At 45.0% G+C, this 144,179-nt stretch overlaps 1 protein-coding gene and 1 long non-coding RNA gene across 2 annotated transcripts in view; both read right to left on the bottom strand.

The window, feature by feature from the left end:
* Positions 1–95, bottom strand: part of LOC144329603 (uncharacterized) — a 13,626-nt gene extending 13,531 nt beyond the window's left edge. The window contains exon 1 of the long non-coding RNA XR_013395009.1: positions 44–95. This is a non-coding gene — a long non-coding RNA (uncharacterized LOC144329603). The remainder of the gene's footprint in view (positions 1–43) is intronic.
* A 69,916-nt stretch (positions 96–70,011) lies between these two features.
* On the bottom strand, positions 70,012–135,896 carry NSG2 (neuronal vesicle trafficking associated 2). Its single transcript, XM_015141455.3, has 5 exons — positions 135,759–135,896; positions 134,736–134,886; positions 116,596–116,679; positions 74,854–74,964; positions 70,012–71,877 (listed from the first exon to the last, which is right to left on the bottom strand). The coding sequence occupies exons 2-5, from the start codon at positions 134,862–134,864 to the stop codon at positions 71,686–71,688; spliced, it is 516 nt and encodes a 171-aa protein (XP_014996941.1). The 5' UTR covers positions 134,865–134,886; positions 135,759–135,896; the 3' UTR covers positions 70,012–71,685.
* Positions 135,897–144,179: the final 8,283 nt, after the last annotated feature.

Below are 144,179 nucleotides of genomic sequence, written 5' to 3'. Positions count from 1 at the left end.
GCTCTTCCCTGCAGCCCTTGGACACTCCTGGTTGAACACTCACCTTCAGCCTGTGCCACCTCCCTTGGGAGGTCTTCCCTCTCCATCTCCACACAGATGTAAGAGCACCCTCCTCTCAGCCTTTAAAATATTTAGGCTTATAGCACTTACATCATTTACTGAAATTATTTACTAACATATTAGTCCTCCACTAGACTGGGAATGCTTTGAGGGCAGAGGCTGCAGCTGGTTCATTACTGTGATTCAAGCATGTAGCAGGTGCTCGGGGATTTGTGAATGGTTGACTGGCACATGCACCCACACACATGCAGGAGGACAGTGAAAAAAAAGAAAGCATGCAAATGTGAGCATAAGTTGTTTAAAGCTAAGCCAATGAGAGATGGTACTGGGATGGGCTATTTTTCTCTGAAAATCTCTTTGGAGTTTTTGGAACATGATTTGCATGATATAAACAAGTTTGATCCGTTGTTGCACCAGTGACCAGGCTCATAGCATGGCTATCTAGGCATGCTCAAGGACTGGAGGCATCTTGTTTTGTCTTGTTAAGCACCATTAACATCTCTGGATAGTCTACACACTTAGAGAAAAATCTATGGCCTTAAATGCATTTATTAGAAAACCACAGAGGTTGACAAGAAGGGGCTTTAGCATGCATCTTTTAGAAAAAGGCAGAAAAGAACAAAATAACCCACTCTCTAAAACAAGGGTCCCCAACACCAGGGCCACTAGAAACTAGGCCACAGAGCAGGAAGTGAGTGGCAGGTGAACGAGCATTACAGTCTGATCTCTAACTCTTGCGAGATCAGCAGCAGGATTAGATTCTTATAGGAGTGCAAACCCTATTAGGAACTGTGCATGTGAGGGAGCCAGGTTGCACATGCCTTACAAGAATCTAATGCTTGATGATCTGAGGTGAAACAGTTTCATCCCAAAACCATTCTTTTCATCCCCACTCCCCACCCCATCCATGGAAAAATTGTCTTCCATGAAACTGGTCCCTGGTGCCAAAAAGGTTGAGGACCACTGCTCTGAAGGGAACAATTTAAAAGGATGAAAGCAGAAATTAATACAACAGAACACAAGCAAAACAAAATCAGTAAATTTGATCAATACAACCAACGATGGCTCTCTGAAACGATTAATATAATAAACAAATTTCTGGCAATTCTTATTAAAAAAAAAACCAGAAAGACCATATTAAAAAATAGCTTAGAAGTGGCAGAAGGACAGGAACCCTTACAGATAAGGGTGATATTAGAAATATATATAAGAATGCTTGGTACAACTTACTGTCAATAAATGTGAGCATCTAGATAAAATGAATTATTTCTTAGGAAAATATAAATTATTAAAATAATTTCGGGAAGAGGTAGAAAACCTAAATCAATTAATAAACATAGAAGAAATTAGAAAGTTAGCCAAAGACCTACTCTTTTAAAAGCAAATAAATTCAGATAATTTATGGCAAGTCTTACCGAATTTTCCAAAAAAGTTGTTACTTATGATACATAAACTGAACATCAGATAAGGTGAAATCATTTCTCCGTCATCTCTGAGAAAAACTCTTGATATCAAAATTGAAAAAGGAAGTAGTAGGCTATATTCACTCAGAAACATAGATATAACATGACCAATCAAATATTAGCAAATTAAACCTAGCAATATATTAAAATAATAATGCCAAGGATATTTTACTATGTAATATTTTAAAAAATTAACATTGATACAAATGTTAATATTAATACAAATTCTCAACTTACTAGATTAGAGAAGAAAATATCCAAGTTAATACAAAATATTAATATTAATACAAATATTAATACAAATTGCCATCTTAATAGACTAGAGAAGAAAATACTCAAAAACACTTGATCAAATTAAACACCTAAATAAAATCATAACCTAGTAGTTAATGCTTAACAAACATCAGATGTACTGGTGAAATATAGAAGCATTCTCTCTTAGGACTTGAACAAGTAATGATGTTTTCTGTATCATTCTTGCTATATAACATTGTTATCAATATCTCAGCCAATGCAATAAGGCAAGAAAAAATAAAAGAATAAAACTTCAAATATGGAAAATTGTCATTATTTGTAGGCATTAATATTATCTTCCTAGAAAATCAGCTAACAAAATAACAAAACTAATCAGAGAAATCAGTAAACAGGTAGTAGATACATGCACAACATTCAAAAATCAGTAATTTCTGTTACTACATAATAATCAATTAGAAAATCAAAGTTTCCATTCATAATAAAAACAAAGAAACATATATATATTATCTAGGAATAAACCTAATAAAAACTATGCAAGAAGAAAATTATTAAGCCTTATGAAACAAACGTCACAACCATTTTAAAAACCTTACATAATGAAGATTCACAGCATAATCCTAGATGAGAAGACAAGTTGTAAAAATGTAAAAATTTTCTCCACATAATCTTCATATTCAATGCAACCCCAATCATAATTTGAGCATGACTTTTGATAAACTTGACAAGTTGATTCCAAACTTCCCATAAAATGAATACATATTATTAGGGAAATTGTCAAAAGGAACAGTGATATGGAACTTGCTATACCAACATATAAAACCATACTACAGAACGGGCACAGTGTCTCATGCCTGTAATCCCAGCACTTTGGGAGGCCGAGATGGGCAGGTCACCTGAGGTCAAGAGTTTGAGACCACACTGATCAACATGAAGGAACCTCGTCTGTACTAAAAATACAAAATTAGCCAGACGTGGTGGCGCATGCCTGTAATCCCAGCTACTCGGGAGGCTGAGGCAGGAGTACTGCTTGAACTCTTGAGGCAGAGGTTGTGGTGAACCGAGATCTCACCCTTGAACTCCACCCTGGGCAACAAGAGTGAAACTCTGTCAAAAACCAACCAAACAAACAAACGACAAACAAGCAAACCTCACTACAAAGCTGTAGTAATTAAAAGTGACTCAGAAATAGACAACTGATTAAAAGAACAAAATAGTATAAAAACAGATAAATACATTTAGGAATTTTTTATGTTAAGATATGGCTACTCAACAATGTATCTCAGTAGAAAAAAATGAGGGTGATCATATGGCTATATCATGTGAAAAATAATGCAATAGTTACTGACATAGATAGATTTCCAGTACATATTGTAAAGTGAAAAAAGGGAAAATCATGGAGCAAGGTGCATACTGTAATTCCATTTCTGATTTAAGATGTGGGCACATTTGCACAGGTTTGAATGTAAATGCATAGAAGAGAGTCCAGAAGATGGATGCCAAATTGTTTACAGTGGATACATTCGGGGTGCAAATTGGGATGGAAAGGGAGATGTAAAAAAATTCTCACTCTGCTTTGTATTCTTTTAGATTATTTTAACCTTCCACACTGAAAATGAATTCATTCATGATTTGGGTATATTATGCATTAAGTAACAGCTGTTCAGGAAAAGAAAAATAGAGAACAACAATGCCTACAGAATAGGGCTGGAGCTGTGACAGCTCAGGAAGCTCTCCGAGCTGACCCTCTTCCTCTTCCTCACATGTCCGACTGTGCACAGGCACAGTCCTTCCTCTCTAAAGCCAGTTCTGGCTGCCCCCACTGGAAGTGGCCTCGGATGCCCATCCAGTTCCCAAGCCTGCCTTCTCTCCTGGACATGCCTTAGCTGCATCTGCCCCACTCCTACTCTGAGCGATGGCTCAACCAGCCCAAGGGGGATTCAGGCCCTCCCATCTGAAGTGCGCAGAAATCGGATGCCAGGGCCCCTGTTTCAGTGCCCCTGAGCAACGAGCATTCCTCCCCAGAAAGTTAGATGCCACGTGGCCACCTCCGGACCACCAGGTTCTGTCATCTTTCCTCATCATTCCCTGGCCTTCTGTGTCATAATTATCTTTGCGCATCAAACTGTGTTTGCCACTAGAATGAGGAAGAGCAGGGAATTGGTTTTTGTTTATGGTTTGTTCTATCTCCGGCCCCTAGAAGTGTGCCTGGCCCCTGGTAGGCGCTCAATAAATACTTACAGGCTGAGTTCAGGAAGTCACATGACCTATTTTAAATTCACCAAAATGGGGTCAATTGTATTCTTTTTTGGGAATGTTGGTATGGAGCAAATATAAAGAGAGCAGCTTCCTCGGCCCAGCCCAGGTCTGAGTAACTGTGCCCCAGAGGGGTTGAACCCTCATGTTTAGAGCTCCGCTGTGGACACACCTCTCTGATTTCTGACCCCTCAGGGCTGGGTGCAGGATGCCCTTCTCACTCATGGTAGGCCCTATCTCCCTTCTTCTCCCCAGAACAACGTATCTTGTGGGCTTCGGGCCTCTAAGCTATAGTTTCCACTTCCCGAATAATGTAATCTCCAAATCCTCACGTCAAGACAAGTCAGGACTAGGGCAGCCAGCCCCGTGAGTGGCTCCCAAGACAACAGTCACAGGATGTGCATTTTTTTCGCGAGCTTCATCTCATAAATTTCCCCTGTACACCCTGGCCAAGGATTCATCAGACTAAAGATGTTCTGTATCTCCTTTCCACAACCAAACTCAAGGAGAATTTCTAATTTTCTTCCCGTCCCCTGTGCTCCGTGGCTTTCTTTCCCTGGGTTTTGTGTCACCAAAAATATTGATTCCTTGAGGAAAAAGCCACAATAGATCCAGCCTTTCCAGAGGTCTTAATGAGGAGAGTGCCTGCCAGCCGGAGCCACTGTCATCTGAGTCTCAGTAGGAGTCCGGGAGGACTTTGTCAGAGAACACAGCCAAACACAGCCCCCCGGGGGAGACTCTGACAGGCACCTCAGGAACTGGCCCACCTGGCTCTGCGTCAAAAGCTCTAAGCAGGGCAGCCAGCAGCGTGAAAAAGCCAGCAAGCTTACGTAGGGAGGAGAAAAGCAGTCACTTTGAAATCTGAGACTTGGGGAAAGAGAACAAACTCTGCTGGGCCTCAGTCATCCCATCTATGCAATGGGCATAATCACCCTTGTGTGCCGCAGTTCTGGGCCTATCATCTAAGACCATAACAATCGTGAGTGTGACCAGCACAGACAGGGAGCCTCAGAACCACTTCTTCCCTCCAGACTTCTCCTATAACCCGGACACTAATCCCTCCACCAAGAAAATGAGCCTCACACACAGCTTTGGTTGTTTGGGGGTTCTTTTGTTTTTTTGGTTTTGGAGGGTTTTTTTTTTTTCTTTTTTGTAATCCTTGGAAAGTGTCCATTCAAAGGTCAATTTTGAGCACAGACTGTGTGCTTAGCACTGGTCCAAAGCAGCTTGGGAGATGATAAAGAAACCTAAGAGGTGTTTGCTGCCTTGTCAGAGTTTGCTATTTGCTTGAGGACATAAAAGGGAGTATTTGCCAGCGATGAGTGTTCGATCAAGGCGGCTTTTACTCAGAAGCCCTGGGAACAGGGTCTCACGCAGCCTGCCACCAGCCGTGTCACGTGGCTGGTGACAGCCTCACAATGCCTGGTCCTGTATCTGTAGAAAAGGCATATTAACATCCACCCTCTTGGATCATCATGTGACTTTTAAAAAGCATCCATAAAATGATGTTGGTGAAACATTTAATAATGTGCTGGGCATGGGGCAAACACACAATAAATGCTTTTGAAATTTATGACCAGATAATCCGGGAATAATTATGTGCCACCGCAGTCCACATACAGTGGAGCCGTACTGGAGGGAAGCGAATGTGAAATGCTGAGAGACCCGGCCACTGCTGCACCGTCCTCACGTCTCCATTCACCTCGGCTTTTACAACTGTCCTAGATTCCTCCATGGCCAGGAGGCAGGGAGCGCAGTTAGGCCGATGGAGATGTGCGGGGAGCTAGACACATTTGGGTTCTAAATCCAGTTTCACAAGTGGCCTGCAGTGTGACCTTGGCTGGTGGTCGACCTTCTCCATCTCTACACCTTCCTTGTCTATAAGACGCCAATAATGACAGTCCCTTCCTCACAGGGTGATGGCAAGGATGAAATCATGTAGGATGAGTGAGACTAGAATGCATGGGCATCCAGAGATGGGAGCTAATTTCGTCGGGAAAGCTCCGGTCCCCAGACACATGGTGAGAATGCCAGTTCTGTTCCTCCTTAGAAATGGGAGTTCCGTGGGGTGCTGGGGAGGGGCAGGGAAGAGAGACAGGGGAGGGAAGGAAGCAAGCAAGGTGAGAGACGCTCACACATGCAGTGTGAAGGGGTCTGGGCGCGGGAATCAGCATCACACTAAGAACAGGAAAGAGAGAAACAAGGGCCGGGAGCATCCCAGAAATCCTTCAGTCCCTGGCAAGTTGGAACAGCCAGTCATGCCAAAGGCATGAGTGCAGTAGCAGAAATGGCCCAGAGAGGCTGGGCGCAGCCAAGACGACAATGCGGGAGAAACAAGGGGAGCGTCAGAGGGCCCTGGAGAAGAGAGTGAAGTCCCAAGGATAGCATTTCGCAGATCCTGAGCCATGACTCAGAGAAGAGCTCAAGACAAGGGCATTTGCTTGTAGGGACAGCTGGTCAACCACCTCCCTAGCCCTACACAACCCTAGCGTCGTGCCTTGCTGGTGGCGTTGCACAGACATTTCCCAAATCAATGAAATAGGCACAACAATGTCACCAAGAGAAGAGATGCTGGAAGAGGTACTTGCCGTTCAGCCCAATTCATGAGAGCCTGGAAGAAAACTGAGAAGCTCAGAAGAAGGCAGGGCATAAACACTAGAGGACAGGCATGAGGACTAAAGGACAGGGCAAGAAAATGGAGGCATGTGCCCAGCCGCCAGGCAAGGAGGGACTGATGGTTGAAATCCTCAGAGGGATTTGTAATAACTCGCATGTGCTTAACTTCACAGTTTAAAGAATGTGACTATGGGCCAGGTGCAGCGGCTCACGCCTGTAATCGCAGCACTTTGGGAGGCTGAGGTGTGTGGATCACAAGGTCAGGAGTTCAAGACCAGCTTGGCCAATATGGTGAAACACTGTCTCTACTAAAAATACAAAAATTAGTTGGTCGTGGTGGTGGGCACCTGTAATCCCAGCTACTTGGGAAGCTGAGGCAGAAGAAGTGCTTGAACCAGGGAGGTGGAAGTTGCAGTGAGCCAAGGTTGCACCACCGCACTCCAGCCTGGGTGACAGAGTGAGACTTCATCTCAAAAAAAAAAAAAAAAAAAACGAAAAAAGAATGTGACTGTGATACCATGAAATATATATTTGGGCTTCAACCCGGTTTCCTGGTATACGACTCCTAAAATCCTTAGAAACTCCAAAGTGTTATGTTTTGTTTGCTAGTGAGTTGACTTTTGGCTGGGCACCCCTAGATAACTTCACGATGGAGCTGGTCACCAGAAAAACCAAGGCAAGACTAGAGGGTTGGGACTTTCAGCCCCACCCTCCATCCTCCACAATGACCATTGGTTTATTCAATCCTGCCCACATAATGAAGCCTCCATAAAAATCCAAAAGTACTGGGTTTTGAGAGCTTCCAGATAGATGGACATGTGGAGGCTGACAGGATAATGAACAAGAACTCATTCATGTGCTGGGAAGTTGGTGCACCCCAGCTGCATAGGGACAGAAGCTACTGTACTTGGGACCTTTCCAGATTTTGCCCTATGTATCTCCTCATTTAGCTGTTTATTCGTATTCTTTAAATTATCCTTTGTGATAAACTGGTAAATGTAAGATTTCCCCTGAGTTCTGTGAGCAGTTCTAGCAAGTTAACGGAACCCAAGGAGGGGGTTGTGGGAACCCAAGTTGAAGCCAGTCTGTCAGATGTTCCAGAGGCCCAGACTTGCAACTGATGTCTGTAGGGGGGACAGTCTTGGAGACTGAGCCCTCAACCTGTGGGATCTGATGCTGTCTCCGGGTTGATAATGTTGGAATTGAATTAGAGGACACCCGGTTGGTGTCTGTGGCAGAACTGATTGCTTGCTTGCTGGTGGGGAGAAATACACATACACATACATTGGGTCTCAGAGGTCTTCCGTGTGTCATTTTGGTGTGAGAACAGAGGAGAAAGTTTGAGTTATTATCATTATTTGAGACGGAGTCTTGCTCTGTTGTCCAGGCTGGATTGCAGTGGTGCTATATCAGCTTACTGTGGCCTTCACTTCCCAGGGTCAAGTAATTCTCCTGCCTCAGCCTCCTGAGTAGCTGGGACTACAGGCATGTGCCACCAGGCCTGGCTAATTTTTGTATTTTTAGTAGAAACAGGGTTTCACCATGTTGGCCAGGATGGTCTCGAACTCCTGACCTTAGGTGATCTGCCCTCTTTAGCCTCCTAAAGTGCTGGGATTACAGACAAGCCACAGCACTCGGCCAAAGTTTGAGTTTTTCCACTTTCAGAGACTGTAACTTCCTAAACCGTGACAAGCAGTTACAGTTTTGACGATAGCTTTAACATTTCCAAGCACTTTACTTCTATAAAACACTGACAGCTTTTATCTTATTTAAGGCTCACAGCAATCTATTGTACAGGTGCAATCTCTATGCATATTGTACAGATTAGGAACCCGAGGCTTAGAGAGGTCAGCTTACTTGCCCAGGAGCAACAGAAGAGCTCAGTAGTTGGTTATGTCCCAGGTTCCCCTCTTGATGTCCAAGAGGAGTGTGTCCCACGTGAAGATCAGTCTATTGGCCAAAGAAAGGGGAGTAAGTGCTGGGGAGATCAACACCCAAGTCCACACTCCAGGGCACCTCTAGGTACACACTGTAATCAAACACTTGCCTTTAGCATCAGCTGCATTCAATGAAATCCAATCTAAAATTAAGCCTTGACTAAATCTTTTCTCATTTTGGTTATAGAGTCATTAAAAGTAAAAACCCTTCTAGATGCAAAGTCATTGGCCATACGCTCCATATGCCCCAGCTCCCAAAGGCATGTTTTTACATTTCACATTTTCCCCAGTTCTGCTAAAATAGCCGCTTTTGACCATTGGTAAAGAACTCTCTCTTGCAACTCACAAAACCAGTTTTTTCTTTGTATCTCCGAGAAAATGGGGTGTGTAATTATAAGAACCTAATTATCAGCTCTTTCAAAAGAGTCGGGATGCTTGGGCTCTGTAGGTGGTGTTGGACCCAATAGCAGTGAAAACTCTGTTGCACAATATTATAATTATTGTAATCAATCATGCTACCCTCGCAGTACTAAATGGTGACCTTTTTTTCTGGAAAGAAAACAAAGCGAACCCCTTTTCTTTTTTATTTTATTTTTTAAGTTCCGGGATACATGTGCAGGATGTGCAGGTTTGTTACATAGGTAAACGTGTGCCATGGTGGTTTGCTGCACCTGTCAACCCAGCACCTAAGTATTAAGCCCTGCATTCATTAGCAATTTTTCCTAATGCTCTCTCCCACCCAACAGGCCCCAGTGTGTGTTGTTCCCCTCCCTGTGTCCATGTGTTCTCATTGGTGAAGCCCTTTTCAATGACAAATAAGTAGCAGGATGGGAACCAGTTAATTTAGCAGTCTGAGTCATACAGGCGAGAGTTCCCCGTTTTGCCCTGACTAGCTGTGTGACCTTGGGCAAGTCACTTACCATTTCAGAGTCGTAGTTTCCTCATCTGTAAAATGAGGTTAAAATGACTTCCCTCACTTGGCCATGTGAAGTCAGCAAAATAACACATGTCAAAGCAAGTCCCAGCGTGTCTGGCACAAAGTAAGCACTCACTAAACGGTAGCGTTATTCACATTTAATGTATTTAGATTATTTTATTGAATGAGGATGACGGATTGAGAATGCTCTTAGTAAATTGTAAGCTCCTCTCCTTTTTGTCCAGCTAAGAAGTTCACTTCTTAGACTTGAGGAAATCACCTCCTCTTCCCCCTTCATCCTAGGGAAGCCCAGATGGTAAAGCTCAAAGAGATATGAAAAGGCCATCAGCACGACTTCCTGAGCCTCAGTTTCTCCGCTGTAAAACTGGCTGATCCCTACCTCACTGGATTGTTGTAAATATCAGTTCAGGGATATAAAACGTCCTCGTCCATGACCAGCACATAGTTGTTGCTCCATAAATGACAGCTTTCTTCCTTTTGGTGCCTTCTGTGCCAGCAAGAATCCTGTCCCTGCTGGAGCAGAGGTGAGCTGACCTCTGTGAGGTCACTCTGCTGGATAAAGCTGGAATGTAAACTCCGCCTCGGGCTCCACTCCTGTACTCCTTCTAATGGTCCACAGCCATCTCATTCATTCACTCAACAAAAATCTACTGAGTGCTTCCCACATGCCAAGCTGTGAGCTGGGCTACCGCAAAGGTCCAGGCTTGACTTAATGAAGGCCAGATCAAGGCCGGTGGCACCAGTAAAAGCTAAGGAGGCAGCTCCTGTCTCTTCTTTCTGTGCCTCCTCTCCCTTCTTCCCTGCTTATTCTCCCTCTCATTTCTTTTCTCCAGGGCTTCACCACCCACCCACACAGCCAGCCACATTCAGATGAAGTTAATAATCAGAGTGTCAGCTTTAAATATAAGTTAGCTCAAGGGAGAGAGAGCCAACCTACTCCCCTCTTCCCCCCAACAACAACAACAACAAAAACTAACAAGAGGAATATTCCAATTGAGCTAACGCATGACCACAGTCCATGACGCAGTTGTAGGACACCAATTCATCTGCTGGTTCTTGGAAGAAGTATTTATGAACATCTATTAGGTGTCAGATTGTTCTTTTTCTGTAAATGACAAGAGACTGAATATTTAAGGCTTGACAGCTATACAGCTTCTATTGCAACTACTCAAGGCTGTTCTTGTGACATAAACAACATGAAAACAAGTGGGGTGACTGTGTTCTAGCACAACGTTGTTTATAAAAACAGAAGGTGGGCTGCAGCTTGCTCACCTCTCTCTAAACTCCAGGACACAAAAGAAAACAGGGCCCAGGCCCCTTCCTCATGGAGGTCAGAGTCTGGAAACGAAGATAGACAAGGAACCTGCACTGGCATCAGAAGAAGATAAAGGCACGATGATAATGATAATTAGTAGTTCGTGATATATCAAGCGCCTACTCGACACCAGACCCTGTACCTAAGTCACTTTATGTATCTTTCCAACAACACTTTGAAGACAGTATTCTTTATTGGCATTTACAGAAGAGAAAAATCAGAGTGACATGACTTCCCTGAACCGCATGGCAGTGATCAGTGTTCACTGAGATTTGAACAGGTGTGTCTGACTCCAAAGCTCACGCTCTGAAATGTTGCCTCTCTATGGAGGCACAAGGGAGGGAGGTCTCTAACTAGGTCACTTGGCTGGAGCAGGTCACTAACCAAGGTGGTGATTCTTAAGCTGAAACTTCAAGTTCTTATTGAACTTTCCCAGGCAGGAAGCGGGAGGTGAGACAGCTTTCAGAGGCTGAGGAGGGAGAGCAGGCAGGAGAGCCCCCCACACCCCACTTCTGGCCCCTGGACAAAGCCAGCATTGACAGGAGGAAGCCCTGCTAAACTGGGAGAGCCTGAGGGCAGGGCCTGGGTTTTGTCCACTTCGTCTCCCTGGTGCCCTGGAGAAGGTTCTAGAAAGCCTGCTGAGTTGCAGGCCAGTTGATTCACCAAAGGACACACAGGGTATGTGACTACATGGGGCAGGACTCTTCAAATTCTTGTCCCTGCCCTGCCCCTCCCACCCTCCTAAGAGTGTCTCAGCCTGGACACTCACTCTCACTACTGTGATCCTCTACTTTCCAGTACGTTCCAGTCCATGCTCTGACCCCAGTTGCCACCCAGCCTCTTGGTCACTGAAGCCCCAGAACAGGGAGCCCTCCACAAACCAGAGAGCCCCATTCTGCACTGCTCATGGGCAGAGGACATTAGCATCCATGGGGTCATGAGACGGAGGACAATTCCTCTCCAGGGATTCCTACTCCAGGAGACAAATTTTGAGGGATGTAACAGTCCCTGGGGCCAGTACAACCTCATTGAATAAACAGCTGCCTTGTCGGTTAGCCCAGACCTGGAGTTGGCCCTGGGCAACATTGCATGGAGTCCCCAGTCCCTGTGTTGAAGCTTTGCACCCATCTGACTGCTGCCACCAGCTGCCGCTCTGGGACCCGCCATCCTGCCCTGCTCTGGCCTCCAAGACAGAGCACTTGTCACCACCTGACATACTATGTTTTTACGTGTTCATCGTGTGTTCCTCAAGAAGAATGTGAGCTCCACGAAGGAAGAAACTTCATTTTGTTCACTGCTATATTCTTTAAATACTGCCTGGTACATGGTAGGTATTCAAAAAGTATTTGTTGAATGAAGGAAGGATGGAAGGATGATGGATGGAAGGATGGATGGATGGATGGATGGATGGATGGATGGATGGATGGATGGAGTGTGATGGATGGAGTGTGATGGATGGATGGATGGATGGATGGATGATGGATGGATGGATGGATAGATGGATGGATGGAGTGTGATGGATGGATGAAAGGATGGATGGAGTGTGATGGATGGATGGATGGATGGAGTGTGATGGATGGATGGATGGATGGATGGAGTGTGATGGATGGAGTGTGATGGATGGAGTGTGATGGATGGATGGATGGATGGATGGATGGAGTGTGATGGATGGAGTGTGATGGATGGATGGATGGATGGATGGAGTGTGATGGATGGAGTGTGATGGATGGATGGATGGATGATGGATGGAAGGATGGATGGATGGAGTGTGATGGATGGAGTGTGATGGATGGATGGATGGATGAAAGGATGGATGGAGTGTGATGGATGGATGGATGGATGGAGTGTGATGGATGGAGTGTGATGGATGGATGGATGGATGGATGGAGTGTGATGGATGGAGTGTGATGGATGGATGGATGGATGGAGTGTGATGGATGGAGTGTGATGGATGGATGGATGGATGGATGGATGGATGGATGGATGGAGTGTGATGATGGAGTGTGATGGATGGATGGATGGACGGAGTGTGATGGATGGAGTGTGATGGATGGATGGATGGATGGATGGATGGATGGATGGAGTATGATAGATGAAAGGATGATGGATGGATGGATGGATGGATGGATGGATGGATGGATGGATGGATGGAAGGATGATGGATGGGTGGATGGATGGATGGATGGATGGATGGATGGATGGATTGTGATGGAACTGCTTTAAACCCTGACTCCACACCAGATTTACTATGTGACAGACAGTGAGGCAGTTCACCTCTGAGTCTCCTCAATTATCAAACTCAGGGAGTAATAGTGTTTGGCTCCCTCACAGGACTGGAGATAAATACTTCACAAATCATTTTCAGTAGGGCCTTCAACTAATCAGGACAGCTGTTGGGCCAATCGGAACTGACTGTGGGTAGGCCAGCCCAGTGCCAGTGTTGCTCACAGATAAGACCATCCACATAAGGTGCTGGCACCCTTTCCATTGCATGGTGGTAAGTGCACAGTAAAATGCATCTGTAACACGACGATGCCCAGCATATATATTCACTCAAAGAGTAAAAGCTGTTTTCACTCATATTATTTGTTTTATGGAACTCTCCCCATTCTATAAAGGAACATAATTCATATTCCCATAACAACTTGTGAGGTAAGTGTCACTAATTCCATTTTATTTTTAACTGTAATTTTAGGTTTGGGGGTACATGTGAAGGTCTGTTACATAGGTAAACTCATGTCACAAGGGTTTGTTTTATAGCTTATTTCATCACACAGGTATCAAGCTTAGTACCCAATAGTTATTTTTTCTTCTCCTCTCTCTTCTCCCACCCTCCACCCTCAACCCTCAAGTAGACTCCAATCTCTGTTGTTCTCTTCTTTGTGTCCATGTGTTCTCATCATTTAGCTACCACTTATAAGTAAGAACATGTCGTATTTGGTTTTCTGTTCCTGCGTTAGTTAGCTAAGAATAGTATCCTCCAGCTCCATCCGTGTTCCTGCAAAAGACATGATCTCATTCTTTTTTACAGCTGCATAGTATTCCATGGTGTATATGTACCACATTTTCTTTATCCAGTCTGCCACCGATGGGCATTTAGGTTGATTCCACGTCTTTTCTATTGTGAATAGTGCTGCAGTGACCGTTTGTGTGCAAGTGTCTTTATGGTAGAATGATATATATTCTTCTGGGTATCTGCCCAGTAATGGGATTGCTGGGTTGAATGGTAGTTCTGCTTTTAGCTCTTTGAGGAGCTGCCATACTGCTTTCTACAATGGCTGAACTAATTTACACTGTTCCCATTTTAAAGATGAGTAAACTAAGAATGAGTGCAATCAAGACACATGGCAAGTCACACTTTATTCATTTGTTCAACAAATTTTTTGAATGCTTGCCATGTACCAGGCACTATTCAAAAGGCAAGGGATATAGCAGTGAACAAAACAAAGTCCTCATTCTCAGGTAGCTGGCATTCCCATGGGGAGGGACACACAATGAATAAACAAAAATATAAAATGTCAGGAGATGATCAGAGAAAAATAAAGCTGGGATGGACAGAGACTGTGGCCAGACAGGACTTCTCTAAGGAGCTGACAGTAGATGAAAGAAAATGAGGGAGTGAGACATGTGGTCCAGCCAGGGAAAACAGCACATGCAAAGGGCCTGAGGTAGAGGTGTGTTTGGGTGATGTAGGAGCAACAGTAGTGATAGAGAAGAGCTCCACAAGGTCGCCGGGAGCCAGATTGTGAAGGGGCCCAGGCATCCTGTCCAAGGACCTGCTGGCTCAGCTGGGCACAGCTGAGAATGAGAGTGGTCCCAGTATCCCCATGCTCACTCCTCCACTGCCCATAGGGTGGGCTTTCCTGAGCGGATCAACCTCCATAGAAGCCCAAAGCAGAGAAAGGCAGGTCTGAGTGTCCTGCCCTCAGGACTAGAGACCACCTCCTCCCTCCCACTGAAGGAGCAGTGGCAAAAGCAGAGCTTCTCACCCACACAGGCTGCTGCAGCATCAGGGTCAGCTGTCACCGAAAGAAGTTAAAGAGGGAAAAGAGCTTCCTTTAAAAGAAGCAACTCACAAAGAAACATTTATTTCCTGGTAAATCCTAATTGGTAAAAGCAATATCAGTCAATGCTTCCATAAATAAAACATCATATTCATCTTTTGTGAGTCCATTCTGATTTTGCTGTTTGCCAATACTATGAGTAGATGTGTGTAGAGGGGAAAAAACATCTAGGTTTACTTATTTTTTTTTTTAATGAGTTAAGTTTTTGCCTATTAAAAATGTAGTTTTCAGAAATTATTTCAACTAATGTCAGAAAAAAATGCATGGCTCAGATGGAATACATTATCTTGTATTTCTTCTTTTCACCCCATAATGGTACATTTATGAGCTTCCTAGGAATCAAACGTAGTAGCCTTTGATCACATTGTAGAGAGTTCCGGCCCACAGCACTGATTCATGTGCAGATTGCTTTCCTGACACATGTGCCATGCTGGGGTGGGAGAAGAGATGAGCAAAAGAGGGGTCCAAAGGGGCACACATTCTAAATCACTGACACTGAGCTTGCTGCCAATCTGTTTCTAGATAAATTTATGGATGTGTCACAAAAATCTGCAAGGCATTTTAAAGAGACAGGAAAAGATATATTCCTTTTGACGGTATCCAGAGGCCAGAAATAAGTTTCCTGACCTCGTCTCAAACAATGGGTCCAAAGCGTGTCATTGCCCTTCAGGGCTTCTAGCTGAGGGACTGTGTGGAAGACAACATGGGTGGTAGGATTTGGTCTATATTCAGAAACTCAGTTCTTCTCTCAAGGGAAAAAGGCAGGCTGTACAGATGCCAGAAACTGTAGCTGTATCTGTTGGCAAGGCTTTTCTCTTGTATATTTATTTGAAGGAAAGATATCATAAGAGAAGCCTGAGCTTATGACATTGTTTCCTGCCTTCATGCCTTTATCATGCTGATCCTTTTGCCTCGGATGCCCTTGCCCATAATTTCTGCAAAAAGAACTACTTTTTCTTTAAGAATAAGCTTGGAATTCTGCTTACAGGATGGTGAGTTAAGTCCTAGCAGACATCAATCCTCCCAGAAATAACAACTATAAACTATGGACAGAATATAAAAAGCAACCGCATTAAAGACTCTAGAGAGTGATTAAAAGCAGGCAAATTTTGGAGGGAAGCCAAAATGTTGAAAGGACTGGCATCGGGTGAGTTCCCAGTTTTGCAGCTTTGTCTGAGGGAGGGTTGTAATCTCAGAGTGGGGTAAGGCAGCTGAAGCTCTGAAAGGAAACCCACAATCTTTCTGCGGTAAAAGAGGACAGAGGTGAGCGTGGCCAAGGCCACCAGAAACTAAGGAGGGGAGTGAGGATCCAGGAAGGGAAAGATGCAGAGAATGGGGAGACCCAGGTTCGATATGTAAACTTTATCCAAGTATCTGGCCATGCCCCTGAACCGTGCATGAATGGGACACACTCAAAGTAGCCCAAATAAGGATTAAATCCAGACCAGGGAATTGAGCAACCATCCACTACCATCCACTGCAGGCAAGTGAGAGATTACAGTTGGAATCTAACTAACTGCCTTCTAAAACAAAAACATTAACATTCTTGGGGGGAATATAACAGAAAGCCAGAGTTCCTGTTATATTCCAGAGTTTATTATTCCATAATAATCAAAATGTTCAGGATAAAATCAAAATAACTCATGATATGAAGAACTAAGAAAATTTGACTCATTTGCAACAGAAAAGAAAACTCAACAATGGTGAACAATATGATGACTCTGATGTTTTAATCATTTTTTTAAATTCTAATTTTGCTCAAGGAGGTAAAAGAAAATATATCAATGAATAAAAAGATAGGGAACACCATCAGAGAAATAGAACGTGTCTGTATGTGTGTGTTGACCACGTAGAAAATCAAGACCTGAAAAATAGCATGTCTGAAATCTAAAATACACTTGCTAGGTAATGATGAACTTATAGCTTTAGCTTAGAATTCATAAAGCTAGAAAGAGCATTTCTCTCACCTTTATAAAAACGACAAAATTTTAGGCAACCTGAAAAAAACAAAATGTTTTTCTTGAATTTATCGCATCCAGACACTGGGCATACTATATTCGAACTGCTAAAAACATAAGAAAAAGACAATGTGTATTCTGAGAAAAACCTGAGTAACCAAAGTAAACAAGTAAATAAAACAAAACAAATGAACAAGAAAAAGTCAATATATTTAAGATAGCCAGGGAGGAAAGAGATAAGACTAACTCACTGCAGACTTCTCAATAGAAGCTATGCAATCCAGTCAGGTAGCATGATGCCTCCAGCTTTGTTCTTTTGGCTTAGGATTGTCTTGGCAATGCGGGCTCTTTTTTGTTTCCATATGAACTTTAAAGTAGTTTTTTCTATTTCTGTGAAGAAAGTCATTGGTAGCTTGTTGGGGATGGCATTAAATCTATAAATTACCTTAGGCAGTATGGTCATTTTCACGATATTGATTCTTCCTATCCATGAGCATGGAATGTTCTTCCATTTGTTTGTGTTCTCTTTTATTTCGTTGAGCAGTGGTTTGTAGTTCTCCTTGAAGAGTTCCTTCACATCCCTTGTAAGTTGGATTCCTAGGTATTTTATTCTCTTTGAAGCTATTGTGAATGGAAGTTCATTCCTGATTTGGCTCTCTTTGTCTGTTATTGGTGTATAAGAATGCCTGTGATTTTTGCACATTGATTTTGTATCCTGAGACTTTGTTGAAGTTGCTCATCAGCTTAAGGAGATTTTGGGCTGAGACGATGGGGTTTTCTAAATAGACAATCATGTCATCTGTAAACAGGGACAATTTGACTTCCTCCTTTCCTAATTGAATACCCTTTATTTCTTTCTCCTGCCTGATTGCCCTGGCCAGAACTTCCAACAATATGTTGAATAGGAGTGGTAAGAGAGGGCATCCCTATCTTCTGCCAGTTTTCAAAGGGAATGCTTCCAGTTTTTGCCCATTCAGTATGATATTGGCTGTGGGGTTGTCATAAATAGTTCTTATTATTTTGAGATACGTCCCATCAATACCTAATTTATCGAGTTTTTAGCATGAAGGGCTGTTGAATTTTGTCAAAGGCCTTTTCTGCATCTATTGAGATAATCATGTGGTTTTTGTCTTTGGTTCTGTTTATATGCTGGATTACATTTATTGATTTGCGTGTGTTGAACCAGTCTTGTATTCCAGGGATGAAGCCCACTTGATCATGGTGGATAAGCTTTTTGATGTGCTGCTGGATTCGGTTTGCCAGCATTTTATTTAGGATTTTTGCATCAATGTTCATCACGGATATTGGTCTAAAATTCTCTTTTTTTGTTGTGTCTCTGCCAGGCTTTGGTATCAGGATGATGCTGGCCTCATCAAATGAGTTAGGGAGGATTCCCTCTTTTTCTATTGATTGGAATAGTTTCAGAAAGAATGGTACCAGCTCCTCCTTGTACCTCTGGTAGAATTCGGCTGTGTATCCGTCTGGTGCTGGACTTTTTTTTGGTTGGTAGGCTATAAATTTTTGCCTCAATTTCAGAGCCTGTTACTGGTCTATTCAGGGATTCAACTTCTTCCTGGTTTAGTCTTGGGAGAGTGTATGTGTCCAGGAATTTATCCATTTCTTCTAGGTTTTCTAGTTTATTTGTGTAGAGGTGTTTATAGTATTCTCTGAGGGTAGTTTGTATTTCTGTGGGATCAGTGGTGATATCCCCTTTATCATTTTTTATTGTATCTATTTGATTCTTCTCTCTTTTCTTCTTTATTAGTCTTGCTAGCGGTCTATCAATTTTGTTGATCTTTCCAAAAAACCAGCTCCTGGATTCATTGAATTTTTGAAGGGTTTTTTTTGTGTCTCTACCTCCTTCAGTTCTGCTCTGATTTTAGTTATTTCTTGCCTTCTGCTAGCTTTTGAATGTGTTTGCTCTTGCTTCTCTAGTTCTTTAATTGTGATGTTAAGGTGTCCATTTTAGATCTTTCCTGCTTTCTCTTGTGGGCATTTAGTGCTATAAATTTCCCTCTACACACTACTTTAAATGTGTCCCAGAGATTCTGGTATGTTGTATCTCTGTTCTCATTGGTTTCAAAGAACATCTTTATTTCTGCCTTCATTTCGTTATGTACCCAGTAGTCATTCAGGAGCAGGTTGTTCAGTTTCCATGTAGTTGAGTGGTTTTGAGTGAGTTTCTTAATCCTGAGTTCTAGTTTGATTGCACTGTGGTCTGAGAGATGCTTTGTTATAATTTCTGTTCTTTTACATTTGCTGAGGAGTGCTTTACTTCCAACTATGTGGTCAATTTTGGAATAAGTGCCATGTGGTGCTGAGAAGAATGTATATTCTGTTGATTTGGGTTGGAGAGTTCTGTAGATGTCTATTAGGTCCCCTTGGTACAGAACTGAGTTCAATTCCTGGATATCCTTGTTAACTTTCTGTCTTGTTGGTCTGTCTAATGTTGACAATGGGGTGTTAAAATCTCCCATTATTATTGTGTGGGAGTCCAAGTCTCTTTGTAAGTCTCTAAGGACCTACTTTATTAATCTGGGTGCTCGTGTATTGAGTGCATATATATTTAGGATAGTTAGCTCTTCTTGTTGAATTGACCCCTTTACCATGATTTAATGGCCTTCTTTGTCTCTTTTGGTCTTTGTTGTTTCAAAGTCTGTTTTATCAGAGACTAGGATTGCAACCCCTGCTTTTTGTTTTGTTTTGTTCTCCATTTGCTTGGTAGATCTTCCTCCATCCCTTTATTTTGAGCCTTAAAGTATAATAAAAAATAAATAAATTGTTAAAAAAAGATGTTAAGTTATATGCAAAGAAGATAGCTTATCAACTACCCTTGTTAAAAAAAGAGAAAAAAAGAAAGAAACCACGCAATCCAGAAGATAATGGAGTGGTGTTTAAAAGAGCTGAAATAAAAATACTGTCAACACAAAATTTTATACCCAGCAAATATGTTTTTCAAAAATGAAAGAGAAATAAGGGTTTTCAGACAAACAAAAGGAGACAGAACTCACAGCTGGGTGACTTACATTACCAAAAGAGAATTAAAAGAACTTCATCAGGCAGAAGAAATATGATACCAGACAGAAACTTGGAGCTGCAGCAAAACAAAACAAACAAACACTGGAAGTAGAAGCAAAGTGAAATATAAAACTTAGGGTTTTTTTTTAATATTACCTGCCTCAAATGACAACTGACTAGAGCAACAAGAGTAGCAATGTATTGTGTGTTTATAATACGTATAAAAGTAAAATTTACGGCAACAGTAGCACAAAGGATGGGGGAGAAGAATTGGCAGTATACTGTAGTAAGGTCCTTCTACTACAAACAATTTAATATTGAGCAACATAATATTTGAAGATAGATACTTCTACTACTCTTTAAAACTATTAAAAGAATTAAAAGACAAGCCACAGACTGGAAGAAATTATTTGCAAATCACATATCTGATTAGGAACTTGTATTCAGAATATCTAAACAACTCTCAAAATTCAATAATAAGAAAACAAATAATCCAAGAAAAAGCATATAAGAATTTACATAAGGGAAATGCAAATTAAAGCCAAAATGAGATACCACCACACACCTATTAGAATGAATAACATTAAAAATTTTGTGAACTTACAATAATACTAAATATTGGTGTGGATGGGGAACAACTGGAACTCTTATATACTACTATAAGAATGTGAAATGGCACAGTCGCTGTGAAAATAGGTTGGTAGCTTCCTATAAAATGAAACATACACTCATCACAGGACCCAGTCAATTTATTTCTCGGTATTTACATAAGTGAAATGAAATGTGTGTGTAAATGTCTTAGTGGCTTTATTTGCAATCAACAAAATCTAGATACAACCTTAAATATTCTTTTTTTAAATTTTAATTTCATTTTATTTTATTATTTATTTATTTATTTATTTTGAGACGGAGTTTCGCTCTTGTTGCCCAGGCTGGAGCTCAATGGCATGATCTCGGCTCACTGCAACCTCTGCCTCCCTACAACTCTAAACATTCTTCAACTGGTGAGCGAATGAACAAACTCTGAGATGTCATACAGTGAAATATTACTCAGAAATAAAAAACAGCTAACTATTGATAGATGGTTGAGATTCCACAGCATGAATGAATCTTAAATTCATAATGCTAACTGAAAGGAGCGAGACTCATAAGGCTATATACTGTATAATTCCATTTACATGGTATCCTGGAAAATACAAAACCTGTAAGGATAGAAAATACATTCATAGTTTCCAGGAGCTGAGGGTGGGACACAGATTGACTACAAGAAGGATGGAGGAATTTGAGGAGTGATTAATGGAACTGTTCTACATCTTGATTATCTATCTTGATAACCTTAGCAGCATTATATAATTATATACATTTGCTAAAATTTGCAGAACTGTGTACTAAAACAGGTGACTGTTACTGTATTATATTCATGGCTGTATACTTCTGTCAAAACTCATTGAATTTTACATTTTTTAATGGATGCAATGTATTATACATAAATTATAACTCACTGAAGTTTTTTTGTAATCCAGCTCAAATTTTGTGCCTTCTGTAAAGCCCTCCAAGCTCCTCCCAACATCGTGAATCTTTCCCTCTCTGGACTCCACTGATATATTATACAGATTCCTTTTACAGTACTGCTGTGTAGTTCTGAACCATTTGTCTCTCTTCCTAAGCCTGTCATGTCTCATTTTCTCCAACTCTCCCACAGAGTCTGGAATTCATTCTTTCAACAAATATGTGATCTGCACCTATTGTGGGCTAGTCAACAGCTGTGCCTTCATGAAGATTACAGCATAGCTGGAAAGAAGAAGAATAATCACGTAAACAAATGAATAAAGGTAAGTTCTCAGAGCCTCATTTCTTCCTCTATAAAATGGAGATGATAATAACCATCGGGTTATGAGGTTTTCATGCAGCAACAGAACAGTGTCTGACACACAGCAAGCACTCAATAAGTGTTCACTCATATTGTTATTACTGAATATTAAATTGTTAAATGTAATTGCTGCTGTGACAATAGCTGGGAAGAAAGTTAACCTGATTCGGTGATAGAAATAATGAGAAAGAACCTACTTTAGAAAGGGTAATCGGGGTGCCCTCTCTGAGAGTGGACACGGAAGCTGGAACCTGAAATAGGAGAAGGTGTCGGCCAGGTGAAGTGTACTTCCGGCAGACAGTACAGCCTAGATGAAGTCTCTGAGACAGGGAATTGAGGGACCCCTTGGAGGAACCAGAAAGAAGCTGGGCAGCTTTAGCCCAAGGAGGAAAGGGGCGAGTGAAGAAGGTGAGAGAGAAACAGAGGCCCCTTCACCAAGGGTTTATGGGCACTGGCATGGCTTTGGTTAATGTTGGATGGATGGAGGATGGACGGATGGATGGAAGGGTGGATGGATAGATGGACATATGGATAGATGAATGGATAACCACGCAATTCAGAAGCCACACAGATGTGGGTGTGAACCCTCTTTGTCTCTTGGCACCTGTGTGATTAAAGGCAAGTAGCTTTCCCTAGCACAGTTTCAGCTTCCACATCTGTTATTAAAACAGTGTTAATAATAGTAGCAACCCCACATGATTATTGTAAGAATCAAGTAAGATCATGTACAGAGTCTACCACTTAGTAAATAATTTCACTTTTTTTTTTTTTGAGATGTAGTTTCACTCTTTTTTCCCAGGCTGGAATGCAATGGTGCGATCTCAGCTCACTGCAACCTCCATCTCCTGGGTTCAAGCGATTCTCATGCCTCAGCCTCTCAAGTAGTTGGGATTACAGGCATGCGCCACCATGCCTGGCTGATTTTTGTATTTTTAGTAGAGACAGGGTTTCTCCATGTTGGTCAGGCCGGTCTTGAACTCCCGACCTCAGGTGATCCACCCGCCTTGGCCTCCCAAAGTGCTGGGATTACAGGCGTGAGCCACCGCTCCCGGCTAATCTCACTTTTCTCTCTCCCCACCGTATGTAAGCATGTGTGTATTTCTCTCTCCCATTCCCGTGTGTGTGTGTGTACACACGTGTATGTGGGTGCATGTGTGTATCTCCCTCCATGCTTGGTATAACCACCATGGTCAAGAGCTATGCCTCAGCTTGGCCAGACCAGAAATGCAACTTGGTGAGGGCCCCTGGAGTTGACTGGGCTCAGAATCTGTCAGCCTTGCCAGACACGGATGCATGAACCAGAAGTCACATTTTGTCATTCCCCTAAACAGAGAAAGGCTGGGTCATTTGGTGAGGCACTCTTGGCAGTCAGCAGCTGACTGAAGGCAGAACAGGGCAGGAAACAGACTGGTTTCAGTTGCAAAGCAAGGGGAGAGAATAGACAAGAATAGTGAATGTGCATTGAGTTATTCTTTTTTTTTTTTTTTTTTTTATACTTTAAGTTGTAGGGTACATGTGCATAACGTGCAGGTTTGTTACATATGTATACTTGTGCCATGTTGGTGTGCTGCACCCATCAACTCGTCATTTACATCAGGTATAACTCCCAATGCAATCCTTCCCCCCTCCCCCCTCCCCCCTCCCCATGATAGGCCCCGGTGTGTGATGTTCCCCTTCCTGAGTCCAAGTGATCTCATTGTTCAGTTCCCACCTATGAGTGAGAACATGCGGTGTTTGGTTTTCTGTTCTTGTGATAGTTTGCTAAGAATGATGGTTTCCAGCTGCATCCATGTCCCTACAAAGGACACAAACTCATCCTTTTTGATGGCTGCATAGTATTCCATGGTGTATATGTGCCACATTTTCTTAATCCAATCTGTCACTGATGGACATTTGGGTTGATTCCAAGTCTTTGCTATTGTGAATAGTGCTGCAATAAACATACGTGTGCATGTGTCTTTATAGCAGCATAATTTATAATCCTTTGGGTATATACCCAGTAATGGGATGGCTGGGTCATATGGTACATCTAGTTCTAGATCCTTGAGGAATTGCCATACTGTTTTCCATAATGGTTGAACTAGTTTACAATCCCACCAACAGTGTAAAAGTGTTCCTATTTCTCCACATCCTCTCCAGCATCTGTTGTTTCCTGACTTTTTAATGATCGCCATTCTAACTGGTGTGAGATGGTATCTCATTGTGGTTTTGATTTGCATTTCTCTGATGGCCAGTGATGATGAGCATTTTTTCATGTGTCTGTTGGCTGTATGAATGTCTTCTTTTGAGAAATGTCTGTTCATATCCTTTGCCCACTTTTTGATGGGGTTGTTTGTTTTTTTCTTGTAAATTTGTTTGAGTTCTTTGTAGGTTCTGGATATTAGCCCTTTGTCAGATGAGTAGATTGCAAAAATTTTCTCCCATTCTGTAGGTTGCCTGTTCACTCTGATGGTAGTTTCTTTTGCTGTGCTCTTTAGTTTAATGAGATCCCATTTGTCAATTTTGGCTTTTGCTGCCGTTGCTTTTGGTGTTTTAGACATGAAGTCTTTGCCCATGCCTATGTCCTGAATGGTACTACCTAGGTTTTCCTCTAGGATTTTTATGGTATTAGGTCTAACATTTAAGTCTCTAATCCATCTTGAATTAATTTTCGTATAAGGAGTAAGGAAAGGATCCAGTTTCAGCTTTCTACTTATGGCTAGCCAATTTTCCCAGCACCATTTATTAAATAGGGAATCCTTTCCCCATTTCTTGTTTCTCTCAGGTTTGTCAAAGATCAGATGGCTGTAGATGTGTAGTATTATTTCTGAGGACTCTGTTCTGTTCCATTGGTCTATATCTCTGTTTTGGTACCAGTACCATGCTGTTTTGGTTACTGTAGCCTTGTAGTATAGTTTGAAGTCAGGTAGCGTGATGCCTCCAGCTTTGTTCTTTTGACTTAGGATTGTCTTGGAGATGCGGGCTCTTTTTTGGTTCCATATGAACTTTAAAGCAGTTTTTTCCAATTCTGTGAAGAAACTCATTGGTAGCTTGCTGGGGATGGCATTGAATCTATAAATTATCTTGGGCAGTATGGCCATTTTCACGATATTGATTCTTCCTATCCATGAGCATGGTATGTTCTTCCATTTGTTTGTGTCCTCTTTTATTTCACTGAGCAGTGGTTTGTAGTTCTCCTTGAAGAGGTCCTTTACATCCCTTGTAAGTTGGATTCCTACGTATTTGATTCTCTTTGAAGCAATTGTGAATGGAAGTTCATTCCTGATTTGGCTCTCTGTTTGTCTGTTACTGGTGTATAAGAATGCTTGTGATTTTTGCACATTAATTTTGTATCCTGAGACTTTGCTGAAGTTGCTTATCAGCTTAAGGAGATTTTGGGCTGAGACAATGGGGTTTTCTAAATATACAATCATGTCATCTGCAAACAGGGACAATTTGACTTCTTCTTTTCCTAACTGAATACCCTTGATTTCTTTCTCTTGCCTAATTGCCCTAGCCAGAATTTCCAACACTATGTTGAATAGGAGTGGTGAGAGAGGGCATCCCTGTCTTGTGCCAGTTTTCAAAGGGAATTTTTCCAGTTTTTGCCCATTCAGTATGATATTGGCTGTGTGTTTGTCATAAATAGCTCTTATTATTTTGAGGTACGTTCCATCAATACCGAATTTATTGAGCGTTTTTAGCATGAAGGGCTGTTGAATTTTGTCAAAAGCCTTTTCTGCATCTATTGAGATAATCATGTGGTTCTTGTCTTTGGTTCTGTTTATATGCTGGGTTATGTTTATTGATTTGCGAATGTTGAACCAGCCTTGCATCCCAGGGATGAAGCCCACTTGATCATGGTGGATAAGCTTTTTGATGTGTTGCTGAATCCGGTTTGCCAGTATTTTATTGAGGATTTTTGCATCGATGTTCATCACGGATATTGGTCTAAAATTCTCTTTTTTTGTTGTGTCTCTGCCAGGCTTTGGTATCAGGATGATGTTGGCCTCATAAAATGAGTTAGGGAGGATTCCCTCTTTTTCTATTGATTGGAATAGTTTCAGAAGGAATGGTACCAACTCCTCCTTGTACCTCTGGTAGAATTCAGCTGTGAATCCATCTGGTCCTGGACTTTTTTTGGTTGGTAGGCTATTAATTATTGCCTCAATTTCAGAGCCTGCTATTGGTCTATTCAGGGATTCAACTTCTTCCTGGTTTAGTCTTGGAAGAGTGTAAGTGTCCAGGAAATTATCCATTTCTTCTAGATTTTCCAGTTTATTTGCGTAGAGGTGTTTATAGTATTCTCTGATGGTAGTTTGTATTTCTGTGGGGTCGGTGGTGATATCCCCTTTATCATTTTTAATTGCGTCGATTTGATTCTTCTCTCTTTTCTTCTTTATTAGTCTTGCTAGTGGTCTGTCAATTTTGTTGATCTTTTCAAAAAACCAACTCCTGGATTTATTGATTTTTTGGAGAGTTTTTTGTGTCTCTATCTCCTTCAGTTCTTCTCTGATCTTAGTTATTTCTTGCCTTCTGCTAGCTTTCGAATGTGTTTGCTCTTGCTTCTCTAGTTCTTTTAATTGCGATGTTAGAGTGTCAATTTTAGATCTTTCCTGCTTTCTCTTGTGGGCATTTAGTGCTATAAATTTCCCTCTACACACTGCTTTAAATGTGTCCCAGAGATTCTGGTATGTTGTATCTTTGTTCTCATTGGTTTCAAAGAACATCTTTATTTCTGCCTTCATTTCGTTATGTACCCAGTAGTCATTCAGGAGCAGGTTGTTCAGTTTCCATGTAGTTGAGCGGTTTTGATTGAGTTTCTTAGTCCTGAGTTCTAGTTTGATTGCACTGTGGTCTGAGAGACAGTTTGTTGTAATTTCTGTTCTTGTACATTTGCTGAGGAGTGCTTTACTTCCAATTACGTGGTCGATTTTGGAGTAAGTACGATGTGGTGCTGAGAAGAATGTATATTCTGTTGATTTGGGGTGGAGAGTTCTATAGATGTCTATTAGGTCTGCTTGCTGCAGAGATGAGTTCAATTCCTGGATATCCTTGTTAACTTTCTGTCTCGTTGATCTGTCTAATGTTGATAGTGGAGTGTTGAAGTCTCCCATTATTATTGTATTGGAGTCTAAGTCTCTGTAAGTCTCTAAGGACTTGCTTTATGAATCTGGGTGCTCCTGTATTGGGTGCATATATATTTAGGATAGTTAGCTCTTCCTGTTGAATTGATCCCTTTACCATTATGTAATGGCCTTCTTTGTCTCTTTTGATCTTTGATGGTTTAAAGTCTGTTTTATCAGAGACTAGTATTGCAACCCCCGCTTTTTTTTGTTCTCCATTTGCTTGGTAAATCTTCCTCCATCCCTTTATTTTGAGCCTATGTATGTCTCTGCGTGTGAGATGGGTCTCTTGAATACAGCAGACTGATGGGTCTTGACTCTTTATCCAGTTTGCCAGTCTGTGTCTTTTAATTGGAGCATTTAGTCCATTTACATTTAAGGTTAAGATTGTTACGTGTGAACTTGATCCTGCCATTATGATATTAACTGGTTATTTTGCTTGTTAGTTGATGCAGTTTCTTCCTAGCCTCGATGGTCTTTACATTTTGGCATGTTTTTGCAATGGCTGGTACCGGTTGTTCCTTTCCATGTTTAGTGCTTCCTTCAGGGTCTCTTGTAAGGCAGGCCTAGTGGTGACAAAATCTCTAAGCATTTGCTTATCTGTAAAGGATTTTATTTCTCCTTCACTTATGAAACTTAGTTTGGCTGGATATGAAATTCTGGGTTGAAAATTCTTTTCTTTAAGAATGTTGAATATTGGCCCCCACTCTCTTCTGGCTTGGAGAGTTTCTGCTGAGAGATCTGCTGTTAGTCTGATGGGCTTCCCTTTGTGGGTAACCCGACCTTTCTCTCTGGCTGCCCTTAAGATTTTTTCCTTCATTTCAACTTTGGTGAATCTGGCAATTATGTGTCTTGGAGTTGCTCTTCTCGAGGAGTATCTTTGTGGCGTTCTCTGTATTTCCTGGATTTGAATGTTGGCCTGCCCTACTTGGTTGGGGAAGTTCTCCTGGATGATATCCTGAAGAGTGTTTTCCAACTTGGTTCCATTTTCCCCCTCACTTTCAGGCACCCCAATCAGACGTAGATTTGGTCTTTTTACATAATCCCATACTTCTTGCAGGCTTTGTTCATTTCTTTTTCTTCTTTTTTCTTTTGGTTTCTCTTCTCGCTTCATTTCATTCATTTGATCCTCAATCGCAGATACTCTTTCTTCCAGTTGATCGAGTCGGTTACTGAAGCTTGTGCATTTGTCACGTATTTCTCGTGTCATGGTTTTCATCTCTTTCATTTCGTTTATGACCTTCTCTGCATTAATTACTCTAGCCATCAATTCTTCCACTTTTTTTTCAAGATTTTTAGTTTCTTTGTGCTGGGTACGTAATTCCTCCTTTAGCTCTGAGAAATTTGATGGACTGAAGCCTTCTTCTCTCATCTCATCAAAGTCATTCTCCATCCAGCTTTGATCCGTTGCTGGCAATGAGCTGCGCTCCTTTGCCGGGGGAGATGCGCTCTTATTTTTTGAATTTCCAGCTTTTCTGCCCTGCTTTTTCCCCATCTTTGTGGTTTTATCTGCCTCTGGTCTTTGATGATGGTGATGTACTGATGGGGTTTTGGTGTAGGTGTCCTTCCTGTTTGATAGTTTTCCTTCTAACAGTCAGGACCCTCAGCTGTAGGTCTGTTGGAGATTGCTTGAGGTCCACTCCAGACCCTGTTTGCCTGGGTATCAGCAGCAGACGCTGCAGAAGATAGAATATTTCTGAACAGCGAGTGTACCTGTCTGATTCTTGCTTTGGAAGCTTCCTCTCAGGGGTGTACTCCACCCTGTGAGGTGTGGGGTGTCAGACTGCCCCTAGTGGGGGATGTCTCCCAGTTAGGCTACTCAGGGGTCAGGGACCCACTTGAGCAGGGAGTCTGTCCCTTCTCAGATCTCAACCTCCATGTTGGGAGATCCACTGCTCTCTTCAAAGCTGTCAGACAGAGTCATTTGCGTCTGCTGAGGTTTCGGCTGTGTTTGTTATTGTTTACTGTGCCCTGTCCTCAGAGGTGGAGTCTACAGAGACAGGCAGGTTTCCTTGAGCTGCTGTGAGCTCCACCCAGTTCCAGCTTCCCAGCAGCTTTGTTTACCTACTTAAGCCTCAGCAATGGCGGGCACCCCTCCCCCAGCCTCGCTGCTGCCTTGCCGGTAGATCACAGACTGCTGTGCTAGCAATGAGGGAGGCTCTGTGGGTGTGGGACCCTCCCGGCCAGGTGTGGGAGATGACCTCCTGGTGTGCCTGTTTGCTTAAAGCGCAGTATTGGGGTGGGAGTTACCCGATTTTCCAGGTGTTGTGTGTCTCAGTTCCCCTGGCTAGGAAAAGGGATTCCCTTCCCCCTTGCGCTTCCCAGGTGAGGCAATGCCTCGCCCTGCTTCAGCTCTCGCTGGTCGGGCTGCAGCAGCTGACCAGCACCGATCGTCCGGCACTCCCCAGTGAGATGAACCCAGTACCTCAGTTGAAAATGCAGAAATCACCGGTCTTCTGTGTCGCTCACGCTGGGAGTTGGAGACTGGAGCTGTTCCTATTCGGCCATCTTGCTCCGCCCCGCATTGAGTTATTCTTATGGAGGAAGCACTTGGCATCAATTTTTTCTCTCTCTCTCTCTTTTTTTTTTTTTTTTTTTTTTGAGACAGAGTCTTGCTCTGTCACCCAGGCTGGAGTGCAGTGGTGCAATTTCTGCTCACTGCAACCTCTGCCTCCTGGGTGCAAACGATTCTCCTGCCTCAGCCTCCTGAGTAGCTGGGATAGGTGCGTGTCACCACGCCCGGCTAATTTTTGTATATTTAGTAGAGACGGGGTTTCACCATGTTGGTCAGGCTGGTCTCAAACTCCTGACCTCGTGATCCACCCACCTCAGCCTCCCAGAGTGCTGGGATTACAGGCGTGAGTCACCATGCCAGGCCTGATGTTCTCATTTTATCCTCACCACAACTCTAGAAGAGTTCTATTTTTATCATCATCTCCATTACACAGATAAGAAAATTGAGGCTCACAGACTCTGTGTTATGCTTCCCCACAAGGTGCTCCTATTGGATGAGGTGTGTGCTGAGATAGCCTTGATGCCCTCAGCACTGGACATAGTCAGCCCCTGACTATGAGCAAACTCATCTGCTTTCTCTAGGGTGACGAATACATTTGATAATTTGCTGAATGTGTCTTGGCAAATGGTGGGACACATCAGGATAATCAATTCACTCCAGAGCCCCGCTAGTCAATGGTGGAGGGGATTCGAGTCCCAGCAGTCAGGCTCCCAAGCCCACCCTCCACGGTAGGGAGAGCCTGCTATGCACACACCCTGGGCCTGAGTTCTAGCTCTGTCCCCTCCCTGTCCTCCTCTCCCGTGGCAGGTTGCAGTCAACCGTCACCCTACTTAACCCTCTCTCAGATCTGATGAGGAGAGTGATTCCATCCACTGTACAGATGGAAAAGTTGGAGCATCCCTCATCCCCATTTCCCCTTTGTCAAGCCTTATTCAGACTGTGCCATCTCTGCCTGCCCAGGGCAAAGACATTGAGTTGGGGTAGATGGCACTTGGGATGGGGTCTGTTCTGTTTGTAGAACTGAACACTAAAAGGTCCGTTGGAAAACTGCCCTTCCAGAGCCCTGGAGCACGTTCCGGAACTTTCTGAGGCTCTTGGTCAGCAGTTCTTTTGTAGGCTTTGTGACCACCTCCTCAGCCAGCCTTCTAGGCTCAGCTCCAATGTCACCCTTTTGTCTCAGTCCAGAAACAACTAGTGGTTCTCTCCTCCTCACACCCACAGCTCCCTTACAGAAGCACCCTCCTGGAATTACAGCTAGCTGTGTGTCAGCTGCATCTTATGCTGGAAAAAACCTTGTGGGTAGGCACACCTGGGAAGTGGAGGGCCATACACAGGTCTGGGATTTATGCAGAGACAGAATTAACAGAACTTGGTGATTAGGTGGATGCGGGGAATATGCTGGATGAGAGAGACGTGAATACTCCCAGCTCCAGGTTAAAAGCAAAAGGGGGAAGATGGTGCCATTTGCTGAGAGGGATGGAGGAAGGCAGTTGGGGCATCTGTGGAGGGGTGATTAAAAATCTCATTAGAGGAGAAATCCCAGCACCAGACCTACAATCTCTCAGGAGAGCAATCTTGACATGCAGTTAAGACCTTTGGAGGCCGAGTCTTCCAGGTAACCCCTTTGTCTCAAGTCACTGACATTTCAGGGTCTTTATTTAGATGATGGAAGTATCTAGAAAAACTGGGTCCATTTTTGCATTTCTTTTAGTTCACCAGCAATTTTCAGTGTGTCTAAGTTCAACAGGGCTCAGGTTGCTGGAAAATCACCCTCCCTTTCAATTCTATCCGACATCTAGGGAGTGTCTCCATTGGTCGTCGGGATGGGACAGAAGGAAGTCAAAATCATCCAGGGTTCTGGGCTAGGGAAAGGGTCAGGAGGCCCGGGTTATGACCCCAGGGCCACTTCTGATGATGGCGCCAAGCATGGAGTTCTCTTCTCCAGGCCCACCCTCTGAGATGCCCTGGCTTGCTGGGAAATCTTCCTGCTTCTGCTTCCAGGCCATTCTTGGTGACTCTTGTCCCTCTCTGAACAGAGCAAAACATTCTCCTCTCCCTTCCTCAGCATCCAGTTCACTCCTCAATTACAGAAGCTGCCACATTTATCTACCATCATTCCTGGTCGGTGCCATGAAGTGCCATGAAAGAATTTGAGACTCAGACGATTTAGGGTCCCTATCCCAGGCTCTGACTCTTCACATGTGTGACTCTGGAGAAGCCTCTTTTCCTCTTTGAGTCTCTATCCCCAGTTGATGTGGCATTTTAAATGTGAGAAGAAAAAATACACATAACTGTTTGTCATCATGATAGGCACATGGTAAGTGCACAATAAATACTAGGTCTTTGTCCCAAGAAGACAGAGAGCTCCAGGGGACAGGGACCCTCCGCATCATGCATTTCTGAGGACCTAGACTTTGCTTCCAGATTGAAGTGTGTCTGTGTCCTGGCCCTGCCTCTTATCAGGTGGTTAAGCTTAAGGCAGATCATTTTACTGCTTCGAGCCTCAGTTTCGTATTCTCTAAAATGTAAAATTTTATAATCTGTAAAATAGTGACTTTTGTTAGGAAAAATGTGAATGAATAATAAATGTGAATCGTGTGACAGTATCTGGCACTTACTCTTATAAAAGGCTCAAATTGTTGAGCTAAGCCCTTGAAACCTCTATGAAGTCAGGAACTGTTTCTATCTTGCTCAGAACTTTATCCTCAGGTCTGCCATGTACAGTTACACAAGTTGTGCACTATACTATTCCAGAGCATCCTTCATACAGACTTTGGTATGAATTGTGCCCCCTGGAGTTTGCAGTGTATCAGCCCTGCCAGCACAGTGCCTGGCATTGTTCCGGGTGCTATGAACAGGACTAATTCCTGCCTTCATAGAGATTATACTATCATGGGGAAGGGAAATAATAAACAGGAAAATAAATGTTACCAATCAATAAAATAGGGTGATGTGACAGAGAGTGAGTGACTAAGAGAGGGATGACCCCCACATAGAGAGTGACATGAGCTGACATGAGTGACATGAATGTCGGCCATGCAAAGATGGAGAACACAAAGGACAGAAAAGCAAAGGGCCTGGGACAGGTACAAGGGTGGAGAGAGGTTGGCAGAGGGCAATTCATCTCGGGTAAGCAGTATCGGGTAGGAAGAGCACGTCCTTCAAGGTCCTCTGGGAAGCCACGGAAAATTTCCATCAGGAGCTGGACATGATCCAATGTGTGATTTATAAAGGGGAGAAGGGGATCAGGGAACCAACCGGAAGACTAATGCTCACACCCTGGCACAGAAGGGCCACTGAGACCAGGGAGGGGATATTAGAGTTGGGAAGAAGTGAATCTAGTCTGTCCACATGTCAGAAGTGGAGGAAGTAGGAAGGCACGGAAGTGTAAGATGTGGAAGAGAATAGCGAAGGGCTGCCCTCAGGGGTGGACAGGGAGTTACCGAGAGAGATGGGAAGACTGAGAGAGGAAGAGGTTGGGGAGGTTCCAATGCCAGTTACGCATCCCAGTGGAGATGCTTAGTGCTGAACTGGTGCTCAATAAAACCTGTTGGATGAATGAAGAAATTAATGAATGAGACCCCAGGTCCTCCGTAATGTGGAAGTCATAAGCCTCGCTTTTGTGAAAAGAACATGAGACTGCAGAGATCATGGGTGGAGGAAGTTGCTCTGCTGCTGCCCTGGAGAGGGAGAAGTGGTCTCCCCTGCCTGCCCCTGAACTGCCCCTGAGCTGCCCTGCCCTGCCCCAATGCCTGCCCCTGCCCTCCCTGCCCACCCTCCACTCTGTGTTTAGAGATCTCTGACTTCCTTCTTCAAGTGTCTCCTGCCCCTCTTCCTGAGAAGAGCCACTGCAGTCCAGGGGTCCACAGCCCTTCTCAGCCCGGAGACACCCTGCCCAGCTCCTCGGGGTGCAGGGTTAGAGTGGCCAGCCTGCTGAGGGTGCAGAGGTGAAGGCAGTGGTGCCAGTTCCCTGACCTATGAAGGAGCAACGTATTTTGGTTGGGGCTTGGTTTGGGGTCGGTGGTCCTGCTGAGCATGGTGCGGAAGGAAGAGGCTCCTGGTGTCCTGGGCAGAGGCCAGACCCATGCTGGGCAGGGCTACAGCTCACTCTACCTGCTTTTCCCATAACTCCTCTCCCCCACGGTTCTCCACACACCCCTGCGCCCATGCTCTCACCTAGTTGGCCTTTTCATTCTCTGGCAGGTGTTGTCTCCAAACTGAAGGTTTCTGCGAACACCGTGGAAATGTGACTATGTCAGAGCTCTTATTTCTGTGCAGTTTGATTTTAACTGCCCTTCAAAGAGACCTGGGGCTTCCTAGCAGAGCCATGGCACCAGATGGACTCGGGCTTGGATCCTGGCACCATGATCACAAGCTGTGCCACCTGGGGCAAGTCACTTCCCATCTCTGAGCCTCAGGTTCCTCACCTGCAGAATGGGCTGTGTGCAAGGCCGGAGTGCTTGTTTGATAACATGCACTAGATCCTCAGCTAAATGTCTGGCCTGGAATAGAGACAGAAAAATATTAATCACCTGCTTCCTCCCAAATCAGTGTAAGATCAGAGACCCCAGAAGGCTCACTTCACGAATTCTAACACTCACTTTTCAGATCCTCATTCATTCAAAAAGTACTAAATGGCCTCTCCCCTCTCCTGTGTGCCAGGTCCTGGGCCAGGTGTTGGGGTAGATAAAGGGGTGAGCAAGACTAGAACCTCAGCGCCTGATAGAGGAGAGCCCTGTGAATTGCAGAGGCTGGTGGATGGAGTCCTGGGAGCAGAAAGACCCCACAGTTTCAGGGTAGGAGGGTAGGCTGTGGGGATGAGGGAGTTCTGAGCTGAAACCTGAAGGGGAGAACAACCAAGGTCAAGGCAAGGAAGTCACCTGCTCCGAGGCAAGAAGATCATGACATTCAGAGAACAGGAAGGAGAAACGGTAAAGAAGGAGTGAGGGTATGGAGATGAAGGAGTGTGATGCCCGAGGGTGGGCCATGGCTGGAGCACAGCATGATGTGCTTCATGTTTTCCAAACAAACCCCTGGTTGTGTTTCAGAGAACGTGTTACAGTGGACAATGGATGGAGCCGGGAAGAAATCAAAGCCGAATTCCTCATGCTCTCCAGAGCCCTGGAATCAGACAGGCCTAGGGTTCCCTCTCAGCCTTACCACTTCATGTTTAAGTGGACGTGGATAAGCCCCCTTTCCTCTCTAAGTCCTGGTTTCTTGTCCATAAATTGGGAAGAGTTTAGAACATGCATCCTGAGGCTGTTATATGTTAAACAAAATGAAATGTGTTAACCCATGCAGTGACTGGCACGGAACAAGCCCCCAGTAAGTGGAAGTTGCTATCATTGCTGCCTTTCTCTCCCCATCACACACAGATGCGCTCCTTGCTCTAACATGCCCATGGACTCTCATAAGAACCTCTCCAATTTTTCCAGCCAGTTCCAAGTCAACCACTGTCAGCAGCCCTGGGTTGGGGGTGAGCGGAACAGAGGCCTCTCAGGATTCGTGCTGTAGCTCGGTTGCCTAGCAACAGCATCAGCATCTGCATCATTGCAGAGCCAGGCTGCATCAGGCACCAGTCAAAACAAAGGCAGAAGAAATGAGTCACAGCCAGGCTCTGGGAACTGGTGGGAGCAGGGCCTTGTTTTTGGCAAGAATCAGATACACCCAGAATCTAACTCTGGAGGGAAGCCCCCCAGTTCTAGCTTCCTCTGCTTCCCTAGGGAGACCCACATCCCTCCCAATTATCTGGGCCTTCAGGTATGAGGAGGGGACTTAGAGTGGATCTGAGTGGTATGCTATAGCCCTCTGCATACATTGTACATTCATGGTTTTCAGAATAATGTTTATCCCCAACTTACAGCTGAGAAAGATGAGACTTGGAAAAGATTTAAAGTTCAAGTCTTTCTTTCCCCATAGACCATGCTCAGTTCCCTCGTCCACAATGGTACCAATGCCTTCCCAGCCTTGCTCCCCAGCCCTGACTCTACTGAGCTCAAGACACAAATAGTCAAATGCTCATCGTCCTCTCCCATGAATGAACTCCAGGCAGCTCACTCAAGAGCCTCAAAGCTGTACTCTTCATCCTCCCCCATCCAGCTCCTTCTCCTTCTAAGTCCTCTTCTCACAAGAGCACCAGCAGCTACCCATGACTAGCACCTAATGAAGCAGGTGTCATCCTGGATGCTTCTCTTCCTCGTCTACCTCAAGGCCAATTTGATCCCAAATCCCAGCAACAATCTTCTCCACAGGCCTCCTCTCCATTCTCAGGACCAGACCTGGCCATGGTGTCCTGGACCTGCACCCACCACTTGGTGCGCAGACTCAGCCGCCCATCCCTCTCCACCCTGCAGCCCTGTCTAAAGGTTGCATCTGCCCTCATCATTCCCTGTGATGGCTCCACCTGCCCGCAGTTTGAAACCCATACTTCTTACCAAAGCCTTCAAGGTCCTGCACAGTCTCTATGCCTGCTGCCTACAATAAACACACACACACACACACACACACACACACACACACACACTGAGACCCCCCCACCCTTCACTCCTGACAATCTGAGTGACTGTGCTCCTCAGTGTTCCCTGACAACAGGTGAGCAAAAGACACCTGATAACCTTAGCCACTGAGGCCCCTCTCTAACCCACCAGTTTTCCAGTAAAAACACATCCTAAGTTCTAGGTCAGGTGCAACTCATCCCTGATTCTGGATGCTCCAGTCACCCTCAGGTGGTGCCTGTTTACACCTGAGACTGACCAACAATGTCACGTCACTGCTGAGTGTGTAAGGTGGCCCGTGGAGGCAGCAGGAGGACCCCAGGCTTCTGGACCAAGATGACTTAGATTTGAATCCTAGCAAGGAATCTTACTAGGTCCATGACTACAGTGGTTTTAAAATGTGTCCATGCATTATTTAACACTTCCTTCAAAACTTAAAACTTAGTTCTCCTTCCTTTGGGTGTCTGCTGGATTTAGTGATTCACTTCTAGCAAACAGAATAAAGTGGAAATGATGGCACGTGACTCCCAAGACCAGGTCAGAAACTTTGACTTGGCTGTCTGTCTCGGATCACTCACTCTGGGGAAAGACAGCTGCCATGTCATGAGGATGCTCAAGCAAGCCCAAGAGGAGGGTCCCGTCGACAGACAGCAAAGCCCTGAGGCCTCTTGCCAGGAGCCGTGTGAGTGAGCCATCCTGGACGCAGGTCTTCAGCTCCACCAAGCCTCCAGATGCCTGCAGCACCAGCCAACATCCTGATGACAGCCTCATGACAGCCCCTGGCCCAGAGCCACCCAGCGATTCCATTCTCCAATTCCTGACCCACAGAAACTAGGAGATAATAAGTGTTTGTTGTTGTAAGTTGCTAAGTTGCTGTAAATTTAATACACAGCAACAGATGACTAAACAGTATCCTAGAGCACATCACTTCACCTCACCACGCCTCCATCTCCTCACCTGTAAAACAGAGTTCATAAGAACATATGTATACTGGTGTTCAAAAGATTAAAAGAATTAGTAACTGGGAAACACTTAGCACAGTGCCCGGCATGTATTAAACTTTCGAAAAATATCAGTCTTCATTTTGTTTACTATTATTTATTATAAAGGATTTATTATTGTTTCCAAAGACTCCAAATAAATCCAAACTGGAGAGGCTGGTCCTCTACTCAAAAAGGTGTTACCAGCTTATTGCATCTGCCACCAGAAGCCTAGATACTGATGCTGTGATTGCTGAAATCCATTGCCATTATTTCTTCTCTCTCTCTCTCTCTCTTTTTTTTTTTCCCCCATGAGATTGAGTCTTGCTCTGTTGCCCAGGCCGTGGTGCTTGGCACCATCTCAGCTCACTGCAGCCCCTACCTCCAGGGTTCCAGTGATTCTCCTGTCTGAGCCTGGAAACCAAATAGTGACCCTTTGAATGGTTATTGAAAACCCCATCATCTTGTTTGTTTGTTTGTTTGAGATGGAGTCTCGCTCTGTGGCCAGACTAGAGTGCAGTGGTGTGATCTCGGCTCACTACAACCTCTGCCTCCCGGGTTGAAGCAATTCTGCTGCCTCAGCCTCCTGAGTAGCTGGGACTACAGGCGCCCGCCACCACGCCAGGCTAATTTTTGTATTTTTAGTAGAAACAGGGTTTCACCGTGTTGGCCAGGATGGTCTCGATCTCTTGACCTTGTGATCTGCCCACCTCAGTCTCCCAAAGTGCTGCGATTACAGGTGTGAGTGACCGCGCCCGGCCAGAAAACTCCATCATTTTTATAGCCCTTTGTCCTAGGTCTTATCAGTGTGGGGACAACAGAACATGGGGGAAAGACTCGGGCACCCATGTGAGTCTCAGCACGTTAGATTTTGAAGTTCACGCAGCAAAGCATGGGCCAGCTTTCACACACCCTCGAACCTGGCAAGCAGGCTGGCAGAGCTCTCAGTGAGAAGAAGGTGGGGCTTTCTTGCTGATGTCAAGGAAATGAAGAAATGAAAGGCCTCCCGTGCACCTAAAAATGTCTTGTTCCCATGGTCTTACAATGAGGAGTCCAGAACCTGAGAGGGGACAGCAGTCTCCTGTGTCTCCTTGCCGGGGAGGCAGGATGCTCAGCCTCTCCTCACCTATCTGCTGATAGAGCTTACTACTTCCCAAGACAGCCTTTTCCGGAACCTAGATTTGGGAATGAGAAGCTGGGGTTGGATATTGGGTTCAGCTGTGTAACCCCGGAAAGCCACTGCACTCCGTGGGTTCCAGGTGCCCTTCCTACAGACAGGGCTCGTGATCTCACAGTGCTGCGGAGATTCAAATACGGCATTGGCTACTAATACACTTTAGAAACAGCAAAAGGCAAAGCAGCAAAAGGGAAGGCGAGAGTTATTTTTGTCATAATTACTGTTATTATGAGGATGTCACATGGCACTCATTGTTCCGGAGCTTCCCCTGATATTGAACCCACATTTGCTCCCCTCTGGCACCTACTCACCAGGTCTCTCCACCCGTAGGGTAATTGCAGTGGTTGTGGTGAGAAAGATAAGCATTTGTCAGCTTTGTTCAGACTTGAATCCAATCTGAGAATGGCCATTCTGGAAAACGTAAACCCAGGGGCACTCACTTATGACCTTGCTAACAGTCACAAGGCCACATGCATCAAAGAGAAGGAAGTACACCCATCAGTCCTTCCCCTCCTCCTTTCTGTCAACAGGCATTCTAGTGTCTTCTATGACAGATATAGAGAGACCTCCTCAGACCACCCAACATGCACCCAGCACACACCCCCAGCATTCTCTCCCTGCTGGTTTCCTTCTTTCTATAGCACTCATCACCAATGGATAGTATCTCCTTCATCTATTTGTTTGCCTATCTGTACTGTCCTGCTAGAGTGTGAGTCCCTTCCAAGCAGAGACCTTGTCTGTCTTGTTCTCCACTGAGTTGTCAGTGCCAGCCGGGGCCCTGGCAAAAGAGACACATGCCTGTAGAATGAATTTATAAACAAATTATAACAAGGTGCAGCCTCTGCACCCAGAGAACCTCTGTATGGTGTAGAACAACCGACAAGCACACAGGCGATAGGAATTCAGTAAGATTAATGCCGTGACAGCAGTTGAATAAGAAAAAATAGAGACAAAACAAGATGAGGGAGGAACTCTGTCTCAGCAGTGGCCAAGAAGGCTTCCCTCGGGAGAGACTCGAGTTGGGCTTTGAGAGATGAGCAGGAGTTAGCCAGGTGGGGGAGGACATTGTGCATGTAAAGAGCCAGGGGGTCAAACAAGGAGATGTGTTTGCAATTGGACACATCATTCCTTGTGGCTGGAGCATGGGGTTTACTGGGAATCTGCTGAGCAAGGGTTGGCCCTGAAATGCAAGGTCAGGATGAGTGGCCCTCATCTCAAGAGCAGTGGGAAGTTCTGAGAGCTTCTGAGCATGAGTGTGGTGAGGTCAGATTTACAGTTGGGAAGATCGCTTTGGGGCAGTGGGGAGGAGAGAGGAAGAGAATGCAGACAGGAGCTCAGGGTGGGAGTAGGGCAGGAGAGGGGTGGAGTGTCCTGAACGAGGGCCTGGGAAGGAAGCTAACAAGACCTGGAAATGAGGAGGCAGGAATGAGCTTCCGGAGTCAAGGTGAGAATGAAATCATGAAAAAGAAGACCTAAGAAAAATTTAAATGAAAAATTTGACTGTATGATATTAGCACAGGCCTAGATTCCTAAGGAAAAATGGGAGGGGAAGAAACAATCACGTGTGGATACCTACTATGTGCCAGGTGGTTCCCATGCACTGCCCAGTCAGTCCATGAGTGGGGTGTCCCTACCTCCATTTTACAGATGAAGAAACTGAGGCTCAGAGAAGTTGAAAAATCCATCCAAGTTTTAACACGTAGGAAAGGGGAGAGCCAAGGATCAAATCCGGTTCCTTCAGACATCAAAACCCTGAATCCCTTACACTATACCACCTACCTCCCAGATCAAATCCGGTTCCTTCAGACATCAAAACCCAAATCCCTTACATTACACCACCTACCTCCCAGGAAACTCAAGGGGCCGAGTGTCGGAAGAAAGGGAAGAGAGGAAAGTAGCAGGGGAGAAAACCATGCTGCCTCGGAGCTCGGCCTCTGTGAAATTCTTCCTTTCTCGTTGCCAAGCTCGGTCTTGTCTAAATGTCAATAGTAAAGAGAACAAGTTGCCCTTTTTCTTCCTTGCTAATTATCTTCACATTAAAAATTTGTTTAAGCCTTCTCCATTCCTGGATTCAGGCACTATTTTCCTTTTTGTTCATGTAAAGTGAGATTGTGGAGGCCTAAACTCTGACCTGTTTTCTCTCTCTCTCTCTCTCTCTCTCTCTCTCTCTCTCTCTCTCTCTTTTTTTTTTTTTTTTTTTGGCACCAATTGTTGGCAAACCTTGGCTTCCAAAGTGAGAATTTCTGAACAGATAGTCTGAGCTCTTAAAAGGAAAAAGAGAAAACTGTCCACAGTGGCTCACGCCTGCAATCCCAGCAACTCAGGAGGCTGAAGTGGGAGGATCTCTTGAGGCCAAGAGTTTGAAACCATCCTGGGCAATATAGAGACCTCATTTCTGAAATAATTTAAAAATTAGCCAGGTGCAATGACACCTGGCTTTATTCCCAGCTATTTGGGAGGCTGAGGTGGGAAGTTCACTTGAACCCAGAAATTCAAAATTACAGCGATCTGTGATTGTGCAACTTCTCTTCAGCCTGAACCACAGAGTGAAACCTGTCTCTGTAAAACAAAAAAGGCGGCCAGGAGCAGGGAGGTGGAGTCGGCAGGGAAGAAAGAGCTCAGTTATTAAAACCCAAGAAAGGGCTATTCCTCCAGGCACCTTCTGTGCAAGATTGTTGAATCATAATTTATCACCATTCCCATTTCACAGATGAGAAAACTGAGAGTCAGAGGTGAAGTTATTCACACAGGATCACACTAGTAAGTGAAGACCAAGCCTGTCACATCCATCATGAAATACGGCCCACGTGGGCTTTTCATGTGGCAGGGGCTATGACCGTTGAGCACAATATGGGGACTCAATAAATGTTTGCAAAATGCAGTCGATGGATGAATGTAATCTTTTTCACTCTAATGACAACTTTTTATTTGTATCTTTGTTTCCAAGTATAGCGCATTATACCTAATGGTTATTTCATCAAAGTTTGTTGAGAAGAGTGACAAATCATGTTGTAACTGGTGCAGAAAGGTGGAACAGTTTCATACTGTATCCAAACATTATGCCCACAAAACAGGGCCATTCCAACCCCGCAGACCTCAGTTGACAAAGGGTGGACGTCATGAAGGTGGGCTGGCACAGAGCCACGGTGGAGAGGACAAGCTGCTTGCTCACCAAAGCCATCTCTCTCCACAGCTAGGCACATAGGAAGACTCCATTTGGACCCAGCTGAGGCCACGTGCCTGGTAAAGAGAATGACAAGGACAAAGCCCTTGAGGCAGAAATGAGCAGGGTGAGCATTTGAGGAATAATAAGAAAGATGTGGTATAAACACACCATGACATATTATGCAACCATAAAAAGGAAGGAAATCCTGCCATTTGCAACAACATGGATGAATCTGGAGGACATTATGTTAAGTGAAATAAGCCAGACACAGAAAGACTTTATAATTTATAATTCCACTTATATCTCTATCTAAATACTTTATAATTCCATGTAATGGAATACTTTATAATTCCACTTATATCTATATCTAAAATAGACAAACTCATAGAAGTAGAGAATACCATAGTGTCAGGGGGTGGGGGCAGTGGAAAATGGAGAGTTGTTCAATGGGTAAAAAGGTTCAGTTATGCAAGATGAACAAGTTCTAGAGTTCTGCTGTGCAACGTCTTGCCTCTAGTTAGCAATACAGTATTGCGCCCTTCTGATTTTATTAAGAGGGTAGATCTCATGTGAAGTGTTCTTACCACAAAACAAGAAAAGCAAACAAAAACAAAGCTACACGTGAAAACTTTGGGCGGGGCTGACTATGTCAGTCACCTTGACTGTGGGGATGGTATCACAGGTGTTCGAAGATGTCCAAACTCATGAAATCATACACATTAACTATGTGCAATTCTTTATGAAGAGCACCCCAATAAAGCTGTTTTTGAAATGCATATTTTTGTGTTTTGGATCCAAAACAAACTGCTCCTTTTGCTTTGGGGGTAGAATAATCTTTGCAAATTACAACTGGTGTTCTACACCCATGTTACTTTCCCTGCTCTCTGTCCTCCCTGACCCCTTCCCCTCAGGACTGTTCCGGAGCTTAAAGCAGAGAAAATGGAAAAACCTAAATTCTTAGCGGAGGGAAACCCCTTACAGCACACAAAACATTTAGGAGAAAACATGAGGCTCTACAAGCGAGACCTTCCCCTCCTTTATAGCTTGCCACCCCTCAAGTCCATGTAGATTTCTCCAGACTTGGAGCAAGAAGGTATCAGAGGAGAATCAAGACACTTCAGGGGAGTCTTAGAGAAAGTACTTTGATCTCTGCTCCAGACAGCCCCAGGAAGAGATAAATATCTTCAAGAGGTTTGTGGGATCCCAGGGCAGAGACCTCACAGGAGTACAAGGAGGCTGAAAGAAACCACAAAAGCCAAAATGCATGATATGTCTTGGAAACAAGGTCCCAGACAGGCTCACACAGATGTGCTGGTGGCCAGGGGCTGCAGAAGCAATGAAACGACATCCAAGCACCCAGCCAGCACCCAGCAGAGCCCGCACATCCGAGAGGGCAGCCTTGACCCATTCTCTCTGAAGAATCAGCAGATACTGGGCTGGTCCTTCAAAACCTAAGTACAAGGGAGATGCCCCACTAGTGTTGCTCTTTCTACTTTTATGTTTCTCACCATCCTTATACCCTGGGCCTAGCCACCACCTTTCCCCTGAATTGCCACAGCAGCCTCCTAACTTACTCCCACCTTCACCCTGTTACAGCTGTTTCTTCCCATAGCAGCCAGAGTGATGCTTTCAAAACATAGGATAGGTCGTGTCACTCCTCCTCTGCTCAGAATCCCCCAGCATCCCCCTGGTCTCACTGAGCCCAAAAGGCCAATCCTTTCTGTGACCTACAAGGCCCTACCTGCCAACCCCTTGGGCCTTGTTTCCCAGTGATGTCCCCCTTGCTCACTCAGTTCCAGCCACCCCGCCCTCCAGGCTGTCCCTCCAACATACAGAGCTCACACTGGGGCCTTTGCATGTGCCCTGGAGTACTCCTAGGCAGACCCGGGACTCACTCCTTCAGTTCTTTCAGGTCTTGGCTTAAATACCACCTTCGAATCCTGTCCATCATCACCCCCACTCATTCACTCTCCACACTCAGATCTCCATAACTCTTGTCACCTGACAGATGTTTACTGGATTATTTTCTATCCTCCACCTTCACCCCTATCAGAATGTAGCTCCAAGAGCATGATTTTGTCTGTTTCTTTCATGTCTGAATCTCGAACACCTAGGACAGCGCCTGATGCTTCAGATGTGATCAATGAGTTTTTATTGAATGCACAAATGGCCCATGTTGACAGATAATCAAGGGCCAGTGGACTGGGATCCCGAGCCTTGAGTGGATGTTACCAAAAACCAGAGAAGCCAGATCCTCAAGGTGTGTGTAGTATTTGAGACCTCTAGATCTTAGATGTCAACCTAGTTCTCCTTGTGTCCACCACCCTAACATGGAGGCTAGAAGTAGAAGTCATGTAAGTTATACAAAATGAGGCTGTGTTTCTTGCACTGTCTGTGGGCTGGGAGCCATAGCAGGCGCACTTTCCTGGAAGCACAACCCCCAGCCAGTTGGTGGTGACCCATTGACAGTCCTGATGGCCTTGCTCTTGGACGAGCTCACCTGTTTCCCTCCTTCTGCACACTGGAAACAGGACTCAATCCTTACTATGTGTTGGCACCTGGGCTGGGAGGGCACTAGGTTACTCTCAATAATAATTATTAGACTTTATGGAGCATTTACAGTTTCAGAAATTGTACTAAAGACCTTTACTAGATTATCACCTTTAATCTTCCCAATAACCTTGTAAGATTTGTACGGCTTTCACTGTTATTAGCCACACATTACAGATGGTCCCTGACCTAGAAACACTCCAAGTTCCACGGGGGAGACAAAGACATGAATCCATAATAACCATACAATGGGAGTTCATGCAGAAGGAAGCACAATGCTGCAGGAACACAGATGGAAAGCTGATTAATTCTCTTCAGGGTGGGGGTCAACAATTCTACATCCTGCAGCTACCACAGCTCTCCCAGCTCCTTGCTTTTAAGGGCCTCTGAGCCTGCTGTTCCCTGTCTTGAAGACACTCTGCCCTTGGTTTTTCAAATGGCCAACTCCCTTTCATCTCCAATCACCCTCTCACACCTCCACCAAAAGTAAAGCCCCTTCTCCCCATCTCCATTACTTCCTAGGACAGTAGTTGGTCTGTTTGCTAATTTTGTTTGTGTGGATCTCCTTCACTAGAATGTGAGCTCCCTGGGGCAGAGACCCTGCCTGCCTTATTCATCACTGTATCCTCAAAACATGATTGAGTGATTGACACAACATAGGTGTTCAATAAACATGTATTGAACAAAGACCTGCGTAAGCGTGCGAGCAAATTAAGTAACTGAAATTATAAGAGGCTCAGTAGGCTGGGGGAAGGCAGAGAGGGAAGAGGAGAACATTCCAGATAGAAGGGAATGCTTAGGCAAAGCTGGAGAGAGTTTGCCAGAAGTCTGCAGAGGGGGCATAAGGCCTTTCAGAGGTATCCTCTGCATCACTCCATTCAGGGAACCTCATGGTCGGTATCTCATCACCTTCCTGGCAAACACATCTTAGCAGAGTTCTTAAAACACTCTAGATTCTCCCTGATGTGTGATGAATGAATGAATGACTGGGAATCATCTCAGCTGAGCAAATGAGTAGCTGCATAGGGTGGTGTTGCCTCTCCAGGCATTCCTTTCTCAACAACCAGTCTCAGTAACTGGTTAGTTCATTCTTTTTCTTAGTAGCCTGTTCACTAGAGGTTCTAATGCCAGGCAGACCTGGTTTGGAATCCCAGCCCTGCTACCTACCATGGGCAAGGTGCTCAGCCCCTAAACCCCTGTTTCTGTACCTGCAAATGGAGTTAACAATACCTAACTGGTTGCTGTGAGGATTAGGTGAGATGAGGTCTGTGAAGTTCTCTGAATAATGGTTGGTACAGAATGAGGGCTTAATACATAAGAGATGGATAGGTGGATGGATGGACGATGAATGGATGGATTGATGGATGGAAAATGGATGATGAATGGATGGATGGATGATGGCTTGATAGATGATTAATGGATGGATGGATGAATGATGGATGGATGAATGATGAATGGATGGATGGATGGATGATGGATGGATGGATGGATGGATGATGTGTGAATGGATGGATGATGGGTGGATGGATGGATATATGATGAATGAATTGATGAATGGAATATGGATGGATGGGTAAATAATAAATGAATAATTATTTTTGATGAGATCTTGGGATTTAGCAAATTTAGGACAGCTAGATGCAAGACAGGGTGCACATCCTCCTCCCCAAGCATCCTGAGAGGTAGTGCTTTTTGAAAGCATAGATGTGAGCTGAGAAGGAGCCTTACCCTCACACCTACCCTCTTGGCATAACTAGAGCAGTAGTTTGGAGTGCACAGGCCAAGGATGTGGGTGTGATGATCTCCATCCCCCTGTCCTGTCCTCACCCCAAAGTGGAAATAGCCAAAACATCCATAGGGCTGTCTCTGCCCCACAGGGGCAGGGGACTTGAGGCTGGCCCTCAGAGAGCTTGTTATACCTTTGCAGATACAGTTTAGTAGCTGAGAGAGTGGGCTCTGGAGCCCAACTGTCAGGGTTTGAAAGTCAACTCTGCTTCTTATGGAGTGTCCTTGAGCAAGTGGCACGACCCCCACATCATGCCTTGATTTCTGAATCTGTAAATTGAGAATAATAACGGCACCTGCCTTATTGGGTTGTTTTACGGATTAGTGAGTTCACACATAGAAAGCATGAGAATGATACCTGGCACATTATAGATACCCAATAGATGTTGGCCAAGAGTAAAAATGAAAAGATGTGCCATTGGCCTGGCGCGGTGGCTCACACCTGTAATCCCAGCACTTTGGGAGGCTGAGGCGGGTGGATCACAAAGTCAAGAGATTGAGACCATCCTGGCCAACATGGTGAGATCTCGTCTCTACTAAAAAATACAAAAATTAGCTGGGTGTGGTGGCACACACCTGTAGTCCCAGCTACTCGGGAGCCTGAGGCAGGAGAATCACTTGAACCTGGGAGGTAAAGGTTGCAGTGAGCCGAGATCGTGCCACTGCACTCCAGCCTGGAGACAGAGCAAGACACCGTCTAAAAAATAAAAATAAAAAGATATGGTATTATATACCTAGCCCTTACTTAGCATCCACTCTCTTCTAGGTCCTGAATGTGAGAGATAGATAACCAAGATGTGATTGCAGCCTCCATGTGGCTGCAGCATAGTGAGGGAGGCAGCTGGGTAAACAGACAGTGGCCCCTACTCACATGGCTGCCATGATGAGAGAACTATTAACAGGCTGTGAGTACCCATTGCAAGGGCACTCAACTCAACCAGGCAATCCAGAGACCCTTCCTGGAGGAGGCGATGTACCTCAAATGGCAAGAGGGCTGAACCAGGAAGAGGAGAGGGGAAAAGCATTCCAGGCAAAGGCAATGCATGTGTAACAGCCCAGAGGCAAGAGAGAACTTGGCACATCCAGGACCTGGGAGGAGGAGAAATACACAGGCAAGTTGGGAAGTGATCATTGATAGGACTTTGCAGACACACCCCATGGAGTACAGGAAAAGCAGACAGCAGCAGGTGTAAAGGAACATACAGTGTAGTAAGAGAGATGAAAACCTAGATAAGCAATAATAATACCTGGGAGGCAGTGGGAGGAGGCTGCGGCTTAGGTACACCCAGCAGCTGGAGGAAATCCTGGGTAAGCATGTGAGAAGAGTTGGCAAGAATTCTGAAAGGACACAATGACTGTGACAGCTTTCTTTCCTTCCACCAAGAGGTAGCATGGCATGGTGGCATGGCAGTTAGCAATGCTGGCTCTCAATTCAAATCTTAACTCTGCCGCTTAGCAGCTGTGTGACCTTGGCCAAGTCACTAAACCTCTCTGTGTTTCTCATGCGATTGCAAACAAGATTTAGAAAAACTTTAGCATATTTAAAGCACTTAAACCAGGCCTAGCACAATGCTCTACCTGCTATATGTGATTCTCCATTTATTTGGCGTACCTGCATTAGGCTCTCCTGGCTGCCAGACCCAGTTCTGATCACTGGAGACATTGTAATAACTCAAACAGACAAGATTCTTGCCTTTATGCACCTTATGCCCTAGTGAGGGAAGACAAGCAATAGGCACATAGACAAATAAATGAAAATGACAGATGATATGTGCTAGCAATAAGTGCCATGATAGAAATGAAACAGAGTGGCAGGGCGGTGAATGATCCAGGAAGAGTGGCCTGGATGGTGTACACAGCAAAGGCCCTTTAGAGGTGACATCTGAACTAACTCCTTGAGGGTGAGGAGAAGCCAGCTGGGGACAGAGAGTTTTGAAGGTTGTCAATGGCAGGCACAATGACCCTGGGGCAGTGCCTAAAAACTCAGCTCAAGGCTTCCCACAAGGAAATCTTCCAAGACCCTCCCTAAGATGGGAACCCACTTGGCAAGATCAAAGAGGAGAAAGAAGATAAGTGTTGCTGGAGCACAGTTCACATAGAAAACAAGGCAGGAGAGAATGGTGGAGAGAAAAGATATTTGAGTTTTATCCCAAATGTAGTAGGAGCCACGAGACGTTCTGCTTTGGGGAGTGACGTAGCCAGACGTGGTGTGTTAGAAAGACCACTGTCCCACGCAGCTGTTCAGTTGAGTACTGCATGGGTTTCTAAGGCTGCTGTGACAGAGTGGCTTAAAACAGCAAGAACGGATTGCCTCACAGCACTAGAGGCTAGAAGCCAGAAATCAAGGTGCCTGCAGGGCTGCAGGAAATCCCTCTGAAACCTGCAGAGAAAGTTTCTTCCTGGTCTTTTCCAGCTCCTGGCTACTTGCTAACAATCTTTGTCGTTCAGTGGCTTGCAGCTGCCACACTTCAATCCTCGCCCCCCATTCTCACATGGAGTTCTTCCCTCCCGGGTCTGTGGCTTCCTGTGGCATTTTTCCCTGCTTAGAAGGACACTAGCCCTTTTGGATTAGGGCCATCCTAATGACTTCATTTTAACTTGATCATGCGTAAAGATCCTCTTGCCAAATAAGATGATATTCACAGGTGCCCGGGATTAGGACCTCAGCAAATCTTTTTCGCCGGGGATTGGGGGGACACATTTCAACCTGTGACATGTGTGTCTAATATCAGAGTTGCTTTTGACCCAAATTAGCAGGAATCTGTAGGCCAAAAGATACAGTCTTGATGCTGGCCGGGAAGAAAAGTTAAAGACCTATGAGAGTTGCTTTTGACATATTCTAAGCACAAACATTCGCCTTTAAGGCCTTCTCAAAACAGTACCTGGTGGGGTTTGTTGCCTGAATCCAAACAGCTGCCACCTTCCTGCCGATTCTTATGAATCAATGATCTTTACTCAAGGACTGTAAAATCCCTGAGACTGCACTTTCCTACGATGCCCAATGGTCCCAAACTGAGGGAGGGCTTTCATGGGATATGGTATTTCCAGTGTTCAAACTGGGACAGTCCCAGGCAAGCTGAGACAGCTGGTCACACTAAGTTTTACCTGTGCAGTCTTGGGAGTTGCTTTCTTTCTGAGCGCCGCTTCCTTCACTTAGAAAGTGAGGCCCAGCCCTGTACGCGCTGCCTGCAGAGTGCAAGTAAGGCTCTTTGGGACAGTCCGGCATCTTCCTGGTCTGTTTCCCAAGTACCGGACCAAAAGGTAGTATCAGTGCCTTCAAACGATACTGTTATCTCAGCCGTATCATTGAGCACATCAACTACCGTTTACCTCACACTTTTTAACAATGGACCAGAGAGATTTACTTAAAACTTTTTAAATAAAAAGTTTTATTTTATTTAAAGAGGAAAAGATGAAGGACGTAATGATGAGGGGTCCGTAGCGATAGGGAGCGGGAACGTCTTTGGTGAAGAATGGCACATGAGTGAGCCTGTCTGTTTTAGAACATGGTTGCAGAAAACAGAGGTTGGGACAGAGCAGAGTATTGGAATCAAATAGGGAAAAAACTCAGAGGTCTTATCATTGGACAAGCTTATTTTATCAATGAAGCAACAGAAGAACCCAAGGGAGGTACCCAGAGGTGACTCCCCCAAGGTCCCCCAGTGAGACTGTGGCAGAACTGGAACCCAGGCTTTTTGGGGGTGAGTTCAGTGCCCTGCCCCATCTTTCATCTCATTTTCAGTCTCTTCTGCTCAAACCTCTAGTGAGACCTTGTGGAGTTCAGTATAACATCTAAAGATGAGTCTTAACTCCTCTCTGAGCCTTCATGTAGGGCAAATAGATACTTTCCCAGCCCTCAGTCCTTGCAGTGGCCGACTGCTACGTGAATTGAGAGTTTGGGAGAGGAAATCTTTGTTGCTGTCATGAGTATTTATTTTCTTCAATAAACTCTTTCATTGCATTATGAAAGTCCTAAAGTATTGACATTCATCACAATTTGGAGTCCACAGGGAATCAAATTGTTTGCACAAATCCCGGTTTATAACTTAGAGATTTAAAAATAAACCGCCGTATTTCGGTTCAAACTCCAAATGAAAACCTTTTATTCAGTCTGGGGTGACCCAAATTCTGACCTTCACTGAAATGTAAATATTATTTACTTTCTTCTTGGGTCCAGAAATTCATTTCATTAAGTCATCCTAGCCATTTTGTAAAGGCTAATTTAGCACGGCAGCTTGGGTAATACTAGGGAACCTGCTCAAATGTGTTGCCCAAATGTTTATTTGCAGTAAAACATTCACATACTTCATCACGGACACGCCAATAATTTTATTCTGTATGGACAATCAAAAGGAAGCTCATTATTCTCACGCCAAATCTGGTGCTCCTCGTTCGTGGCTTCCCCATCCTGGCAATACCAGCACAGTCCACTTAGGTGTGCAGAAACACAAGAAGTATTCTAGATGCATCCCTCTCCTTCACCCTCCACATTCAATCCCCCACTCGTCCCATCATTTCTGCCTCCTCCCATGTGTCCCTTAAATCTGTGGGAATCACGTTATTTCCAGACTTAGTTCAAGTCTTATCTTTTTTCTTTTTTTGTTTGTTTGTTTTGAGACAGGTCTCACTCTGTCACCCAGGCTGGAGTGCAGTGGTGTGATCTCAGCTCACTGCAACCTCTGCCTCCCAGGCTCATGCGATCCTCTCCTCCCACCTCAGCCTCCTGAGTAGCAATGACTACAGGCATACACCACCATGTTTGCCTAATTTTTTGTGTATTTTTTGTAGATACAGGATCTCATCATGTTGCCCAGGCTGGTCTCAAATTCCTGAGTGCAGGCGATCTGCCCACCTCAGCCTCCCAAAGTGCTGGGATTACAGACGTGAGCCTCTTATCTGTTTTTCACCCAGACTTTTCTAGTGGCCCCTAACTGGGTTCTCTGTCCCAGTCCACTCCTGTCTCTACTGCCTAGACTTGTGATCAGACATCTTCCAAGTGTCTGCCTAGACACCCTGTTTCTTTATTTTAAATTTTTCTCCTTCTTCCCTGATTCTTTTTTTTTTTTTTTTTTTTTTTTTTTTTTTTTTTTGAGATGGAATCTTTCTCTGTTGACCATGCTGGAGTGCAGTGGTATAATCTCAGCTCACTGCAACCTCCACCTCCTGGGTTTAAGCAACTCTTCTGCCTCAGCCTCCAAAGTAGTTGGGGCTACAGGCGCCTGCCACCACACCTGGCTAATTTTTGTATATTTAGTAAAGACGGGGTTTCAATATGGTGGCCAGGCTGGTGTCAAACTCCTGACCTCAGGTGATCTGCCCACATTGGCCTCCCAAAGTGCTGGGATTACAGGCGTGAACCACTGTACCCGTTCTTCCCTGATTCTTTATTAGACTGAACTCTCTTAGTACCCAGCCTACTATGTCTCATACACAGCTTTAAATATGCATTGATTCTAATGAAATAGGTAATATTGCTTTGTGTGTGATGCATTTAATTTAGATACATTGTGCCATGGGGTTAATTTCATTGGGTTTCCTACTTGCTTCCCAGTTGTGTTGCATGGAGACCTTTCCACGCAACTGTGTGTACACCTGATTTGTGGTTTCTGGCTCTTGCATGGTATCCCACACAGTGTGTATCCACCACATTGTGCTTGTTCTTGCCCCTAATGACAGACACCCAGGTTGCCTTCAATGCTCTCCTCCACTTCCACACAGAGCCTAGCAACAACTACCCTAGTACATCTTCCTTTGCAGACAATGGAAATAATTGATCTGGACTGTATGCCTAGGAATGTGCTAACTGGGACATAGGGCACAGGTGTGCTTAATTTTGCTAACTGTTACAGGTCACCTTCTAGAAGGACTCTGCCAAATTATATTCCAGCTTCAGAGCAGGAGAGCTCTTGTCTCCCCACATCCCCACCAGCACTTGGCATTATTCACCTACTAATGTTTGTCAAACTCATAGATATAAATGGATTATCTCATTGCTGTTTGCATTTTTGTTTCTCTCATTACTAGTGAGTTTGGGCCTCTCTTCACATATTGTTTAGCCAACTAGATTTTCCTTTCTGTGAAGGAACAGTCCATCTTCTTTGCCTAATGTCTTCTTGAGTTCTTTTCTTTTTTAATTGATTTGTAAGGGTTTTATATATATATCAGAAGTATCAGTAATTTGTTGATATCAGATATTGCAAATACCTTTACTCAGTCTGTCATTTATCAATTAACATGATGGGTTTTTATTGAGAGTCTTCTGATTTAATGTGAAAATCATCCACTTTTTTCTCTCTGGCTTGTCAGGATCTCTGTTTCTCTCCAAACTTACTCCTGGTCCTAAATACATGACTGTAGCACAGACAGTCATCTGCCTCCAATGTCATCTTGCCTTCATGGATATAAGTGATTGTGCACAGATGGGCCCCTGACCCCACTGGGACAAGGACCCCATTTCTATGGAATGTGAAATTGAGAAGCAGAGCAAGTCAATCATGCCCTAAGTGGCTATAGAATTTGGGAGCTATTAGTGACCATTTTCTACCGGGATAAAGCTGGTCTGCAGAGAAACACCAAAATACAGTAGGCGTGTGAAGAGAAACGGAGATAGAACAGAAGTGGAGGGTTTCCTGAACCCTCTTTCCATTCTCTGGTCCCTAAGGCCCTGCACCTAGAAACAGTGCAGCATCTTCCCGGCTTGTATTTCTCAACCACCTTTCCAAAAGGTAATATTTGGGCATTCGAATACCACCCCTATCTTAGCCCTATCCTCATACCGCACCAACCACTTACTTAATACTCTTCTTTAAATTGAACAGATGTTTGCTTAAAACTTTTTATTTAAAGAAGAAACTTTAAATCAAGGCTGTAAACAGAAAATTAGTAGCATCTGCTATACCCACAGGTGATGACAAAAGTAAATATAACTAAAACAATGTAAATATTAGCTAGGTACCATTACGCATTGAAGAAGGAGACACAGAGAAATATACTAATATAAAGTAGATCTACATTGAGACCGTCTCTTTAATGTATCAAAATGTATAAAGATTTGGAAGAAGTATATCCTTTTCTTTGTGTGACTCAATATTACTTAAAGCTTTTTCCCCAACCTCCTAAGAGCATCTCCCTATCTCAGGGGTGCCTTTAAAAGCTAGTGTTCTAACAAGTCCCCTCATTTCTTCCCCGACAGCCTTTTTATTTCCCTTCTCTTTAACCTCTAAAAGGTTTCTGGTCACCACAACCAAAAACACGTCACAACAAAGTGAGGTATCTGCAGTTAAATCGACCAAGTTTTCTGATTTATCATGAAGAATCAGGCTGCTGGGAAAATGGCCTACACTCCCTCCCATACTCCATTGGCCAGAATTCAGTCATATGAGCCCATCTAGGAAGTGGTGGGAAATGTAGTCCAAAGCTCAACCACTGCTTTCTGCATCAATTCTACCCCATGGAAGACATGCATGAATCTTTTGTGAACCATGTCTGCTGCACATTGTCACTAGCAGCTAGCACACATGCTATAGGGCGTGTTATAGGAGCTCACATGAGGGAGAAAAGGAAGAGAGACAGAGGAAGAGAAGGTGCCCTATTCTTTCCCTTTAAGTGGGAAAAATCCTATTCACCTTGAGTCTTCACTCTTTTAAATGAGCGTGAGCTACTTTTTCCGTAGATGTAGTGATGTTAGCGTAACTCAGTGAAAAGTTAATGGTTTTACTGAACAGTCTCACTTTCACTCCCAGCATCTCTATGGCAGTACATGACATATAGATAATTCCTGAAAGGTCGCCTGGAAAATAGATTTGTGTAAATTAATTCCTGTCTTCTTCTGGCCTTCATTATGTTATCAAAGTCACATTTCTCTGGGGACATATTTCCAAGGCATGTCATATTGAAGAAATTAGCTAAACATGCTTAAGTGTGTGTGTGTGTGTGTGTGTGTGTGTGTGTGTGTGTGTGTGTGTATGGGAGATGGGTGTCTAAACAAATTGCAGCATAAAATGTCCTAGGACTAAGAATTACATTGGTGTTGCATGATTTCCTAAGGCTGCCTTAACAAAGTGCTACACACTAGATGGCTTATACAACAGAAATGGATTGTCAGACATTCTGGAGCCTAGAAGTTCATGATCAAGATGTTAATGGGATTGGCTTCTTCTGCTGGCTGAGAAAGAATCTGCTCCATGCGTCTCCTCTAGCTTCTGCTGGTTTGCCATCAATCTTCCGAATTTCTTGACTTGTAGATACATCATCCCATCTCTGTCCTCATGTCTCTGTGGTATTCTCCCTATGTGCGTGTCTATCTCCATGTTCAAATATCCTCCTTTTAGAAGAGCATCAGTCATATTGGATTAGGGCCCACACTTAACTTCATCATTTTTACAGTTCCTATCTCCAAATAAGGTCACATTCAAAGGTACTGGGGGTTAGGCCTTGACCATATGAATTTGGGGAGGATTCAACCCGTAATAGTCTTTGTCTCAAAAATCAAAATGCTCAAAGGAAAAACAGTTGGGGCCACGTAAGAGAGTCAAATGTACGGCACCAAAGTCAACCAGCCTCTGTCACGTCTATCACTAGAGACTAGCCGACACTTGATGGTTTGTTCAACCTTACTTCTCAAGATTTTAAATAACTACTGACCTCTAAAAAGGCAGCCTTTGATCTTGGTGAGATTATCAAAGTTGTGTGTCAGAGGTGGAATTCCTGGATTCTAATCCATACTTAAGTCTGAACAATGATGTGAACTTGCACATGTTATTTGAGCCTCTCTGAACCAGTGTTTTCTCATCTGTAACCCAGGATGATGCATGCCTCATAAGATCAGTATGAAAACCCAGTGAGCAAAATACCTGATAAGTAGCTCACAGCAGGCATAATGCTAAATTCATAGTGCTATCAAGTGGTGTTTAAGACAGACCAAACAAATTAGGCATGGAAGGGACATACCTCAAAATAATAAAAGCCATATGTGGCAAACCCACAGCCAACATCATACTGAATGGAGAAGAGTTGAAAGTATTCTCCCTGGGAACTGGAGCAAAACAAAGATCCCCATTTTGGCCACGTCTATTCAACATAGTACTGGAAGTCCTACCCAGCACAATTAGGCAAGAGAAGGAAATAAAAGGCGTCCAAATTGGAAAAGAGGAGGCCAAACTATTGCTGTTCGCCAATGATATGATCTTATGCCTAGAAAACCCTTAAGAGTACCTGTAAAGACTCTTAGATTTGATAAACACATTCAGTAAAGTCTTAAGTTACAAAATCAATGTTCATGAATTAGAAACCCTTCTATACACCAACAACAACCAAGCTGAGGATCAAATCAAGAACTTAATCCCCTTTTGACAGCTGCAAAAAAAATAAACTACTTTGGAATACACTTAACCAAGGAGGTGAAAGATCTCTATAAGGAGAATTACAAAACACCGCTGAAAGAAACCGTAGATGACACAAACAAATAGAAACACGCCCCAGGCTCTTGGACTAAAGAACCAATGTCATGAAAATGACCATACTACCCAAAGCAATCTATAGATTCAACGCAATTCCTTTCAAAATACCAGCATCATTTTTCACCTAATTAGGAAGAACAATCCTAAAATTCATATGGACCCCAAAAAAAGGGCCAAATAGCCAGAGCAACCCTAAGAAAAAAGAACATATCTGGAGGCATCACATTACACAACTTCAAATTATACCACAAGGCTATAATTACCAAAACAGCATGGTACCAGTATAAAAGTCAGCACATAGACCAATGGAACAGAATAGACAACCCAAAAATAAAGCCAAATACTTACAGCCAACTGATCTTTATCAAAGCAAACAAAAACATAAATTGGGGAAAAGACACTCTATTTAATAAATGGTGCTGGGAAAACTAGATAGCCCCATGTAGAAGAATAAAGCTGGATCCCCATCTCTCACCTTATATAAAAATCAACTCAAGATGGATCAAAGGCTTAAATCTAAGAGCTGAAATCATAAAAATTCTAGAGGGTGAACAAGGAAAAACTCTTCTGGACATTAGCCTAGGCAAAGAATTTATGACTAAGACCCCAAAAACAAAAATAAATAAAGGGGGCCTAATTAAACTAAAATACTTCTGTACAGCAAAAAAATATCATCAGACTAAAGAAACAGTCTACAGAATGGAAGAAAATATTGGCAAACTGTGCATCTGACGAAGGACTAACATCCAGAATCTACAAGGAACTCAAATAAATCAGCAATAAAAAACAATAATCCCATCAAGAAGTGGGCAAATGACATGAGTAGACATTTCTCAAAAGAAGATATACAAATGACCAACAAACGTATGAGAAAATGCTCAGCATCACTAATGATTAAGGAAATTCATATCGAAGCCACAGTGAGATACCACCTTACTCAGCAAGAATAGTCGTTATTAAAAAGTCAAAAAACAATAGATGTTGGTATGGATGTAGTGAAAATGGAACGCTTATACACTGCAGGTGGGAATGTAAATTAGTAAAACCTCTACGGAAACAGTATGGAGATCTCTTAAAGAACTAAAAGTAGATCTACCATTCCCTGCAGCAATACCACTACTGGGTATCTATCCAAAGAAAAGTAAGTCATTATATCAAAAAGACACCTGCACACATATGTTTATTGCAGCACAATTCACAATTGCAAAGACATGGAACCAACCTCAGTGCCCATCAACCAATAAGTGGATAAAGAAAATATGAGATATATACACCACAGGACACTCTCATCCGTAAAAACAAAATAATGTCTTTTGCAGCAACTTAAGATGAGCTGGAGGCCATTATTCTAGGTGAAGTAACTCAGGAATGAAAAACTACATATGGTATGTTCTTACTTATAAATGGAAGCTAAGCCGTGGGTGCGCAGAAGCATACAGACTGGTATAATGGACATTGGAGACTCAAGAGGAGGAAAGATGAAAGAAAGGTGAGGGATGAAAACTACATATTGGGTACCATGTAAACTACTTGGGTGATGGGTGCACTAAAATCTCAGGCTTGGCTGGGTCTGGTGGCTCACGCCTGTAATTCCAGCACTTTGGGAGGCCAAGACAGGCAGATCACCTGCAGTCAGGAGTTCAAGACCAGCCTGAACCAACATGGAGAAACCCTGTCTCTACTAAAAATACAAAATTGGCCAGGCGTGGTGGCATATGCCTGTAATAGCAGCTACCTGTGAGGCTGAGGCAGGAGAATTGCTTGAACTAGGGAGGTGGAGGTTGCGGTGAGCCGAGATCCCGCCACTGCACTCCAGCCTGAGCAACAAGAGTAAAACTCCGTCTCAAAAAAAAAATATATATATATATATTTTAAAAAAATATATATATATATATATATATACATCAGACTTAAACCACTACACAGCTCATCCAGGTAATCAAAAACCACTTGTACTCTAAAAGCTATTGAAATTTTTCAAAACAATTTTTTAAATAAGACAGGCTTACTTTAAAAGAGTAGTGCTGTGAACAGCCATGCACCTACCACCAACATATCATTAAGATTTGGCTGCATTTCCTTTATCACATATCTTTCCATCTATCTATCCCCTCCATCCATTTCTCTCTTGTCATTTTTATGCATTTCAAATTAAGTTGCAGGCATTGATGCACTTCCTCTTAAACATTTCAGCATGCATCTCATTAACCAGTGTTCAATATTTGTTTACAGTTCCTTTTGTAGTTTGGGGTGAAATTTAATACAGTGAAATGCACAAGTCTTTGACAAATGATATCCCTGTAAAACACAAACACCTCTCAAGATACAGAACATTTCCATCATCCTAGAACCTGCCCAGTTAATTCCTCTCACCCATCTACCCTCAGAGGCAGCCATTGTCCTAATTCCTATCATTCTAGTTTGGCTGTTACAAAACTTCGTGTAAATGGAATGAGACAGTATGTATTCTTTGGAGTAAGGATTCTTTCACTCAGCAGAATGTGTTTGTGAATCATCCATGGTTATTATGTAATCAAGGCTCGTTCCTTCTGCTGCTGAGTACTATTCCATTATACGGATGTATCACACTTCCTTTACCCATCCTCCCACTGATGGAGGCCTGGGATGCTTCCACTGTTTTGGCTAGTGTGGAAACACTGCTATGGATATTCTTATACAAGTCTTTGTGCAGACATGTGCTTTCCTATTTCTTTCTTTTCTTTTCTTTTTTTTTTTTTTTTTTGAGACAGAGTCTTGCTTTGTCGCCCAGGCTGGAGTGCAGTGATGTGATCTCTGCTTACTGCAATCTCCACCTCCTGGGTTCACGCCATTCTCCTGCCTCAGCCTCCCAAATAGCTGGGATTACAGGCGCCCGCCACCACGCCTGGCTAATTTTTTTGTAGTTTTAGTAGGGACAGGGTTTCACCGTGTTAGCCAGGATGGTCTCTATCTCCTGACTCCTCCTGATCCGCCCGTCTCGGCCTCCCAAAGTGCTGGGATTATAGGCGTGAGCCACTGCGCAAGGCTGTGCTTTCCTATTTCTTGGGAGTGCAAATGCTTGGTCATAGGGTAAGTATATGTTTGGTTCATATATATAGGTACAAACTTCCAGAAACGTTTTCCAAAATAGTTTTATCGTTCTACACTCCCACCAACAATTTTCTAAGATTTTTAAAAAGGAAGATCACTCTGGTGCCCTCTAAGGAAGACAGACTTGAAAAAAAGTGCTCAGCCAGGTGAGTGACTGGCTGGGAAGTTTTACAATATTCTGGAGAAGGATAACAGAAGCTTGACAGGTACCTCCGAAGTCACAAAGACATCGCTCTTCTTTTTAAAAAGTTGATAACACAGCATGATTTTTTTTTCTCTGTGTGCTCCAAATAATCCCAAACTACTACCAAGACACCAGACAGAGTTTAGAGAGAAAAGACCATTCTTAATTTAGATGATAATTTATTGGGACAACAAAAGACCTATAAATGTAGAATATTTTAATATCCACATCACTGTATTATTTTATTAACTCTAAAAAGGCTTGACCTATTTATACCAGAGGGGAACCATCTGGGCTGGGAGATGAGACTATTTCAGTGCTGTTTCTCTGTTCTTTCACCCGGCAGCTGTTGCAGGGAACACTGGCCTCCTTAGCAGGCCCCTCTGCAGCACGGATTTAGGCTCAGGAAGCTGAGCCTGGGGGTGGGTTCCAGCTCTCTCAGGGAATCTGTGAACCTTTTAGCAAGCTGTCCTCATTCGCCTTTCCGCTTGTGTACCTGAGAATCATCAGCTAGGTGGAGCAGGCCCCAGGATGGCACACAAAGACTTAGGTTTGTTGTAGGGAATCAGTTTTCAGATCTTCAGCTTCCAAAAGCCTGGCTTCCAATACAGGGCCTCTGGCCATTTCCAAGGCCTGCCTGCACTTCTTTCTCACCCCGCCCCTGCTTCCCAGTCACCCTTCTCCCACTTAGCAAAAGTGAGAACTGCTTCTCATTATTACGACAGTGCTTTGGTACAGGGGGCAAGTTCTCCAGGCCCAAAAAGGGGGAAAGATTTGAGAATGGACAGCTCCACCACAAAGCAAAAACAGTGAGTGAGGAATACTGAAGCAAACTGTTGGCGGGGCTCCTGGCCGACTTTATTCACCATCTATCTATCTCTGTCTGTCCATCTGTTTGTCTAGCTTAGAATTTGGAAATGGGATACTTGTCTCAAGGTCGAATGTATTTGAACTCGGCAATGAGGTCAGGTGTTTTCCAGCAGACGGTTTGATTTGGCTGATGGTTTAAATAGACAGCCTTGCCATTTGCGCTACGTGGCAGACATTTTTTGAAACTGAGTTAAATGTGCTGCTTCAAGGTTTCAAAGAAACTATATTTAAAGCCCATACTTAAATGCAAAAAATCGTAAGTTATATCGTTTACAAGTGTTTAAATGTGTGATTTTAAAACTTTACATATCATCCTAAAAACGTGTTAAGGGAAAACATAGTTTTTAAAATTATTGTTGTTTTAGGGGACATTGAATAAAATTGTTTTAAGAACACTGCCCGAGCTTATCCCCCTTCATCCAACTGGCTTCTCAAAGCATTTCTTCCAAATAAATACAGTGCTCTTCTCAGGAGGAAATCTGGCAAAATGAATTCTCCCCATCCCTTTGAGTGGGAGGAGGGGTGTGTAATGAAGCTGTCCCTTTGCTTTCAGGAAAGGAAATTCATTTGCAAAGAGTTCGATCAGCCACAATAAAGCTGTCTGATGGGCCCGGATGAAAGATAGGCATTGCAGGGCACCACAGAATCACATGGTGTGCTTCTCAGCTGTACGGATTTTCCAGGCCTCAGCTGAAAGCAGCTTTCTTCCCACAGCTGCAGGAAGGCACTGCAGGTCAAAACCCAAGCAGAAAGTACTGCTTGTTGCTTTTCAACGATGCAGAATCTGAAGCCCCTTTGCCTTCTTCACTTGGGGGGCAGTGCTCTCTCCAATGGGAAGGCGTCTTTCTACACCAGCAGTCGCCCTCTCCGCTTACTTAAGGAAGGTGGCAGAGGATGCAAATGAATTTCGGGTTGGCTTGAGCCCAGCTTGACCAGCTTTCATCCGGGTTACTGAGAAACGGGTCAAAGAACAACTAATTAAAAGCACCACTTCTCACGCTGGAAAAAATACAATAATGACTTTAAAAGGCGTTCCTCTGTTTTTTGTTCCAAATGCAATTAAGTGTCAACTACCCTTGCTGATTTCCAGCTCAAATTGCTGACGCTCTTTTATCTCACTCTCATGATTACAAAAGAGGAGTTTGAGAGCTACCAACAAATATGTAAGAAAGAGAGGTTGTTTTCCAGCTCATCGAGTCCAAACGAAGTTTCTCTCCTCTTGTTTTGCTCCTGGCTGGCTGATGGTTGGGTTGCTGTTGTGGATGTGACTGTCAGCATGATGATGTTATTATTGTCTGTGGACCGTCCCCTCTGTCACCACACTGCAAAACCCCCAGCATTAGAGGCTGTGGTTTACTTCCTTAACATGGTCCTCTCCAAGCTTTTTGTAACCCTATGTCCAGCCGCACCAGTGTTCACTTGGGAGCTTCCTAAGGGCAGGGCCAAGCCCTCCCATCTTTTATGTCCCCACCATCTGATCCAAGCAGTATGGGCACTGCCTAAACGACTGTGGGACATTTGTAAGAATGAAAGGACACCATTTTTGAACTGTTTGGCATCTGTCACTATTGCCTTGAAGGTGGGGGTCTGCATTTTGGTCATGGCTGGCTTCTCCATTCCTAGAAGCCCTGCATGTGGTTGGAGGTCAGTGGATGCTGAATTGAATAGATCTGCTCAACTTTGTATTTATTTTATTGTAATGATTTATTTAAAGTCATCGTGTGCAGTTTAGAGAAAGGGCACAGGCCGGGCATGGTGGCTTACACCTGTAATCCCAGCACTTTGGGAGTCTGAGGTGGGAGGATCATCTGAAGTCAGGAGTTTGAGATTAGCCTGGCCAACATGGTGAAACTCCATCTCTACTAAAAATACAAAAATTAGCCGGGCATGGTGGCGTGCATCTTTAATCCCAGGTACCCAGGAGGCTGAGGCAGGAGAATCGCTGGAACCTGGGGGTCAGAGGCTACAGTGAGCTGAGATGGCACCACTGCACTCCAGCCTGGATGACAGAGCAAGACTCTAAAAAAAAAAGAAAGAAGAAAGAAAGAGAGAGAGAGAAGGAAGGAAGGAAGGAGGGAGGGATGGAGACAGGGAGGGAAGGAAGGAAGGAAGGAAGGAAGGAAGGAAGGAAGGAAGGAAGGAAGGAAGGAAGGAAGGATGGAAGGGAGGGAGGGAGGGAGGGAGGGTAGGTACAGCGTTTGGAGTCTGTATAAAAAGTACCACAAATGGTGGCTTAAAATGTATTTCACCCAGAAACTAATTGTCTCACAGTTCTGGTGGCTAGAAGTATGAAATGAAGGTGTCAGTAGGGTTGGTTCTTCCTGAGGGCTGCAAGGAAGAATCTGTTCCATGCCTCACCTCTCCCGCCCTGCCCAGCTTCTGGTGGTTTCCTGGCAATCTTTGGGGCCCTGGCTTGTAGATGCATCACCCCACTCCTCTGTCTTCACGGGGCATCTACCTTGTGTCTTTGTCTCTGCATCCAATTTCCCCATTTCATAAGAACACCCGTCAGAGTGGATCAGAGCCCTCCCCAGTGGCCTCATTTGAACTTGAGTATGTCTGTCAAGACCCTACCTCCAAATAAAGTCACATTTTGAGGAACTGAGGGGTGAAGGCTGGAGTATATCTTTTGTGGGGGACACAATCAATCCATAAGAGATTTAGACACCCCTGAGTCACATCATGATTCCGTGAGTTTCTAGCAGGGTGACCACATACTCTTGTGTCCTCAGGAAGATACCTGGGCCACTTGATTGGTTTTGTGCAATCAAATGTAAAGGAATATTCTTCCTCTACTTCTACTGCATCTTAGAGTTTCAAAGACACCTGGATCCTTTCTCAAATGATCTTCACAGCTACCTTGTGAAGATCAAGGTATCCACAGGGTTGGTCCTTTCAGAGGGTTGCAAGGAAGCATCTTGGGATTCTTATCCTCATTTTGCAGATGAAGAAAGTGAAGCTGGAAGGGTAATATGACATGCCCATGGTCTCATAGCCAGAAATCAGTGGAGCTGGGATTCAGACCCACTATCTGTCTGACTCGAGACCCGGGATTCTCTACATGCTACCAATTTGCTGATAGCATCTTCATTTTCTCTCTCAAGAGCTCACTGGTCTAAATTGTGTTGTTTTTTATCCTTTTTAATTAGTTGAACAATTTGCATAGAAGGGAATAAATTATCAACATTGGAAGGCACATCCTCCTAATCAGATGTGTTTATTTAAAGTGGCAGGGGGGAAAGCCAGCCGGTGGAGATGTCGGTGATGCTGCAGTCCTGGAGGAGACTGAGGCTGGGAGAGGGCTGCAAGGAGGCTGGAGGAGGGCAAGAGGGACACAAAGGGGCCCCATGCCAAGGTGCAGGGGCATGTGCCCGGCACTGGGCTGCAAATCAGGTTCACCACTCTCCGCAGGTAACCTCTCTGAGCATCCATTTCTTCATCTATTCAATGAAATAATCATGACACTTAGGTTTCCTATCTGGAAAGCCAAGTGGTTGGTGAAGTCATCATCCAATTTAAGGAACACAGGAAATGGACCATATTAGGGGGAGATATGATGAAGGTTTGGGGGACATGTTGAGTTGGATGTGCCTGAAAGGATAATTAGAATAGCCAGCAGGAAGAAGTGTCTATGGGTATGAATCTCAACAGAAAGATCAGAGCTGGAGACAGACATTTTGGAGTTTTTGGCATAGAAATTATTTTTTCATCTATTGATTCAAACATCCATCCAGCAATTCACAGACAAGTAATTGGAAGATAAAAATAGGTTGTGGTAATTCTGCGAAAGAGGGATATACAGGATTCGAGGAAACTATAATGGAGGATGCTACCTAGTTTGGGAAGATCAGGGAAGACTTCCTGGAAAAAGTGATGCTTGAACTGAGTCCTGAAGTATGAACTGGAACGTGTTTGATGGATGAGAAAGCTTGGAGGCCAAGGCACTTTCTGGGGGGAGCTCACCTACAGGAGAACCAGGTTGAGCATCATGAGCCCAGCCATAGTTATAACCAATCTTAAACCAGGTACGGTGTCCAGAGGGAAAATGGGTTTCCTTTGTGTATTGGTCAGGGCAATTCCACTGTAAAAAATAAAACCCAAAATTCCACTAATAATACTGTAAAAGTTATATTTTACTCAGGCAACAGCCCGACGTGTGCAGCTTTGTGTGGCTCTCGTCCACCCAGAGATTCAGGGATCCAGGCTCCTTCCAACCTATAGCTCCATCATCCCCTAAGGCCTAAGAAGCCTCAGCTTCCAGATATTACAGGATAGGGAGGGTTGGTGTAGAAGAGAGAATAGACAAGCACCTACCAGTTGCTTAAAAATGACATCCTAGAATTGACATACATCACTTCCACTCACACTTGAGTGGTGATTCCTAGTACGTCATCAAGCTTGAAGCAAGAGGGGCTGAGAAAGAAAATCCCCCACCAGTCATGGCCTTCCTGGAAACAAGTCCATGCTGTACACAGGGGTCATGAAACACTCTAAAGAGCCAGAAATCTCTGTTACTATCGGCATGAAATTGAGTAGCGGAGGGAGCACAGAGAGCTGTGCAGGAAACATTACTTGGCTGCGGCAGGGCTCAGTGGGAAAGGGTGATGTGGCTGGTTTGCAGAGCCTGCCATGGGTGGAGGTAGGAACAGGTATAGTGTGTGTCAAGCGTGACAGCTGTTACTCAGATTTGCCTTCAGTGCAGCCCCCGTGGAGTCATGCATGGGTCCCACGTGGAGTAGGGCAAAGGTAGGGGTGCTGTGGATAAAGCAGAAAGAACAAAGAACCATTTTGGTTAAAACTCTGTTGGATACTGGAAGCAAAAGCAATCCCGCAGTGGGCCCCTGATAATGGAATGAAGTTCAAAAGAAAAACAGTACCTCTGGCTGAGGTGGAAGGATCTCCTGAGCCCAGGAGTTCAAGGTTGCAATAAGCTAAAATCATGCCACTGCATTCCAGCCTTGGTGACAGAGCCTGTCTCTAAAAAATTAATAAATTAAATAAAACAGAATAAATAAAGTAAGAATGTCATCTTCACTTACTCCACTGGATCCTGAGGCAACAGGAAACTGCAGGAACTCCAGGGCATCTGAGGAGCTGTCCAACAGAGCCTGAGAACATCCGGGGCATCCATGGAGCTCAGAGGAGCAGCCAGGTCCAGCAGGTACACACCTGTTCCTGGGCACATGTGAGAGTCCACCTGGGAGCTCCCAGAAATATCTGTAGTGGGCTGATGAGTGAGATCTTTACAAGGGGGACAAGATCCTGCATGAGCAGATGGGAGTAGGTATCTATGACGTTTAAGAGATTATTGTTAATAAGACCTCATTGTTACTCTAAGTGGTGAGGCCTTGGGAAACTCCGCTTAAATATAATACAACACATTGCGCCCTCCAAAAGTGTTAGCCTTCAGAAAACATGAAGTGACTTTATATATGAATCCTTACAATGAAACACGAAGATGCTATACTCTCAAACACAATGTTAGTGACTCAGAAAGCGTCTCTAACAATATCAGAAATTCCAAATGCCAAAAAAAAATGTATCTGAAGTGACTTCACATGTACACTAGAGATGAATGAATAAGTAAATATATTGTAAATAATAGAGACATATTTCCCACTGTCAGAGAAAGAAATTACAAGCAAGTGAAGAGGGAATCCTGGAAAAAAACCCTATGGTTTTGCATTGGAGTAAGAGGGATTATGTCTCTCTATGTCATGTGTTTGTGTGACATAGAGAGAGAGAGAGAAAGAGAGAGAGAGAGAGAGAGAGAGAAAGAGAGATAGATAGATAGATAGATAGAGAACAGATAGATAGACAGCAGACAGACAAATAGACAGATGTATACACAGGTTAGTATACATCCATAACTTCCTAGCTCTGTATACCAAGAAAGCATGGAAGCAATGGCACCCCTGCAGCAGTAAGCACAGCTAACATCCAGAACTGGGTTTCTAAATGTCATTCCCTCATCAAAGGAACCAGGGCTCCCTGGAGACACAATCGATCCCAGGACTGAAAGGGGGAAACTATAAGATAAGCCTGGAGTATCTTGTGGTGCCAGAAAATTAGGAACTATTAAAAACAAAAAAAAAAAGGGATGTGTCAAAAAGGCACATGAGCTAAGCTGAAAGAGCCCTCAATGACAAAATTAGAAACAATTTGAGCAACAAAATAAAAATCGTATTGGATTTTAATCCAAAGAATAAAGAAATATTTATGAGTCTACACTAATATAAATAAATGATTGAATAAATAAATGATTGAATAAATAAATGTGGAGATGGGACAACTCTTCCTTAGAGGGGAATCCCAGTCAATAAATGTACAAGAAATGGCAGAGATAGAAAAGTACCATTAGAACACTGTAACAGTAGCCGCTGCAGGTAAGACCCATTGATAAACACTAGCATTCATGTGTGAAAGAAGAAACAGAATGTTTTGCATCGCCCTCAAAGGAACTTCCCTCAAATTTTTACTAATTACAAAGAAAAAAATGTAACTTGTTATAGAGAAACCTGGCAAATACCACCTAAACCAAGGGATCATGGTTAACTTTGCCAGTAATAAGACATATCAATATCTTGTACTCGTGATAGGACGCTCTAAGAAGGGCACCTCTGTGCAATTCTTCCTCCAGAATCCGTATCTTCAGTGTGATCATGGGAAAACGTCAGACAAAATTGAGAGAGAGGCTACAAAGTACCTGATCAGCACATCCAAAGTGTTGAGGTTGTGAGAGACTAGGTAAGGCAGGAATTGTCACAAATCTGAAAGGACTGAGGAGACAACTAAATGCAATCCAGGGGCTTGGATCAGATCCCGAAACAGAGGAAGGATTTTAGTGGAAAGACTGGTAAGATTTGAATAAAGTCTGTAGCCTTGGTTTTTTTCTTTTCTTTTATTATTTATTTATTTATTGCTTATTTTGAGTTCATGTAAATAATGTAATCAAAATGGTTTTGGAAAATGTGACAGAGACCTCAAAGCAACACTTTATTTGTAATCTTCAAAAATGATGTATTTGTGCCCATCAATGATAGACTGGGTACAGAAAATGTGACATATATATACCAAGGAATACTATGCAGCCATAAAAAGGAATGAGATCATGTCTTTGCAGGGACATGGATGGAAGTGGAAGCCATCATTCTCAGCAAACTAACACAGGAACAGAAAACCAAACATGGCATGTTCCTACTTATAAGCGGGAGCTGCACAAAGAGAACCACATGGACACAGGGAGGGGAACAATACACACCGGGGCCTGTCAGGGAATGGGGTCAGGGGAGGGAGAGCATCAGGATAAATAGCTAATGTGTGCTGGACTTAATACCTAAGTGATAGGTCGACAGGTGCAGCAAATCACCACGACACGTTTACCTATGTAACAAACCAGGACATCCTGTACCTGGATCCCGGAACTTTTCAATGAATTTTTTTTTTAAGATGATGTATTTGTGTGACTAAATGCAGCAACTGAAAACTGTGAGTTGACATGAAGAAAATGGGGCAGCCTGTGGCTTTGTGTTGGGGCCCATGTGGTAGATGACATGAGGCTGCCCTGGGAGGAAAGGGACAGGGCCTGGGAGCTTCCTGAAGGTGGGCAGGAGGTAATCCATTTCTCTGTTGTAGTCATTTCAAGGCCGGTACCTTATTTTAACCCACAACAACCCTATTGGTGGAGGGCGGGGGAGTGGTGGTATTTACAAGTAATTCCAATTTACAGGTAAGGAAACTGAGGCAGAGAGATTGATCCACAGTAGCTACAATTTGTCGAGTTCCTGCTCTAGGTAAATCTTTAAACACTACGTCATGGAGTTCTCACAAAACGAGGTAGGAACAATTCTTATTCCCATTTTAAAGATGAGGAACTGCAGCGTGAAGAGAGGAAGGGAACTAGCAGAGGCAGGTGCAGGAGTCGCACTGGATCCCAGGGTCGCCTACTCTCCTCCAGGGTCCGACCTCTCCTTGTGCCACCGGCCACACCCCCAACACCTGGGCCCAAACCCAGCAAGGCTCTCACCAAGGGCCTGGAATTGAAAAATAAATTACGTAAGCTCAGTCCACAGCCTCTAGACAACATTCCCTCGGAAGGAGAGAGTGAGGCAGAGACAGAAAAAGAGAAAGAGAGGAGATAGTGAGGAGAGAGAGGACTGGGGAGTGTCCAGAGAGAGAGGCGCAACCATCTTTGGGGGCAACTTTGACTAAGTGAACTCTAGATCTGTGTTTCCAGAAACAGGTCATTTCTGACAAAAGGACAGACTCAGATAAACAGCCTGCTCTGCTAGACTGAGTGAGCTATGGGAAACGGCGTTGCCGTTGCCATGGAAACCAGTCCTTTTCTCTCCACTGTTCAGCAGTGCTATTTTTTAAAGAGATGGTATTGTGTGCTGCTTGGAAAAATTATTGGGGATCAATTTCTTCTTCTTCCACATGACTCCCCATTTGGATTAGAGCACATTGCAGGAGTTGAGGGAAGATAAATTGACCAACAGCAGTTCTGACAGGTGGCCTTTCAATTTTCCAGAAAAAACATGTATCTCCCTAAATACCTTCTGATCCGATCGACTGCTGGGATGACTCCGGGCGCCATCACTGCTTCTCCCCAGTATGTAGCTATGGGCTGCTCTTTCATCTGGCCCCTCCTCTCCCCCAGCCTGGACTGTGAGCCCGGAGCACGGACTTGAATCTTTGCCTCTGGCACTGGCTTGGGGGAGGCACCCCAGCAGCCTTATGAGCAGAAGCCCTGGGCTTTCCCTCCCGAATTCTCCTGTCTCTCCTCCACCCTCTCAAATTCTTCCTGTCATAGTGCAACCCGTCCTTCAAGACCCAGTTCCAAGGCCAGGTTCTCCCAGAACCCAGGCTGACACCCACACAGACATGCCCTCCTGCCTCAGAATTTCTTGCCACATGCAGGCCCAGCCCAGTCACCTTCTCTGCACAACCTTCATCCTGTCTTATCTGGGGGACTATCTGGGGAGGTTCCAATGTTGGTGAATAGATTAAAAAGCATGCAAAATACACAAACAGAGCTTGATCTACAAACCAAGGTGCCGATTTTAGGATCATTGCCTGGTTCCCCGGACCAGCAGGGCTCTGTTAACACCCCATCCTGCAAAATTCAGAGATGTCCCTAACCAAACCCATTTGGGTTAAACTCTTCTAACTGATGCCACACTCTTGGATACATTCATGGGAAGAGTTAGGCATCGTCGTCTATTCCGATAGAGGATAGCACTATATTCCGATAAGGATAGCACTTGGCCCCAGAGTCACTCCTAAAACAGAAATATCTGCATCCATCTCCTGGCCCTCTCTTTCTCCCTCGTTTCTACTCATTCACCCATAGCCTGTTCATTCCAGAGAAGTGACAGCTTTCTTACTTTTTGAGGCACTGGAGTGGCAAATCCACTTATGACAGAGTGTTTGTACATGTGTTCATTAAGCCTTTCACTGATTCTGTGTAATTGAAAGAAATGTTGGGTGTTTCTGTGCTGGCTATGTGGCTCAGCCAGGCTTTGTGGGTGGGATGCCAGCGCCGATCCCTGCACTCTCCCACTCGCCATCTCCCAAAGCCGGGCTGGAAACCAGAGGCTGTATGGGAGTGGGCAGGGTTGTCTGAGGCCCTGTGCTCCGCAGCCTGTGCAGCCCCAGCCGGGAGGTGCTGTGTCGTCTCCCTTCTCTCTCCCAACCACCGTGCATGTTCAGCCCCAACCCCTAGCACAGCAAGCTGCTTGGAGCCTCAGCTTCCAACTCTGCCCAAAGTCAATCCTGGTCTCTTCCTCAGATGGCCTGCCATCCACATTAGAGGAGATGTGTGAGCAAAAACTGTAACCTATAAAGCAAGATGCAAAGATGCATGGTCACTGCAGCATGGCACAGTGCTTAAGACCCCGGCACCAAAAAGGTGTGGGCTTCAATCACAGCTCTGCTGCTCACTGACTGCGTGACCTCGAGCAAGCTGCTTCGCCGCTCAGTTCCTCCAGTTCTTCGTCCCCAAACCGGGATGATGATGACGAAGCGGATGGCAGTGGTGTTGAAGGTGGGAGCACCTACTTCACAGAACTGGTAGGAGGGTTGTAGGAACTAAGACACATAAGGCATTTAGTACTCGGCATGGAGCACAGGGCATTTCGGTGTTGGCTTTTCTTCACAGTCACCATTGATACCGAGTTCCGGCTGAGAATCAGCTCATTCACTCTTAGAGCTGCAACTTCACTTTCTGGAAAAGCACTACACAGTGTTGCTCAGGGTCTAACGTGGAACAGAAGTAGTGTGGGGGTGCAAAGCAGTCCCGCAAGCCCGGGTTTGGACCCCCACTGCTCTGCGACAGCCCTCGTACAGTCTCTTTTTCCCCTCTGAGCCTCCATGTCTTCATCTGTCTAATGGGGTCAATGTCCCCTACCTGCCAAGGTCACGCTAAGCCCGAAATGAGCAATTTAAAAAGGGATCCTCCACATCTTCCTCCTCAGTTGTGGCTAACCACCAGTTGCATTAAGTCAAGGGCATCACTACACCTTTAGTTTCATATCTGACTCCATCGCCAGACTTCAGGGCAGTGAGTTTGTGTCATCCGTTGCTGTATTCCCATTCCCCATGCCCAGCACAGCCTGGCCCTAGAAGCTGCCCAATAGGCATCCACTGCATGAAGGACATTGAGCTGGCAGATAAGCAGCCGGGTACACCTCTCGGTCCTTCCTTAGGACCACAACACCATCTTAGGCCCCAGTGACCTGAGGATGGACATTGCCCTACAGTCCAATTCTAGCCCCAGCCCAAAAGGACACCGTAGGGCTCACCCTGCCCTCTGGGACCCCCATCCCCAGCATCTTCCCCATCAGGCTCACTGAGCAGTAGATAAAAGAACGTTGCAAAGGAAGGTCAAGACTCTCAGACACATCTATCTTTATTTGTTTCCTGTCAGAAAATTTCAAGAATTACACCAAAAAATACTTCAGCCTCTGCTGCCTACTGACAAAAATACACCACAAAATTATAAAGCGTTCAGCGGTTTTGCTAGGGACAATTTGTTATTCCGCTTTGGATGACAAATGAATTTACAGGTGACTCAGGGTGATGGGAGGTTGGGGGAGAAGGGAGGAAAAATCAGATGAGAGCGTTTGGCAGGATAGTTTGAGCTATGCTAGTCCTAGTACCCAGCTGTTGCATATGATGATTTCAGCAACACAGCAAGCCACAAAAAAATACCCTTTACATGACCTGTCGGAGACTCGTGAGGAAGCGGTACCACATCTCAAATAACCAACTCTCCCAGCCGGTTCTGGCCCTGTGGGTCCTGGAGCTGACACCCTGCAGAACTGGCCTCCCTGAAACGTTTATGAGAGGCAGGGGAATGCCTGATACGGTTCCAGGGAACTGGGAGGCCTGGTCAAGGCTGGAGGCTGCCTCCTTGTCAGGAGCTTCTAGAACTCAGTTGGGGAGTTTGGACAAATGTCCCCTTATAACACAACGAAGTGGGCAAAAGACAGTCCCATTTTTCAGCTTCCTTTAGAAATGATTTGGCATTGTGGCGGCCCTGATCTTCAGATCTCTTCCTGGCTGTCACCTAAGGCTCCTGGTTGGAATCCTATTGTTGTTGCTATTTTTAGCAGCACTTTGGGAAACAACAAACAAACAAGAACTGAAAAGTCGGTGCCTGTGCTTATCGCTGGTGGCCTAGTGTCACATGCCTGTCCCGTGCCTTCCTTCTTGCAGCCGCACCTTCCTTCCCTCCCTCTCTCCCCGCTGCTGTCTCATCAACATGGGCAGTATCCAGGTGTGGATCTAGAAAATGCAAGCAAAAGACAAAGAAACTCTGCCCACTCCTCAGCATTTGCTGATGCAGAACCCACCGCCGCAGGGTGAACATTCAGAGCCCAGGTCATGTGGGTCTGCCCAGGTCCTAGTATGGAGGCCAGAAAGTTTGTGCTCATCTTGCAAAATGCACCAGAGGACAGTACATTTCACTATGGGTTATGTGCATTCTGGGCTTAGTAATGCCAAAATCAGTTCTTCTCTCCAGCTTGGCCATTCCTCATTTCCTGCGTTCCTACCCTGCACACAGGCTAACCGAATAGTCCCAGTCTGTGTCACTCACATATTCTGCACCCCTGAACCCCCCGGCACTGAAGCTACGTTTTCTTATCTAAGAAGCCCACAGAGTCTGTGCTCTTCACTGCCCTTCAACGTCTTCCGATGGAGCCAGTTTAATGCTTTTTGTTCATGTTCTTTGTTTCTTTCCTTTTCTGCTGTTACATTTTCCTAACAAAGAATAAGCAGTGGCTTTAAAAATATCTTACATGGGAACAATCAACACGAAACATGCCTTTGTACATGAGCCTGACTCGGGGACGAATCAACAATACCAAGGAACGAAAAGAAATATCGGTTCAGACAACTCCAGCACACACCACGTTTTCGGTGCGCTCCTCCCCCCACCCTGCCCTGCCCCGCCCCCGCCCCCATATCCCAGGAGTACAGTGTTGTCTTGTAACTGGAGCTTGGCTTAGCCAATGGGGGTCCGCCTCTCCACCCCGCCCCCCATTCTGGCTGGGGCAGGCCTCTAGTGGCCCTGGGTCTTGGGCGGCTTGGGCTCATGGATGACAGCGGCTGCCGACAGCCACGGCCCGATGGCCCGGGCAGTGCTCTGCTTGGCCACACTGTAGTGGCTGATGACTGTGTAGAAGCGGCTTCTGGAACTGGGGTCCTGGGAGGAGTAGTACGCATCCAGGGAGGCTGGGATACAGCGTTTGTGCTGAGGGAGAAAGAGACAGAGGCGGGGGTCATTCAGCAAACTGCTTCCAGCCTGCCTAGCAACACAGCCACCCTGACTAGGGCGCAGCTGCACTGGGCTGTGGCCAGAGGGCAGGTGACAGCTCCCGACCTGGCCTGGCATGCAGCAGCCTTCCCAACACCAGCGCCAGCACAAACACCAAAGCTCCACTTAGAAGAAGCCAGACCACCCGAACCTGATACTGACACTGATTCGAAGCCAGCCTTCTCTGCGCACTGACTGTCCGGCTCTAGTGGATGCTCCAGGAAACCCCACAGACTCCCTCTAGCTGGCTGATTCACCTATCCTCTGGTTGCCTCTCTGGGCTGTTGTTCATGGCCAATGACTATTTATTTCCTCCATTTTACACTTGCATCTCCTTTCTCTTATATCAAAAGTCTTGCCGGGTGCGGTGGCTCACGCCTGTAATTCCAGCACTTTGGGAGGCCGAGGTGGGCACATCACGAGGTCAGGAGTTCAAGACCAGCCTGACCAACAGAGTGAAACCCCACCACTACTAAAAATACAAAAATTAGCTGGGCATGGTGGCGCATGCCTACAATCCCAGCTACTCAGGAGGCTGAGGCAGGAGAATCACTTGAACCCAGGAGGCAGAGGTTGCAGTGAGCTGAGATGGTGCCACTGCACTCTAGCCTGGGTGACAAAGCGAAATTCCATCTCAAAAAAAATAAAAATTAAAATTAAATTTAAAAAAAGTCTTGGTTCCTAACAACATTCATGTAATGATGTATTTGCATTATCCTACAATAAATATAGAACAGTCACAAAACAGCACTAATATTACTACTATGAGGTAATGAACCTGGGGACTACTGGACAAACTTGGAGGTTTCCCTGCAGCTCCATGTGTCCTTAGAATACACTCCACCAAGGGTGGGAGGTGAACATGCTGTCATCTACAACCGGTTGAAATATTTATTTTCTTTGCACGTTTATGTCCTTAACTTGATATAGAGCTAGGTTCTTTAAACAACGAACCTCTTGCTTTTTCTCATTTATTTATTTTTAAATATGTCAAACATTTACATATTTCAAGGACAAATATTTAAGAAGATAGATCCGAAGAAGCCTTGTGTCCATCCCTTCCTCCTGATGAACCATTTTTATTAATTTTTAAAATTTATCCTTCCTGAATTTCTTTCCAAAACAATAAGCAAGTAGCGCTCACCTCCCCTTTGCCCACACACAGGCAGGACCTTCCTTCCATCATTCATCCTTACTGTCTTAAAGAGCGTTCTCTGTCCATGTATGTAGGCCTTCCTTCCTTATTTTCCCAGTTGTAGTGACGTTTGCTGTGTGGATGTGTCACATTTTATTCAACTGTCCCCTACTATTCCCATTGTTTTGAGTCTTCCCGAACCTCAGCTTCTTTTTTTTTGAGACAGAGTCTTGCTCTGTCCCCCAGGCTGGAGTGCAATGGCATGACCTCAACTTACCGCAACCTCTACCTCCCGGGTTAAAGCGATTCTCCCACCTCAGCCTCCCAAGTAGCTGGGATTACAGGCATGTGCCACCACGCCTGGCTAATTTTGTATTTTTAGTAGAGATGGGGTTTCTCCATGTTGGTCAGGATGCTCTCAGAACCTCAGTTTCTGACCACTTGGAGTGTAGTCTAGGAAGCCAGATCTGAACCCCCTCCATGGAAGTTTAGGAGGTCAGATTACACCCCTGGTGGAGTGTATTCTAAGGACACGTGGAGCTGCAGAGAAACCTCCAAGTTCATTCAGGAGTCTCCCGGTTCATTACCTCTTAGTAGTAATATTGGTGCTATTTTGTGACTGTTCTACATATATTGTAGGATAAGGCAAATACATCATTACATGAACGTTGTTAGGAGCCAAGACTTTTGATATAAGAGAAAAGAGATGTAAGTATATAATGGAGGAAATAAACAGTCATTGGCTGTGAGCAATGGCCCAGAGAGGCAACCAGGTGATAGGTGAGTCAACCAGCTAGAGGCGGTCAGATTGGAGTGTAATCCAGGCAGTGCAGAACAGGAGGATACACATTTTCAGGCTGGCACACTTCCTATTTGATCTCCCCACATCAAAACATAATTACTGTGATGTCTTGGAAAACCCTCTTAACTAAACACTCTCTATGTTTAATTCCTCATGTGTGAAATGGGAGTCAAAGAAACCGTATTTCTCAGAATGGTTGTACAGCCCAATTGAGATAATGTTTAAGGAAACATCCAGCAAAGGTTCTGATGTATTAGAGATACTCAGCAAATGGTAATTATAAATATTAATAGCATCAGCTGTGTTCGCTCTGAAACAGACTCTGTCTTTACTGCAACTAACATTTGTTGAGAGCGCATTATCTAATAGGCCCTTTGTTAACTGATTTTACTTCTCTCATTAAGGTCTCCCAAAAATCCTGGGAGCAGGCATTATCAGCCCTCATTTTTCAGGGGAGAAAATGAGGTTCAGAGGGGCAAGGAGACTCCCGGAGGTCATGCAGCAGGTTCCGTTCTCTCAAAGGAGTTTAATCAGAGTGTGGGTCAAGGGGAGACTTGGAGACAGAGCTTCAAAGAACCTCAGAGGCACCAGCCCTGCCTTCACGCCTCTGGAGGGCCACTGCAAGGGTAAGCAAACAGCCATTGAGCCAAGAAGGCCCACACCAAGCCGAGCTTTTCCAAAATGGAACAGTCCATGTCAAGAGGTAGTAAGCTGCTTCCCTCATTGCTGATGTGCCGTAGAAGCTGGACCATCTCCTGACCCTGGAGAGCACCCTCTTGGGGGAGGAACTCTACTGCCTACTGGAGACTGAGTCCCTCAGGAAAACTTGGAAACTCCTTGCCAAACATATATTCCATTTTAAACAGTCAGTAGGGAGGTTGTCATACTCAGAATTTGGACACCAGTGAAGAGAAGACATTGATTAACTCTCTTACTGAACTTGAAAGTGACCTGGGGCTACCCAACCACCTCTTACCTTATAGACGAATCCCTCTGGGCAGCTGTGGTCATAGGTGAAGGCTTTGTAAACCACCAGGAACACGATGCACGCAAGGAAAGCTAGGGCCAGGCTGACAAGGATGGTGACCTGGAGGAACACAAAATTGAGAGTCATCCAGCCTCAGTCTGCCCACCTTCAGTATCTGCATGCAGCCTTCAGAGCCTAGGACTGGCAGGCAGCATGGTGTGCTAGAAAGGGGGACAGGTCCAAGGAACTTGCTCTGTCTTGGCTTTGTTAGTAACTTGCAGTCTTAGGCAAATCACCTGTGCTCTTTGGGCCTGTTTACCCCTTCTTCAGGATAATCTGTGAAGCTCCGGTTTTGTTTTGTTTTGCTTTGTTTTGTTTGTTTGTTTGTTGTTGTGAGATGGAGTCTCACTCTGTCACCCAGGCTGGAGAGCTGGAGTGCAATGGCGCCATCTCAGCTCACTGCAACCTTCGCCTCCCGGGTTCAAGCGCTTCTCTCTGCCTCAGGCTTCCAAGTAACTGGGATAACAGGCACCCACCAACACACCCGGCTAATTTTTATATTTTTTAGTAGAGACAGGGTTTCACCATGTTGGCCAGGCTGGTCTTGAACTCCTGATCTCAGGTGATCCGCCTGCCTCGGCCTCCCAAAGTGTGGGATTACAGGCATGAACCACTGTGCCCAACCGCTCCTTTCTGATTTAACATGTGATTTCCCCCTCATTTTACTTTTCCTGGTAACTATGTGGGACATAGGGGGGTTGATCAACAAGCCATCACTTTCGGTGCTTCCTGCTTTCCATCCCTACCCCATGCCACCACTGGTGCATTCCAACCTTGGACATCAACTGCTTCTTTCACCTGTACTTGGACATCTAACACACTTTCAACACATTCCCAAACCAAATTCCCGCTCTCTTCCCAACCCAAACCTGCTCCACCTGCGTTCTTCTTCATCTCAGAATATGTCAATTTCACATTTGCAGCCACTCAGGCCAAATATCCTGAAGTCATCCTTGACTCCCTTTTTCTCACACACCACATCCAATCTACCAGAAGAAACTATCATTTCTGCCTTCAAAGACACCCATAACCTGACCACTTCTTACCACCTCAATCACGTCCAACCGGGTGGAAGCGATCATCATCTCATCTGCGGCATCTAACAGCCTTCTAACTAGCGATGACTTCCCTGTCCTCAAGGGTGCATTCAGCACACAGCAACCAGAGAGAGCCTTAAAAAATCTAAAACAAAGCAGGGGCCAGGTACAGTGGCTCACAACTGTAATCTCAGCACTTTGGGAGGCCGAGGTGGGAAGATCACTTGAGGTCAGGAGTTCGTGACCAGCTTGCCCAACACGGCGAAACCCCATCTCTACTAAAAATACAAAAAAAAAAAAAAAAAAAAAGCCAGGGGTGATGGCAGGCACCTGTGATCCCAGCTACTGGGGAGGCTGAGGCAGGAGAATTGCTTGAACCTGGAAGGTGGAGGCTGTAGTGAGCTGAGATGGCGCCACTGCACTCCAGCCTCGGCGACAGAGTGAGACTCCATCTAAATAAATAAATAAATAAAAGCATGGCCCTTTTCTGCTCGAAAGCATGCAGTGGTCTCCAGCTCATTCAGAGCATAAACCCAGTCCCTACCCACTATCTGAAAGCAACCTTTAAAAAAATAATACACCACCAAACTAAGTGGGGGCACCATCAGGATTCATCTGAAACCAGTCACTGGTTAATGTCAGAGGCACCTCTAGGCTTGCACTGACCCCATCCCACCACCTATGTACACGGGGGCAGGGATGCCCCCACAACGCTGCAGCATCTAATATTACAAGCAGAATTTGTGTGTGTGTTATTTTTTAAAGCCAGTGTCCCTTTCAGTCAGTTGGCCCAGAAATATGGCAGGATTCTTCTCACGGAAGAAAGGTTCTTTTTGATTCAGGAAAAGAATAAAAATAACTTTGGGAGTGTCCATGCCATGTCTTTTCCACCCCAGGGTATGTTTATAAGGAAAGAAGGAGACAGGAGTCTACCTTGCTCCAAAAATATGAAGTTGTTTGTTGGCAGTTTTAAATACTGGACAGGAGGAATTTGAAAAGGAAAAGAGGAAGATGGATGTGAGGAGGATTCTGTCCAAATCTCATGGGCAGACACCGTCCATGAGCAATTCCTAATGAGTGTGTGTATGAAGTTTTAGGAGAGTACTGTTTTTAAGCTACGGTTGACACAATGTACTGTCCATTCTCTCCATTACCCCAAGCCAGCAGTTGAAGGCCGTTGCATGCTTATCAGCCTCCTGCCTTGGATTGCAGTGATAACAGTATAGAGCGAGATGGTGCAGAGATCAGTCCAGTTATCACACAGGCAAGAGGTGGAGCCGAGATGGAGAAATTAAGAGAAGTTGGACTTAAAGCAAGAGATACCCTGAAGACACACACGCAACCTAGGAACCTCCTATTTGAATAGTACAGGAAAGGGGGCCACCCAAAACCACGACCCACAAACGCTGAGGACCCAGGAACACATGATCAAGTCTACATGGAGTAGAGCTATAAAAAAATTTTAAATGCCCAGATTTCCCAATAGCCAAAAGGTAGAAACAGCCCAAATTTCCATCCGCTGATGAATGAATAAACAAATTGTGGTCAATCCATGCAGCGGAATGTTATTCAGCCATGAAAGGGAAGGAAGGACCAGCTGCAGATGCAGACGGCCCTTCCAAACGTGATGCTGAGCCAAAGAACCCAGATGCCAATGGCCACATGTCATGTGATTCCATCTGATGAGCTACCCAGAACGGGGAAATGCACAGAAGCAGGTGCAGACTGGAGCCTGCTAGGACTAGGGGGTCTGGGGGGATGGGGAATGACTGATAAGGGGTATAGGGTTTCCTTTTGGGGTAATGAAAACGTTTTGAAACTAGACAGAGGTGATGGTTGCACAACATTATGAATGCACTAAATGCCACTGCACTGCTCACTTTAAAGTCGTTACATTTATGTTACATGAGTTTTCTCTTAGTTTTTTAAGATAAATGCCCAGAGTTTAGGCAGCAGCCTGGCACCTGCAGCTCTGCCCTGGGGACAGGGAGCCAATTTCCTAAGTGGTGACCCTTTCTGTTAAAGGGACATTAAAATCCTGCTGGCATCCCATCCCCTCAAAGAGAACACACCTGGGCCCAGCCAAGAGAGTTGCCTATAGCCGCAGGCTCATCCACGGACTACAGTGCAGCTGCAGAGCTCGTGTGTGCGCGGGAGGGAGTTCAGAGCCTCAGCCCCAGCCTGCCATTGCCTCCAGCCTGACGATGCAGGGTCTGAGGGAGCTGCTGGAAAGGTTCCCATCCCAATGACCATGTGCAACCCCAAATCTTGCCTAGGCAGAGTCCCAGGCCTCTTGGGAGACTCAGGAGCCGGGCAAGACCTCCCAACACAGGTATGGACATGCCCAGCCAGGGCTGGATGCGGCCCCTGGTCAGCAGCGGGTTAGTAAAGGGGCACTAGGAGCTGGTGCAGGACCCAGCAAGCCCGCCTGTGGGACAGGTTCCCTTTACAGGGTGGGCTGCTCCACTGCTAACGCCCCCTGAGTTAAGAAATCCCAAATAGGAACTGCAGGGGCTGATTCACCAAAGCGCCACCAGGGCTAGAGAGCCCGAGCACAGAGCAGGCCTCCAGCAAATGCTTCTGGAAAAAGACAAGGGAGGGAGGGAGGTCCCTGTGAGGTAGTGGTTTCAAACCCTGCTTCACATTAGAAGCAGCTGAGGAGCTCAGAAATGCTGATGCCTAGGTTGTCACCACCCCCATGGGTTCTGATTCCATGGGTTCAGGACAAGGCTCTCCAGGTAATTACCGTGGGTAACCAGGAAGAGCAGCGCTGCTCTAGTAGGACTACCTGTGAGTGGTTCTCAAGCAGCTGCACATGTTAGAATCCCCTGGGATTCAAACGTTTCAAATGATCCTGGTGCTCTAGTCCCACCTCAAACCAATTACGCCAGAATCTCTGGGGGTGCAGTCCAGGCCTCGGCATGTTTTGAGGCCCCCAGGTGGTCCCCACATGCAAGCAGTCCTGTGTGCTGACACTTGCCGGGTGTCCTCCGTGACTATCAGAGTCAAGGGCCTAATGCTGACTGGTTGCCACGGGTACAGCCCAGCCCGTGGGATTCACTTCCGCCAGCCCGCACCACATGTTCCACGACCCCAGAATTAGGCTGAATGGAGGCTGTTTTAGCTGAAGGAGAGTTTGCCTCCCTGTCCTGAATTTTCGTAACTTCTGCAACTAAAGGCCAATCATTCCCTAAGAGTCTGGTGAGGTCACACAGCACGTTGTGGTGAATCAGGCACAGGCTGTCTCTTGGGGCCTCACAGTCTATAGGGGGAGGGAGAGATAGACTGATGGGCGCAGACACTTGCAACACCGAGGCGACACCATGACAGGCCATCAGCACAGGGGGCTGCTGGACCTAACCAACCTGGGGGTGGGGGCATCAGGGACGTCCTCCTGGGGGATGTGACATCAGAAGTGACTTCATGGAAGAACATTAGGATCGGGGGGAAGAAGGCTCTGAGCAGAGGAAATGGCATCAGCCATGGACAGAACATGGAAAGCACATGGGCTGTTCTGGAAGCATCATAGGCCTTGGCATGACTGGCCCAAGGGTGTGAGTGATGGGGAAGCCTGGGGGCCTGGGCCGAGGGCAAAGAACAGATTACACTTGGGCTTGATCTTAAGGACAACAGAGAGCCAGTGACGGTTCTAAGCAGGGAAGTGACAGGGTCAGAATTGTTTTGGAGTAATGTCTCTGGGGCAACAGAAGGCCTGTTTGCAGGGGGATGGCTGAAGGCAAGGAGGCCAGTGGGAAGGCTGATGTAGTAGGGCGTGTCTCAGGTGCTGAGGCCAGACAGGGCAGTGAGGTGGAGTCAATGGCCTAAGATGTCATAGGAGGTGAGCACAGCACTGCGAGACAAGAGGAGGCAGGGTCGGCTCAGGCCGGCGAGTTTCACAGGTGAGCTTTCTGGATTCTGGATGACGGAGTTGCCAATGATTGCTGGGGTGGGGCAGGAGCTGGGGAGTCCTCATTTGGTTCCAGGGCGAGATTTCCTACAGGCAGGTTTCAGTTCTGCGAGGCATCCTACTGCCCCCAGCCTCCCTTTCTGGTGGATTTGTGAAATTCAGGGGCCCCACGTGCCTGATCCCTGCAACAAAGCTCCCGCCATGCCGGGCGAGCCGAAGAGGGCTGGGGAGAGAAACTCCCACTTCCCCACAAAGCACCTCAACATGAAAGCCGGACTCCACATCAATATTTATTGACTCGGTTTGTATAACCTCCATCCTCAGAGACGTTCTAAAGCCCTTGGTTTCAGCTCTTGAATGTAACAACCTGAGCCTCGCAATAAACAGCTCGCTAGTTCTCCTGCGCTAGATTGGAGGGTTTCATTAGAGGCACAATCCTCACCACGGAACACACTCTTTCTGCACCCGTCTCCCCTCATCCACTCACTCAGCCACTCGTCATCCGCCCTCATCCACTCACTCAGCCACTCGTCGTCCGTTCAGTGCGAGTCTATTAAAGGGCCTACTGTGAGCCGGATGCTGTGCACAGTCATGGCCTCAAGGAGTTCACAGGGGGGAGAGTCAGACATTCAATGAGCAAATCACCAAAGAAATAACCACAAACCAAGCACTGAATGTGGTCTGAACAGAGCACACGAAGGTTGCTCTTTGATGGGGTGGTCCTGGAAGCGAGAGGGGACTGGGCTCCAGGCAACCCCAGGCCAGAGCATTCCAGGCTGTCCAGAGATCCTACAAGGAACAGGAGCTCGAGGTTCCAGAGGGCCTGGAAGGAGCAGTCTGGTTGTGACAGAGGGGACAAGGAGGAGAGAGCACTGAGGTGAGGCTGGAAGGAAGGCAGGGGTCAGCCCTGTAGGGCTTTGGAGGCCAGTATCACCCTTGTCCTGCCCAAGACAGTAGCTCCCCACAGAGGCAGCCCTGGTGCTGTCGGGGTAACACCTCCGCTCAGCCTGCATCCCCTCAGCCACCCTCCAGTCTCATGTACCTCTCCCCACTGGCTCACACTGTCCCCTCCAGCCCCGGCACCCTGAGAGTTCCTGCAGTTGCTTCTCTGGGCCTTGGGCCAGGCCTGGAGCCCCCATGTGCCCTTCCTCAGCAAGGAGAACATCTCCTCAGCATTCAGCTCCAGCCCTGAACCCCAATCTGTCCCTGCTCTGTAGCTGGGGCCTGCTTCAGCTCCTCCTCCACAGGAGCACACTGTATCCCCATCACCCCTCACGCCTCCCAGCCACCTTCCACTGGGAAGGCCTCGGGCAGCAAGCGAGTCACACCCTTTTCTCTGTGCCCAGCACAGTGACTCATACAAAGTGGGGATCAGACACATTTCCTGACCTGCAGAGTTGAGTTGAATTAAGACCAGAGAGACAGAGAGAGAGACAGACACACAGACATACACACACAGACACACACAGAGAGACACACACACTGAGACACACACACTGAGAGAGAAAGGTACACACAAAGATACACAGACACACACACAGAAACACACAGACACACAGACACAGAGACACACACACACAGAGACAAACACACACAAAGAGACACAGTTACACACAGAGAGACACACACACACACACACACACACACAGAGAAACACACACACAGAGACAAACACAGAGACACACACACACAGAGAAACACACACACAGAGACACACAGAGACAAACACAGACACACACACAGTTACACACACAGACACACACAGTTACACACACAGACACACACACACAGAGACACACAGAGACAAACACAGAGACACACACACAGAGACAAACACACACAAAGAGACAGTTACAGAGAGACACACAGACACACACACACACAGAGAAACACACACACAGAGACACACAGTTACACACACAGAGACACACACACACACACACAGAGACACACACACAGTTACACACACAGAGACACACACACAGTTACACACAGAGACACACACACAGTTACACACACAGAGACACACACACACACACACAGAGACACACACACAGTTACACACACAGAGACACACACACAGTTACACACAGAGACACACACAGTTACACACACAGAGACACACACACAGTTACACACACAGACACACACACAGTTACACACACAGACACACACAGTTACACACACAGACACACACACAGTTACACACACAGAGACACACACAGTTACACACACAGACACACACACAGTTACACACACAGACACACACACAGAGACACACACACAGTTACACACACAGACACACACACAGTTACACACACAGAGACACACACACAGTTACACACACAGAGACACACACACAGTTACACACACAGAGACACACACACAGTTACACACACAGACACACACAGTTACACACACAGACACACACACAGTTACACACAGAGACACACACACAGTTACACACACAGACACACACACAGTTACACACACAGAGACACACACACAGTTACACACACAGACACACACACAGTTACACACAGAGACACACACACAGTTACACACACAGAGACACACACAGTTACACACACAGACACACACAGTTACACACACAGACACACACACAGTTACACACACAGAGACACACACACAGTTACACACACAGAGACACACACAGTTACACACACAGACACACACAGTTACACACACAGACACACACACAGTTACACACACAGAGACACACACAGTTACACACACAGACACACACAGTTACACACACAGACACACACACAGTTACACACACACACACACAGTTACACACACAGAGACACACACACACACAGACACACAGTTACACAGAGACACACAGAGACAAACACAGAGACACACACAGTTACACACACAGACACACACACAGTTACACACACAGACACACACACAGTTACACACACAGAGACACACACACAGTTACACACACAGACACACACAGTTACACACACAGACACACAGTTACACACAGAGACACACACACAGTTACACACACAGAGACACACACAGTTACACACACAGACACACACAGTTACACACACAGAGACACACAGTTACACACACAGACACACACACAGTTACACACAGAGACACACACACAGTTACACACACAGAGACACACACACAGTTACACACACAGAGACACACACAGTTACACACACAGACACACACACAGTTACACACACAGACACACAGTTACACACACAGACACACACACAGTTACACACAGAGACACACACACAGTTACACACACAGAGACACACACACAGTTACACACACAGACACACACACAGTTACACACACAGAGACACACACACAGTTACACACACAGACACACACACAGTTACACACACAGAGACACACAGACACCACACATAGTTATACACATACAGAGACACACACACTGAGAAAGACACACACACACAGACATACACCCACACACACACACAGCCTCCCCCCAGACATCCACGAGCAGACAGCCATGCAGCCCAGCCCAAACCATGCCGTGTGCAGATGGAGTGGTACACGGAAGCACCTGTGTGTCTCCTGTTGTCTTCCCTCTCCTCAACCCCGCCACCTGACACGTGCCCAACAAAAGCACCTTAACCTTGAGGAGAATCAGGGTTTGGGTTGGCACCCACGAAGACGCACCCACGATTCCTCTTCAGGCTTGTGAGATCCAAGAGAGAAGAGAGGAAGAACTCAAAATAGAGCACGGAGTTGGCGACTCCGGCAAAGATGTGCCGGGACTACAGTCACAGCGACCGCTGCCCCATGACCCTCCATCTAATCCCAGTGGCAGGAGTTGTAATCATAATAACAGAGGCTAAGAGTTATTGGGGACACAGTGTATGCTATCATCACAATCACATGAAGTAGAATTATTGTCCCCATTTTGCTGATGGAGAAAGTGAGGCTCTGAGAGGTGAAGTGACTTGCCCAAGGTTCCCCAGTTGGTAAGAGGTAAGTCCAGAAAAGGCACCAAGGTGTCTCATGGGCGCCTTGACTTCACCATGCCCATGACCAGCCTCAGCTGTGGCAGGAGGCAGCGCTGCCCACCGCGTCTGGGGCCTGACTCTGCAGCGACCCCTGCCTCCACCTCTCCCCCAGAGCCATGCCCAGTCAGACACCAGCTCTGCCAGCTTCTGCCTCTGACATAGCTTATTTATCTCCCCTGCCCCCGTATTCATCATAAGCCCCCTGGCCAGACCACCGTCACCTCTCCCCTGGGTGCAGCAGCCTCCATGCTGCTCCTTGGCCTCCAGCCTCTAGGACTAGACTCTCCAACAAGCCAACTTGGTCACATTGCCTCCCTGATGAATGAGTTGCCACACCTACAGGATGAGGGTTCATCTCCTTGGCAGAGCAGAAAAGGCCCTTCTGGATTTAACCTCCACTCCCCTTTCAGCCCCAACCCTGGCCCTCCAAGCTCCAGGCACCCCAGTGTTCCCCACCCCCATCATCTTGCAGCTGCTGGTCTCTGCCTAGAATGCCAGTTCCCACTCCCCAACCTGTCAAGTCCCTGCTCACCCTAGACGCAGCTCAACTATCTCCTCCCCAAAGTCTTCCCCAAAAGTCCTCAGACAATGTTGAGCCTACCCTGTCTGATCACAGCTCTTCAAGACACTTCTCCTAGGGCACTGTAATTAACCTCACCTGTCTGCTGCCCCTCTCGGGACACAGTCTGGGGTAATACTTCCCACTTCCATTTACTAGGCACCGATTGTGCCACGCACTGTTCTTGGCACTGTACATGGATTTGCTCTTGCAAACCTTATGACAGCCCTATGAAGTAGGTGCTATTGTATCTTCATTTTTCAGATGACAAGACTAAGGCACAGAGAGGTTGCATAATTTTCTCAAGGTCACACAGCTCATAAGTAATCCAGCCAGGCATCTAATTCTATGTAGCATGGCCTGGGCTCTTAGCCTATGCCATGCTCCTCATAGAGCTTGGGCTGAGATATTTTATTCACTAATTATTAACTGGGCACCAACAGTGTGTCAGAGACAATTGCACACATTGGGCATACAAAGAGGACAGGGCAGTCCCTGCTTGCATAAAGTCTACCTTTAATCTTTCGAGTGAGTTTCCTTTTCTGCCAAAGGAGAATCATAACAACATCAGACTCTCAGAGTACTGAGGGTTACATGGGATAATGCATGCGGGACCTGACAGAGGGTTGAGTGGTGGCCCCCGGAATATATGCCCACGTCCGAATCTCCAGAACCTGTCAACGTGATCTTATTTGGAAAAGGGGTCTTTGCAGATGTAATTAAGTTAAGAATCTTGAGATGAAATCATCCTGGATTATGCAGGTAGGCCCTGAATTCGAGCAGTGCCCTTATTAGAGACATGCAGAGGGAGACAGACCCACAGAGAGAAGAGAAGCCACATGAAACAGGAGGTGGGATTTGAGTGACGCATCCACAAGCCTGAGAACACCTGCGCTCACCACAAGCCAGAAGAGGCAAGGAGAGATTCTTTCCTGGAGACTTCGGAGGAAATGTGGCCCTGCCAACACCTCAGCTGTGGACGTCTGACATCCTGAACTGTGAGAGAACAAGTTTCTGTTGCATTCAGCCACACAGTTTATGGTCATTTGTTTCGGCAGCTCCAGGAAATGAATACAGTGTCCCCCGCCCCTCCGCAGTGCCTGGTATACGTGCTACAAACGTGGGCTCCTCTGTTCCCCCATATTGTCTGCCATGCTCCTCAGCATGGACTTCAAAAGCTCCAACCACTCAGGAAGACTGCCATATGAACTGCTCTTGCATATCTTTTCAGCCACTCTCCCCTTGGTGAACTCCTAGTCATGCTTCAAAACCCAATTCGCCATATCACCTCCTCTGATAAGCCTTCCTTTGCCTATTTGTGCTCTCACTACACTTTCTGCATCCATCTACCACTTAGCACTCAGCCCACTGGATCACAATTGTTTTATTGTGTGTGTCATGTGGACAGGGACCAAACCTTATTCCCAACTTCCAACTCATGACCGGGCATGGGATAGGGGAGAGGGTAATTCAGTCCCTAGCCCATACCTTATCCTCATTTTTGGTACAAAGCACTGGCTACAGTGAGTTTTCAGGACCCGTCTTAACTGTTCTATAGCTTGGCAGGGTGACTGAAGGGAAGAGAAGAATCCAGTTGGATGAAATCACTGCATACGGTCATCTGAAGTATAGTTTGTCTGATACTGGAAGAATTCTTAGTTGATCCTGAAGTGGCCTCTTTGTCTGCCTACTGTGCCCCTCAAAGATGAGAGGCTTCTCTCTGACAGCTGGGAGAGTTAGTTGGACCCTGCATTCTGGAAAATATTTAGGCAGTTCTCTGCGGTAACTATGGCCACATCGTGACAGGGGTCAATCTCACTTCTGCTTCTGATGAGCTGTGTGACCTTGGGTAAGATGCTTCATCTCGCTGAGCCCCTTTTTCTTCATCTGTTAAATGGGAACCAAAAAAATAAATCCCACCCCATAGGATTGCTGTGAAGATTAAATGAGATGTGCCTATAAATCGCCTGGCATTATTGGCCCAGCCTATGGGCTTACTTGATAATAACAGTCAATCACGTATTGGCTATTCAGTAATGAGCAAGGCATTTGGCAAGTGATTTTTATGTATGATCTCCTTTAAACCTCATGATAGCCCTGGAAGCTGAATTATTACCTGCATTTTACAGCTGTAGAAACTGAAGCACAGGGAAGTTTAGTAACTTGTCTGAGGTAACATGGTTACTGAAGGAGGACAGCCTGCTTAGAACTCTGGAGTACCTCATTCTAAAGCCCTCAACCCTAACCATACCTTAACTGGCATTGTGATACATATTTTCCGTCCTGCAGCTACATTTGCTTATAATAGTGCAATGAAGCAGGAAACCATGCACAATGCGTACTGTAAACTTATTCTAGGAAGATATGTCACCACCCAGGTAGAAACCTCAGGAATTAGGAAGACAGTGGAGAAAACCAGAAACCCTTCCACTGTCAAGCCAGGATGCTGATCTAGGACCCTCATCATGTCAGGAAACATGAACTTCATTAACACTCAGGTACTGCCACATCTTGGCATCACAGTGCACAATAAACCAGTCTTTTTTATGAAGAATGCAAACCCTGGAAACCTCAAAGTAACAGAACCACTCACATCAGGGAAATTAAACTTTGTGGGGAAATAAAAACAGAGCGGCCAAACAGACATTTGCCTTCTGTATGTGGCAGCTGGAACCTCCAGAGACAGAATTGTTCCTGGCTGAGCCCCAAAGATCCTGACAATGGGGCTTGAGCAGAAAGTTCAAAGGGGTTGCAACCTCAGTAAATTCTGCCCAGATGACACCTGGGTTTTCCTAGCCCTTCCCCTAGTACCAGGTAGTGAATGAAGCAGAGCCTTCAAAGCCAGAAGGTCTAGACTGAAAGGCCAGCTCGCCACCTGCTCACCAGTGAACCTGGGAAAGTTGCTTACCCTTTGGAATCCTAGGCTTACTTCCCTGAAAGGTAGGTGACACTGATGGCTGCCTCACAATAGCTGTTGGATGGCAGGGTGTGGTAGTGCATAAAAGCCCTCAGGATAGGCCTAGCCTATCCTAATAGATGCTCAGCCTTTCCCGGGAATGCCTTTAGTTAGTTAGCATACGCGGAACGCACACATGCATTACAATACTTCATGCCGTTGCAACTCCATGGAGTAGCTGCTATCAATGCGCCCACGGTACAATGTTGTATCAGACATAGATGGAAAGACTTTACACATGTGAGGGGCAGGGTGAGGATTAGAACTCAGACCTGTCTTACTCAGAAGCCCAGCTGGCTAACCGTATGTTAGACTGCCTATAAACCTACAATGACATTACCGTTCATTTTATTAAAAATATATTTTTAATAAATGCACCATTATTATAAGAACAATATTGAAAATCCAAAAGGAAAAACACCTATCGTAATCCTGCCATCAATCCCCCACATGCTTTTACAGGCTTGCTTCCTGTTCCCATTGACATGGATCCCAGCTTAAATCTTGATTCCTTCTGTTCTGCTCCATTTTACACACTGTGGCCCCTCCAACTTTGTATAATCACATACAGCATCGTCACGTGCCGAGTCTGGGCCACCTCAGAATCAAGACAGGCCTTGACCTCACCACCTATACGATGGCTCTAAATCAGTACGCTAATGTACAAAAAACTGTGATGAGGTATAATCAAGATGACTAATGCAAAAGGAAAGAGTGCCACGTAAATGCTAAAGTGACAAATTAATGCTTCTTGTTGTCATTGTTGTTATTTTTATAATTATGCATCATTTATGAATTTGGTTCGGCTATCTCCTCAGCACGAAGCCATTGGGTATTACCCTGTGTTGCCTGGGTATTACACTGTATTACATCTGTGATCTATCCTCCCCAACCGACAGCCCCTCAAGGGCAGGGCCATACCCTCTGTGTTTGAGCTTCCCCAGGGCCCGAGGGCCTCACCCTTTAAGGGTTTTGCTGATGATTCATATTAACGGGGCAGAAAAGCATCTTTGACATGGATCATTTCCTCTCTAACCCTTCCTGTCTCCCTGATCCTAACCATTCTCCCTGTAGGCCACCAAAGCTATCTTCTTCAACTACTCTTCTGAACACTGCATGCTGGGGCTGAAAGCCCTCCCCTGACTTCCCATCTCCTGGCACAGCAGGTCTATGACTTGACTAAGCATCAGAACCATCTAAGGAGACTGGTAAGATGCAGACTCCTGAGTACACATAGACTCTGATCTCCTTGTTTTGCCATAATACCTAGAAATCAGCATTTTCCACATAAATACAGGAGGTTTGAATGCAAGTAGCCTGGAGATTGTCATTGGAGTAAGACAATGTTCAAAATCCTTTGTCTGGCTTCTGAATACAGGAGGGCAAAAAACTCACATCCTTAAATTGTCAGCTACTCAGCGCTTGACAAGTATCATCTCACTAAGTCCTACACAGGATTCCATAAAGTAAGGACTGTTGATATTCCTGGTTTTCAGATGGCAAAACTGACTGGAGATGTTGGGTAAATTGTGGATTAAATAATGGATTATCCAGCCCATTAGTAGTGAAGCAAGACCTAGAAGTCAGGTTTGCCTGGATTCAAAACACGTATTATTTCCTTGGCACTGTGCCATTTCCATCATCTGGCCCCTGCTTTCCGGTCCCACTTCACCAGTTGTTCCTGCCCCAGACACACACACACACACACACACACACACACACACACACACACACAGACACAACAGTCCTAGTTCCTGGAAGTTCTAGGCTGTCTGCTACTGGCATGCCTTCCACGGCCTCCCACTTAGACGGTGCTTCACACACACACCAGGAAGCCTTCCCAGACTTCCCCCGTGAGCAAGGTCCCCCCAGGTTCCCAAGGCCATCAGCTCCAGTTGCAGCCACACATAACATGTGCTATCACGTCCATGTGACACGTCAGCTGGCCCCAGCAGTCCATGAGTTCCTCTAGAGTAGGGCCTATGCCTCAGTGGCCGCCTACCCAGCTCTTGGCCTGGGCCTGCACAAAGGGCACACAGGTGAACTCGGAAGAACTCACATCTATTTGCTCCAGCCAACTCCAAGAGACAGGCCCCAGAGCAGAGCCAGACCCTCCCCCTCAGCCCAGAGGGCCATCCGTGCAGATCCCGGCTCCAGTCAGAGGCGCACAACTGTCTCGCTGCATCCCCGCCAACCCTCTGTCTAGACACAGCCTGCATTACCATCTCCATGGAGACATGAGCCCGGCAGCCCAAATAGCTTGTTCCATTAAGCTACTTCCATTCCTCAATCCCCTTTCTTGGCAGAAAAGTTGATGAAAAGAAAAAAAAAAAAAAAAGAAGGGAAAGGAAGAAGAAAAGAAAGAATCAGATCAGGAAAGTTGGTTTGGAAAATTAAAAATCATCTCCAAATTTCAATGTGTGGCACTGCTAGGCATGCCAGTGGGGGCTTCCCTGCCAGATAAACTATTCCATGTCTCCCTGTAATTCTTGCAAGGATAAGAATAATGCCTGCTAATACCAGAGTCTAGCATACCCAGCATCTCCTCTGGACATAAGTCAGCCACGTTGGGGAAGATGGCACTTCTGCCCCTGTGCTCAATTTGCTACTTTGTCCATGAGGAGGAAGGAATCTCTACCTTGTCTTCTACCTCCCCACCCTGCTGCCCTAAGCAAATACACACAGACACACAGACACCCTCTACCTAAGAGGAGTCTTGGAGGGCGTTTTTAGTTCACGTAGTCAGCCTGAGATTGGTACTCTTGGAAAGGTCTGCAGGCAAGACTGGCCCCTTGGCTGGTGTCTGGGAAGCTGGATTTTAAGAGTGTTCCCACCACCCCCAGAACTGATAGGAGTGGCTCACCCTGCCTCACCTGTACTTACAACATGGCTTATGTTGAACACCTGGAGTCTGAAACTTGGGTGGGTGTTGAGCGAAGAGTGCCCATGTGACCAGCCCCCAGTGAAAACCCTGGAGACAGTCTCTAACCAGCTTTCCTGGCGGACGTTTCCCACGCGCCTCTGAAACTGCTGCGGGAGTGAAGCACATTCTCCACGATTCCACTGGGAGAGGATGCTTGGAAGGTGCCTGGTTTCCCCTCAATGTTGCCTCACGCTCTTTTTTGTTCTTTTGCTGATTTTGCTGTGTATCCCTTTGCTGTAAGAGATGCATACAGCCATATGCTGAGCGCTGTGAGTCCTCCTGGTGAATCATTGGACATGGGGATGGTCTTGGGGAGATGCCCCTGTGCTCAATGTGAAGGCAGGAGAAGGCATTCCGTATCTTACTTTTCAGAGTTGAACTCACAACTAGCTATGCTTTACCAGAGACCTGTGCCTTAAAAGGCAGGCACCAGGTTCCAGCCCTTAGCCTTTTTCTTCCTGCCTCCCAGAGCCCAGGCCCCACTGACATCTCTTCCTGGCTGGGTGTGGTGGTTCGTGCCTATAATCCCAGCACTTTGGGAGGTCGAGGCAGGAGTATTACTTGGGGCCAGGAGTTCAAGACCAGCCTGGGCAACATAGCAAAATCCCATTTCTACAAAAAAGGAAAAAGTAAAAATTAGCTGGGGGTGGTGGTGCACGCCTGTAGTCCCAGCTACTCAGGAGGCTGAGCTGGGAGGATCACTTGAGCCCAGGGAGTTTAAGGCTACAGTGAGTCGTTCACTCCAGTCTGGGCAAGAAATCAAGCAAGAACTGTCTCAAACATGCTAACAACAAAATCCCCAAAATCTCTTCCTTTCCTTCTTCCCTCACGGGTCAGGATGAGGGTAAGAGTCTTATTCTTCCTGCATAGAGAAGCCTGGGGTATCTTTTTTTGGGCCAGGCTCCTCTGTGCAGGCAGAATAAGACGCTTTTCCTCTCCTTCCTGTGGCATCCTGACCCCAGCTATCTTTCGATGAGCCTGACACTAAACACGGGAAAAAAATACACTCTCTCCTACCTTCTACCTCATGGGTTTCCCTCTGGTGGCGGCGTACACTTTGGACTGCCTCCTTGCACTGCAGGATGAGACCCCTCTTTGGGGTGAGGGTGGGCACAATAGGACAGGAATCTGCAAATTCACTGAGGGCCCCTTCCTGAGCCTCAGCCCCAGCTTTGCTTACCGGAGGTGCTGCCCCTTGGGGTTAGGGATGCTTGCCAGGTGAATACAGCAGTTCTTTGTCATTTGGGGCTTGTTGTTGTAGACAAGACCTCCTCGTCAGTGAGCCTTAGAAGGCAAGAGTGGTGGGATTCCAGCACCCAAAGCCCTTTTCTGATCCCTGTCAGTATCACTCTGCAGATGGGGGTCATGACTGACCCCACGTCCACTCGGCCCCTTCAAGGGGCTCGCCAATTTCACCTTTAAATAATACCTAGAAGCTCCCATGTTCCCAGGTTAGGAAGTATGTTTCACTGTGACTTCACCTTTGCATCCATCTGTTCTGTCCTGATAAAGAGAAAAACAGATCTTGACCTCAGCTTTGGCCTGAAGCCAGAAACACCCAAACTTAGATTCCCACCCATCACTTTCTGGGTCTCTTATTACATTTCCTGGGCTCAGCTGTCTCATCTGGAAATGAGAATCCTAATAGCCACCTTGAAGCACCGATGTAAGGAGGAAATGAAATCTTTGTGTGGAAATGCCAAGCCCAGCGCCTGGCATAGAGCAGGTGCCCAGAGACCAAGGATCTGGGAGAAGGAACACGCCTTAGGACCTAAAGTCTTGTTCCGTCTCCCTGTCCCGTAGTTCCCATGTTTCAAACGAGTTTTTTTCATGCCAAACAGACTGCATTTATTCAATATGAATGAATTCATTCTCCTGTTTTGGATTTATCAGACTCATGCACATATCTGAGAATAGGAGATAACCAGGGTGACCACGAGGTTTCTGTTGGTCTATTTGGCCTAATCAGAAGAAAAGAAATCGTTTCCTTGGGGTGTTGTGGAATACTGGAATGACACTGAAGACAGCCTTTGCTACTGGCCAGAGCTGGTCTGGAGCCAGTGTAGCTTCTGGGGGCAGATGGACTCTCCGTCTGCAGCTTCTCCCACTACTACCACTTGTGTGACTTTGAGCAAGATTTGTGACATCTCTAAGCCTCAGTTTCTTCACTCACGAAATGGGAATTAGAATACTCTCTCACACCCCAAAACACCGAAAGGTGGAATAAGATCATGGAGCTCACCTGTCTGGCTTCAGTCTGAAACAGTGCGTGTTCGGTAAATGGCATCTAAGTCAATATATCAGAACAATTGCTGTAAAGATCCTCTCTTGGATAGAAATGACAACCCTAAAATGGCAAGACAGGTTTGGGAGGTAACATCTGCGGAAGGCCTGTTTACTGCCCATTGTTCTGTCTAATCCCTCAATGGGGGTCAGTCCCTAAAGAAGGAGTTGGCTTTGTCTGTGGGCTGTGCTCTCATATCCAAGATGATTTCATTGGAAAGGCTTAAGATGCATACTAGAATTTACTAAACATGATGTAGGTATTTTAACTTCATTTCTTATTAACATTTTTTTTTTTTTTTTTTTTGAGACAGGGTCTCCCTCTGCTACCCAGTCTGGAGTGCAGTGGTGCGATCTCAGCTCACTGCAGCCTCAACCTCCCAGGCTCAAGCGATCCTCCCACCTCAGCCTCCCAAGTAGCTTGGACCACAGGCATGTACCACTATGCCCAGCTAATTTTTTTATTATTTTTTGTAGAGATGGAGTCTCACTATGTTTCCCAGGTTGTTCTCAAGCTCTTGGCTTCAAGTAACCCTCCTACCTCAGTCTCCCAAAGTGCTGGTATTATAAGCATGAGCCACCATGCTCAGCCTCATTTCTTACTAGTAATTTTTAAAACCAACTCTATAAGGTAGATCCTGTCATTTTTCCTGTTTTATACATGAAGAAAATGAAACCCAGAGTAGTTAAGTTACCTGCCTATAAGGAAACTCGGTTAATGAATGGAGTAGCCAAGATTTGAATTCAGGTGTGACCCCAAAGGCCATGTGTACCTTCTACTTACTCCACAGCCTCTGGAGTGGCTGTATGATTGTTGCAGCGTGGAATACACGGGTTCTCTGCATCCTCAAACCAAAAAGATTGCATTATCATAATGTTTGGTCAGCTCCCCAAGGAAGCCCCCCAAAAACCCATTAAAGAAGCCCATTCTCTAGGGCCTCAATGAATCTAAGTAAATTGCCTTTTGAAAGTAAAAGGAAAATGAAACATCTGTGGCCTCAAACTGTGTATGAGCAGTAATTCAGGAGTCTCTTTCAGAGCCCAGAGAGGAAAGCTCCCCGTAGGAAGAAGGAGGGGTGTAGAACTGTGATTCCTGGGTGTAGAGCCAGAAACTCATTAATACTTGTGGAATCCTTGAAAGAGAAAAAGTACAGTTCAAACTGGAATATTCCAAAGCAGTAATTCATTTCCCAAATTAATGTGCTGCGGTGTAATCGTTAGGAAGAAGAGCGAGGGTCCGAGGGTCCTGCCGATGTAGGAGATAAATCTCTGGGCTCCCGAAATGTTTTTCATTTTAAAAGTTCAAGCCATCATTCAACATGGGCCAGAGAATATTAAGACCTTTGACAGTGAACCTCTTACAGGATGGAGAAGCTGAGGCCTTAACTCACAAGGTTGTGCCTTTATAAGGCGACAAAGCCAAAGCAAGTGCGTCATAGATGGAAACCTGTTTACCTGGATCTCACCGACCTGTTGAGAGGAAAGGAGCCAGCCTGGCCTGGTGACCTTCTCTGTGCAAGCAGGGAGCAGGCACACACCACCACCGAGTGAAGAGGCTGGTGTGGCATGTGCAGGACCTAGAGGGAAACTGCCCTATTGACAGTGGACAGCAGCTGCACAGCTCCAGATAATCACTGTCAAGGATGGGAACGAGATTCTAACATGGCCAATCTGATTTTTCAAGAAAGGTAGAGATCATGAAATTACACGGAATTTCCCAGTTTTTAAATTGGGGATGGTGCTTTTGTTACTTGTATTAAGCCTTTCAACAACGCTGTCTGGTTGGGCTTTTCATCCCTATTTTAGAGGAAATAAGTTTCCAGAAAGTGATCGGCCCGGGGTCAGTTAGCCAGCAATCACCCCAGTCTGTTCAACAAGGCCCAGGGTGAGGCCAGGAGTGTGACTTGTCGGGGCTGAGCCATGCTGGCACCATGGGCTTCTGTGGCCAGTTACTTTACAGGGCAGGGCAGGGGGTTAAATGAGTCTGAAACATGCATCCACAAAAAATCTCCAAATAAGTACAGGCCACCACCTACCACAATGGAGGGATTTGAGAATATAGAGGAGAAGGAACTAATATTCATTGAGTATCCCTACAAGCCAGGAGCTGGGCTTTGCGTGCATTGCTTTAGTTTAAGTCCAAAATAACAACAGTGGTTTGACGAAGATGTCATTAATCCCCATCTGACTGTGGCAAGGTGAAAGGACTTCCTAGCCTCACACAGCCAGACCAGATCGAGCCTCTTCTTTCTGACATTTGCTCAATACACCTAGGCCTTCCTCTGGCCTGGGATGTGGAGCTTTCATCCGTGAACTTGTCAATCGCCAGTGCTTGGGAAAAACGATCCAAACAAGAAAACCCTCACAAGACTCACCAGGGTCATTTTGTACGAAGTGAAACTCAGGAAATTAAGATGTCGTTGCACAGCCTTGCTGTTTCCACAGGCAACGACTGTAGCTACAAATTTGCCCCAAAATGTAGGCAAACGGGTTTGGAGCAGTGAGGTCATGAAGCTTATTTACTGCTGCCATGATGAAAAGTTTAATTTGTCATTAAGAAAATGAAGGGCTAGCAAGGGTTCAGGATACAGATGATATAGCAATTTAGTTTTGGCTGTTCAGAGCTTGGGATGCAAGCGCCTAAAAGGGAACCAGTCTGAGGTGGGAGAAGGAGAACAGGCTTTACCATCAGACTAGGATTTAATCTCTGCTCCACGATTTCCTGGCTGTGTTACCTTCAGTACACGATGCCACCTCTCTGAGCCTCAGTCTCCTTATCTGCATCTCATTGGGTGGACTTCCAAAGATGCTGGATGTAAAGCTCCCATAAATGCTGGATATTATTACTACTGTCATTATTACTTAAATACACGCCTATGGAGTCCCCAGTAGAGCCAACCATTTGACTTCCTGCCACTAAAATAGGCGGATGCTTGGCTGGACTGCTTAATTTCATCAAGATGGTCTGGTGAGTCACAGCCTTAATTAACTTTCCCATGGTTTGATCAGGGCAGAAATCAGACTCTTGCATTTCACCCACTCTTCCTGGCTCCAATAAAGATGGACATGCACAGCCTTATCCACCATTCTGACTGCACAAAGACAAGAAAATGATCCAGCAGACACAGGAGTGCACGCACAGCCAGCCTGCAAGGCCACGGAGACATTGCCACAGAGCATTAGAGCAAGAGCCTAGAACCTCATGAAATTATCTTCCCTCAGCCAAGCTGCCTGCCACAGCTGCAATTTGGGTCCCCTGTTTGTGTGCTTATTCAACCATGACCCCGCAGCCCTGGCAGGCTGAGTGGGGCCTCACAACCCCGGGTGGGGCGTCAGCCCAGGAGGGTCTTCCTTTATGCAAAGCTCTTCCTTGAGGGGCTATGGATAAACCACATGGCTGGAGGTGAGTTTCAGATTTGCGCTCCTTCCTAGACACAGAAAATAAAGCAGGACAGGAGATGCAGAGAGCGTGGAATGCTCTTCCAAGGAGGGGACTCGCATCAAGCCAGCTGAGAAAGGCAGTTTGACATTCACCTGTGGCAGACCTGGATTTTGACTGAACTGCTTGCTCCTTGAGGCCCGAGGCCCTGAGGACTCATCTCGGTAGCCCTTGCATCTGGCCAGGGCTTGGCTGCAGTAGGTGCTGGATAAACCTATGCTAAGTAAAAAATGCCAACTAACTTGTTTCACTCATCTTATCTTTATTACACTTCCGTCTTTTTCCAGAAATGGCTCCAGGTTGAGTGCTCACACCCTGCTCAATTCTACCCTGAGCACTTTGCTCGGTTTCTCCACAACAATATTGTGATAGGTATAATTATTGTTATTCCCATTTTATAGATGAGGAAAATAGTAATGGAGGAAATGGAAGGAAAAAGGTTGGCCATAAGTTGGAGGCAGGTATGGTAACAGTGTCCCTACTTGCAGTAGGCGGGCAAGACATATGGCTCAAGGTTTTCCAGAAACCTGACCAATGATAGGAAATGGGTCAGTGATAATATTCATAGAGTCCAGAAGATAAAAACAAACTGATTGCTCGGAAGATGCAAACATGGCCCCTATCTAACGCGAGTGGCCTTGGACGAGTCACTTCTCTCTCATTCTCTATCTTCTGTACAAAGGGAGCGATTACAATAACGTCCCCATCACAGGGCAGTTATGCAGGTCAAGGAAGTAGCCTCTGCCTAGAACCCAGAAGATGCTGTATCAGTGTTCGTTCTCCTGCCTTTTTTGTGGCCCTTTGTTCTCCCTCCACTTATTGAAGGCAGCATCTCGGAGTGTGGGTGTTTAACTACAAAGTCATTGGCAACCAAGCAGCTGCCCAACCAGCTCATTATTACCTAAAAAGAAGAAAGGAGCTTTGCAAGGAAGCTTTGCAAGCACGCCAGCTCCTGAACTTCATGAGCAGTGGGCAGCTGAATGGCGAGAAGCTTGAAATGCACGTAAGAATGAAAGGGGCCTCCAGCACAGTCCACCTCTTGCCACTCTGTTACAGTGCTGTGCCCTGGGATATTCAGGAAAGTCACGCTGTTCCATCATCTCCTGCAGCCGAGAAACGCAATTGATTTTCCTGGCCTCATTTCTGTCATAAAGAACAGTTTCCCCCAGGGATCCCCAGAGAACTAAAATGGAGAAAATCTCATTCATATTTTACCATGTAAGCCAAAGCCTAATTGTTCACTGGACAATAGATACAAGCTGAATGCCTAGGCCTTCGCTGGCCCTGGGCCTGGCACATGGGATGCAGAGATGACATATACATGGTGTCTGCTCTCAGGAGAGACTCATAGAAGGCAAGGTGAGAAGTGATGTGATGGAGATGGCATGGGGGAGTGGGGCTCCTGGGCCATCCTGGAAGGAGAGAGTAAAGGGGGATCCAGGTGGAGAGAACAGCCTGCATTCCAAGGTGTGGATGTTGGGGTGGCTCATGACGGTGAAAGACAAGTCATGGATGGTAAGCAGAGGCAGCCTGAGGAAGGAGCACAAGGTTCAGACTGAAGAGTTTACTGGGGGCACTAGAGAGCTAGTGGGTCTTTAATATCCAGCATTCATGGACATGGTTCCATTGGAGCTTTTAAAATCACTTTGGCAGCTTGGATGGAAATTGATTGGAAAGAGTAGATTTTGGAACTAGGAAGACCAGTTAAGGGTTCTAAAAATAATCTAGACTTGAACAAGTGTCCCATACCCCATGGTACTTCATAGCCCAGTACTCAGCTAAGTATTTTGGGAGATACCAAAACAAGGCAGTAAACGCAGATTTTCTGGGTGCCAACTGTGTTTTGATGCTTTACATATATTATCTAAGTATGACAAAATCAGATCAGTGTCTCCATCTCACAGGTAAAAGACCCAAACTCACGGAAGAGAAGTGAGTCACACAGGAAGCCAATGGCAGAGCCACACCCCACAGGGCAATCCATGTGCTCTACTCTGCAGACCGGCAGCAGAGAGGGAAGCCAGACTCAGATGTAGGAAGGGAAGACAATGTGTTGGCTCAGTGTGTGCAGCCTGGAGTAAGCTATTGAACTCTAAATCCAAAGATGACTAATGTAAGCCTAAAGGGTAATCTGCAAACACTGCTCCATTAATATTCAATGATAAAGGATATTGCTTTAGAATCAAATTCACATAAATGGAAGCGTCAGCTGTACGTCAGCACCCTGGGAACATTAAATTGTAGGCCACGTCTTGTACTTCCAGGAATCACCCACACCATCTACCCCAAGGCTGGGGACAGGGAAGCTACTCTGTAAACACTTATCGACTGAATGGGGCCTCTCTGAGAAAAATTGCTGAAGGGAGTTATAATTAAGAGAATGGCAATGGGTGCATTTCCAAATGTAATCTTTCAAAGCTTCAGACAGGTGGCCGGGCACAAATGAAATTTATTTGTATATTAATTCTTCACATATTTACTGAAAACTACCCACATCCTTCCAAATGCTAAGATGATTTTGTGGGTTAATTCTGTTTTTAAAAATATATATAAAGAAACAGATTATTTCTCTACTGTCAAATTTTCCAGGACATGGAGAAAGAAAAAATGCATGTACATTCTCTTTTTTTTTTGAGTCGGAGTCTCACTGTTGCTCAGGCTGGAGTGCAATGGTGCCATCTTGGCTCACTGCAAGCTCTGTCTCCTGGGTTCACGCCATTCTCCTGCCTCGGCCTCCCAAGTAGCTGGGACTACAGGTGCCCGCAACCACACCCGGCTAATTTTTTTTATTTTTAGTAGAGTCAGGGTTTCATCATGTTAGCCAGAATGGTCTCAATCTCCTGACCTCGTGATCTGCCCGCACACTTTAAAAAAAAAAAAAATGCTTGTACATTTTTTTTTTACAGAGGCAGAATGACATTAATACAAGACCTGATGAAGATAGCACACAAAAAGTAAAACTCAACACAACCTCACAATATTAATAAAGCAAAAATTTTAAATACAGTAATGTATTAGCAAACAGAACTCCATGGTACACCATGACCAAATGAGGACATGTAAGAATGGCTTAATATCTGAAAATATATTAGTATAATTTACCTTAATGCCGAGTCAAAGAGGACAAGCCATATCACCATGTCCATAAATGCAGAAAGGGCATTTGCGGGCGGGGGGGAACATCAAAAAGTAAATGCTAAAACACTAGAAACAGCAAATCTGAAAGTACTGACCACTGCAATTAGACAGGAAAATGACATCAGGAGTCCAGAAATTGCAAAGAGGAAATAACATAAGAAACTAAATAACAGAAAAACAGAAGCAATATTAGAATTACAGGCAGATGGAACAATTGTATATTCTTTGTAAATACAAAGAATCAAAATTTTAAACAAATTATTAGAAATAATAAGAGAAGTTGGTAACTGTCTGGTGGCAATATACAAAATTCAAAAGCATTTTTATTAAGTATAAATAATACCCAGTTAGAAAAAATAATGAAAGAAAAGATTTCTTTTACAATACCAATAACAACAACAACAACAACAACAACAAAAAACAAGTAAAATACTTCGGAATAAACTTAACAAGAACTGCAAAAATGATCTTAAAGCTCAACTGAAAGTGATGAAAGTCTTCAACAGATGCAATCTTGTTTCTGGACAGAAAATCTCAATATTTTAGGCCAGGTGTGGTGGCTCACATCTGTAATCCTAGCACTTTGGGAGGCTGAGGCGGGCAGATCACCTGAGGTCAGGAATTTAAAACCAGCCTGGCCAATATGGCAAAACTCCATCTTTACTAAAAAATACAAAAATTAGCCGGGTGTGGTGGTGCGTGCATGTAATCCCAGCTACTGAGGAGACTGAGACAACAATCTCTTGAACCTGCGAGGCAGAGGTTGCAGTGAGCCGAGATCACACGACTGCATTCCAGCCTGGATGATAGAACAAGACTGAAAAAAGAAAGATAGAAAGACAAGAAAGACAGAAGGAAAGACAGAAAGAAAGACAAAGACAGACAGACAGACAGACAGAAAGAAAGAAAGAAAGAAAGAAAGAAAGAAAGAAAGAAAGAAAGAAAGAAAGAGAAAGAGAAAGAAAATCTCCATATTTTAAAGATGTAGCATCTCCTCAAATTGAAATCCATAAATTTATGTAATCCAAGTAAACAGTAACAGTAGCAAAATATCCACATATATATATAGTTATATATAAGGTTAAATTATACATAGGGTTATATATAATGTTATATATATATAACATATATATATATATATTTACCTGCAAAAGTGAAATGCAAGAATGGGTAAGGAGTTTCTAAGGAGTGAAAGGAATGAGAGAATAATTTACACAGATATAAAGACGTATAACAAAGCTGTAATTGAAAGACTTTGGTATACAATAACAAAACACTGTCAGATCAATAGAAGAAAAGAGAGAACAGAAGCAGACTGAAACCCATATGGAAATGCAGTATCTTTTTTAAAAGGTTGTATGTCAAGTCAGAGAGGGAGAAGATTAATAAATGATCTTAGAACACCTGACAAACTACCATTCAAAAAGAGATAAACTTGGATTCCCAGCTCACTCTTCACACAGACAAATTCCAGATGAATCAAAATTGTAACATATAAAACACAATCATCAAAGCACCAGAAGAAAACGTAAATTTAGGGTGGGAGATGGCCTTAATTTTTAGAGTCAAATGTATCAATATTTTCCCTCATGCCTTCTGGAGTCCCTGATTAATCTGAGTTAAAGCAAAAGTTAGAAATATTGTAGAATGAAAAAAAGTAGTTACACCATAAACAAAACCAAAAGGCAAAGGACGACTAAGGAAATACCCAACAAGGGAGAAAAACTAAGTCTGTGGTTTTGGGAGATAGCAACACAAATTAGGAGGAAGGAACAAATGATCCAGCCAGATAAGAATTTTTCCAGAAAAGAACCAATGATCAAACAGGCAATAAGAACCCAAAAAGAAGCTCAAGCTCACTGATAATGAAAGATGTGCACGGCCGGGCGCGGTGGCTCACGCCTGTAATCCCAGCACTTTGGGAGGCTGAGGCGGGCTGATCACGAGGTCAGGAGTTCAAGATCAGCCTGGCCAACATGGTGAAACCCCGTCTCTACTAAAAATACAAAAACTAGCTGGGCATGGTGGCTGGCGTCTGTAATCCCAGCTACTCAGGAAGCTGAGGCAGGAATTGCTTGAGCCCAGGAGGCGGAGATTGCAGTGAGCTGAGATTGCACCACTGCACTCCAGCCTGGGCAATAGAGCGAGACTCCATCTCAAAAAAAAAAAGAGAGAGAGAGAAAGACATGCAGACTTCAAGAGGAGGGGCCATCTGCTACCTATCAGATGGGTAGGACTTAGAGTTGGTTAAACCCTGGTGCCAGCACACGGGGAGGAGCAGCTCACGCTTAGGCACTGTGGGGAAGCAGATACTGGTGGAACATATTTGGAAGGTGATTTGGCAAAATTTATTAATTAAAATGGAAGGTGTATATACCCTCCGGCAAGGTTTTTAAGAGTGAAGACTCTCATGCCCTCCACATACACTTGCAGAACATATGAAAGGGGTGTGTGTGTGCATGTGTGTATGTGTCTTAGTCCATTTGGGCTGCTATAACAAAATACCATAGACTGGATAGTTTAGAAACAACAGACATTTATTTCTCACAGTTCTGAAAGTTGAGAGACCTAAGATGAAGGCACCAGGAGATTTGGCATCTGGGACGGGCCTACTTTCTGGTTCATAGATAGTGCCTTCTATCTGTGTCCTCACATGGTGGAAGGGTAGATCAAGCTTCCTGGGGCCTCTGTTATAAGGGCACTAAGCCCATTCATGAGAGCTCCACCCCCGTGAGCTAATCACTTCCCAAAGGCCCCACCTCCTAATACCTAATATCAACTTGGGAGTTAGCATTTCAACACAGGCATTTGGGGGAAAACACAAACATTCAAACTGTAGGTGTGTGTGTGTAGTTCACTGGAAGGAAGAAGTTCACTGCAGCTTGATTTCAGCAGCAGAAGGCTGGAGGCTAGAACAATCATGGACTAATTGAGAAAGATGATGAAACATCCTCTGTCTACAGCCATTAACAAGAATAAAAAGGATCTCAGTGTGCCGATGTGGAAAGAACTCTGAGATATATTATTAAGAGAAAAAAGCAAGGTACAAGAGGATGTGTAGAAAATGGTTACATTTGAGAAGATGAACGAGGAAGTCAAGTTTGTTTAAGTGTGTGTGTGTGTGTGCGTGTGTGTGTATGTACTGTACATATAAGACCTTCAGGAAATGTCCTGGATGAGATCATAGGAACATAGGAAGCTGCTCCTGGACTAACAGAACTTTCTGCAATGATGGAAATGTTCTCTAAATTTGAGCTGTCCAATATGGTAGTCACTAGGCTCATGTGGCTACTAAGTACTTGAAATGTGGCTAGTGTGACAGAAATTAAACTTTAAATTGTATTTTGTTTTGACCAGTTTAAATGTATGTGGCTACACGGGGCTAGGGGCTTCCAATTTGGACAGCACAGATGTAGACAACAGGTATTTTTTGTGAGAACTATGAAGGAGGGAAAGGGAGACTTTAATTTCTCAGTGAATGCTTTTCTGTACTGTTGGAATGTTGTGCGTTTGTATGTTATTCTTATTTTAAAACAAAGATTAACTGACCACCTACTGTATTCGAGGCCCCAGAATGTATAGGCATAAGGGGCTATATACACTGAGTCAGGGCAGTTTCTGTCCTCAAGAGCCCAGGCTTTCATAGGACCAGAAAAGCGCAGGTAAGGAAATAACGACATGAAGGAGGGAAAGATGACGAATTCTGCCCAGTGAGTAAGGTCCCAGCAAAGGAAATGGTCAGTCCTTTCCGAAAATGGGGAAGAGAGGTGGGGCTACTAGGAAAGGAGGTGATGGTCCAGCCAGTTTTATGAGATGAATAGGTGGCCACCAGACTGTGGGGAGAGAAGAGCATTCGGAGTAGAAAGAACAGCTACGCGGAGGCATAAAGATGAAACGGGGTCCAGTGTGTTGAGAATTCCATAGGTAATTTAGCTTGTTGGGAGGAGACTGAAGAGATGAGCAAGAGACGGGCTCGAGAGACCAAGTATAGCAGACGAAGGAGTTCAGATGTTTCCCTAATGACCAAGGGCAGCCCCGGCATGGTTTGAAGCAGGGGAAGGAAGTGATCGCCTGTGAGTTTCAGAGGAGACACACTCTGACTACGGCTTGACATGTCAAAACCGAAGACAGGAGCTGGAAAGGAGAAGGGCAGTTGAAATATCTGCAAGATTTATTTTTATCCTCCTCTATACAAAAAAATAATTAAGCTATTTATAGACCTAAACTTGCATTCAGTACATTTTGCTTTGTGCACGAAACAATCATATTGGGTCTGTTTAGAGTTGTGCAGTATCGCGCTTCCTGCGGCTATCTCATTTTTTATTAAGCTTCCTACACCCTTGAGAAGTCTTTTTGTCTTTACCTCTTCTAATTTTTCTAAGGCTTCAGATCTCTGGGAGATTGCTAGGATAAGACACTGAAATACCAAACAAATCTGACTTATCCTTGGTGGCGTGACTATGGTGTGATTTCTGGTTTTAGATCCAGCAAACATGCTGGTAAATCATAGAGCAAGGCTTCTCAGCATTTGGGGCTGGACATTGCTTTGTTGTAAGGAGCTGTCCTATGCAGCGTAGGATGTTTAGCTGCGTCCCTGGTCTCTACCCACTAGAGGCCAATAGCACCCCCACCCCCAGTTGTGACAACCAAAACTGTCTCCAGGTATTGCCAAGTGTCCCCTGAGAAACAAAATTACCTGTGACTAAGAACCATTGTGCCAGGGCCCCGGCCCCCGTGAATGAACTCACCCAACTTCCTCATTTTACAGATGGGAAAACTGAGGCCCAAAGATTGAGACCAGAAACCAGGTTTCCTGACTCAGTTTGGAGATTCTTTCAGAAATTAGAAATTTTTTTTCTTAGCCTCAGAGAAATGCAATACAAAATAAAGTTGGAGGAGTTTTCATTCAAGTCAGTTTCATTAGCTAAATATTCATTCATATTTAGCTTTTCTCTCTCTCTCATCTCTCTTTTTTTCCCTGTCTCATATCTTATATATGATTCAGCCTTGAATTTCTGTTTAGTAGCCTGGTTTTCAAGCCACAGGTGCTACCCAAATTAATGAAAATACTTTTTTAAAGACTATGAGAACACCTACCCTCTCTACTTGTAGCATTTTCATTTTTCATTTGCTCCCAGTGAAAGAAGTTAAGAGGAATGTGTCCCATCTGGATTAGCGGCTCCTGCATGCCAGGCGTTGTCCTAGCCGCATCACAAGCACTATCATCACAATGGTTCTCTCAAGTGGTGGGCACCGCCGTTCCCATTTTACAGAAGTAAAAACTGAGGCTGATGGAGGTGAAGTGACTTGCCCAAGGTCACACAGTCCAGTGCATTATAGAACTAACAATCAAACCATGTCTGTCAGATTGCAAAGTAAAACTGGGTCCAGGTTGTTGAGAATTAGAATGAACTAACGATGATTACCCAAGTGAGGGTTGAAACCCCTTAAAGAACCAAATGCCCTCCCAGTTACTTGGATCACAGAGCTGAGCACTCAGCATCCCCAGGAGGAAGCGAGGCCTACATGGCAGTTGCTATAACAACTCGTTTTCTTATAATTATAGAACCTGGTGGCAACATGAAAAGCTGCACATCCAGTCATCTTATTATGGCCTTCTTCTGACAGTTCCAGGAGCTTAAACGTCATCAATGTTTTAAGAATCACATTTAATAGAATCATGCATTGCAGAAGCAGAGGCCCAGAGAATGAGGAAGCCAGGAGATGAACCCTCCCGCCTTGTGACTGGGAGTGTGGAGCAGGTGGCATGACAGACCCTGGGGAAAATGGCATCTCTTTCTTGGGAAGTTGTAGCTTTTCTTTTTCCCTTTTGGCTCAATGCATTTCAGGACTCGGCCAAACAGTGCATTCAAAGAGAAAAAAGAGGACGAGAGAGCCAACGCAAAATTAACCTAACACTCAGCAAATAACAGGGATCTGCAGCAAAATTTTAGTATTCTTGCAACCACATTTCAGTTTAGCTTAATTTAGCCAATTCCCCAAATGTGCAGGGTTTCCCAATTTGGAAGATGGTATAGATAAAAGAATACACATGTATGCATACACACACACACACACACAAAACCACACGTCAGTGCACATACCCCTCTGGGTCAGAAAAGTCGGACTCTGCCCCCTTATTGGCTGTGTGACCCCGGGTGGCTTAACTAATCATACTGATCCCCAACTTTCTCATCCGTATATTAAAAATATGCCTATTACATGAGTTACAATAAAGATAAAATGAGAAATGACTCACAGACTATCTGGCACATAACAGAAGTTTAATAAAATAAAGTTGTTATTATTTATTACTGCAAATAATTATTTTTAAAATCTTGTTTTACTTTGTGTGAGTATCTTCCTTTTATTACTCCAACCAAGGATCTGAGAAACCTTTAGGAAGCCTCTCTTCAGTGGCACCTTCAGCAATCCAGCCAGGGAGCAGAACTCTAGGAAAGCTGATGCGCCGTCTCGGCAGTGAGGAGTAGGAAGAGAAGGAAAAGTTGTAATGCTGGGACCCTTAGGACTTCCGGGTGTGAAAGGGGGGAGTCAAGGACCGGTTCCAGGGGAGATGAAATCTAAGCGGGGTCTCCAAGCAGAAAACATGGACAGCAATGGAGGCGGAGGACACTGCGTGGGCAGTGCTGGAAGTGTGAAAAGGCATGGCAGTTTTGCAGTGCTATGAGAGCCCCAGAACACTGGGAGTGCAGGAAGGCAGTGGCAGAGGGACAGGAACCAGCAGCAAAGCCCACCTTTGGAAGAGCCTGCAGCGCCGTGCTAAGAACATCGCACCGCAGCTCCTAGGAAGCAGGAAGACGTCGCAGATTTCTCAAGCAGGAGAGTCATCTGATGAACTAACCTGGTGTTGCTCATATTTCGTGAAGGGGTGGGACAGAGATGGAGAGCTCTGAGCTGGCACAGTGGAAAGGGTAAGCCAAGAGGAGCAACTGAGCTAGGGCAGCGTCCCCTGGGATGGAGGCCCACAGGTACCAGGCGTACCTGTGGTACCAGGAGACTCAAGCTAGGCAGCAGCATCCATCTAGCAAGAGACCCCCCCCCTCCAGAAATGAAACTACCATGCAGCTACAAGAGGAAGCTCACATTTATCGAGCCACTGTGGAACAACTCTGTTAGCTTACATTGCCTCACTTAGGCCTCCCACTAGGTCTATGATGGAGCCATCAGCCGCCCATTTTGCAGATTGGGAAACACAGGTTCAGAGAACTGAAATGACACATTCTAGTTCACAAACCCATGGGATCAAACCCCTAACCCGTGTATTTCTTCCATATTGCCTTTCCACAGTGGTGTGCTGAGAAACCAGCTCTTGGGGGGAAAGGAGGAGATCTGTAGCCTTTGCTGATTTCCATGGTGTAAATACTCCCACCATGATTGATTTCAAGCTTCCAACAGCTTCACAACTGGCTTGCAAACTTGGGAGAATCGGCTCTCAGGAGTGGGTGTGAGTTACTCCAGCCCACCCCTGCAGGAGTCCCATAGGAAACAAGAGTGCTCCCTATACCCTAGAAGTCTTCTCCTACGCTATGTTTATTAACAAGTGACTTGCTTTCTTACAGCATTTACTTACCAATGTTTGTTTGGATCAATGAGAATGTAAAGCCGGTAACAAAAGCCCATCCTTTTGCTATGGGGTAGTCACTGAATCACCCTGTCTCTCATCAAACCCTACGCACATTCCTCCTAAGGCAGCGCCATGTGTGTTTTCTCTCTCAGAGGAATGCTTTGTTAAAAAATTAAGCCACAATTGCTTTGCAACTATCAATTACTAACAGCATATATTTTTGAAGGTCACTCTAATAGTACACTCACAAAGCCAGGAGAAAGCACCCGGACAAAAGCATAGGCCAGCCTCTTCAGTCTGATTTTCAATAAAACCCTGGCCAGAAGTGAAATAATAAACATGAAACACTCTGGCACCCTTTCTCCACCAAGTCCTCATGTGCAAATTCTTTCCATGCCAAATAATGACTCTGCTCCTAACCCAGCAGGCAGTGTTTTTAATAACTTGCCTAAAAATGTTCCTCAAAATTAAAAAGAGAGAGCAATAAAAACCAAGACAACAGATAATAAAGTAAAATCGCTTATCTCCATTTGCTGCTGTCAGCAAATATTAGAATCCCATGAAATGAAGGCCCTGGAGTTTTGATGAAAAATTGGTAGAAGCAAATGGTGAAGCTAGAAATGTTGTCTCACCTCCTTAGGAATGTGGCATCAGAAAGAGAGTTACGAGGATGTGTTATCAGCAAGAGTTCAGAAGAGAAGATAGGGCCCTGATTTTAAATAAAGATACTGGAAATGAGGCAACCAGAGCTGTTGATGTGATCGAGGTGGAGTTTCTTGGTCAGCCATAAGGATTGTTTTGTTTGCTCATTCACCTCCTCATTCATTCATTCATTGGAGACGGTCTCACTCTGTTACCCAGGTTGGAGTGCAGTGGCACAATGCGGCTCACTGTAGCCTCAACCTCCCAGGCTCAGATGATCCTCCTGCCTCAGCCTCCTGAGCAGCTGGGATCACAGGCATGCATCACTACATCCAGCTAATTTTTTTGCATTTTTTTGTAGAGATGGGGTTTTGCCATGTTGCTCAGGCTGGTCTCAAATTCCTGGGCTCAAGCAATTCTCCCACCTCGGCCTCCCAAAGTGCTAGGATTACAGGTGTGAGCCACCACACCCAGTCTTATTCATTTATTAAGGGCATTTTTTAGTGCTTCACCCGGCCAGGTGCCAGCTAGCTTCTTAGGGTACAGAGACAAAAAAGATACCATTCCTGCCTCAAAGAGCTCCTGGTCCAATCAGCAGGAGACCTAGTAGGTAACTCACTGATGCCAACTCTGTTCAATTGGTACTAGAATGGAGGGTCCTATAGGACATGCAGGAACCCAAAGGAGAAAGGACAGGCTATGCATGTCAGTGCAAGCAAGACTGCACAGGCCCAGGCCATGTGCATTTGGTGTTGAGGGATGAATAGGGAGATGGCCCCATGGCGGGCAGGAAAGAATCCAGCTAGAAGGGACGACACAGACAAAGGCAGGGAGGCATCAAATGGACAGGATCCTGAGGGAAGGGCCAGTGCTTCCGGGAGGTGGATGCACCTATGGGAGAGGCAGGCGAGCAATGGAGACACAGCAATGCCACTGTGGGGGATGTGCTCTAGAAGGGGAGGAGAAAGGACTGGGGCTGCTAAGGAAAGGGGCCAGGGACCAGGGAGAAGACTAGGACAGGCGGTGATGTGGGTTGAACCAGAGTGCTGGAGTGAGAACAGAGAAGAAAGGAGTCACTAGAGACTTCCAGAGGGAGAGGGGCCTGGCTCTATGGCTGCTAGATGCGGCGGCCAACAATGAGGAGGCTGGTTTCTCTGTTTCTCCCTGCTTCTTCCCCTGTTAGTGTTGGAGGGAACGTGAGCAGGGTTGAGGCTTGAGACAGGGAGCCAAGGCCCCCATTTCTTGGCCCTAGATTATAAAAGGAAAGGAGAAGGAGCCACTGGCAGGTAGGTGAGCTCAGCAGCATCCTTGGGGAGCCATTCCTGTGTAGCCGGGGATTCCCTTCCACTTAGCTGCAGCCTCCGTTGAGCAACCTTCCCTGACCCTGTCTAGCCGGGCAGGTGGCCCAGCTGCACAGCCTCCAGGGTGTGGACCTGAGACAGCTCACTCCACCCTCTGAGCCTGTGTTCCTCATGTGCACGTGGCGTAATAATCTCGCCAGCCTGGCGTGCTGGGACCATTCAGTGGGGTAGTGCACGTAAAGTGCTGGTCACAGGCAGGAGCCCAAAGAGTGGAATGGATCGGTGAATGGATGAAACAGCAAAAAATCCACACCTTCTAATGTTAGCCTGAAACTTCAACTGGGGTTTTATTTTTGTTTTACTTGCTGCTGTTTGTTTTAATAATAGCCCACTGACACTGGTTCTTTTTCGTTGTTGTTGTTATTGTTGTTGTTTTTGTTGTGACTGAGTCTTTCTCTGTTGCCAGGCTGGAGTGCAGTGGCTCAATCTTGGCTCACTGCAGCCTCTGCCTCCCGGGTTCAAGCAATTCCCCTGCCTCAGCCTCCCAAGTAGCTGGGACCTACAGGTACGCACCACCATGCCAGGCTAATTTTTTGTATTTTAGTAGAGATGGTGTTTTACCATGTTGGCCAGGATGGTCTCCATCTCCTGACCTCGTGATCCACCCACTTCGGCTTCCCAAAGTGCTAGGATAACAGGCATGAGCCACTGGTTCTTTAAAAAGGACTGGCCCTCTCATTTCCAGTTCTTGGCCCCACCTCATTTTAATGAGAGGAAGATGAGCTCTGGTCCCCTTTGGACTAAGGTGCCCCTCCCACTGCAGCCCCACTGGATGTGCTCTAGGTCTGGACCTCAGGCATTCCCAGGATCCTTCCCAAGTGACTGCACACCCTCCAGTCTGAGCTGGCCCTGGCCAGAGCTTAATGAGGCAGATTCTCTGAATGCTGGATCAGGGTGTGGGGTCAGGGATGCTCCTGAGACCATCCCAAGAGACAGGGCCCACAATGCAACACACCCAAAGCCCGCTCCACGCAAGGCCAGTGCTGGGAACTGGGAACACAGAGATGCACTAGACATCTCCCTGCCCTCCAGGGATCAGAAGCTAGAGGGGGCTGCAGGTGCAGGATAGGCCAGGCAGAGGACAGTGGGAAAGGAGGCCTCATGACCCTACAGAGCCCAGAGGAGGCCCCAAATCCAGCTAGAGGATCAGGAAGGGGTCCCAGAGTTGCTGACTCCAGGAAGAGAACAGCTGAGAAGCTGCACAAAATGTTTCTTGTCTAATCCACACATTTGTTATTTCCTTCAGGGCAGAAGTTTTGTTTTATCCATCTTTGTATCTCCCAGCAACAGGCATTGAGCCCAGGCCAGAACCAATATTAATAATGACAAAGAAGAAAAGGGAGGGAGACCAAGAAGGAGGGAAAGAAGGCCACAGCTTGGCCAGGACAATGGCAGGGTGACATCAAGTTGTGGCAGAGAGAACGGGATATGGAGCCATGGAGCAGAGTCCTTGCTTTGTTCTCACATTTCCTGGCTAAGCGACCTTGGGAAAATCACCCACTTCTCTGAGCATCAGTTTCCTCATCTGTAAAATGGGGATAATAAAAGTACCTACTCCCCAAGATTGTTGTTAGGCTGAAAAGCAGATGTAAAAGCATATTTAAGACATCATTATCATTCATCTTATAACTGAAGTACTAAAAAATAGCCTACAAAAAAAAAATGAACAGACTGGGGGTAGTGGCTCACACCTGTAATCCCAGCACTTTGGGAGGCCGAGGCGGGAGTATCCTTTGAGGCCAGGAGCTCAAGACCAGCCTGGGCAACAAAGTGAGACCCTATCTCTACCAAAAAAAAGACAAACCTTTTTAAATTAGCCGAGCATGGTGGCATGTGCCTGTAGTCGCAGTTATTCAGGAGGCTAAGGTGGGAGGATCACTTGAGCCTGGGAGGTCAAGGCTGCCGTGAGCCATGATCATGCCAGTGCACTCCAGCCTTGGTGACAAAGTAAGACCCTGTCTCAAAAAAAAAAACAAACAACAACAACAACAAAAAAACCTACCCTTACTGACAAGCAAACAAGCAAACACCTGCCTCCAGGAATCACTGTGGGAAGCCACAGACCACCCATGAATCCTGACAGTGAACTCAATGAACAATAAACTGGCTGCCTCTTGAAATGTTCCTCCAGGTTCTCCCTGTCACGTTCCCAGGGAGAAAAGCGTGCAAAGAGAGGCCCAGAGCCCAACCAACAAACAAAATCCAGCTAATTAGACAGGAAGCTAAAAATACAAGAGGAAGAAAAAAGATATAAATAGGAAGGAAAGAAAATGGTCATTTATTAAGCCCCTAGAGTGCACCAAAGACAGACTATTCATTAATATTGTCTGGTTTTATTAATGAAAAATTGGGAGCTTGGGACTGAAGAGATTTTTCCCAAGGTCATGAAGCTAAGACACGGCAAAGCCAAGATCTAAGATGCCCAGGCGAGCCTGGCCTCAAGCCCAGGTGTCCCCCTGGAGGACAGCTGTGCCTCTCCACAACTTAGCACCAGTGACTTCCAAATCCAAACTCAGCTCCAACTCACAGACTAGCCTGGAAACAACCAGGCCTGGCAGCATGGCTAGGTACATAAGCACCTTCCATAGCCTCAGTACCCTCCTCAGCACCAGCACCTTCCATAGCACCAGCAACCTTCAGAGCACCACTAACCTTTAGAGCACCAGCACTCTCCTTGGCACCAGCTCCCTCCATAGCACCAGGATCACCATTACACAAGCACCCTCCACAGCACCAGGATCACCATGACACCAGCACCCTCCACAGCACCAGGATCACCGTGACACCAGCACCCTCCACAGCACCAGGGTCACCGTGACACCAGCTCCCTCCACAGCACCAGGGTCACCGTGACACCAGCACCCTCCACAGCACCAGGGTCACCGTGACACCAGCTCCCTCCACAGCACCAGGGTCACCGTGACACCAGCTCCCTCCACAGCACCAGGGTCACCGTGACACCAGCACCCTCCACAGCACCAGGGTCACCGTGACACCAGCACCCTCCACAGCACCAGGGTCACCGTGACACCAGCACCCTCCACAGCACCAGGGTCACCGTGACACCAGCACCCTCCACAGCACCAGGGTCACCGTGACACCAGCACCCTCCACAGCACCAGCGTCACCGTGACACCAGCACCCTCCACAGCACCAGGGTCACCGTGACACCAGCACCCTCCACAGCACCAGGATCACCTCCATAGCACCAACACCTTCCACAGCACCAGCACCCTCCATAGCACCAGAATCACCACGACACCAGCACCTTAAACAGCACCAGGATCACCATGACACCAGCACTCTCCACAGCTCCAGGATCACCATGACAACAGCACTCTCCATAGCACCAAGATCACCAAGACAGCAGCACCCTCCATAGTACTAGCACCTCCCACAGCACTAGGATCCCCATGACACCAGCACCTTCCACAGCACCAGCATCTTCCATAGCACCAGGATTCCCATGACACCAGCACCTTCCACAGCACCAGCACCTTCCATAGCACCAGGATCACTGTGACACCAGCACCCTCCATAGCACCAGCACCTTTCATAGCACCAGGATCACCATGACACCAGAACCCTATATAGCACCAGCACCTTCCACAGCACCAGGATCACCATAACACCAGCGCCCCCAACATGGCACCAGCACCTTCCACAGCAGCAGGTTCACCATGACACCAGAACCCTATATAGCACCAGCACCTTCCATAGCACCAGGATCACCATAACACCAGCACCCCCAACATGGCACCAGCACCTTCCACAGCACCAGGTTCACCATGACACCAGAACCCTATATAGCACCAGCACCTTCCATAGCACCAAGATTCCCACGACACCAGCACCTTCCACAGCACCAGCCCCTTCCACAGCACCAGGATCACCATAACACCAGCACCCCCAACATGGCACCAGCACCTTCCACAGCATCAGGATCCCATGACACAAACACCCTCCCCAGCACCAGCACCTTTCATAGCAAAATCAGTTTTAGAGAACCCCTCGCTCGCAGATTAAGAAAGAAGGAAGGGTTTTTTGTCTGCATGTTCCCATTTTCTCACATAACCCTGATGATATTTCAAGTCTGTGGCTCTTTACAATGACTGCAGGGCCTCCTCAGTTTCAGAAATGACAAAAATTCCAGGCAATTCTTTCAGTGAATCTTTCTCTATTCATCTCTCCCCACCCTGCTCCCTTCTTTTCTCTCTCACAGTATAATTGCCATGAACTGCTTTCTCCAGGTTAATTTTGAAATTCAAATCACAAGCTGTCCCCGATCCACGAAGGGATTGGAATGAGAAGGGGTGCACCTTTGCTGTTCCCAGGGTTCCCTCAGCCCCGGGCAATGTATCTGCGGGGTGACCCAGTGACTGTGTAACAGCACCAAGCTCTCTAACTGTAAATTCCCTGACTCCAGCCCTGGTTCTCTGGTGGAAATCTCCATCCTGAGCTCTCAGCCTGTTAGTTCCAAGGGGGGTCAGACCACCTGCTTTCCCCTCCCCACCCATGGACTCCGGGCACCTCACACTCAGAGCATCTCCCCAGCTCCCTACCTCAGCGGCAGGTAGACAAGCCAAACACCGAGTCCCTCAATGCCCTTCCTCCAACCAGGAGCAAGTGCTGTAAATTCCACCTCCACAGCAGCCCCTCCCTGGATCCTGAGCCCCAGCTTGCTGACTCAGCTCAGACCCTCAGACTCTTCTTAATTACCTCCACGCCTCCTCCCTAGCCTCCCTGCATCCACCTCTGCACCTGCAGGTGCATCCTTCACGGGGCTCAGAGGGAGCTCTCTTTAAGAAAGCGAAAAACCAGGCTAATTAATGCTTGCAGCTTTACATAAGCACAAGAGAATCTGCTCCATTCCTCCCATTTTGTTTCAAGTACAGGTCCCCCTCTGCCCATGCCTGACAGTCAGGGCTGACAGAGGGCTGCCCCTGAACCACAAAGCCCTTCTTTCCTGACCCCCAGGACTAATTGAGTCAAACTGCATGGGGGTGGAGAACTTCTACAGGCCCTGGTCCCTGACCCAGCACCCCTTTTTCTCTTAGCTGACTCATTTCGGTTCCACCTACTGCAGGCATCATGGCTGAGCAGAGAGGCCGCCAGACCCTGGCTCTGCACACTGGCTCTGCCACTTGCTGGTGGGTAAGCATGTTGTGTCACCTCTCGGAGCCATAGGGGATTATATCAATCTCTCACGGAGATATGAAAAAATAGCCACATCACCAAAAGTTGTCAAATAAGACAGAAAAATAACCATAGCCCTACATCACTGCTAATAACACAGCCATGGACAGCATTTTAATATTAATACATTTATTTCCATGTCGTTGTTCCTCTGTATTTGTAATTTTTCATAGCTCCAATCCTAGAAAGCATACAATTTTAATCTCTGCTTTACTCACTCAACATTCTCCCTTTAAGTATTTGCCCAAATTATTGCACTTCATAGCCATCATTTCAAATGACTGCTGGATAAAGGATTTCATTAAAAACTCTTTTTTTTTTTAATGTCATAAGTATATTTTAATAAACATTATAATTTTATTTCTGAATAACATCTTTTGGTAATCTTTAAAAAGTAATATTTTAAGTTATTATTAATTAGCATTTAGGCAGAGTCAGACATCACAGTTGATGGGACTTCACATTTTTATTATTTTTTTAATTTATTTATTATTATACTTTAAGTTGTAGGGTACAAAACTCTTAACACTCTGTTTTTTTTTTTAAAAAAAGCACACTTAAAAAATAATTCTCATTTTTGCCTGATTATTGAAATAATTAAGTGCACATTGCATAAAATTTGGAAAGCATAGAAAAGTAAAAATTAGATGAAGTATCTCGTAAACATATAATTTAGAGAAAACCACTCTCTGAGAAAAAAAGGGTAATTCTTAAGAAACTGTAAAGTAGTTCATCATGTGGATGTGTTCTCATTTATGAAATCACAAGAAAGTTGTTGAAAGTCTAGTTTCCAATACTTTAATTTTATAGCTAGTACTGCAGTAAACATTCCTACATGTGCACCTGGGAATATTTCTTGTGATCTCTTGCCAGGAAGACAGGTCAACTTGACCCCGTGGCCTGGGGCACCAAGATACTCCAGGCCTCTCCTGCAAGCTCTGTGCTCATTCATGCAGGTACCTGCTTATTCCTGCAAGTACTTGTGTGCAGCTGGGTCTTGGTCCACTTTCACTGGACCTGTGCTGTGTGGCAGACACTTAAAGTACAATAAAAAAGTAAGACCAGCCGCTGCTCTCCAAGAGGAGGGTGGCATCCAGGGAAGTTCCACATTCCAGGGGAGGCACACAGAGGGACCACACTCCTCCCCTGGGCCACATACTCAGCTGCTTCAGTATTCATTTAGTGGGGAGAAAAACAGTCAAAGACAAACAAACCCACATGTTTCTCCCCGCATACACTTCCATTCCCAGATAACCAACCACGAGTCATGTTCACTTTCAAAGCTCCCGGTCACAGTTGACATAAAAAGGCTACTATTAATTGTGCACTTATCCTGTACAGATCCAAGTTCTCTGCATGTATTTTGTACTTCATCTTCATAGCAACCCTACTGTTATCTCCATTTGATAAGTGAGGCTTGGTGACTCGCTTGTGGCTACACAGCTAGGACAAGGTGGAACCAAGGCTCAAGCCCAGCCAGGCTGCTGCATCGTCCATCCACAGGACCACTTGTTCTACTGCCTCCAGGGTTGATTGTTTGCCTCCTAAGTATTTCAGATCTGCCTGCATCTCTCCACCCACTCACCAGCCTTATCTGATCTGCCACTGTTTTTTGTGTTTTTTCACTTGAGTGACTGCAGTAGCCTAATAGTGTCCCATATTCCCTTTCATCCACTACACTCCATTAGCCATGTAAAAGCCAGCATACTTTTTCTAAAACACAAATTTAATCATGTCCCTTCTCTTCCTGAAGTCCTTCAAAGGCTTCCTGTTGCTTTTAGTATTAAACCCTAAATGACTTCATATAGCCTTCAATGCTTGGAACTGTCTGTCCTCCGCCCACTTCTGCCTCATCTGTGTCTGCTCCCCGCACCCTCCTAGAGCCCAGCCTCACTGTCCTTATTTCTATTCAGGGTTTCTATTTCTGTTTCTATTCAGGGTTGGGGCTAGCCTCCTTCCCGCCTCAGGGCCTTTGCACAAGCTGCACCTTCCTCAGCTGCCAGCACCTTGTACCTACTTCATACCCGCTTCCCCACCCACCTCAGCTCCTAAGTGACTTCCTCGGGGCATTACCTGGGGTTCCTCTTTCACCCTCACAGAGAATGCTTTGTGGCTCCTTCATGCAATTCGTCACAGCTAGCAACATATTCCCCAGTGCTGCTCACGGCCCCTCCACCAAGAAACAGGAAATCAACCATTAGGGTTTCACCACCAAGAAGCCAGCTTTTCTTTCCCCACCATTTTTTTTCTCATATTTGTTGCAACCAAGGACTAAAATGTGAGTTACTTACTGCATTTCCATCACATTTCCTGGAGATTGTGACGAAAAAGCAGGAGGAAGGGAACGGGAGAAAGGAGAAGGAATAAAAGAGGCATTTATCAATTATGAGATTTATCAGAACATTCCAGAGTACACAAGAATATGACAGACCTCAGAGGCAGAGTTCTTGTTATTTGATTAAACTCAGTGACCAGACCGTACGGCTTCAAGAAATCCTTCAGAAATAGCCTGCGTCATTTCCCCACCGACAGCAGTACTTGCTCCAAGCACGAGGTGTGCTGAGCTGGCTGGAGCCAGCCTCACCTTTACTCTTTCTATTATGCCATCAAGAAACTGACCGTAAATTCAGCAATTTTCGGCACCCGGAACTTCCCTTTGTTCTTCTGTTCCGGCTGATATTCCGTTCTTGTCTTCACAATCACCTGAAAGATTTAATCAGTGTGTTAGCATGCATGGAGACTTGAAACATTTTCCTTCCTTTTTTTTTTAGTAACCAGAATTTATTACACATGACATAAAGATAAAAAAAATAAAGAACCCCTCCCTTCAAACACACATCAGAGAAAATTCAAATTACTCATAATACTTCCCCATTCCAACAGAGACAACCCTAGGTAACAATTTTGATTACACCTTGTTAGATATTTGTATAGACTTATATATGTACATATTGTTATATATTTACTATTTATGAAAACATATATTTTATGAGATGAATTCATACTTTATAGTTTATAACCTGCTTTTATCACACAACGCTTGAAGAAGAAAATTTTTCTTCAATTTTCCAATGTAAACAAATACATGATTTTATTTTGCCTTTTGGTATAGTATAACATTTCACTGCATGTGTGTACTGCAACTGATCTAATGAAACTTTAATTGTTATACATTTAGGTTGCCTCCACAGTTTTGGTTATATAAACAAGTTATGGGATTGTTTGTAACTCAAAGGATAAATGGAGGGGATAAACACCCAATCTCCATGATGTGCTTCACATTGCATGCCTGTATCAAAATATCTCCTGTACCCCGAAAATATATGTACCTACTATGTACCCACAAAAATTAAATAAATAAATATGAAAATAAATAAAATAAAATAGAAAGCTATGATGAAGATTCTGTTTCCAAATCTTTGCACACACACTTAATTCCAATTTGATCTGGGGACTTGTAAGAAGAAAAATATAAAGTTCTGTTGAATCTGTTGTATCACCTTATTTTTCTAAAGTCTGAATATTTTTGCAGAGGTGGTTAACATCCTATCAAGATATGCTGTCAACCTGACAAGACATTTATGTAACTCCATCCCACTGTGCAGGCAAAGTGAAAGAAAAAGAAACCTGACAGATAATCAATAACTATTGCCAAGTGCTGCAGTGCCATGGGGAACACGGAAGCTGTCTCAGCCTCAGGGTCTCACCTGTGAAAGAGAATAATTCTAATCATATCCCTATTTTGTAAGGTTGCTTTGAGAGTTAAGTGAGATGATAATGAGCAATATTTTTGAACCATTTATTATGTGCTGGAACTAGATCAAGCACTTCATATGCCTTACTTACCTATCTCTACTATTTCCACTCTCCTAACAAGGAAACTCAAGCTCAGAGATGCTAAGTCACTTGCCCAGGGTCACACAGCTAAAATGAAGTCATCTTCTAACCATGATCACTCCTACTTCCCAGTATGACTTAAATTAACAGAATTTTCACTGAAAACGCCCACCAACTTTCCCTGGAGACAACAGTCAAGCGTATTAACTAGAGCAAGAATTCTTCTATGAAGAATGTCCTTCAACACCTGTGAGGCATGCCATGGACTCAATGCAGCTCAAAAAGGAAGGGATAGGGACAGCACTACCACACATGAAACATCTACCAGGTGGTACCTAAACCCAGCTAACCTATGGCTGGACTTACGGGGGTTAAGGAGGCCCTGGGCCCCAGCCCATCAGCACCCCACCCTCTCTTACCTCTAGAACGCATTTCCAGATGGAAATTCTGCTGTTGTATCCCACCCTCTTTGCAGTCTGTTCCTCCAAACAACAAAAAGAGAGCCCGTGGCTTCCTGAAACAGGGAAGCAATGCAGCCAAACATGGATGAGCGCTGACAGAGGGTGGGGCAGAAAGATGCTCTGTGATTTTTATTTTCTTCCTACCCTCTAGGCCAAAGAATAGGAAAACAGAAGCTCTTGTACCACAGATAAGAAAAATAATTCTCATACTTTGTGCATTTACTATATAGCAGGCAGTGAGCATTTGACATGCCTTATCTTACTTAATTCTACACTATAAAGCAGATACCGATATTGTCAATACTGTAGGGGAGTGTACAAGTGTGGGCTGAGTTCAAATCCTGGCTCCGGCACTTACTAGCTGGTGACCTTGGGTGAGTTGATGAAGCCTTCTGTGTCTTGATTTTCTTAACTATAAAATGGGGAAATCACCATGACCACCTCGTCGGATTGCTTGGAGGCATAAATGAGTTGATACAAGTTAGACATTCAGAACATTAATCCAGTAACATCTGGGTGCTATCACATTTTCTTCCATAGATGTCTGAGGCTGCAGGGTCACGCTACCTAGCCTATCAAGAGCAACACAAGGACTTCTCAAGAACAAGGCCATCCAAGAATGCCCCCAACTGACCTGACTAAAAAAAAAGAGTTTGAGGGCCAGGCGCAGTGGCTCATGCCTGCAATCCCAGCACTTTGGAAGGCTGAGGCGGGCGGATCACAGAGTCAAGAGATCGAGACCATCCTGGCCAACATAGTGAAACCCCATCTCTACTAAAAATTAAAAAAAAAAAAAAATGAGCTAGGCATGGTGGCGCACACCTATAATCCCAGTTACTCAGGAGGCTGAGGCAGGAGAATCACTTGAACCTGGGAGGCGGAGGTTGCAGTGAGCCGAGATCGTGCCACTGCAGTCTGGAGACAGAGCGACACTCTGCCTCAAAAAAAGAAAAAAAAAAAAGAGTTTTGGAAGAGGAATAGAAGTTTCCTGGGAGGACAAGACAAGGGAAGACAGTCTCTGCAAAGTGAACCACAGAGCCAAAGAAACAAAGGGGTTAAATAGCATGAGATCTACAAGGACCCACTTTGCTGGCATGTGAACGGCAATTCGAATGCGAGAGCTGGAAGCTAATGTAAACAAAAGAGTAAATGGTAAAGCTCCTAGGCTAGTTCACAGCAACCTGGGATGGACCAGATGAAAGAACATACATGCAGGTGCTTTGTGAACTGAAAGGATATTCTACAAATTCCAGTTATTAGAAATATTTTGTATATCACTAGATCAACTGTCAGATTATGAAGTGGTAAAGAAAATTTAGATGTTTGATTATTTCTCTTAATCTACAGTTTTAGAAATATTCACAAACTTAGATTTATAATTTTAATATCTCCCCATGTATGTGTGTATATACACATATGTGTGTGTGATATATATATATAACGCATCTATTAACATATATATAATACATGTGTTTCCCGGTCAGCATGAGCCACAACCCTTGGAGTAATAATTGCTTTTTGTGGTAGGCAGCATTCTAATTTGGCTCCAAAGATTCCTGCCCCATGGTGTTCATGTGCTGTGTAATTTCCTCCCTTTAGAATGTGGGCTGGACCTGTGGTTATGATGGGCTAGTCCCTCCCATGATTACACTGTGCTATGTAAAACTCCAGCATAACAGACTGGAAAGAGATTCTCCACTGACCTTGAAGAATTAAACTGACATGCTGAAAGCGAGCCATGCAGCTAATACCTGAGGGCAACCCTCAACCGGGAGCCAACAAGAAAACCAGGACCTCAGTCCTCCAACCACAAGGAACTGAAATCTGCCGACAGCCTCAATGAGCTTGAAAGAGGATCCCAAGTGTCAGTGGGAATGCAGTCTGGCCAACACCTTGATTTCAGGCTCATGAGACCCTGTGCAGAGAATCCAGCTAGCCTATGGCTAGACTTCTGACCTATGAAAACTGTGAGATAATAAGTTTGTGCTTTTTAAGCCACTTAATTTTTGGTAATTTGTCACACAGTGATAGAATACTAGTCCACCTTCCCACACTGCCAAGTCTATCTCAATCATCTCTTGGCTTGATCCCTTCCTTTCTAGATCTACAGTCCTCCGACTGGTCTTGAGCATCTTCACATCAAATGTTGTACGCAAACTCAGAGACCAGTAAAATTTTTAAAAAAATATTAAGAAGTACTTGCTTCTTAGTCTTTCTCTCTCCCTCTCTATTCTTATAAACATCCTTCCCTGAGCTTTTGAAAAAGCTCAAAACCATTTCCATTCTGTGCCAACTTAAAAGACCCCATATTCTAACCAACATGTTGAGGCAGGAGACAGAACTGAAAAATATTACTGTCAGAACAAGGCCACGAATAATTGTTACAGGCAATATCATTCTCATTGTCATAATAATAAAGAGTTTGAGGTTGATTCTCTAGCATCCATCTCTTTCTTCAACCAAAAGCTCTATGATATTACTTTCAGGAATCCACCCCTGCCTCACTGTGTGGCAGCCATGTGGTTCAGTGGGATTGACCCCTTCCTCAGTGACAGTGATGGTCCTTAGTGAAATTGAGCCAATCAGGGTCTACCATCCTGTTGATCACACAATTTGATTGACTCAGACATGGGCATGTTACCCAATGTGGACCAATGAGCTATGAGGTAGTATTGACTAGTGTCTTGATGAAAGAAGCCTGGCAGGTCTTCGTGAGTGACTCTTCCTCTGGATGGTGTGGTGAAGTCTTGAGTCCTGGAATTGTTGCTACCTTGATGGGAACCAGGAGAAGAACGAAGGCAGCACACAAAGAAGGGCAGAGCCAAGAAGAACCCAGAGAAATGGAGCTGGGTCCAGATGACATCCTACCCTGGGATTACACCACGCCTGAAGTTAGACCTACTCTGGGATCCACAGTTATGGGGCAAATATCTACTCTTTGGGCCTTAATCCAATTTTGGCTGGGTTTTCTGTTACTTGAAAGAAAGCTTTCTATCTGATACACACGTCTTCCAAGAAAACCCAAGAAAATGAACTGAAAAGCGATTAGAATTTAGTAAGGTAGCCAAAACTAAATAAGTAAACCAAAATCAATAGATTTCCTAGGTGTCAGCAAAAAGTCAGCTCAAAAACATAATGGGTCCACCAAAAGATACAAGAACATTCATAGCAGCTTTGTTCCTGATAGCCCCAAACTGGGAACATCTCAAATGTGCACATCTCAAATATGCACTAACAGCAGAATGGATAAATTGTGGTTTACTCAGAAAATGGAATGTCTCAAAGCTATGTTACATATGCATTGATGAATTTCATAGACATTACATTGAACAAAAGAAATTAGACACCAAGAGGTTTTTATATACTGTGTGATGTCATTTACATCAACTTCAAGTATATGTATAATAATTTATATGTATAATGTATTTATCATAAAAATATACCACTCACCATTTGCCCAGTTATAGGGTTAGAGGGTACTGAAGTTAGGCAGAGTTGGGGCCATAACCCTCTCTTCAAATCCATGTCCTGCTTTGCCATGAATCCCTATGAAATTCTACTTAGGCTCTGAGTGACTTTCTAATGAAAACAGTCCCTTTAGTTTCAGGTCCTCACTCCTCAAACCACAAAACTCAAATACAGGCCAAGAGACAGGCGGATGCCTGACACCATGTGAGTCCTCAGTCATCTACTCTTTTCTTTAGCTAAGCCACATTTTCTCCAAAAGCAACTCAGGCTGCTACACAATATTTTATCTTCATCCCGAGGAAGTGTTAGCTCTTTGGAACTCCATCTCCATTTCAAAAGGTCTTGGCCTGTTTGCCTGGAACAAATGGACAGTGCTCTGCCTTCATCTTCTTCGACCTCTCAGTCGTTTTTGACAAGCTTGTTCTCTCTCTCCTCCTTGAAAGGTTCTCCTCCCTTGGGCCCATGGCAGCCTCTCTCTCGGTTCTCGTGCTGGCTCACCCATCAGACCTCCTCAGTCTCCACTCCAGGCTCCTCCTCTTTCTGTTGACCTCTCAGTGTTGGGATTTCTCAAAGCCAGCTCATGACTGCTCTTCTTTCCATCTACAAGACCCCTCTGCATGTTCTTACTCCCATCACTTCCAAGTTCATTGGTTTTTTTGTTTGTTTGGTTGGTTTTGTTGTTGTTGTTGTTGTGGTTGTGGTTGAGACAGAGTCTCACTCTGTTGCCCAGGCTGGAGTGCAGTGGCATGATCTCAGCTCACTGCAACCTCTACATTTTGGGTTCAAGCAATTCTCCTGTCTCCGTCTCCCGAGTAGCTTGGACTACAGGCATGTGCCACCACACCTGGCTAATCAAGTTCATTGTTTATCCTCATGACTCCCAAATTTATACTTCCACTCACATGTCACTCAACACTCAGATGACCCTATTGGACATTCACCCTTGACCCTCCTGCCCCAGCCACCTCACTCGCAACATCTTCATGCCCTGTAATCCCCTACTTAGAAGGTAACAGCAGCATTATCCAAACCACTGTTTGTGTCAAATCAAACACAGATACTTCTCATGATTCCTCCCTTCTCTTTAGTCTCAAAATTCATTCCATTATTCCACCCATTCCAGCTCCAGCTTCCTCAAAAATTTCCCTTAAATCAACCCAGTCATCCAGTTACACGACCTCTACCCCAGTACAGGACATCGTCATCTGTCTTTGGATCTTTGCCCTGGACAGCTTCTTTGTTTCCAAACCCGGGGAAAGATCCCTCTATAGTGAGGGAGAGACAATACCAGTAAACCTTTAGAAGACATCCAGGAGGCCAACACCTGAGGCAACTACAGAGAAGCAGTTTTAAGTGGCCAGGGAACAGGATGGCTGAGGTAAGTAGGTGACAGGGAGGTAGCTAGAGAGGCACATAGAGGCTCTGAATGCTATACTAGGCACCTTGAAGATTAATGTGAGGGCAGTGAAGAGCTGAGGAATAATTGTAAATGAGAAAATGGCTTTGCAGGTATGCATTTCAGGCACAAGAGAGGCCTCTGGCCACAGTGAAGGTACACTGCGTGGGGACCGGCAGAGAGCAAGGAAAATACAGCCCTACAAAGTCACTGCATCACTGCAACCAGCCAGCTAGAGGACTTGCATAAAGCTTAGTGTTTTGTTCCTATGGAGTAGAGCCAGAAACATTTTCCTTCTATAAACGATAGAGTCACAGTTACATCTTTTTAGTACTCTGAAAGGGAAAGCATAAGAAATGGTAGCCAATCGTAATTAATTGTACCTTGGAGTTATCAGTGTGCATAGGCAAAGAGAACAAGAAAGGAGAAAAATAAATTTGCAAAGAAAGCCTCTCTTCTAGACATTCTTTTTCCCACAGTTAAAAGAAAATGGAGCAAAACAGAGCCCTGAGTGCCTTGTCTATCAGCAGAAACGAGAGAAGAAAAGAGGAGAGGGAAGAGGCAAAATTCCTCCTACTCTTTTTATTCTTTAAAGTGGGGTTTTATAGATATTTGGACAAATGAAACTCCAGGTTTTCAAATACGATTGTGGATTTGGGCAAAGCAATAACTTTGTATTCTTTCCATATTTACATGTTGGATCCCCATTGTCCTGTCTGCTGCTAATATGAAGAACATAATTTAACATAATTGGCATTGTGAAAATGGGATAAATTATTCATCCCTAAAGGACCCCTCATCTGGATATAATTCCCATTTCACTGGCAAGGCCAGATAATGCATGGTGGTTCAGATGGTACAAAGTACAGATCATAAAAATTTAAAATACTACTTCCCAGGATTATCAATAATGAAGAGGTTCCCACATGGAGGGGTCCGAGGATTGGCAGGAACAATAAATAAAAGTGCAGAAGTGCTGACAAGGAGCAAGATTGTATTTTTATGAGCTGGACTTGCACAGTCCAAAAATAGATCTAAGCTGTACCCATCATCCCTGGAGCAGAGAGACAGGTTCAGAGCCAGGACAATGAATGGCTGGCACTGAGTCCCTACTATGAGCCAGGCATGGTGCCGGGTGCCCTGAGAAAGCAAAGGCCCAGCAAGAAAAACAAAGTTTATTCCATGGAAAGAGCTCTGGACTGAGAGACCTGCTTCCGACCCAGTCTTACTGTGTGACCTGTGGCACATCCCTTTCCCGCTCTGCGCCTCAGTCTCCCCATTTGTGAATTGATGGGGTTGGACTCATTCAATTCTCATCATTCTCCTGACAACATTCTCTCCACGCCTCAGTTCTCTCCTTATGATTATTCCCATTTTTCAGATGAGGAAATTTAGGCTCCAAGAGTTCAGTCGCTTGCCTGTGATCAAATGACTGGCCTCGGGTTGAGCTAGATTCAAACTCAAGAATATCATACTCTTTCCTACTGATCATGGTTTGGGGTTTCTTGTAAAGGTACCCACTACATGCCTGGCACTGTGCCAAACACTTTACATCCTATATCTCAGCAAATCTTCTCCATCATTCTGTGAGGTAAAGGTAATCATTCCCATTTTACAGATAAAGAGCCTGAGTCCCAGAGAGCAGAAGTGACTTCATAACCTCACATGGCCACTAGGAGGCAGAGCCCAGACTTGAACCCAAGCTCAGATCCAAGTGCCACCTAACACTTGAGCTCTCATCCTGGGGAACCAGGACATAACAGGGAGGCCATAAAAACTGTGGAATGAATGAGTGAACAAATAACTTCTATTTCTAAACAGAGAAGGCGAAGTTGCCCAGATGGGGCCTGCGTCCTTAGTTGGGAGCTTCCCCCATTTGCACCTATCGCTCCTTACTCCACACTCCCTCTTTGGATTCATGTTTTCTCCTGGGCCCTTGAAGGTTGGTTTTGGGCCCCGAACACAAGGTAAAATGTCAGTGCTCAAAAGACTTAAGTGGCAGTGTTGTCCAACCCCATCAATTCACAAATGGGGAGACTGAGGTGCAGAGCGGGAAAGGGATGTGCCACAGGTCACACAGTAAGACTGGGTCGGAAGCAGGTCTCTAGTATGAACGCCAACTCTCAGTCCAGAGCTCTTTCCATGGAATAAACTTTGTTTTTCTTGCTGGGCCTTTGCTTTCTCAGAGGCTGTATAAAAGCTAGTCTCAAACGAACTATCTGCCTCAGTAAGTCTGTAACTCCCCACTTCTACGGCAATGCATAGCACGGGGCGAGACGAGCTACTCTCCATGGGATCCTCTACGGGGGACTTCCAGCTCCTTCTGCTCTGAACAGAGGCAGGCTGCCTGGGCTGGAATCACTACAGTGGAGCCCAGAGCGCTGCCACCTGGGTCTTCCACAGTCCGGAAGCCCAGGCCATGTCACTGCTCACCTCTCTTTGCTGCCTGGGGTAGCCCTGTGACCTCCAGAAACAGGGAACCTGATTTTGGGACTAAACAGATAAGGTTAAGAACAACAACAATAATAATTACACCATTGCATTAAGCATCTACTATGTGCTAGGCGCTATGATAAACGTTTGCTATGTATTTTCCTCATTTTATCTTACAACAAACCTCAGAGGAAGACGTTAGTGTCATGAGGAAACAGAGGGTCACAGTGGTGAATAAACTTGCCCAGCGTCACAGTGCAAGTAGGTGGAGGTAGGATTTGAATTCAAACTGTGCTGTTCTGACATCTCCCTGTACAGACAGAGGCACTGGCTTCACCGTGATCTCCCTGCGTGTGAAAGTGAACAAGTTACATCCACTCCCTGAGACCATTTGCCATCTGTGAAACGGGGGTGAATTCTTTTTATAGAAAATCTAAGGCCAGGTGCAGTGGCTTCCGTCTGTAATCCCAGCACTTTGGGAGACCAAGGCAGGAGGATCAGTTGAGGCCAGGAGTTTGAGACTACCCTGGGCAACAAGACTCCAGCTATAAAAAGTATTTAAAAATCAGCCTGGGTATGGTAGCATGTGCCTGTAGTCCCAGCTACTTAGGGGACAGAGGCAGGAGGATTGCTTGAGCCCAGGACTTCGAGACTGCAGGGAGCTATGTATGATCACACCACTACTACACTCCAGCTTGAGGACGACAGAGAGAGACCCTGTCTCTAAAAATCAATGAATAAAATTTGATACATTCTTATGGTAAAAAAAAAAAAAAAAAAAAGATGAAAAGTATAGAATCAAATTCTTCAAATGGAACGCACCTACTCCAATCCCCATTTCCCAAACATTTAACAGTTTTCTATGTGTCCTTCCAAAACCGTCTTACGAATTACAAGAATAAAACATGCTCACACTGTGTGTGTTTCCCCAAATGGGATCACTCCACACCATTCTCTTTAAAGCTGTTTGGACGAAGCAGCGTGTCTGTTACATCTTTCCACGCTGGCGCATGCAGATCAGCCTCACTCTCAAAACCTCTGCTTAGGCTTCCGCCTGCGTGCGCCAGAGCTCAGTTAACCAGGCCCTTCTCAGGGAACAGTCCAAGTTGTTCCCAGTTCTTTTCAATATATAGTGGCCTTTGCATACTTGAAATATATACCCATAGGGTAACTTCCTACCAGTGAAAAGCATACCAGTCCAATGCTATCCACAGTTTACATTTTACAGACAATGTCAAAATACCCTCTGAAAAACACTGCATCACATTACATAACCAACAAGAGCGAATTGAGGACAAGTTTGCCCCAGTGTTGTCAACATGAGGAAATATCCTTTTTTTTTTTGTGCCAATCCGGTAGGTAAAAAAAGTATATTTTGTTTAAAATTGTTTTTAAATTATACGGCATTTTTGTTATGTTTATTGTCATTACCTATTTGCAGGATCTGCCTAGTCAGAGACGTTGTCCCAATTTGAGATTCATCTCTTGAGATTCTCTGAAGAACCAGGGGGCTCTAGGGCCTGGAGCCTGCAGGGATGTGCATTTCTGCTGTTCCCTGGGGAAAGGCTACGTTTCTCGTATCTTGTGTCTCGGGGAGAAAACGAAACCCTGCAGAAAGCCCAGGGAGAGGCCCAGAAGGCACACAGGCCTTAGGTCCCCTTTCAGGCCTCCCCTGCAGAGCATCATCAGGCCCCACACTGCCCCACACCCACCTGTGAAACCGCATCCTTCTCAGCATGCTCCACTTCTGCAGTCTCCTTCTAGAGCTATCATCTTCAAGAAACATATTCTAGATGCCCAGTGAAAGAAAGGAAACTATCTGTGCACTCCCTCAGTATGCCTTGCACTGAGCTGGGCCCATTAGACAACTGTCACACTGTTTCCCTCACCGGCACCCTCTTAGGTAGATATTATTACCTGTTTTAGGGCTGAACAAACTCAAAGCCCAGAGATGCTCAGCAATGTGCCTAAAGCTACACAGTAAGTAAATAGCTTAGCTGAGATTTGAACCAAGGTCTCTAGGACTATAAAGTGCATATGGCCTACCATGCAAAATTTAAAACACACCGTACATTAGTCATTAGTTTCTAAATATCTGTGTTCCTCTCCTCCCACAAGTAGGTAAGCAACCTCCTCCAAGATGCGTAAAGACTTAATAATCAATAGAAAGAAGAGAAGTGTTTGCCCAGAACGCAGCAGCAGACCTGCCGATTATGGTTCACCTGGGGCTCTGCCAAGGTGGGTTGTGCCTGTCTGTGGTTTGCTTTCTGCAGACCTGCCACCCTTCCCAGCACACCTGCATGCAGATCTTGGCTACACCGTTTTCCTTTGGTGCACCCTAGGATGGCCTTCCACCTGTCTGAGCCTGTTTCTGCACCTGTAAAACGGGGATCATGGTAGCAACCTCACAGGGGTTGTGGGGACACCTGGTTTATTGTGGCTCCTTAGATGAACCAAAGGCAGCAAAGCACCAAAGGCATGTCCTGAAATTTGATGTCTGCAGACTAATGTTCCAGCTTCGCAGGAGCTTGCTCCCATGGCCTGGAGAAAGTCACCTAGATTTGAGTCTATTCCCTCAGCTACCAAGTAGAGAAACTGAGTCCAGTTTTAAGCTAGGCAAGAGGGGGATCAGCCAGTAATTTCCACTGCCCACTGAATGCCAGGCCTAAGGCTACCAGGATGACACAGCCTCAGGTCTAGCTGGGGCCTCAGGTCTAGTGGGCAAATGGAGCAGAGAAAGCAAATTCTCCTCCCAACCAACCTGGCACCATGTCTAAATACCATCAGCCTTCCCACCCCACTGCCACTGCCCCACTATCCTCTCCTCCCTGAATGTAGCAGTGGCCTTTTAGCTGGTGTCAGACACCCCCCCATTCCTTTCTTCTACTCCCGTATTGGGGGTGCTTCAGACAACTCAGTCACCCCTGTTTTGGGGGACACTAATCTGGTGCTGTGTGGAGGACTGATTGAACAGAAAGAGGTAGAGGAGGTCAAAAGACCAGGCATGAGACTGAGCCTGTCCCTTGTCCCTTGTCCCTAGGGTGGCTCACAGCAATGAGGGCAATCTTCCAAAAATCAAACTCTGATCCTGTGACTCTCCTGCTTTAAATAGCTTTTGAAAAAAAAAATACACCGGGGCCCACATAAACTGGTGCCCACCCCACCTCATCTCTTAAGTCTCTCCCCATCATTTGACATCATCAGCCAACGTGGCCCCCTGATCATTCCTCCGCCCTCCTCAGGCCTCAGTTAGGCCTGCTGCCTGACCACCCTGTCATTATAATTAGATCCCCTATATGTCTTATCTCTCCTTACATTACAACACCTTGTTCTTCCCTTAATAGCCCTTCCCACAATTTGCATCTATATGCTTTTATTTGTTTGATGGATTGTTGGAAGTCTCTCTTCTTCGTTGGACTGGAAGCTCCATGAAAGCAGTGGCCAATGCTGTCTTTTCATTGCTGTGTATCTGTGGCCTAGCACAGGGCCTGGTTCACAGAGGGTACCCTGCAAGACTTGCTGGCTGGATGGATGGGTGGATGATGAATGGATGGGGAGATGGATGGATGGATGGGTGGATGGATGATGAACGGATGGGGAGATGGATGGATGGATGGGTGGATGATGAACGGATGGGGAGATGGATGGATGGATGGGTGGATGATGAACGGATGGGGAGATGGATGGATAGATGGGTGGATGATGAACGGATGGGGAGATGGATGGATGGACTGGTGGATGATGAACGGATGGGGAGATGGATGGATGGATGGGTGGATGATGAATGGATGGGGAGATGGATGGATGGATGGGTGGATGATGAACGGATGGGGAGATGGATGGATGGACGGGTGGATGATGAACGGATGGGGAGATGGATGGATGGATGGGTGGATGATGAACGGATGGGGAGATGGATGGATGGATGGGTGGATGATGAACGGATGGGGAGATGGATGGACTGGTGGATGATGAATGGATGGGGAGATGGATGGATGGATGGGTGGATGATGAACGGATGGGGAGATGGATGGATGGATGGGTGGATGATGAACGGATGGGGAGATGGATGAATGGATGGGTGGATGATGAACGGATGGGGAGATGGATGGATGGATGGGTGGATGATGAACGGATGGGGAGATGGATGGATGGATGGGTGGATGATGAACGGATGGGGAGATGGATGGATGGATGGGTGGTTGATGAACGGATGGGGAGATGGATGGATGGATGGGTGGATGATGAACGGATGGGGAGATGGATGGATGGATGGGTGGATGATGAACGGATGGGGAGATGGATGGATGGATGGGTGGATGATGAACGGATGGGGAGATGGATGGATGGATGGGTGGATGATGAACGGATGGGGAGATGGATGGATGGATGGGTGGATGATGAACGGATGGGGAGATGGATGGATGGATGGGTGGATGATGAACGGATGGGGAGATGGATGGATGGATGGGTGGATGATGAACGGATGGGGAGATGGATGGATGGATGGGTGGATGATGAACGGATGGGGAGATGGATGGATGGATGGGTGGATGATGAACGGATGGGGAGATGGATGGATGGATGGGTGGATGATGAACCGATGGGGAGATGGATGGATGGATGGGTGGATGATGAACGGATGGGGAGATGGATGGATGGATGGGTGGATGATGAACAGATGGGGAGATGGATGGATGGGTGGATGATGAACGGATGGGGAGATGGATGGATGGGTGGATGATGAACGGATGGGGAGATGGATGGATGGATGGGTGGATGATGAACGGATGGGGAGATGGATGGATGGATGGGTGGATGATGAACGGATGGGGAGATGGATGGATGGATTGGTGGATGGATGGATAGATGGATGATGAATAAATGAATACCTCCCAGGGTGATAAGCACAACTACAGCTCTACTTATCGGTGATCGAGGAAGGTGTTCAGGAGAGTTGCTTTCCGAACTGGGTTTAGAAAGATGAATACTGACATCATACAAGCAAAGGAGCCATAAGGGCATTCTGGGCAGAAGGAATGGCATGTTCATGAAGGAGAAGGCACGGAACATCCTGGGGAGTGTGCGAGAGTCTAGGGCAGGGTTCCCCAGCCTTGATGCTGTTGACATTTAGGGCAGGATAATTCTTCCTAGGGCCAGGACTGGTGTGTCCTGTATACTGTAGGATATTTAGCAGCTTGGCATCCACCCATAAAATGCCAGTAGAATCCTCCCTCTAGTTATGACAATGAAAAATGTCTCCAGACATTGCTAACTGTCCCCGAGGGAGACAGAACCACCTCCCTAGAGCACCGCTGCTCCAGGTAGGTCTGGCATGCTGACATTCGAGGCACAACGTGGGAGTGAAAAGAATGGAGGCCAGCAGGCCAGGTGGTGAAGGAGCTGGAGTGGCAAGGTCAGGATTCAGGGAGGGGATCTTGTGGGGTGAGGAGATGAGGAAGGTTTCCATGGGAGAGGGACCCAGGTACAGCCCTGGGGAGGCTTGGAGGCAATGTGGAGGACTGAGTTTCATGAAAGAGAGAAGCAGGAGGCCACTCAGGAGCCTGGCACTCCTCCCCAAGGCTGACACCAGTCTCTCCAGCACCAGGCAGGGAGCGAGCACTGGAGCCTCTGGTGTTCTGTCTGGGGGACCAGTCCAGGTCCCTTCCAGGTCCAGGAGCCTGCCAGGGGGAGGGCTTAAGAGGCAGGTGCAGCCACGGATGAGGGAGCCTAGCGTTTGAGGAAGCACTCTCCCAGAATGAGAGACTTCTTACTGAAGGCAGTGCAATGCAGAAAAAAAGCTGGAACATCAAGTACACTTCCAACCCCAGTCCTTCCACTCTTCATCTGTAAAGCTTAGGCAGGCCATTATATTGTCCTGAACCTCAGTTTCCTCATCAGTGAAATGGGGGCACTGAGACCCACCTTACAAGGCTGCTGGGAAGATTAACTGAAAGAATCTGAATGCCCTGCATAGTCCCCTCCTTAGCCCAGAGCAAGTCTTCAGACATGTTCCACAAGAGGACTCCAGCTAGCCTCCAGACGCTGTTCTCTCGAAATTCAGACTTCATACTACTAAAGGATACTTACAATACTGACTTTCAGTATTACAAGCATACTCTGTATTTTACATTTTCAAAAAGAAAAGCCATGATCTGACATTGGGGTCAAATATCCTTCCTTCTGATAACCATCTTAGCTTCAAATACTCACCATCTGACCAGAGCATAACCAAAGGGCTGACAGCTGTGTCAGGGCTCGCTCTGCCTCCTCTACAAAAGTCCTGTGAGGTGAGTCCCAAAATTAGCATCCCCATTCTATGCACTAGAAGACTGAGGCTGAGGCAACTTAAGAAACTACCCTCCAAGTTCTTAGCCAAAGCAGGCTGGTAAGAGTTGGAGTGGGATTTGAACCCACCAAAAGAGGTGGCTTCAGAGCCCTTGCTGGTCATCTGGACACTATTCTAAGCATTTAGAGGACCTTTGGCTTCTTCAGCAACATTTACTTTTAACATTTACTGTTCTCATATTGGGGAAAAAATGTAATTACTCTTGTAAAGATTCTAAAATCTAAATATTAGCACAGAAAACTGATAATACAATTCCCCACTCAGAGAAGACAGACGTAAGAGAGGGGAATGGACTGCACTGTGGGTCAGTGGCTGAGCTTGAGCCACAGACCACACGTGGGGACTCCCAGGCTGGCTCACTTCTCATCCTGCTGAGGTGGAAGGTTCTGGAACAGCACTGCCTGGGCTCTACATCCAGGATGCTTTCCCAGCTGTTTGCTGTGGGGAGCTACTTTACCCCTCTGTGTCTGAGTTTCTGTACCAAAGTAGATACTCCCTCACTGGGGCTTATTAACTTATTAACTCCTGAGAAGAAAGAAAATTGCACGCATGTATGAGTGAGTGTGTGTGTGTGTGTGCACGTGCATGCATATAGCTTAGCATCAAGAATTTAGGAAGCACCTGAAAAATGGTGACATTATACTTTATAGTTTTTTTAACCAGGCACTTTATATATGAGGCCACATCTAACTTTGTTTGGACCATTGTGAGGTAGGTGTGATCCTCCCCATATCACAAAACAGGAAACTGAGGCTGCCCTGGTGAAAGACTGTGTGGTGACAATCAGAGTGTCAAACTGGGGCCCCTGGATCTTTCAGGATAATTGACTTCCCCTTGCATGCTTGCAGGCCCACCATGAGAGACAATGCATTATCCTTCAGGTTTTGGGACAGTTTCTGGTACACCTGGACTGGATACTCAGTGGTTCTCAGACCTGCCTCCTCTCTCATTGAAAGAATAAAGCCCTGGGAGGTGGGTGGGAGCCTAAGTGTGTGGCGGGGTGGGGGGGATCAGAGACCATGATAATCTCTAGATGACCTGCAGGCATGTAGAAGGCTAGGGGAGAGATGACCTCACCACAATCCCTTTTCTTTGCACACCTCTTAGAGACATGCAGATCTGCAAGGCTATAGCTGTTGGCCTCACAAAGCCCCAAGAGAATATCCCTCCCTTCTCCTACTAACTTCTACTTATATCTGAGTTCAAACTCCAACATTTCTACTTACTCCTTCTGTGAGCTTAGATAACTCACCAAATTTTCATCTATAAATATGAATGAATAATCCCTGACTCCCAGGGTTAATGAGCATCTAAAACAATGGTCCTCAACTTTGGCTGCATGCAGGAGCCACCTGGGAGATTTCATTCATATTAATGCCCGGGTCTCACTCTCAGAGACTCTGATACAGTTGTTCTGAGGTGTGGCCTAGAAAGCAGGAGTTCCAAAATCTCCCCAAGTGATTCTAATATGCAGTTCAAAACCAAGAAGCTCTGATATACATGTAGCAGGTACTCTATTAATACTGCCCCTTCTCATCTCTTTAGTGTTAGTTACCTGTTCAGAATTTATCTATAAAGGCTTTATCAGTTCCTTAGGATGGCTCTTAAGAATTCTCTCTGTCAGCCACCCCACCCTTGCACGTTCTCCTATTGACAATCTCTGCACTTTCAAAACAAACGATTCAACCCCTGGCCAATCAGCAGCCCCTTTATCTAGCTTTGGCTTCTCTTCTATTGATTGCTTGAAGCCAATTGGTTAAGACACACAATGCCCTCCTGCAGATGCCAATGGGAAACCAAACAGATGGAATGATCCATTGTTCGCTCTTCAGTCAGGGAACTCCATCACTGGCCTCCAAGTCTCTCCCTTACCGTGTACAAAAGCTCACATAATAAAACCCCAGGTTGTCCCAGGTGGACCTTAAATGATATTGTTTCTCCCTTCTGTGTCCGTAACCCACACCCCACCTTTGTGTGAATGCCCACCTCCATTCTTCATGGACTACTCCCATGTCAGGAGATGTGCCATCAGCCAGTCACTCATTTCCAGCCACGCCTCCCCAAAAGACACTCGCCCGCAGTCATGCTGCTCCCCCAAAGCTCTCCATGCTTTGCCTTAAAATGCCTTCCTTTGCCCAATCCATGGTCTGCCAGGAAGATTTTTTACTCACCTTTACAAGCCCAATTCAAATGCTCTCCTCTGCAGTCTGCCTAACCTGTCCTCTCAGCCCCATTCCCAAACCCTCTCCACCCCAACAGAATTTAGTTGTTTCCACCTGTGCACCCTCACGATCTTTGTAATGCTCAGGTGTAACATTTACCAGGATGAAGTAGATTAAACTGTCATACTAGAAAAGGTTTTTGTAATTTTGTCTTTTTATAACTAACTTCTAGTATAGGGACAGGGTCTTAGCAGGTGCAAACTGAATGCTTGCTGGAGTGAATCCAATCCTCTGTCCTCAAATCTATACCTGTCAATTTTTGAAAGACCTTCCCAAAATAATCAAGATGAATTTTCTGTCACCATCTAGAAGCTTATTAGTATTCACCAGCTGTAAGAAAACTTTAACAAGGAAAGATCAATTTGCTTGCCCATTTATGCAGATATAAACAAAAAATGAATAAACACTTACCATAAATCTGAAATAATACAAGCGATGTCTCGGCTCTGGAGGAATAACTACATTTTACAAGAAAGGGAGCACATTTGGCAGATAAGGGGATGAAAGGGTTTGGGGGGTGGAATTTTTTGCTGCTTTATTTCCTGAGATGGGGGGAGCCTGGGGGCTAATGAGAACAAAAGCACCTGCTTTACCTTTTCTGGAGCAGGCAGCTGTAAGTGATTAACCTCCAAGGGAGTGATGAGAGGGACGGTCTGGAAGCCATCCTCAACTGAAGGCGGCTTGGTTCCCTTCTCGCTGGGGTTACTGTTCAGCTTCACCATCCTTACGCCTTTCTTCCCAGACCTAAGGCAAGCAGTGGGATTCTGGTTACAGCAGGAGGTGAGGCAGAAAGAGAGGGCTGACGACAGAGAAAACAGCACTGTCCTCAACAGCTCCACTCAAGGGGCTTTCAATCTGCGATCAGTCATTGATCTTCCACTAGATTTCCTGACATGATTCCCACTGTCCAATAAAACTTCAATCATCAAAACATGCCACCTTCCCATGGGGTTCAACAGCACTCAAATTTAAGGAATTCAAGGAAAATCCTAAACCTACACACAAAAAAATATAAATGTAAAACAAATACACTTTTAGAGCTAAAGTGTTCACACAATGCCAGTAAAAAGATTATACTTAGTGCAAAATGAAGTCCTATTATACCATCCCCCCTGCAGCATGATAAATTTCACCTCACCACTCTGGTTGCTATTCTATTATGTTGGTTTTTCTATCAGTAATACCCTAAAACACAATAAATACATTCAATGTCTCAGTGTGTACCCTGTTACATCATATGTGGATTGTACATGAGGTGCAATTTCCTAAAATAAAAGCAAAAAAAAAAAAGGCTAGCTTGAACCTGATCCTGTTATTCAGCCATGGAATGACTCCATTTCCTCAATAGCGAAGGGCCATTTTTTTTTGGTTCCACGGAAAGTTAGCAGCTCCCATATTGCAGGATTGCCAACTAAATAAACAAATCACATTTATTCATCTCCAGATCCCTTAGAAGTCTAATGGTGCTCCCCTCCCACCCCCAGAAGCTCAACACAACTGAATTTCTTCTCTCAATCCTGCTGATGGAACGTTTAGACAAAACAGGGTTGTTGTGGGGGTGAAAGGGTTTGGAAGATATTGGGGAGTGGTTATAGCAAAAACAAATGCCTACTTACTGTGCTGCACTCTTGTGGGGTCAGAGCAGATTCAAGCCAATTTGAAGAGGAGGAGGACGGCCGGGAGTCCTCCCTCCTCAGCCCGAGCTTGTGGTGCTGAAAGGATAGCGCCTCGCGTGTGTCTGGATCGGAGCTTCTGAGAGCAGGCGTGAGCGAGCGGGGAAGAGCTCCTGGCAGCTGCCTGCCTGCTTGCTCGCTCGCGCCCCCTCCTACCGGGGAACGCGCTCCCACACCATCTGTCATCTGGCACCACCTGCTGTTTCTTATGCATGACCACAACCACTGCATGGGGCAAAATGGTTTCAAGAAAGTGGGAGGGATTTTGGCCAAATCAAAAATAATAATAATAATATGCACCATATAGTAAGTAATTCTTGAACCTTTGGAAAAACTGGAAAAGCAGGCACATTCATTAGGGAAGAGATCGCCTCCTAAGACCTTCCAGAACAATATCATAAAACACAGAATGGTTCAAGACCTCTACTGTGCTCTGACCCTGTGGTCAGGACAGAAGGGAAATATATTTATTGTGTATCTTTCATGCAGTGGGCACTTTTCCAGCCTCTTTCAGACTATTTCCCTCATTTGCAACATGGGGTTTCTAATAGTACATACATGATGGGGTCAGTACAAAGCATGAAATGGGATAGCATAGGGAATGCATTTAGCACAGAGCAGCGACTATGGCAAGCACTGCATTCACATTTGCTACTACATTCAACATTGTACTCTGATCATACAGGTCAGCCAAGGTAACTAGAGCTGGAATTTGAAAGCTGATTGGTGGCCACCAAAATTTGTATCCAGCCCAGGACATTATATGGCTTCCAAGTTGGTGTCTGGAATCAGAGAGGGCCAAGTCCTAGTGTCTTCTCTACCAAATTCTGGCTGTAAGGATTTTGGACATTTTGTATTCATTCTTTAAACCTCCCTTTCCTTATCTCTGGTGTAAGAATAATAATATCTCTCTTGCAGAGTGATTGTAAATATGAGAAGAGACTGTGCTCAAAGAAACTCTTTATTACTTAGGGACAAGGTTCTGAATGGCTGAATTATTTCATCCCTGGGGATTGCGCATAGATCCTCTTCAAATCCTCTGAGGTCAAGGCTGTTGCCACTGTCTTCACTAAGCTGTGGTTCAAGCCACTGATGGTTGTTCATTCCCAGCTGCAGTGCTGTTTATGATGCACTTCATGAGGCGCAGCTGTCTTGGCATTTGTAATAGGGTCCCCTTTTGCTTTCAAAAGTATTCTAGTTTATGTGATAAATTGTTAGGTCACCCTAGTTAGTGCTCATGTGCTGAGCACACACTCTACTAGCTAAAAGGTCAGGAGAAAACTTAGGTATTATATATACTGTTCAGTAATGAAACATGTGGAGAGGGGCGTGTGTGGAGGCGGGTGAGAGAGAGAGAGATTTTCTGAGACAACAAAGGCTAGCACATCTGAGCTGCACAGGGCTATATTAGTAGAAGTATGCATATATATGGTATGGGAGTGTCCCAGTAAATGTTAGTCCTCCACTCTCTTCTTTCCGAAGACCTAGATGATTTTTCAGGTGCAATCATTGTGACAGCACAATGTGGACAACCACGTGGAGTCAATTGTGAACGCTTGTGGTTAATCCTGTTATTGCTGCCTCCAGAGGAAAAAGAAATTCCCTTTGACATGTCTTGTGATTGATTCATACGTAGAAATCACACTTTTAATAATTCCAAGCCAAGCTTCTGCACAGCAAAGGAAATAATTAACAGACTAAAGAGACAACCTATAAAATGGAAGAAAATATCTGCAAACTATGCATCTGACCAGTGGTTAATACCCAGAATATATAAGAAACTCAAACAACTCAACAGCCAAAAAAAAAAAAAAATCTGATTTAAAAATTGGTGGCCAGGCACGGTGGCTCACGCCTGTAATCCCAGCACTTTGGAAGGCCGAGTCGGTGGATCACAAGGTCAGGAGTTTGAGACCAGCCTGACCAACATGGTGAAACCTCGTCTCAACTAAAAACACCAAAATTAGCCAGGCGTGGTGGTGAATGCCTGTAATCCCAGCTACTCAGGAGGCTGAGGCAGGAGAATCACTTGAACCTGTGAGGCAGAGGTTGCAGTGAGCTGAGAACACGCCACTGCACTCCAGCCTGGGTGACAGAGTGAGACTGTCTCAACAACAACAACAAAAAAAGGCAAAATACCTGAATAGACATTTCTCTAAAGAAGACATACAAATGGCTAACATGTATATGAAAAAGTGCTCAATGTCCCTAATCATCAGGGAAATGCAAATCAAAACTACAATGAGATATCACCTCGCCCCAACTACAATGGTTATCATTAAAAGACAAAAATAACAAATGCTGTCATGAACGTGGAGAAAGAGGAACTATTACACACTATTAGTGCAAATGTAAATTAGTACAGCTATTACGAAGAACGGCGTGGAGGTTCCTCAAAAAAATTAAAAATAGAACTACCATATGATACAGCAATTCCACTACTGAATGTTCATTTAAAGGAAAGGAAGCCAGTATGTCAAAGAGATATTTGTACTCTCATGTTTATGACAGCACTATTCACAATAGCCAATTATTCAATATTCAATATTCAACCCAAGAGTGTATCCAACAAATAAATGGATTTTAAAAAGCTGATCTCTCTCTCTTTCTCTCCATATATATATATATGCACATATATATACACACACACACACACGCACACATATACAGTGGAATACTATGCAGCCACAAAAAAAATAAATTATGTCATTTGTGGTTACATGGATGAACCTGGACATTCTGTAAAATGAAATAAGCCAGGTACAGAAGGACAAATACTGCATGATCTCACTAATGTGAAATCTTAAAAAAAAAAAAAAAGTTAATCTCATAGTAGTAAAGAGTAGAATAGTGCTTACCAGTGGCTGGAGATAGTAGGGAGCAGGCAAGAAGGGTTAGAGATTGGTCCAGGGGTACAAAGTTACAGTTAGACAGGAGGAATAAATTATGCTGTTACATTGCACAGCAGGGTAACTATGGTTAACAATATTGTATTGTATATTTTTAAAAGAGCTTAAACAATTTTGAATGTTCTCATACAAAGAGATGGTAAATAAATGAGATGGACATGCGAAATAGCCTGATTTTGTCACCATAGAATGTATACATGTATCAGCTGGGCATGGTGGCTTACACCTGTAATCCCAGCACTTTGGGGAGCTGAGGCAGGCAGATCACCTGAGGTCAGGAATTCAAGACCAGCCTGGTCAATATGGTGAAACCCTGTCTCTACTAAAAATACAAAAATTAGCCAGACTTGGTGGCAGGTGCCTGTAATCCCAGCTACTCGGGAGGCTGAGGCAGGAGAATCACCTGGACCTGGGAAGTGGAGATTGCAGGGAGCAGAGATCATGCTACTGCACTCTAGCCTGGGTAACAGAGTAAGACTCCATCTCAAAAAAAAAAAAAAAAAAAAATGAATGTATACATGTATCAAAACATCACACCATCCTCCATACATATGTACAATTATTATGTTAATTAAAAGCAAAGTTTAAAAAAATAATTTGAAGCCAGAGGTATTGAATTTAGTAAGGCCCAAGCCTGTCTCAAGGCAGTGGGAAATTCAGGCCTCCTGATATGTGAGGCCAGGAGAGAAGCTGCAGGAAGAAACAGACGGCTGAAGTGATATGGGAAACGTTCTCCTGGTTGGCGAGGTCCTATTTTTTCTTCTTCCAGCTATTTTGAAATATACAATAGATTTTTATAAATTATAGTTACATTACTGTGAGAAGTTCTTAATACAATAGACTACTATAGTATAACAGACTATTTTTCTGCTATGTAACGGTCTTTTTTTTAAGAGACAGGGTCTCGCTCTGTCACCCCCACTGGAGTGCAGTGGCACAATCCTATTATAGATCACTGCAACTTCAAACTCTTGGCCTGAAGTGATCCCACTGCCTTGGCCTCCCAAAGCACTGGGATTATAGGCATGAGCCACCTACGCCTGGCCTGGAGTTCTTTAAAATGTTTGTAGTTGAAAACAAAAATATGTTTGTAGTTGAAAAGAAGTAGTTACAATATCTTCTGATGAGGTATTCAATGTATGTAGAGTAATATATAAGACAACTGCAATACAAAGAATTGAGGCTAAAGGGACCAATATGGTGGGAATGTTTCTACATTCTACTTGAAGCGGCAAAAGTATTTATTCTAACTAAACTATGCAAAGTTAAATTTTTCTATTGTAATCTCTAGGGCAACTAAAAAATATACAAAGGGATATAGTCAAAATGCAATAGATCAAATGGGATACAAAAAAGTTTCAAAAGAAGGCAGAAAAGGAGAAGGAGAGGAACAAAAAAAAATTAGGGGACAAGAAAACAGATAATGAAATAGTAGACTTCAAACATATCAGTAATTACATTAAATGTAAGTGGGCTAAACTAATTAAAAAGTTTGTCAAAATGGAGAAAAAACACAAACCAAATATATGCTGTCAACAAGAAATTCACTTCAAATGTAAAAATATAAGTAGATTCAAAGTAAAAGTATGGACTCTGGGCTTCCAGCTCAGAGGAAGTCAAAGTGCAACCTTCTTCTGTCATGCAGCATCTGATTTCATCTAACATCAGCTGCCTCTTCCATGCCGTTCAGGTTCAAGCACACCAAGATGAAAGTTGTATACCTCAGGTACAGTGGTGGGGAAGTCAGTGTCATGCCTGCCCTGACCCCTGAGATCAACTCCATGGATCTGTCTCCAAATAAATGTTGGTGATGACATTGCCAAGAAAGCTAGTGACTGGAAGACCCTAAGGATTACAGTGAAATGAACCATTCAGAACACGCAGGCTCAGATGGAGGTGGTACATTCTGCCTCTGCACTAACATCAAAGTTCTCCAAGAATCACTCTGAGACAGAAAGCAGCAAAAAATAAAATAAAATAAAATAAAATAAAATGAATAAATAAAAGTAAGCAGGTTGGAAATATCATTTTTGTTGCAATTGTCAGCATTTCCCAATGCAGCACTGACATTTAGCTAGAGAACTCTCTGGAACCCTTAAAGAGCTCCTGAAGACTGTCCACCAACTGGTGGACTGCACTATTGATGGCTACCACCCTCGTGGCATCGTAGATGACATCGACAATGGCATAGTGGAATGTCCAGCTAGTTAACAACTACAAAGGAAAATATTTAAATGAAAGATCATTTGACAACCAAAAAAAAAAAAAACAAAAAAAAACCAGTAAAGGGATGAAACAAGATACACCAATGTAACACTGACCAAAAGAAAGCTGGAGTAGCTATATTAATATCAAACAAACCATCCAGAGCAAAGAAGAGAGAGATAAAGAGGGACATTACACATGATAAAAGGTCAATTCACTAAGAAGACATAACAATCCTAAATGCGTACGAACCTAGTAACAAAGCTTCAAAATGCGTGGACCAAAACCTGACAGAACTAAAAAGAGAAATAGACAAAACTGCAATTATAGTTGGAATCTTCAATACTTCTCTCCCTTTAATTGACTGATAGGGCAAACAGAAAATTCAGGAATATTACCATTTTGGACTGGATAATTATGGTGAGAGCTGTGGGGTAAGGCTGTTCTGTGTATTGCAGGATGCTTAGCGGCATCTCTGTTTCTAACTACCAGATGCCACCAGCATCTCCTCCTAAGCTGTGATTATCAAAAAGGTCTCCAGATACTGACAAATGTCCCCTGAGGGAAGTGGGGGAAAATCATTCTCAGTTGAGAACCACTGCTATAGAAGAACAGAACATCATCAATTAACTGGATCTAACTGACATTTATGGAATAATTCACCCAAAACAGGAGAATAAACATTTTTTTAGTGCACATTGAACACATACCAAGATAGACCACATCCAAGTTATAAAACAAACCTGAAAAAAAATTAAACTTGAGATAATACAAAAAAACTGTTCTCTGACTATAATGGAATTAGACCAAAAATCAATGACAGAATAGTAACAGGAAAGTCTCCAAACAGAAGTTAAACAACATGCTTCGAAATAATTCATATATCAAAAAGAAAGTCTCAAGAAAAATGAGAACACATGTTGAACGGAACAAAAGTGAAAATACAAGATATCAAAATTTGAGGAGTGCACCTTCAGTAGTAATGAGAGAAAAATTTGCAGCATTAAATGTGTGTATTATAAAAGAAGAAAGCTTTCAAATAAATCATCTAACCTTTCACCCAGAAATAAGAAGAGCAAAATAAACCCAAAGCAAACAGAAGGAAAGACATAATAAACACCAGAAATCAATATAACTGAAAACAGAAACACAATGGAGCTAATCAACAAAGGCAAAAGCTGGTTCTTTAAAAAGATTAGTAAATTTGGCCAGGCCAAGTGGCTCATGCCTGTAATCCCAGCACCTTGGAAGGCCAAAGCAGGAGGATCATTTGAGCCCAGGAGTTCCAGATGAGCCTGGGCACCATAGGAGACCCCATCTCTACAAAAAATTTAAAAATTAGTCAGGCATAGTGGCACATACCTGTAGTCCCAGCTACTCAGGAGGCTGGAATTACAGGCATGAGCCACTCAATTACAGGCATGAGCCACTTGGAAGAATCACTCAAGCCAGAGAAGTCAAGGCTGCAGTGAGCTATGATAGAGTCACTGCACTCCAGCCTCAGTGACAGAGCAAAACTCTATTTCAAAAAAATTTAAATTTAAATTTAAAAATTTGTAACTTTGATACACCTCTAGAAAGACTGACAAAGAGGAAAGATAGAACACACAAATTACTAATCTCGTGAATGATAAGAGGCACTAATGCTACAGAGTGTGAAGACACTAAAAGGGTAAGAGACTACTACAAACAATGCTATGTACATAAATTTGATAAAGTAGATTAAATGGGCCAATTTCTCCCATAGACTAGCAAAACTTACTGAAGACGAAATGGTAATCTGAATGATAATCCTAACTATTAAGGGAATTGAATTTGTAGTAAAAATCTTCCCCCAAAAAGGAATCTTCAAACCAGACAGTTTCACCATGGGAACACATGTTTAAAAAAAAAAAAAAAAATTCTATACAATCTCTTCTAGAAAACAGAAGAAGAGATAAACAGTTCCCAATTTATTCTATGAGGCCAGCATTACTTTCATACCAAAACCGAAGACAGTCCAAGACAAGAAAAATACAGGCCAATATGCCTCATGAACATACGTGCAAAACTTTTCAACAAAATATTAGAAAATCAAATCCAGCAACAGACAAAAAGAATAATACACCATAGGCTTTATCCTAGGAGCAAAATTGATGAAGAGAAAAACATTGAATAAAATTTATGTCCATTCACAATAAAAACTCTCAGCAAACTTGGAACAAAAGGAAACTAAGCTTGATAAAGGACATCTTAAAAATAAAATAAAACTTGGCCAAGCATAATGGCTCATGCCTGTAATCACAGCACTTTGGGAGGCAGAGGTGGGAGGATCACTTGAGGCCAGGAGTTTGAAACCAGCCTAAGCAACATAGTGGGAGCCCCATCTCTGCAAACAATTTTAAAATTAACACTATGTTATACTTAATAGTAAAAGACAAAACACCTTCCTCCTAATATCTGAAACAAAGGAACACTCTCACCACTCTTATTTAGAACTGTACTAGCCAGTGCAATGAAGCAGGAAAAATTAATAAGAGGCATACAGATTGGAGAGGAAGAAATAAAACTGTCTTTATTTGTAGAGAACATAATTGCTTGCATTAAAAAAAAGTATTTTTTAAATATCTTGAACCAATTTAATATGTGGGTTTAACATTCATGAATATATGAATATGCACAATTTAACCAATCATATTTATATTTACCAGAAATGAATAATTAGAAATCAAAATGTTTTTTACAATACCATTTACAATAGTTCCCCAAAATAAAAAACCTTGCTATAAATCTAGCAAAATACATATAGGATCTGTATAGTGAAAATTACAAAATGCTTATGAAATATCCTAAAGGCCTAAGTAACTGAAGAATAACAAGTTCACTAATTGGACATTCAACATAGTAATGATGTCAAATCCATAAAAATTGGCCTATTTTTATGGTCAATTTTCATTAAAATAGGTCAATTTTCATAAAACGGGTCAATTTTCAATTCTAACCTCTGGCAGAAATTTTTGTAGATAAGGTTATTCCAAAATATATAGAGAGAGGCAAAATAACTATAATAACCAAAACAATTATTTTTAAAAAGAAAATAAAATTGAAAGAATCACACTATTCAATTTTAAGACTTACTATAAAGCTATAGTATTTTATACAGCACTGTAATGGCAATGGGATAGACATATAAATTAACGGGAGAGGTGAGAGAGCACAAAAATAGACCCACACAAATAATGGCCAATGGATTTTTGACAATAGCACAAAT

This window comes from Macaca mulatta, chromosome 6 (assembly GCF_049350105.2).
Source record: "Macaca mulatta isolate MMU2019108-1 chromosome 6, T2T-MMU8v2.0, whole genome shotgun sequence".
Lineage (NCBI taxonomy): Eukaryota > Metazoa > Chordata > Mammalia > Primates > Cercopithecidae > Macaca > Macaca mulatta.
The sequence above is the reverse complement of the archived record's forward strand: the minus strand, read 5'-3'. Positions and strand labels throughout refer to the sequence as shown.

Coding starts and splice junctions, on each gene's coding strand:
- NSG2 (XM_015141455.3), bottom strand. CDS start 134,864: ATGGTGAAGCTGAACAGTAACCCCAGCGAGAAGGGAACCAAGCCGCCT. Junction 116,680..134,735: donor AGCTGCCTGCTCCAGAAAAG/GTAAAGCAGGTG, acceptor TAAATCTTTCAG/GTGATTGTGAAGACAAGAAC. Junction 74,965..116,595: donor CGAAAATTGCTGAATTTACG/GTCAGTTTCTTG, acceptor GTGTTCCTCCAG/GTCACCATCCTTGTCAGCCT.